Source organism: Drosophila willistoni, chromosome 3R (assembly GCF_018902025.1).
Source record: "Drosophila willistoni isolate 14030-0811.24 chromosome 3R, UCI_dwil_1.1, whole genome shotgun sequence".
In the NCBI taxonomy this organism is placed as follows: domain Eukaryota; kingdom Metazoa; phylum Arthropoda; class Insecta; order Diptera; family Drosophilidae; genus Drosophila; species Drosophila willistoni.
In genome coordinates this window covers 24,929,462-25,068,899 of record NC_061086.1, presented here as the reverse complement: position 1 = coordinate 25,068,899, position 139,438 = coordinate 24,929,462, and the positions used below count along the sequence as shown (strand labels likewise).

The 139,438-nt window shown below is 39.6% G+C and overlaps 16 protein-coding genes and 1 long non-coding RNA gene across 22 annotated transcripts; 8 read left to right on the top strand and 9 right to left on the bottom strand.

The window, feature by feature from the left end:
* Nucleotides 1–24,941: 24,941 nt before the first annotated feature.
* Nucleotides 24,942–30,750, bottom strand: LOC6648087 (V-set and immunoglobulin domain-containing protein 10). Its single transcript, XM_002069907.4, has 6 exons — nt 30,289–30,750; nt 29,452–29,573; nt 27,238–27,606; nt 25,638–25,895; nt 25,235–25,526; nt 24,942–25,154 (listed from the first exon to the last, which is right to left on the bottom strand). The coding sequence occupies exons 2-5, from the start codon at nt 29,537–29,539 to the stop codon at nt 25,345–25,347; spliced, it is 897 nt and encodes a 298-aa protein (XP_002069943.2). The 5' UTR covers nt 29,540–29,573; nt 30,289–30,750; the 3' UTR covers nt 24,942–25,154; nt 25,235–25,344.
* Nucleotides 30,751–67,663: 36,913 nt separating this feature from the next.
* On the bottom strand, nt 67,664–68,221 carry LOC124462129. Its single transcript, XR_006955406.1, has 2 exons — nt 67,804–68,221; nt 67,664–67,729 (listed from the first exon to the last, which is right to left on the bottom strand). It is a non-coding gene; the product is annotated as an uncharacterized LOC124462129 (long non-coding RNA).
* Nucleotides 68,222–68,366: 145 nt separating this feature from the next.
* LOC6646889 (trichoplein keratin filament-binding protein) lies at nt 68,367–98,017 on the bottom strand. 3 transcript variants are annotated; one of them, XM_023178676.2, is made up of 2 exons: nt 97,970–98,017; nt 68,367–70,193 (listed from the first exon to the last, which is right to left on the bottom strand). In XM_023178676.2, exon 2 carries the CDS (start codon nt 70,190–70,192, stop codon nt 68,678–68,680), a length of 1,515 nt encoding a protein of 504 aa, XP_023034444.1. In that variant the 5' UTR covers nt 70,193; nt 97,970–98,017; the 3' UTR covers nt 68,367–68,677. The 3 variants fall into 3 exon arrangements, with proteins under 3 accessions (XP_023034444.1, XP_002069944.1, XP_023034445.1); XM_002069908.4 differs by lacking the exon at nt 97,970–98,017 and adding an exon at nt 70,468–70,557; XM_023178677.2 differs by lacking the exon at nt 97,970–98,017 and adding an exon at nt 70,487–70,557.
* On the top strand, nt 73,742–82,533 carry LOC6646890 (peptidoglycan-recognition protein LB). 2 transcript variants are annotated; one of them, XM_015177384.3, is made up of 3 exons: nt 73,742–73,926; nt 81,708–82,076; nt 82,154–82,533. In XM_015177384.3, exons 1-3 carry the CDS (start codon nt 73,764–73,766, stop codon nt 82,384–82,386), a joined length of 765 nt encoding a protein of 254 aa, XP_015032870.2. In that variant the 5' UTR covers nt 73,742–73,763; the 3' UTR covers nt 82,387–82,533. The 2 variants fall into 2 exon arrangements, with proteins under 2 accessions (XP_015032870.2, XP_002069945.1); XM_002069909.4 differs by lacking the exon at nt 73,742–73,926 and adding an exon at nt 76,003–76,390.
* On the top strand, nt 87,330–98,376 carry LOC6646891 (glutamic acid-rich protein). Of its 3 annotated transcripts, none has more exons than XM_002069910.4 (8): nt 87,330–88,626; nt 95,274–95,397; nt 95,480–95,569; nt 95,738–96,488; nt 97,193–97,315; nt 97,387–97,649; nt 97,718–97,937; nt 98,001–98,376. In XM_002069910.4, exons 1-8 carry the CDS (start codon nt 87,549–87,551, stop codon nt 98,199–98,201), a joined length of 2,850 nt encoding a protein of 949 aa, XP_002069946.1. In that variant the 5' UTR covers nt 87,330–87,548; the 3' UTR covers nt 98,202–98,376. The 3 variants fall into 3 exon arrangements, with proteins under 3 accessions (XP_002069946.1, XP_015032871.1, XP_015032872.2); XM_015177386.3 differs by having other exon boundaries at nt 87,332–88,257; XM_015177385.3 differs by lacking the exon at nt 97,193–97,315 and having other exon boundaries at nt 87,331–88,626.
* Nucleotides 98,377–98,714: 338 nt separating this feature from the next.
* Nucleotides 98,715–100,648, bottom strand: LOC6646892 (solute carrier family 35 member G1). The gene is made up of 2 exons (XM_002069911.4): nt 100,306–100,648; nt 98,715–100,246 (listed from the first exon to the last, which is right to left on the bottom strand). The coding sequence occupies exon 2, from the start codon at nt 100,184–100,186 to the stop codon at nt 99,134–99,136; it is 1,053 nt and encodes a 350-aa protein (XP_002069947.1). The 5' UTR covers nt 100,187–100,246; nt 100,306–100,648; the 3' UTR covers nt 98,715–99,133.
* On the top strand, nt 100,616–102,619 carry LOC6646893 (exonuclease 3'-5' domain-containing protein 2; the record flags this gene model as incomplete). The annotated part of the gene is made up of 2 exons (XM_002069912.4): nt 100,616–100,851; nt 100,907–102,619. Coding segments are annotated over 2 exons (1,818 nt in total), but the record flags the coding sequence as incomplete, so codon positions are not given.
* LOC6646894 (apyrase) lies at nt 102,527–104,214 on the bottom strand. The gene is made up of 2 exons (XM_002069913.4): nt 103,177–104,214; nt 102,527–103,115 (listed from the first exon to the last, which is right to left on the bottom strand). Exons 1-2 carry the CDS (start codon nt 104,130–104,132, stop codon nt 102,818–102,820), a joined length of 1,254 nt encoding a protein of 417 aa, XP_002069949.1. The 5' UTR covers nt 104,133–104,214; the 3' UTR covers nt 102,527–102,817.
* Nucleotides 104,215–104,281: 67 nt separating this feature from the next.
* LOC6646895 (probable ribosome biogenesis protein RLP24) lies at nt 104,282–105,293 on the top strand. The gene is made up of 3 exons (XM_002069914.4): nt 104,282–104,357; nt 104,460–104,655; nt 104,716–105,293. Exons 2-3 carry the CDS (start codon nt 104,575–104,577, stop codon nt 105,208–105,210), a joined length of 576 nt encoding a protein of 191 aa, XP_002069950.1. The 5' UTR covers nt 104,282–104,357; nt 104,460–104,574; the 3' UTR covers nt 105,211–105,293.
* On the bottom strand, nt 105,207–106,074 carry LOC6646896 (D-aminoacyl-tRNA deacylase). Its single transcript, XM_002069915.3, has 4 exons — nt 105,955–106,074; nt 105,791–105,881; nt 105,500–105,735; nt 105,207–105,443 (listed from the first exon to the last, which is right to left on the bottom strand). Exons 1-4 carry the CDS (start codon nt 105,995–105,997, stop codon nt 105,334–105,336), a joined length of 480 nt encoding a protein of 159 aa, XP_002069951.1. The 5' UTR covers nt 105,998–106,074; the 3' UTR covers nt 105,207–105,333.
* Nucleotides 106,075–106,212: 138 nt separating this feature from the next.
* On the bottom strand, nt 106,213–113,748 carry LOC6646897 (zinc finger FYVE domain-containing protein 26 homolog). Its single transcript, XM_002069916.4, has 6 exons — nt 113,354–113,748; nt 111,493–113,292; nt 108,467–111,442; nt 108,164–108,401; nt 106,907–108,104; nt 106,213–106,841 (listed from the first exon to the last, which is right to left on the bottom strand). Exons 1-6 carry the CDS (start codon nt 113,432–113,434, stop codon nt 106,403–106,405), a joined length of 6,732 nt encoding a protein of 2,243 aa, XP_002069952.2. The 5' UTR covers nt 113,435–113,748; the 3' UTR covers nt 106,213–106,402.
* Nucleotides 113,749–114,092: 344 nt separating this feature from the next.
* Nucleotides 114,093–116,230, top strand: LOC6646882 (neither inactivation nor afterpotential protein G). Its single transcript, XM_002069917.4, has 5 exons — nt 114,093–114,157; nt 114,210–114,344; nt 114,405–115,678; nt 115,735–115,946; nt 116,002–116,230. The coding sequence occupies exons 1-5, from the start codon at nt 114,139–114,141 to the stop codon at nt 116,165–116,167; spliced, it is 1,806 nt and encodes a 601-aa protein (XP_002069953.1). The 5' UTR covers nt 114,093–114,138; the 3' UTR covers nt 116,168–116,230.
* Nucleotides 116,231–116,454: 224 nt separating this feature from the next.
* On the top strand, nt 116,455–122,941 carry LOC6646883 (sodium-coupled monocarboxylate transporter 1). The gene is made up of 8 exons (XM_002069918.4): nt 116,455–117,353; nt 117,415–117,480; nt 117,542–117,816; nt 117,875–118,124; nt 118,186–118,566; nt 118,623–118,810; nt 118,866–119,049; nt 119,113–122,941. The coding sequence occupies exons 1-8, from the start codon at nt 116,994–116,996 to the stop codon at nt 119,179–119,181; spliced, it is 1,773 nt and encodes a 590-aa protein (XP_002069954.1). The 5' UTR covers nt 116,455–116,993; the 3' UTR covers nt 119,182–122,941.
* Nucleotides 119,206–122,868, bottom strand: LOC6646884 (importin-9). Its single transcript, XM_002069919.4, has 6 exons — nt 122,730–122,868; nt 122,004–122,639; nt 121,526–121,944; nt 120,914–121,465; nt 120,070–120,855; nt 119,206–120,004 (listed from the first exon to the last, which is right to left on the bottom strand). The coding sequence occupies exons 1-6, from the start codon at nt 122,866–122,868 to the stop codon at nt 119,471–119,473; spliced, it is 3,066 nt and encodes a 1,021-aa protein (XP_002069955.1). The 3' UTR covers nt 119,206–119,470.
* Nucleotides 122,942–123,372: 431 nt separating the features above from the next.
* LOC6646885 (ATP-dependent DNA helicase 2 subunit 1) lies at nt 123,373–125,701 on the top strand. Its single transcript, XM_023178490.2, has 2 exons — nt 123,373–124,114; nt 124,323–125,701. The coding sequence occupies exons 1-2, from the start codon at nt 123,451–123,453 to the stop codon at nt 125,549–125,551; spliced, it is 1,893 nt and encodes a 630-aa protein (XP_023034258.1). The 5' UTR covers nt 123,373–123,450; the 3' UTR covers nt 125,552–125,701.
* A 46-nt stretch (nt 125,702–125,747) lies between these two features.
* On the top strand, nt 125,748–126,800 carry LOC6646886 (prefoldin subunit 3). The gene is made up of 3 exons (XM_002069921.4): nt 125,748–125,918; nt 126,033–126,427; nt 126,487–126,800. Exons 1-3 carry the CDS (start codon nt 125,832–125,834, stop codon nt 126,590–126,592), a joined length of 588 nt encoding a protein of 195 aa, XP_002069957.1. The 5' UTR covers nt 125,748–125,831; the 3' UTR covers nt 126,593–126,800.
* Nucleotides 126,801–127,520: 720 nt separating this feature from the next.
* Nucleotides 127,521–128,368, bottom strand: LOC6646887 (39S ribosomal protein L40, mitochondrial). Its single transcript, XM_002069922.4, has 3 exons — nt 128,289–128,368; nt 127,994–128,224; nt 127,521–127,941 (listed from the first exon to the last, which is right to left on the bottom strand). Exons 1-3 carry the CDS (start codon nt 128,312–128,314, stop codon nt 127,629–127,631), a joined length of 570 nt encoding a protein of 189 aa, XP_002069958.1. The 5' UTR covers nt 128,315–128,368; the 3' UTR covers nt 127,521–127,628.
* Nucleotides 128,369–139,438: the final 11,070 nt, after the last annotated feature.

Sequence of the window (139,438 nt, the reverse complement as noted above, 5' to 3'; positions counted from 1 at the left end):
CTCGGTTTTAAGCGGTCTTAATAAGACTTTTATGCAATAAGATAAAAAACAACAAAACATACATAAATGCCCCCAAGTTGATCAACTTTCGAATCCCCATTAAACAGAAACACAAACAAACCAACAAAAAGTATGATATAACAAAAAAAAAGAGGTATAATATGTTTTCTGTTTTGAAAATGAAAATGCAAAATGTTTCTCCATAATAAAAGTATGGTTACGGTTAAAAAAAAGATTAAATATATTACTTGGACTTTTTATTGAACTAAAGCTATCTATATCTGTGCACTTTCACAAAACGAATTGAAAACGCAAAGTAAGTAATATACTTAAAAATTAAATGTACATATTTAGTCAAGTTACTGAAAATTCTATAAAACGACAAAGTTAAGCACACAGAAAGGAGCAAAGAAAAGAACGATTATGTGACATTTGTTTTTCTTTTTTGTTTTGAATTGACTTTTATTGCTGTGGACAAAGGGCCCAAAAGCCATTCGACCATGTCCTTGGCAGAGAACCATTTTCACAAGAATTGGATTCTGAGCGACTCAATCTGCCCCATTAAGGACACTGCTGAGCATTCGAACACTTTTCCTGGAAGGACTGTTGGATACAGATGGATTTTTTGTCACATGATTTTCAATGTACAAAAATCACTTGGTTCCACTTGGTTCACCTTAATCCGTTTAAATGGAATTTAAAGTTCTAGTTGCATTCATTTAAGGAGATAAATATGAAGCAATCAGGAATTTTCAATTAATTTTATTTAATTATTATATAATATACGGTGACGTCACAGAAAATCACTTAAAAATCTCTTACCTTCTTATTATTCTTGCGTATTTCACTCTCTACTTCTTATTCCTTCTTCTTCCAATTGCAGATTCTTGGTACCAAAAGGATTTAATAAAATCAAAGCCCGAATTTAGCTAAGAGCGCACTCATATTTATATAACATATTGTCGGTCTCATTCTTTTCTCTCTCTTTTTCTCTTCTCATCACACTCTTCAAAACACAGGCAAAAAAGAGAAATAAAAAAAACACTGAGCTAGGAGAACACACACACACACACACATTTACTCAGGCGTATATTTTTAGAAAAGTCTGTCTTTCTTCTCAGATTTGTCGTAAACTTTGTACTTTTCTTTGGCGCTTAAGAACTTTTTGTTATATCCTTATAACCGATTTAAGTACGAGCATAATGAATGCTGATTCGATTAACTAAATGGCGACGAAGAAAAAACACACACACAAATTACGCGCCCTTTTTAGGTTTGTTTTTTGTTTTGCCACACTTTCTTTTTCGTATTCGTTAACTTTTGTCCAATTGATTTGAAAGCGTAATACTGATTAAATAATAGTTTTGAGGACTCAAGAAGCAATTATTTAATTATATTACACAGAAGCTTCCACCATAAAAATGTAAACTGACAGCGTTGCCAGACGTTTGTGCTTTAGTTATCGAAGTCAGTTCGTGTTTTAGTTATCGGAGTCAGTTCGATCTCGACTATTTCGAGTGTCTGGCAACTCTGTCAGTTTACGCGCGCTTTGGTTATGTTAAGTTTCTTTTTTGGCTGATGGAATAAAAAAAATGATTATGATAGCAATTAAATCGGTTAACGGTTGTCGAAACTTACAAATTTATCGCATTAACAAGAATAAAAGCGTGAAAAAATATGTAAGGCTTCCGTGGACAAGACGGGGCTCCTTTGGCGAGATGTATCAAAAGTTTTGTGTATGTTTTTTTTTTTTCGTGTGAGCGGAGTAAAATAAGAGAAGAGAGAATGTGTAACGTGTAAATGTGTAACGTGTAAATGTGTAACGTGTAAATGTTGGTTCCTGGTTATTTTTGTTTTTGTTTTATTCTCGCGTGGAAGAAAACGAAGATGAAAAAAAAGCAAAAGTGAATGTTTGAAGCGATTAAGGTAAGGTGTTTATTAGTTTCGGTGTTTAGATTTAAATAATTGTTGCTTCTCACTCACGATTCTTCTCTTAAACTATCAGGATGAAATCCAAGCCAAACATTGCTATAAGGGCGGGGGATGTGGGGTAAAAACCAGCATTAAAAACAAAAGTTTTTATCCTATTATGGCAACATTTAATTAACGTCCGATTTGGCTCGTTCGCATGGCATCGATCGTCTTCATTATGCATACGCCATGTTGGCCCGGTCCCTAAATCCGACAGTTTTTGGCCACAGCATTATGCTGTGCGCCATCCTTGCTAACACCCCCCCGAGCCCACCCACCTCATGGCAAATGAAAGACTAATTAAGCGGCTTATTTGCGCGTATTAATAGACCGACTTGTGGTCAATATGAACGTACGTATGTGTACGGATGCGGGTTCTGGGTCAACAGATAAAGCAAAACACGATGTGATGCAGACAGAAAGAGAGAGTGAGAGAGAGAGAGAGAGAGGCGAAACTAGCGGCACTCTAGCAGCACACAAAAACATATTTATTTATATTTCGATTTAAAAATACCAAATACACACACGAAATGGACTTATAAAACTCTGACTCTCTACCAGCTTACGTGTGTGAACCAAAGGGACACTGACCACCACAGGGAGGAATGGGGGAGAATATGAATGGGTCCCACACCATAAAAGGCAAAAAGGGTAGAAAAGTCAAAAAGAAATAAATGGTTTTTCAACTCTTATTTACTCGAAGATGGGCCCAAGATGATGCGGCGGCCATCGAATCAATGTAAAGGTCACAATTTATTCAATTGCCTACAGCCAAGATATTTTTATAGCGTGTTCATGCGCTGCGACGACTATGGCCCAGACCTAATCCCAAATCACAACGGAATTACAGAGCTGGTAATGGTTATGTAGCGGAAGAGGCGTCGTCGGCCGGTGTGGCAGTGGTGTTGTTGATGGTGATGTTGGTGGGTCCAAGACCCCCAGCACATAATGGCCAATTGATAGCCAAAAGGCATTAACACGCCAAAGAAATTCCCCAGACTAAAACAGAGACGTTGCAAAAAAACGAGCAAAAAGAGAGAGAGAGAGAACGGAGTGATAGAAAGAGAAAGCACACACATAGGGGCACACACACACACACACACGCCCTGAGAGAGAGAGGACGAAATATTAAGTTCAAATGTAGCAGAAATCCAAAATACGTGCCAAGCTCTAGAAAACAGCAAAACAGTTTCGGTCTCCTCCTTTTTCTGTTGCTGCTGTTGTTGTTGTTGTTGTTGGGTAGACGACCCCAAAACGTAACTAATACCAATCCCTGATCCCCATCCTCATAGCCCTCTTAGTCACACCTCCCCCTCCTGCCCGTCCGCCCGTCCTCCTATCAAGTAACTCCCCTGTTTAGGTGCGGCAAGCGTGCGTGAACTGAAAATCACGTCTCTCGCTGTGCGTTCCGTTTTTTTTTTTTGGCATGAAATTTATTGAGGATAGGTCAGAATATTCATACATCGATATTTCTTTGAAAAATTTAACACATTCGTAATACGTACCTATAGAAAATGCTGGCATCAAGAGGGAGAGGCACTTGGACAAATGAAGATGGAGATGGACATTTCACTCATTCTAGCTAGCCACAAAATATGATGTCGAATTTGACCAATATTCGGTTATTGGAGAACGTTGGAAACACTTAAAAGCGTTAAATATTTAACGATATGTTACACACACTTCTCGTTCACTCTTTCTCTCTCTCTCTCTCTCTCTCTCTCACTCACTCTTTCTATTTGATGCTGGCACAGTGACTGCCAAAAGTTAATGGTTTAGAAACGAATTGCGAATGGTTGGAAAACGCAACGGGCATATTTATGAAATTTTCATCATCATTTTTCAAAAAGCCAAACAGCAAAGTGAAAGAAGAAAACCATTGAGAAAAAAAAAAAAAAACAAAAAACATTTGCGAAATGAAATAAAATGAAAATTGTTTAAATGCATGGAAAGTGCTCAAGAGATGTACTGTTGAGAGAAAGAGGTGGTGTCGGGGAGGGGAATGGGTGAAATGCGGGGGTGTTTCTGGGTGTTTCGAAAAAGAGTTACAACACACAACACTTGAGAGGTAAAAGCCAAGAAGAAAACTTTAGTCAAGACAAGACAACTAATGAAATTGCTCAAGTGCATGGAAATTGCTAATCGGATGCTACCGTAGTAAGAATGAGAGAGAGAGAACGAGGGAGAGATAGAGAGTGAGCGAGAGAGGGAGAAAAGTGTCGGAAGTCAGTGCGGGTGAAGGGAAACCGGCGGGGGACTTCAGCTCGTTTGCCACAACCAAAACTAAAATTGCTTAAGCCAATTGCATGGAAAGTACGCACAGGATGTGCTGAAAGTCGTTGAGACAGTTAACAAGGATTAGTTGAATAAACCAGAAATCAGATAATCCCATCCACTCTCTATCTCTCCCTCTCACTCTCTCTCTCCCACCTAACCACAATTAATTTGGGCTATTTTTTTTGTTGTCTCTATGTTGGCTCCAATTAGAAATTAATTTTTTAAAATTCAAGAGAATTTATATGGAAAATTCAAGTTGACTCGAACTTTTAAGCCGGAAATTTTCGTTTTGCATTTGCCAGTGGTTCATACCCCATTTCTCTCTCTCTCTCTCCCTCTCACTCACTCTCTCTCTCTTTCTTTGACTTTAAGACAGTCATTGAGTCAAGGTTAACCTTTTGGTCTCACATGTTTGCAATATTTGAAGAAAGAAACAAGTAATGCAAATAAAAATTAAAATTTATAATCACTTAAAGATTGTTGATTGTTGAAGATGACTAAATAATTGTATAAAATATATTAAACTAAGGCAACTTGGGACTCCTTTTACAGCTCCTCCATAAAGTATAGTATAAACACACTCGAGGAAGGTTTTCTCAGTTCTTTGCGTGCTTATGTGAAAATAATTATGTTAAATATGTGTCTAAGCAGACAGAGTTTAACTTTAGTAGAGACTTTAACAATGACCCATTATAAACTAACAAATCTCTATCTCTTAAAATCTCAGATATCCATTTAAATTTTCTGCAATCTGCTTACTACAACAAATATTTTTTCTCTTATTTTTGCACACACACACTAAAGAAAATTTTCGGTTTGGGTTATTGACAGGCAAAAGTTTTATCTACTTATATGTGTCCATAATTCTGTGTCACTTGAAATTTTGTGGTAAATTAAATCTACATCTTAAAGTCAGATTATGTGGGGATAAACATCAAGCTTTTGCAGAAGAATGGGAAAGAGGGGTTGGGAGGAGGATGAAGTAGAGAATCGATATTCTTACCCCGAAGCAACTGCCAAAATGTTGTTTGGAAGATAACTTTATAATGAGCTACAGAAATTGAGTAAACTGGTCGGAGAGCACGACAGGGGCATTGCATTGAGAGTTGAAAACTGCACAAAAGGAAAAAAAAAAACACAAAGAATGGCAACAAATTAGAAAGGGAGAGTTATATATAGTGGAGGGGCAGAAAAATGCAATGCAGAAGAGGATGAAGAAAGGAAGATGCAACAGCAGCAATGCCAACCACTTGCTGCGTAGTTGGATCTAGGAATGTGGCAAGATGAGAAAGAGAATTGTGGGAAACTGTGGCAGCACCAGCAACAGCAACAGCAGCAGGTGGTACAGCATGAGCACTTGTCCCTACAATAGCCTCAAGCATTGCCATTGTGTAGCTACCTCCCCGACCCGCCCCGCCCGCTCTGTGGCAGACTTTGCGACTTGCCGAATTGTTCGGAACGATAAACAGCCCAGCAATGCCAATAGCCCCAAAGCAGTCCTAAGCATTTGCTTCGCCGTCGTTGTCCTCCTCCATGTTCCGCCTTTTATTTCTCTCTTTTTGCTTCTTTTTGGCCATTTTCAGCGACTGCATAGGAAAATGGGTCTGGTCTGGCCATTCTGCTGTTACTTTTTCTCTCTTTCTGTTACACACAAAAAGAGCTCATTTGTTCATTGGATGCTGAACTTTGTGAGTGTGTGTATGTGTGTGTGTGTGTGTAAATTTTGTGGGGACCAGGGGACACGTTTTTATGACTTAATGCTAACAAACGCGCCCACGTGCCAAAATAATCGTCTGCCTTTTCTGTTGACTCGGCTCATTGTGCTAGATTTTCCTCCCAAGCTCCCCGGCAATCCCTCTCTCTTTTTGGCCCAATACGTTTTAACCATGTTTGTACAAAACGCAAACGGATTTGCCAATGTTTATGCCAGGGATTATTGCGGCATGCGTAACATTGGAATGGAATTTGCAGAAGGATGATATCGGTGTGTGGCCAGAAAAGTGGCCAACAACATAAAGCCATCGCGACCGACCCACTGTCCGACAGACGGATCGGACCGTCTGTCCGACCGACCAGGTGCCTGCTGAAAGAGGGGATAATAATAATAGGCCAGCGCCAACGGGTAAAAGCCATAATGAAATTTATGACCCAAAGCTGTGGGCAGGTCTTTAAATTGCTCCTCCTCATCGCCCCCGATCCCTTTGGCAACCTTCTTAAAAATAAGAGATTTGCCAGCAGTGATTTGCTACGACTCGAACCCAAACTCCTTCACTCAACTCCGAATGGCAGCTGCCAATTAGCGTTAGCTAGCAAATTGTCAAACGCTGTCTGCAACTCTCTCCCTGACTGAAGCGTTGTTATAATGCGTCATTACAATAAAAATGGAATGAATCAGATGAGGAAAATACAAAAAAATGGAAAGGAAATGAAATGAAAGGAAAGTAGAGAGGAGCAAAAAGCGCTTGTAAGCTGACATGCAACATTGCAGCAAATTTGAGAAACTGCAACGAAGGCGAACGATGACGGCCAGGATGACTGGAACTGGGGACGATGACGAATGGCAGTGAATGGCGCAGCAGTGAAAGGAGTGAAAAGCAAATGCAGAATCAAGACAGAGAGACTGAGTGAAGTGTAGTAGCTGTAGAGCTAGAGCTTCTTTTCGATAAGACGGCAAATGCAACCTGCTGCTGCTGCTGCTGCTCTCTCTTCTTCTTCTTTCGCTTAAAGCTTTGACAGCTGTTCGCAAATGTTGAGCAATTGAATTTTTTTTTTTCTTTCGTTTCCTTAACCCTAATATGTCGAGCAAATCACTAGACACATACACATGTGCATCCCATTTACATACAAACATACATACATTGCTTGCATAATAAAGTTTATTCACTTTTATATAATCATCCGATTATATATGTACATACACATACAAAATGTGCGGCAAATGTGGAATTATTTGTACGTGTGGAGTGAAAAGTAATTTGCATTACCCAACAAAGTATTTTGCAGTTCCTCAAATTCAAACTATCTAAAACTATCCAATAAAGATATCAGGTCTTCCCTTTATTTTCGCTCTCCTCTATAGAGAGAGATAAATTATCTTCAACTTAATTTCATTTCATTTAGCGATGAGCTTCAATTTGGAAAGTTACCGAAAATTCTTCAATCTTAAGTTAGCTCGCTGGGTTCATAAAAACTAGTTGCTAGTTTTCCCCTTCCTTCTCCGATTGGTGGTGGCAAGAGGCAGGGACACTCCATCCACATTATCATATCTAAGGAGTAGGTGTTGTCGTTAATGGGTTAACATGGCAGCCTTGAATCGCTTCATTTCAGTCGACATATAAAGATGGGTAGCAAAGTAGGGGGCGTTACAATGCCGGAGGTGGCCAGGAGGTAGGTAGTTAGTGGGTGTGAGTGGGGGAGTGGCCCAACCTAGAATGGGCAAGAACCTGTGAATGCCTTTTGGGGTAAAATGGCCTGCCGTATGCTCATTTGTATTGGCTACAAATACAATTTGATAGTCCTGCTCCGAGTTTGCTGGCCTCCTTATGTGTCTTCCCGTCTCCCCCACCCCCCAGCCTTTCCACCTAGATTGGGCTGCAGGGCAAATGATATTTATACACACATGTTCAGGCTTGCAAGCTGAAAACAGTTAACCAAGACAGGACAGGAGATTGCGAACTGGCTATGATGATGGAGGGGGGATGGCGAAAGGAGGGAAAGCGGCTGGCAGCATGGCATAGCACAAATTGCGCACTCTGGCTCTGGTTCTGGCTTGGCTTCGTTTGTTGCTCTGCTTTGGTTTGGTTTGGTTTGGTTTGCTTCAGTTGAGTTCTTTTCTCTGCTTTCGGTTCTGCTTCTGTGTACACCTAGGCGAATGCGTTATAATAATATGTATACGGCCAAGGGTTCGTGTGTTGGGTTGGACGGAAGGAAGGAAGATCGCAAGAGAGAGAGAGAGATAGAGAGAGAAAGAGATGGCGATGGTGATGGCCAGAACTGAGTAGGGTAGGGGGGGAGGGACTAAGATAAAAAGTTGAAAATAAATTTTTATTGTTATGGGGCACACACGTTCTTCTTCTTCTTCTTCTTTTTCTTGTCCTTGTGTCTGTTTGCGTGTTTGCGACACTCATTTTCTGCAGATGTGTTTTATGTGCGTATGTGTGTGTGTGTGTCTGTGTGTGTGTATGTGCAATGGAAACCCAATGAGAACATGTGTACTTAACATAAATCGCTCACTCATTGAAAGCAGTTGCATAAATATGAAAATAGCACAGGAATACACACATTGTGGCAGTTGGGAGAGCGCCGGCTAACAAGTGTAACTAGCCAGAACTGCAAAAACTGCATTGCAACCATTTATCGATTTCTATTTACTCCAAAAAAAATCGGAAAACAGACAACAAAAACTATCTCCAGCCATGTATGGCAGTTCCACACATGCAAATCGAATTGTGTATTGTGTGTGTCAGGGACAGGGACAGGGAGGAAGAGGCTAAAAAGAGGTTGGTTCCACGCTTCGTCTCGGCTTGCCTCGATCCGCCTCTCTTTCCCCCATCCCCTTTCCGCTGCCACTTCCCTCTCCTGTTCCCACGTGTGCAGAAAAGTTTTGCCAACAGTTTTAATTTCCCATAATTACACAATTACAAAGCGCAAAGTTTTCAGCACACGCCACGCCTTCTTACAGCCCCCCAAAACCCAACCCCCATTGAGCCAAAGGGGCCACCACCTCATACAATGCCAACTGAGCGTCATGGAAATGAGCAGTTAAAAAAAAAAAGAAATAAAATCCAAGCGGAAATAAAAAAAATCAAATCAGAGAAAAAAACAAAAATCATTTCAGAACCGATTTTGGAATGCCCTAAGCTTCTATATAATTTGCTTAAAGTTTTATGTGTAATATTAACAATAACAATATTAACAATAACAATTTAAAACGATAGTTTATTGATTAAGTGACTTGAATTGGTTTTGGTTGTAGATCAAGTATTGTTAGTTAATTAAGAAAAAAGATTTTTTTATTGTTAATATTACACATAACAATACTTGATCAACAACCAAAACCAATTCAAGTCACTTAATCAATAAACTATCGTTTTAAATTGTCAATGACGCTTTTTTTGGCCATATGAGTAACTGAGACAACTTCGCCCTATGCCATTATCGTGTCGTTCTTCTGCAATATTTAACAATATGGACCTTTAATACAGGTAAGTGAGTTTGTTACCCGCATGAATATTAATTTTGGCTGCCAATTAGAATTCTTTTTGCAATCTACTTGGCACAATGACTGCTCAAACTTCCCCATCCGACACACTTCTCAATTTGCTAAATGAGCGTTGCATAATTATTTGACAAACCAGACTAGAAGAGAAGAAGGCTAACAGTTTTTTTTTTTTGGCCAAAAATTGTTTTTTAAGAGTTTAACTTGTTTTTCGCTAAATAGAAAAGATTAATCTAAAGTTTAAGTAGATAAACCTTTTGATTGCACTTTATACATAGTTTCGATATTATCTTTCGTAAATTGCTTTTGCAGTTTGCTATCAAAGTGTGATCTATGTATTATTTTTTCCAAATACCAAGATTATAGGAGTTTAATTGTACATGCATTCCTTTTGAAGAGTATGAAGAAAAAACCATTAGCGGGGGTGGAGGGGAAAAAATTGTAGCAGCAGGCAAGTGAACAGTGAAAAAACTTTTTCCACTCACTCACACTCACATACAAACACACACGCGCGCGCAAACAAACCCGCACACTAACATGGAGGCAAAAGTATTTATTGAAAACTGTTACCGTTAGTAGCAAATAGTTTCCTCCTCCTCCTACCATATCCCGCATCCCCGCTCTCGTCACCATTTACTGCCCCCGAATCCAAATGAAACGTAGTTGCAGTTCTGTTGCAGCTCACAAAAAGCAACAGCAAAAACTATCGTTTCACACTTTGGCTATGTGTCGGTCGGTTATCGCTGACTCTGGACTATGGATTGCCCTGCCGAAAGGGTGGGTGGCAGGTGGATAGCTGGTGGGTATTCGGTTTCAAATGACAACGCGGCAACAATGCATCGTCGCCGTCGCCGTCGCCATCGGCAGCGACGTCAACGTTGTTGACAGTGGCTTTTGTTGGGGATTTTTAAATCAATTGTAAATGCAACTTATACATATATATATATATGTATGAAGGAGAATATCCTTTAAATCAGCGCCTGTCCACCGCTGCTGTCCTCTGCATAATCCATGGAAACTATTTAATTTCCAATTGAAAGAAGGTTCGCAAATTTATGACCCCGACTTATGCCGAGCGAAAGACAATCAAGAATTTTTGCTTGGCTTCTCTGCTCCCATGGCTTAGATATAAGTTTTACATGCCTCATAATTTATGCGTTGCCAATAAAATAGACGCAACGCGGGCATTGGCCATCAATTTCGTGGCCGAAAAATGGTTATGCATTGCTTGAAAGGAGCCCCGCTTGAAAAGGCAACGAGCAACCCAGTGAAAAGGAGCCGGGAGCTGCGCGAAAAGTCGGAGCAATGGCTGGAACAAGCCAGGGCCACGTTAATTATGCATAGGGTTAGCTGTGCCAGAGCTGGGGCCAAAGTAGGCCAACATGGTTTGCGATGTTGCAAAAAGGTTTGAGAAAAAGGGGGCAGAGGGGTATAGCATTGGGGACTGAGCATGGGTTATGTATGTGCGGCATGCAGCGAACTTTTAATCCGCTTTAACTAAAAACATTTAAATTTGCCAGGCATCGTGCCTCACCAGCCACCAACCACCAGCCGATCTCCCTTCCTTCCTATTCGGCTTTTTAGCCAAAGCGCCCACCAACAACAACAACAACAAAAAACAAAAAAAAAACCAAAGAATGAACAGAAACCAACAAAAATTTCAAAATGAGAATGAATAGGAAAAAAGTTTGTGGCACATGCTAATGCTCTACCCCAGGGCATTGCTGCTGCCAAGGAAGGTGTGATATTATTTACTTAGGACAAGCCTACAAAAATGTTCAGTTTTTTGGTTCTGGTTTTTAATTTGTTCTTCAACCCGATGGAAGGCTTAGGTTTCCTAATTTTAATTTTGAAATCTCTATTGGCAACCGATTTCCTTTCAAATGTCTGAATTTTTGAACGATCCAAAGTCTCAGCGAACCTTTCAGCCCAGAAGAGTAACAAATTGTTGACTTATTTTTCTACTCAATCAGATATTAAACTTGCATAAAATATTTTTATTGCAGTTTTGCAAAGAATTGATTAAATAGCTGTCAAAAATATTTTGTGTTGAAATAAAATAAATCAATTATTAAAATTGCGTTACACTGAAATTAACAAGTGGTAACCGAAAATCGCATAATTGGAAAGTCAATATGGATTTATTTAAATCTTAGTTAGTTATTTTCCGCGGCCATTTCCTGGCATAAATATTCATATACAGATTTATTTAAGTGAGCTTAAAGTGCTTTAGCAGAAAACATTCTGTTTGATTAAATATTCACTTAAACGATGCCCTAAATAATAAGCAACAAATTTTAAAGTTTCTCTCATATTCAGTGCATAAAGTCGTCGTTCGTCAGAGATTTTTTGGTTTTTTTTTTTGTGATTCTTGTGAGGAATGGATGAGGAAGTTGGATCTGTAGAAGGAGGATTCTTCTTTACTTCTTTTTTCTAATGAGGGCACGCCGCCGCGTCGCGTTGAAAGCCACAAGCTGCTGTGGAATTCTGTGTGCTAATCACAACTTGCAGCTAAGCAGCTTACAAAACTTGTGTTTTCCTACTGTAATTTTTGGCACATTTTCTAGTGAATGAATGGACGACAAAGTTCATAGATGTGGGAGAGAAAGAGGAGTGGGAGGAGGGAGAGAGCGAGAACAGCTGCAAAGCATTTAAGGCAATTCCTATTTTTTGGTTGAATTTTTTATTCAAGTTTAATACTCCTGGCACATCACTCCACACCACTTGGTGGGCATCCCACTCGTGTTATAGTGTTCTCTGTCAAGTTCTTCAACAACAGATTACAATAAACAATTTTTCACAGAAAACAAGAAACAAGAACAAAATGAGAGCTGGCCGCAGGACAACCGCAGAACAGAACCAAACAGAACAGAACCAAACAGAACAGAACAGAACACAACAGAAGCCAAAGTCGGAGACCATAACTTAAATTTTGACAAATGTATCTGACACTTACAATTAGTATAAATTGACTGGCGTGTTGAGTGGCAGACAGGACACATTCGCACACATTCCCACGCAATTTTCACACATACACAGCCAGAGGAGTCGAGCCGAGCCGAGCCACCCATATCCAAGTTCCTATCGATCCCCATGCCCAACCATTGGCATAGGCCTATATCCTATCTACCTATAAGGACGCGACTGTCATGTGGGCGAACGACCGACAGATAGACAAACGGTGCGCCAGACTGACGACACAATAGAGCAACCGAGAACGACAACAATGTCACGGCATCTGCTATTGTCAGCGCACAATACGCCGATTTGCATTACAAACGAGATGCGTTTTATAAATTTCTTAAGCATCAGCATTTTCATTTTCTGCACTTGGAGAAAAGAATTTACCGGCGTGATAAAATGCATCTTTTATGAGGATGGAAAAAGGTAAGTGAAAAGTTGGTAAATTTTCATTGCCTACTTCTTTGGGCAGTCTGTACATAACATTATATTGTAATCTTTGGATATATATGGACATTGTGCGCCTATATTTTTGAATGTTTTCAGTGAAAACATATTTAAAATTGCAGTGTGTACAGGTGCAGTAAAACAATAATTCCATTTGTCATATGAAACTAAGAATATGATTTAATGGAAATTGGAAAATTGAAATTTAATATCAACTCGGCATGTTATTATTTTTCCTTGATGAACATTTCGAGAATGACAAAGAGTATTGATTCAAGATTGCAAAAGCAAAACGATAGAGGAAGGCAAATGTTTAAAATTCAAAAGGTGTCCTTCGTATTCCTTCTTTTGCAAGAGATTGGGGGACGGGGTATGGGAAGGAGAAGTAACAACAGATCAACAAATATGGGTAAATGATAAACAAATTTTGAAACTCTTTGATCACACCTTGTACGCACACACACCACAGAGATTTACATACACACACACGTGGCACGAGGAGGATACGTATGTATGTATGTAGTTTATATTCTATACACAAATATATCATCAAAGTTTAAACTGCCGCAAAAGCTAAGGGCAATTGCTTTTGACAGTTATGCACAAATTTATGACACAAAATATGGAGAGTGGAAACAATGGTGGGGAGCAGGATTGCGTGGTAGGTGTGGGAGGTAGGGGATGAAAAAACAAAGGGGGAAAACTCTCAGTAAACATATGCCTAGGATTTTGCGCGTGGCTTTAACTTTAATTGACTAAGTCTAAATCTGGCGACTGGAAATTGTGAGTGAGTGTGGCTGTAAATCGAAACATAGAGATTGGGTGTAGAAGCCGGGGGCGGGGAGAAAGTTGGCTTTATACATACATAGATATCGAAACGTAGATATGTAAGGTATCAAAAATTACTTACAATTCAAAACAAACTTTTGCGCCAAGCAACCTAAATTTGTAAGTCAACAATGGACCGAAAGTATGGATGGGGGAACTCCGTCCTCTGTTTGGATGCAGGCATATATAGGAGAAGCGTGGCAAAGAAAGCAGTAACGAAGGCAAGAGGGTGGGTTAAGCGTTAGCCGAAATCCGAAAATGTCGCAGAGCCAAAAGTAAAACCAACTGAAGAACCTAGGACTAGGATAAAAAGGAGGCTTCTTGTATTGGCCAGAGGGTCGAGGGGGAGGGGGCATTTGCCGTTGTTGCAAAAGTGAAGAAAAATTGTAGAAAACTTTTGCTGATTTCGCCCAGTGCGCTTCATTTATTTCAACGATTTGTTGCCACGCCAAGACCGGAGAGAGAAGGAAAGCGCCAAAGAGGGGAAGCTCTCCTCGAATCTCTTGTCCTCTCGTCCAAGGCATTGTCCAAAGAGCAGCTGTTTTACTTCTTGATGGGACAGAATTGCCCTCTCCTCTCCTTCCTCACCTTCTATCCCTTCCCATCTCTGATATAAACCAGCATCTTTGCCGGTTTCCCTCTCGCTGACTTTATCGCTTCAGTAAGTTGCCGTTGCCGTTGCCGCTGCCGTTTTTATAATATTATAACGTGCGTTGTTTGTGCTTGAGCAATTTTTCGGCTACGGCGTTACCTTCGCCTTTTCTTATTGGAAAATTGCAAGTTGTCCTGGTTGAAACAACAACAACAATGGCCATGCAGGTGCTCGGGCAAAAAGTTTCTGGCAGCTGGAGTTTAGTGTGTTCGCATAGGTAAATACCTAGCAGATTCTTATTTGAGTTTGACTTGTGTGTGTCTGTGTGAGAGAAGTTTGAACAAACTATAGTTTTATGTGTGTGTGTGTGTGTGTGTGTGTGTGTATGTGGGTATGTTTGCCCATTCGAAACTTAGAACTGGTTCAAAGAGTGTCTCATTGGAAGTTGCAGCCATTGAAATGAAAGCGAAAGAAAAAGTAGCAGGAGCAAAACATTTTTTCGTTATCATTAAAATTATCGTTCTTTTACTCTTGCCCCCGTCTTTCTCTCTCTCTCTCTCTCTCCCTCTATCTCTCTTCCATTCTGCAGAAGTGCCCAGTTTTCTATGTATTTTTCCCCATTTTTTGTTTTTAAACAAAAGTCCAAAATGTTGGCCCATTTTTTGAATGTGAAGCTAACACACAAAAATGAACCGTAGCATTGGGGGTAGGGGGTAGGAGGTAGGGGGTAGGGGGTAGGGTTGGCAGAACGTGAAGTTTATCTTTCAGGGCATCGGCAGGGTAATTAGTTTTTATTTTATTGACACGAATTGCAAAGTTTTAATTTGCTTTTGAATTTTTCGGTTACAATTGTTTCAGTTAAAGCATTTACAAAATTGCACAACTATGAAATATATATGAATATATATTCATATTCCTCTTGAAAACCATCTAAAGCAAATGTTTAAAGTTAAACACAATTTAAACAATTAGGCTTCAAGTTAAGCAAGTTTTTTATTCCCTCCATAGTAAGTAGATGTGCAGCTTTTTTATACGTTTTTTTCTGTTCCATTTTCCATGCTCTCATTTCCTTGGCCCTTCTATTCACATTGTTCCATGTAAATTTTTATTGCATTTTACACTTTTTTGTAATATCCGTTTCTTTTTTGCTTGACATTTCCTCTAATTATATGCGGAAAAGATGTGATTTACTAGTCTGCTATTCTTTTTTTTTTTTAATAGTTTTTATGTTTTTCTTTCTTTCATTAACTGCATAGAGAAAAGAAAAGAGAATTGAAAGAAGAGCAAAGTGTTTTACATAAAGTTGTCACCTTTAATAGATATTTCGATAGTTTAATTAAAGTGTAATTGTAAGACGAAATTGACGAAAACTCGCAAAATAGGTAAAATATGTTTCCCATTTCAATACGATTAATTTATCGCAAAAATATTCACATGAAATCGTTAAACACTTAAATGCTTCATTAATTCAGTCATCATTTGTTGATTTCTTAATGATTGGTTTGCTTGCCATTGTTTTTTATTTCTCTAGTGGAAAATACAATAAAAACTCTGTCTTTTGATTTGGTACGCAATATTTTAATAATGGATGACAATTAAAAAAGGTGAAAGGTTTTGACTTAAGCATACCCTGTTATCATCTATCTATCTATCTTTCTATCTCATCTATCTTTAACGAATCTATGTTATTTTCTTATTTTGAATTGAAAATCTTATAATTAAATTAACCCCCCAGAAGGAAGTCTGCCCACGCCCCTGAATCGTTGCTAATTGCAATTACAAACTGATTCATTGCACTTTTATTTTTATTTTTTCTCTTCTTCTAACGTTGATTTCGAATGAGCTGAGGGATGGAAGCAGAAATATTCGCAGATATGTGTGTGTGTATGTGTATAGGTGGGTGGGAATTGTGTTGTGGTCGCCTCGTAACCACCGACTTGCACCTGACTTTGCCATGCTTCATCACCATAATTGCACCTGCCGCTTAGTCAGACCATTAATGGGATAGGCATAGGCAGGAGAATTTCATTTGCAGTGGTCCTAATTTTAAAGTATCTTTCGAGTGGTGTTCCGGCTTCCTCCTAACTGTTGTTGTTGTTGTTGTTGCTGATTTTGCTGTTTTTGCTTAGCCATGTACATATGTATCTAAGTGTGTGTTGTGTGTGTCTGTGTGTGCTTCTTTTTTGCTCTTTCTCTGTGTTTGTGTGTGGCAAACATTTGCAAAAAGCGACACACGCTGCAAAACTGGCAAAACTGCACAATGGAGCAGCCGTTGCCCTCCACTCCCTCCATTGCCATGCCATGACATTGTTGTTGCCGCTCCTCCTTGTAGCTTAACAAAAAGCATTAACACAATGCAGGCGCAGCATGACGGGGCCACGTTTCGGGGCCAGAATTGGAGCTATAGGGACCAGACTCAGCAGTCCGTAGACCGGAGCTGGAGCCTTCGCGGGTCGTGTTATGTACCGACATTGTCGTACATAGAAGAACGAACAAGACCAGGGAGCTGCAAATACAGAAAGAAAGAGAGCGGGATAGAGAAATAGAAGAGAGAGAGAGAGAGAATCAGAGAGAGAGGGAGTTGAATGGAGGCAACTAGGGAGCTTGCAGCTGTTGCCGTCGACGTTGCGTGGGACTTCCGCTGAAATGTAACCACAGCGGCAGCAGAGATATAAGCAGCTCCAGCTCCGCATTTTGTAGAAAGTAACTTGCGGGCGCTACACGAATTTGCAAGTGCAAGAGGGGAAAGGTTTGGGTGGGTGGTGGTAGTGGGAGGAATACCAGCCATGGCAGTTGCAAAAGGGTAATTGCTAAGCAATTACCTTCTTGCTAAGATTAATGGTCATGCCAGCAACTTGAAAATGTTGCCGCAATGCTAACAATGACCCCAACACATGACAGTTGGTTGTTTTTTATAGGACTCCTTTTTCATTTTTGCTTCGTTTTTTTTTTTGTTTTTCTTTTTGGGTGTGTATACAGACATTAATTAGATACTGGGGCGTGGCGGGTCGAAGAGGTGGTCGGTCATGTCGCTTTGTGTTCGGCAAAAAGTTGAAATATGCAAATTAGCATCACATATTGCATTTATTGCATGTAATTGAGAAATGTTGAGAACGTTTTTTACAGCCTGTCTACCTACCACATTCATCCATAGTGTCGCCCGTTTCCATTTGGCATACATGGCGTATACGCAATTTTTCGTAATTCGCACCGGATATATATTTCAGACATATTTCTGTTTCTCATCCTCCTCCTGCCCAAGTGCAAGTGGGCAATCGCTGCAATACCAAACGCAATCGCAATCGCAATCCCAATTCCAAGCCACGTTCAACCCATCTTTTGGTCACCCACTGCGCTTTACATAAATTATATTTCCGCCGGAAAAATTAACATTTTTATGAATTTCCTTTCAGTGGCGGCGGCGAGAATTGCGGTGGAAAAAAAAAAATAAATAAACGAAAAAAAAACCCAGAAAAAATACGGAAGAAGAAATATATATGATTGGAGGCTGCTTCTGATGCTGCTGCTACTTGCGGTTGCCGCTTGGCGGCATTGCAGCGAGACGCCGCACACTGGCGCCAAGATTGAAACCATTCCAATGGAACTAACCTTCTCCCCAGTGAGCGTTTCTTTCATTTTTTTTTTTTGGTTTTTTTCGGGGCTAACTGAAAATGAAATGTTGTTATTGAAATTGGCAAAGTTTTATGTGCGCGCGCTCAGTTTTTACATAGAAATGTTTTGGCCATGACTTGCCATGTGGACCCAAAGTCGCTGCCTATTGCCTATTTATGCGTGTTGAGGTTGAAATGTGGCGCATTCTTTGAGCTAGTGGCCCCTTTTTTTTTAACATTTTTTTGTTTGCTTTCTTCTGAATGATATCCGCACACATTTGCGTCAATGTGCCAACAAAATGTTGTTGGTGTGAAATGGCACAATACGCCAACGACAAAACCAGCAACAAAAAGCAGCAAGAGCAACACAACGGCAACGGCAACGGCAACGGCAGCTGAATAAAGTGCCAGGAAACACATTTAATATCTACGCATAAAAATAAAAACTCTGCCAGAGCCCGGCAATGGAAATGTAGTGACCAAAGCAAGCCAGAGTCAGAGCAGTCGCAATGTCCAGTCCAATGTCCTAGACGACGACAGCAGCAGCAGCAACAGAAGCAGGAGCAACGACTACGACGACGGTTGAAGGTCTTGTTTATTACGCTCGCATAGCCAAATGCATAAATTTACGGACCGATGCGTGCAAACTGTACAAACTTAACAAAAAAAATAAAAAAAAAGGCAAAAGAGAGAGAGTAAACCCGAAGCTGCAAATGGAAGAAAACAACGCCTGAGAACCCAGCCAGGCTACGACCAGGCCAAGCCAAGCCAGCAACAAAAAAAAAAAACTTCCAAGCTGAAGCAGCTTACATGCACTGGTCAAAAGTGGGAGGAGGCAACAAGAAAATGAAAGCTATGTCCATTGCATATTCAATTTATATTTAAATGGAACACACACACACATACACACACACACACACAGACAGACACACACACACACAACAAACAGAAAACATCCATAACATGCATCTAATTGAAAGGATTAGCTCTTAGCAATGTTACAAACGAGAAATGGCAAAAATTCTTCCTCTTTTCCTTCGTAGGTTATGCAAATGACTCACTCAATGGGACTGTTAACTAATTATAGCAGAAATTGAGCAAAAGAAAATCAAACGTTTATGCTATTGTAAATAAATACCCTTCAGATATCCACATATATATATGCATATTCGTACGTAAAATGTGTTTCCATCTAAAAGTGGGACAACACACAATTAAAAAATATAAATTTTCCAAACAATTTTTTGGCTATAGACGAACTAAAAAGGAAATACGAGAATAAATATTATATTGCGAAATATTCATTGCGAAAATTGATATAAAAATCAGTTTCTCTTCTGGCTTTTGGCAAAGCCAAGTCGAATCTATTTCTGTCATTGTCAGTCATTTTACTCTTTAGAATTTAGAGTTAACTTTGTGCCACATTAATTATTTTATTATTCCATGTTGTGCGTATAACTTTACATTTTCCGAAGCTTGTAAACTTTTGCCAAACTTAAAAATTTGTTAGCCTTGTATGTTATTAAAGTAGTAAAGTAGAAATGATTTAAGTAGTGTAAGCTAATCTGAATACAAACATGACTATGACTATGTAGAATGAGTAGAAATTTCCATTATATTTTTGCCTTTTGCCTCTCTCATTACATTTTACATTGGTTGTACTTTGATTTTCATTGTAATTTTGTAGCCAAGAGAATCTTTATGGCACATTTGGTATTTTTCCTACGGCCCCCCCACCCTCTGTGATTCGGAACCCTCTACCATCTCAGTTCCTGAAAGCAAACACAATAAATTATTAATTCATAGGCATTTTTTTGTTACAGTGCATAGAAGAGGCTTGGGTCTGCCTTTAGTCCGTGTATTTCTTGCTGTTCTGCGTTTTGTATCTGTATATCTTTGTGTGTGTGTGTGTGTGTATGTATGGGTGTGTAAAGAAATTATGTAGAACGAGTAAAGGATAAAAACAACCCAAAAACAAAAGGCAAAAGGCGATCGAGGAAATGCAACAGAAATGAGAATTTATGTTTATGAAAATATTTTTGCCTCGTTTCGACGCTTATGAATATGCAAACGAGATGGAATACCTCCTACACATACATAACACCGGGATGGATATGGATGTAACTGGTGGCTGGCGAAAGCGGCGGCGGGGGGGGAATAACAAAGACAGTGTTGGACTGGTTGTAGGTGTGTGTATTTATTAGCAGGCTGTGCGGCAGCAGGAAGCTGCTAATGTGCTTGCCGCTTTGACTGTTGCCTGGCTGAGGCAATAACTGCCTAATGGGCTGTCATTTGTCTGCCGAGGACCGAGCTGCCAGAGCAAACGGCCGAGGACATTGTCGCCGCTAAACTTAACTAGCAACTCATTATGCGAAACATCCTTGAAAGCTTAGTACTTAGTACCCATTCGTCCCGGCCTAAGCCTAATGCGGACTTTTTTTTTTCCTCGATGCCATTGTTAATGATGCTTTAAAGCTTTTACCAGAAGCTTCATCAAGGACCTTTTGCTTTAGCTTTCAAAAGCTTCCCAAAAGCTGTCCTGATTATGGCTAAGACATTTATGGGATTGGTTTAGCTTTATGGCTAACTTTTTGGACAATAATTTGGGAAATTATGCGAGAAAAACTTGAATTTAGCGCACTTTCTTTTGCTTCCGTTCAGTTTCAGTTTTGGTTTCTGTTTCTGTTTCTGGCGTTTCTTGAAATACGTATTTAATAATTCAAAGTTGACTGCTATAAAATCTCAGCGGGTGTCCATATTTCAGGGCAGTAATTTCATATTGTTCGTTTGGGTTTGTTTGAACTCGAGGAAGAGGCGGGGTTGACGATAGTAGGCCTTCCAGGCAGGTGGGCCTATGGATTCCCGCTTCACTTGCTTTTCTTCTTTACTCTCTTGATTCTTCTTCACCGTCATTCTATATATATTTTGGCTTTGTTAATGTGAAGGTTTACTTAGCCTACGCCATTTCGCTTTAAGGTTATTGAGTCGGAGGCTTCCTGGGGGAAATTAACCTTCTCGACTATGGGGTGGGAGGTGAAGTGACTCCCATTTTGGCTCATGCTCGTTGCCAGTTCAACACTTTTTAACCCATTCACTTGGCGATATGGATCAAACGATTTTGTTTTGCAGATTAAACTATACACGGTCGGACCATGAACCAGCTGCCATTTTAAATTGCAGTTGCATTTGCAGTTCGAATCGGCAGAGTCTAGCCTAGAAAAGAGGCTACCACCATCACCCAGTCATCTCCACACCACAAGGGGCCGGGTGGCAATCGCGTGTCGCATGCTACAAAATGACAGCAAAATGTTGAAAATTGCTGAAAAATGCCTGGCACTTTACACTTTTTCTCTGTCTATGTGTGTGTGCTAACAAAACTTAAATTAAAACTCAAAACCAAAATCAACATTTTGGCAAAAGCTATTCAAATAGTGTTTGGGCGAGGCCATTTATTATCAGCACTTTGATTTTAAAGCCAGTCAGCAAATCACTTAAATCTCTCTTGCGCAAAAGTCGTGGCCAAAACTCTTACATTTGCGAGGCAGAGCAAATCGCATGATAAATGTTTCTGCAAAGCCTTACACTTGGTTAAATCAATGCAACCACAAACCAAAAAATGAAGAAACGTTTGGGTATATTCGTTATGTGTTTCATAATGCGACTCATAATATTAATCTAAAGGAACAACCTTGGAAATAAGCTAATCGGCAATTCCAAGCAGCTAGAAGAATTCAATTACCTTCCTCCTAAATACCAAAAAAATTGCATCAGACCTTTTATTCGTGTTGTTATTAAAAACATTTATTCAACTTTTTTTTTTACAAAAACTTAAAGCAATTTCAGAGAGCAGAAAAATCTAAAAATTGCTCTTATTTCAAATATTGTGTATGCTGTTTCAAACTTAGATAAAAGTCACCTTCAAGTAAACACATTTTCGTATGGATTGCTCAGGTGTGAACCATTAAAAATCGAGTATAAAATACGGAGATTGAATTTTTAGAGGTCTCTTCTGAATTCTCAAGGTTTGTAGTCAAAGAAAGAGTTAGATATCCAAGTTGGAATGAATAGTTGCTTAAGCTAAATTGAAATTGGTTTCGTAATGAATCCCTAAACTTTAGCGTGACGTTTTGGTTTAGAAAGGGCGTGTGTCTTGCCCTTATCTTTTACATATACGAACCTAGAAGTGTAAATAAATAATTCAATCACCTTTAGGAATCACTACAAGTTACGCATCGAGGGTAAAATGTAAGCTCATTACCTATTATCAGAAATGTGATGAAACCTTTTCTTCACTTACAGGAACTTTCTTTTGCAGACAATATGTGCGAAAGTTGAACCGTACTTTTAATATACCCATAGCTCATATTTTATTCAGAATTAAATTTAGGGTATTTGTAAATTCAATTACTTCCTTGTTTACTCTGGTTACTTCTGGTCTGGTTTTGGAGTATGTATGTATGTTGCCATTGCCTGGATTGCTTGTTTTTCTTACTGGTTTGCTTGTCTTTCGGTTTTCCATTGTATATTTAATAAAATCTTTTGCATTTCTTATGTGTTTCTAAGTGTCAGCGGGCATTTAATTTGATTTATGAGCGACAAAGTTATGCCCCAATAATATCGAGTGAAGGAAAGTTCTTTTGCCGTTTTTCTGTTTAGCTTTTGTTTTATCTGTCTTTTCGTTTTGTTTATCTATCTTGGATGTAGTATAACGATGACTAAGACCTTTTAAATATGAAGAAGAGAGAAATGTCATTGCTTGTTTTCTCCAATTTTTTTTTTTCTGTCGCTGTGCCAAAAGTTATGTGAAGGCAATCACAAGTTATGCATACATGCCTACAATTATTAACAAGGCTTGTGAGAAGAGTCATGATTTTCTAGGAAATGAGACAAAAAAAAAAGTATTTTGTCATTCGACACGTGTGTCTATAACTGACTCGACTGTTCTGTTCTCTTCCCCTTTTATCTCTCTCGAATATACTTGTTATTTGTCAAAGCCTAATACCTGATAATCAATTGCTTATAGTATATAGCTCAATAATGGATTGGTTTTTCATCAAGTCTCGTCGGCTATCAATCAAATGGATGTTGGGCTCCTTCTGCTGCTTTCGGTGTGCTTGTGTGCTAATTAGCAAATTAAAAATGTAAAGTTTTTGTTGTCATGTATTTAAAACGTTTATTTTAGCTGCAGCACGAAAAACTCATTAGTAATTAAATATTTTCCGGCGCGACTACGCCCCGTAGTTTCTTAACACTCTGTGTTAGCTTGCTTTCGACGCTGTCGCTGCCAGCACTTCCGTTTTGCTCCTTCTCATGACGCACACACACACACACACACAGACAGACACACTCATACACATACACACAGACACTCGTAGACACTGGCAACATGACGTATACGCACTTTTTACTGGCTCTACTCTTGCGTTGAGTTTTCGGATTGGGTTGGGTCTGCGACTGGTGCTGGATCTGGGTCTGTGCGTATTAAGACCGTAAACAAGTCTACAAGTATGACTATGGCTCCTACTGGGCTGCTTCTGCTTCTGCTGTAGCCCTGAGCATGATTTGTTACTGACAGCGTCTCAGGCAGCATCGCATCGCATCGTATAGCATCGCATCGCATCGCATCGACCCAGTGCCGAGTCGGGTAGAGTCGAGTCGAGGCTGAATTTGATTTATTTCACATTGTACAATTTATGAGTGAAGGTGAAGCAAAAACAAGAGCAACAACACCAACAATACTAAAAGAAAACATGGAAAACCGGACCCGTTAGCACTTGCAATTCATTGAGCCAAAAGAAGGAGAAGGAGCGAGATAGAGATAGAGAGAGATTCTCATGACCAATGGGTTATGGGTTGTATCCGGGTTGGGGTTTGTGGTAGAGTGTCAAACCCGAGCGCGTGTTTAAGATACGCAAAATTCCCAAAAGATTCCCAAATGCCTTGGGTATGTAGAAGAAGATGAAGAACACAGAGTGACAGAGAGGGAGGGCACTATGAGGAATGCTTGCCAAGTTGATACTGCTCAAATTATGATGGATGCTGCCTACTTTAGGGGGCTGTTTTGCGGTTGTAGGTATTTTCAAACATACCTTACCCCTGCATACATTCGACTACAAGCAGTTGCCACTCCTTACATCTTTTATTTCAATTACTCATCACCTCATGCAAAATTCTACCTATCTTACGAAATGTAAATAGCACAAGAAGCAGAAAGAGCCGTTTAACGTTGCCTACTTTGCGGATGAGTTTTTAAAATTGCGCAACACTTGTCACCGACAAACTTCTTCTGGAACTTTTCTTTGCAATGCATTTGCTTTTGTGACTCGGACTTTAAACTGAAACATATCAAATGAAAGTGTACACACAAATAATCCATGCATCAAGCATTTTCAATTACCCCTGCCTCCTTGGATTTACACCTCACAAACACACACACACACACACACACACACTTAGAGAGAGGAAGTGTTGCCTTTGATGTTTGTTTGGACTTCCTTGCTTCTGGGCTGTGGCCGAAGCTAAATCTTTTGCCGAAAGCTGTTTCATAACTCCTCGGATTTTATTTCAATTACCTCTGCATATTTCGGGTTCAAGCTGGGCCTTATTGTTTTTCAATTACCTTTGGCCCCTTTCCCATCCCGCCACGCCCTCACTTGGTGCGCAATTAAGCATTATAATCTGGCAACAGCCATGGGACCCAATCTACAGGACAGGCAAAGTCATCGTCGTCGTAATTGTAGACATACTCATATCGCCATCAATCATTTGCTTTTAAAATTGAATTTCACCTTAGACCCCAACTCGTGGAAATTTATCATAATTAATCTAAGATGACAGATAGATGCATACATATATGTGCCTACTAATGTATATACATGTCGCATGATTATTAGGATTAAACATTTATTTACAATTTCGTTTCGTTTTTTCATATTATATATGTTTCGCAATTTTTTCGATTCTTTCTTTGTTTGCTTAGTTACTTAAGATTTAGTTAATTTGCTAGTTATTAGTTAGATTATTGATCTATAGTTAATCGTTTTCTATATATGTATATATATGCATTGACCTAATTTGTAATTATAATTACGACGTATCAAAATACTTAATGGCTGGTAAACAAAAACACAATTTACATATTTACACACACAAAACTGATGACGACCTTCACTTCTTGTTCTTGGTCTTCCTCTTTTCTCAGGTGGCTACTATATACATTTGTGGCCTGGTAGGGGGCGGAAAGGCATCTCTGTAATCCAAATCAAATGTCAGCCAAAACCAAGAACGAAAAAAAAAAGAAACCGCCAAAATGACAAGCCACTAACTTACCCAATTCTGGTTTTTTGGTTTCTTTTTTTTTTTGCTAGCGGTTAAAGGAGGAGGAAGTAAAAACGTAACGGATGGAGAAAACAGACATCAAACATAAGTTGCCACTCGACTTAGGCCACAAGAAATGGGCGAGTCATGTGGTGTTGAGCATGGAGATTTGTTAGAACCAAAAGTAGACTGATACCCAGGAGCAAAGGCCACAATCCTGGCACCTCCAGTCTCACACCCATTTCGTGCTGCATGGCCGCATGTTGCTCGCTCTTAATGATATGCACAAAGACGCTGTCAGAGTCTGCAAAACAGATAGATATGTATGTATGTATGTAGGTAGAGTGATGATAGCAGAAAGTACTTTGACTTTTGTCTTTGTCTAGTAGTAGGGTAGTTAGTAGTAGTCACTCACTTGAATTATCCGCCGAACACGTGTAGTTGCCGGAGTCCGTGTGCAGTACACGCGATATCACCAAATTGCTGGTCTTCATCTGCTGTTCCGACACAACGCGTATGCCTCCCCGTGTCGAGTCACTGACTAATTCCGTGTCCTTGTGCCAGAGCATATGCGTATAGGGACCCGGAGCCTGAGGTGCAATGCATGTCAAATTGATGTCGCTGCCACTCTGAATGTAAAGCTCACGATTGGCCAGGATTTGCGCCTTCGATGCTGTCAAAAGATTGTCACACACAGTTTGCAATTAGGATTAATGGGCAAAGACCTTCAATGTAGCTGTTTTCTTAGTTGTTATTGTTGTTGTTTTGCGGCTAGTTTAGTTGTACGTTTTCCTTTTGTTTGAGGACCTTACTGTCGCAATTACAGTTACAATTGTTCTCTATAAATGGCAATGTTTGATCAACTAATTTGAGTTTACCCGTTTGCCCTTTGCCCGCTTGTCCGTTTGTCCGTTTGCCATTTACCAGGCCCCATTTTGAATGGGCCATCTTGAGAGTATTGCAGAATGCTATGCAATCAATTTACTCTCACAATGCTGCACTCTCTCACTCTGTGTGCATTGTAAAATACTTAGGCAACCTAGAACTATGAAAGGACCTCTTCTGCTGGCTACAGAAGGTGCAACGATGCAACCATGATTATGTGACTTCATTATAATTCAGATAGTCGAGTGTCTTTTCCTTCCACAGAGATTATGCTCAGGAATCTTTAACGACCCTTGCAAAGATGGCATATTGGTTTTGATAAGAAGTTTGACCAGAATGATGATCTGTCTGATTTATAGTCAAAGCAATGTAAGGGTATTCAAACTTCGTCGTTACCATATTCAACTCTGTTCTTTGATTATTGCTAGTTGTGTTACATTCTATTTAAAAGGATTTCTTTAGAAATTGAAATGCCATTAAAATCATTTGTGTTCTCTGACATTTTCTGCTACATTACAGTTTTCACTCATGTTGAAAATATTTAAGTTAAATATTTAGTTTTATTTTATGAGCAATTATAAAATTTCTCTCGTGTGAAATCAAATTCATAAGTTTTTTGGCTTTAAGGTATGACTTTTGAAATAATTTCTAGTTCAATTGATAAATTAAAGCAAAGTTAGATATCACAAATATTTAATGTCGATTGTATAAAATTTTCATGATTTTTATATAATGTGAATTTGAATAAATATTAAATTTGGCAAAAATGTAAACCGGAAGCAAAACGACAGATTGCCAATTCATTTGCATATGTATATATAAATATGTATGTAAATTTGAGGTCATATAGCAAATGTATGCGTGTATATGTATTTCAGTCGATTTCGGTGGAACAAACAAAATAGGGAGCCACCTTTCGCTCAATTTGGTTATGGTTAATATTTAATTATTAAAACAAGGAACAAAAACAAAAAAAAAAAAAAAACGAAGAGAGTTGTATGGAAATCAAATTTAATTATCATTTCAGTTAAGTGGCAAGGGAAATTAAGCACGCAAATATTTAAAGGGTAATTTCATTTAAATAAATAAAATTATTTGCTACCCCCATTGGTAGATGGATAGATACTTACTCACAACCATTAGCTTATAGGCCAGACTGATTTTGGGCTCTGTGGAGACCTGACATTCATAAATGCCGGCATCGCGAGGCTGCACAGACACGACTTTGAGCACCCATTCATCGGAGTTGTCAATGTGTCGGGCCAGAAACCGCTGATCATTCGTATAGGTCATAATGCCGATGGTCAGGATGTGAAGATCCCGTTGGCGTATCCAGGAAACGGCACGATCTCCCAAATGTCGCACCCGGCAGTGTAGGCGAGCTGTTGTGCCCAAGGCGGCGATTATTTCACGTTCGGTGGCGTTATCGAATTGCGGATCATAGCCTTCGTAGTTGTCAGGAATTATATTGGATAGTTCCGTGGCAGTGGCCAAAGAAGCTACATCGAAACAGGAAAGTAAACAAAAGAGGTGTCAATTGAGAGATTCTCTGTTTGTGCACACTGAAATGTTCGTTTGCCAGCAGTTCAAGAGAACTCGTAGTCGCAATAATGTATGCAGACACACAAACACACAAACACACACCACTCTAACACACATTTGCACAGTCACACACAGACACACAGAGAGAATGGCACATCTCATGGATGGAGCGAGTAGAAGGCACTTGAAAAGGGTATCAAATAACTGTATCTAAATGTCAATCTAAATGTATTCATGTGCATTTCTAACCTAATGGCAGAAGGCGCAAGAGATAGCACATCCAGACAGACAGACAGACCAACGGGTGTGAGAAAGGGGAGGGGGCGTGCAAGAAGGAGAAGGAACGGAAAGTCCATCCATTTCTACAGACAAATCAACATACATTTGATTAACGTGAATTTGTGCTTAATTTATTCTCTATTCCCTCTTTCTCTCTCACTCTCTGTCTTCGTGAGTCTCTTTTGCTTATGATCCATCATTTCTTGCTGTGGCCTTTTATTAGCCAATCTAACCAACTAACTCAATGGTAGAAACAAGTGATTTATGTGAACTCTCTATCTCATTCATATCGATGTATTTAGCCAACTAATGCGCTAATAATCCACGAGTGCCTAAGCAAATACAAATACAAAACCCAATTGGTTGACGATGCGAAGGATTTAGAGGAAGGAATAAATACACACATATTGATTTATAGGCATATATGTATGTGTGTGTGTGGTTTTAGCAAATTTAGCTATCAAATATCAAGCAATAAAATGCCGTTAAACACTTAATTGAAACTGTTGCTTAACAGCCTTTGGCCATGGCCAGAGAAGCGCTACAAATGAAATTGTTTTTTATGTTAGCCACAAAATGAAAAAAAATAAAAAATACAAAAATACTACATATATATGTACATATATGTGTACATATATATGTACATACATTTGTATGTATACTATATGTATGTACGTGCAAAATACTTTCACAAAATGCAAACACACAGAAACCACCATAAAAATTTTTTAATAAAAGTTACGTATTTGTGTATTTACATACAAAGTGCAGAGCCAGAGCCAGAGCCAGACCGAAGGACTCCAAAAACGGTGACTCAGAAGCAGCGAGAGCGACCAGAGGATTGTTGGGTGAACCACAGCTTGACTGGCCACCACTAAACCATCATGGACCCACCGCCGTTCCTTACCCAAGTGGGCCCTAAAACTCAACTGAACCAGCCAGGTGCCCATAAATAATAAATGAGTTGCGAAAAAAATAAAAATATAAATAAAATGGAAGCAACATAATAGTGCTAAACACATGATGGCATAAATAATGCCCGTAACCTGTGAGAGGAGTTTCCATCTGTGATTTAGTAGAAAATATCCACCAATTGTTTCCATTAATCTTAAATTGAATGTGTATCAATTCCTAATGGTTCATTATCGATGTTCAATTCGTTTGATTATATGATTTCATTGGTTAATTGAACAGATTGAACGCAGGATCATCAACCAAACGAAAACCAAACAAGACCAAAACCAATTTACAATCAATTAATTATTATTTGTGGTTTAAATCCTTGAAACACTTAACTCCCTCTCTCTCTCTCTCTCGCACTCTCCTTTTCTGCTTTCTCCTTACTGGCATTCTCTTTGGTGCCAAATTTAAATTATCTAATTAAAATTGTTTAAATATAATAAAATCCTTTTACATTCAACATTCATCCATCGCTTTGTTTGTTTGTTTTTTATTTTTTTTATGTATTATGTTCTTATTAAATTTATAATCCGCTCCTTGAATTGATGGTTGAGTGTACTTACCAAAATGTTGCTTGTGCCTGTTGTGCTTATCAAATGTTGTGGTTAATCCCATGATCACAAGCAGCGCCATAAAGTGTTCCAACAACATTTCATGCGCAATTTGTAACGCTCTCGAATGATAACTGCAGCAGCAATCCCAACGAACAGACGAACGTGAGCGAGGAAGCGAGCGAGCGAGCAAGTTACGACATAAAGGACAACAGAAAAGTAATTAAAATAAATGAGACAATAGACGAAAAGACAAAAAGGATGCCGAAGATGGAAATGAAGATGGCAGACAAACTGATGACGAGCGATAGCACGCCATATTGTTTCGACATTCGCGATTCGCAATTTATATTATGACCACGCTTCCTTCTCAAGAGAGGTTAGGAGTGAAGTAGGTGGTAAAGTAGGGATTAGGCTTAGGTCTTATATTCTTATCGGCAGTCCAAAAACCGCAGCACATTCATTTAAACTGATGAGAAGACCGCAATGCGGTTGAGTTTTCAATCACCATGACGCCCACAGGACACAGAGAAACGATGGGTACAAGGATGAATTTGATGAGGAAAATGCTTGGGCAATTTCTTCATTAAACACTAAGCTATCATCCAATTGAATGCCCAGGCAGTCAGTCTGCCTTTAGGGTTGTTGCTAGTGCCAAGTTGTGGTTGGGTGGTTGGGAGGTGGAGTCTATAAATGAATGAATGCTTAGATGGATAGATGGATGGGTAGGTAGGTAGGTAGGTATGTAGGTAGGTCGTTAGGTGGGAAAGCTTGTCCTCCGGCAACAATTTCGTCCTGGTCACGTTTTGATAATACACTTAATTATATTCAACAAGAGGAGAGCTCTACCTTTTTGCTGGCGACTAGAGCAATTGGCAAGTGATGCGGTTGGATTCAATGTAGCGCGAACTGCGTGCCGCCATTTCATGCGCAACGTAACGCATTCGAGCGCGTTGCGTTTTTGCCCCTTTCTAACGTTGAGGTTTTTGGTTTTTTATTCCTCTTCTCACAATTTATTATTATTATTGTCGATGCTCCTCAACTCTTCCCAATAGGTTTTTTTTTTGATTTCCTTTTAGTTTTAATTTTACGTAACTCTCAGCCCTAAATTGGCGGTAGCGGGCAACTTTGAATCATTTCAAAAAACTCTGACTTCGTTACCGAAATCCAAGTTATAACGAAGAGTCTGAAAAGAGCGAACCGAATAGATTTACTCTTGCTTTTGCTCTTTGCTGAATGAATCGCAGTCACAATCACAGTCACGGTCACGGTCACAGAGTAACACTATAATTTTCCGCACTAAACGTTGTGTGTGGCTTGAGGCGCGTTTATGAACTGAAGAAAGTTGGCCAAAACCAAACTGGGTATGCAAATGCTGTTTGAACGAGCGAGTTAGCCATAAAAGGCGCAAGCGCATCGGCAACATGTTGCAGCAACATTTATTGAAGCCAAATTAAATTGTAACAGATATGCGAGTATGAATGATTGGATGGATTGGGTCGAGATGGAGGTGAAGGCAACGGCATACACATCTTTATCTTTAAATTTCATTTCATTTCATTTCACTTTAGATGTTTTACTGATGAAATATTTAACAAGGCATTCAATGTAACAGGGAAAGCACTTTGGCAAAACGCACAACCACACACGCACACACACTCGCACACACACACTCACACTCAAAAGAAAAACACAAAAGGCGTTGGACGTAGCATATATTCATATGATTTGTGTCACGCAACAGAAAGAGCTCAACATCCAGCACCCTACACCCAGTGGGCAGGAGACAACAACAAGAGTCTTAATAAAAAGGCCAAAAACTCATGCATGACAAGGCGCGTTTTACAAGTTTTGTCAGCGTGCCTCAATTGAAAGTGGATACCAGGGGCACACACACGCACACCCACACCTACCCACACATAAATACATACATACATACATCCGCAAAAGAGACTGGCAGACAGGTCGACAGACAATCGGACAGACAATCGCGCATTGTGAGCCCATTGTTCGACAAAACGGAAACGGATATGAAGCGACCATGGTAGCTGGTGTTGCATATGTATAGCTCACACTCCCTTCCCCTCTATCCCTTGTTTTCGCTCTTCGCCTTTCTCACTACCGGTAGGAACTTTGCCACGGCGTCTGATCAATATCGATGAAGGCAACATATGGTCGATTTTAATTTTCTAACATATTTCTCCACACACAAGCATACACAAACACAGGCAAAGAGAGAGAGAGAAAGAGAGATGGAGAGAGACACGCGACAGACAAGCGCTCCAACCATTGACACGAAGTCAGACCAAGCCCTCGCCCCATTTTGAGGTCCTCCCCCAAATACAAATTCGTTTAACATATTTTCTTTAGAAATTGAATTTCAAAGTTATTATAAATATTTTTCTGATAAATGCAATTTCAGTGGAATTTTTCTTTATTTTACCTTCTACTCGGAGACAATGCTCACTGTCTTTATTATTCCCCCCCTTATAGGGCGGCAACAATTTCAAGTCCACCGAATCAAGTATAGACAAAAGCATATGGAAACCAGTCAGTTCTGCCTAGCCATCATCATCATCATTTCATAAATTTGACTTTAGTATTATTTTACACTAACAAGCCGGGGAATTCCTCAAGTTTAACAAGCGTTGACACTTGCCTCCCATTCCGTACAAGCTTACTTTTCATGTCTTTGTGTCCTGGCAACAACCAAAGTCTCATCTCAATAGCTTTTTCAAGGGGGCGTTTAAGAAAATTATGATAAGAAATTTAAAAGGAATTCGCAAAATTTCAAAACAAATATTCTGCGGAAACTTGTACCTTAAGAATACGCCTTTCGAAATGTTTAGATATAGACATCCCATCCAAATAATTCTATAACTGGTACTCAATTTTGTTTTATTTTATTCTAAAACACTTAAATGGCTTATAAGCAATAAGCCTTTCATTTCTCGTTTTTGTAGAAATCGTTTCATTATTAATGAATCTAAAAATTAGCAAGAATCTTCTTTTTCTCTCTGATAAATCATGATGAACAGATAAATTAGGTAGAAAACTTACAGTTAGCTATTTCCCAAAGAAGAATTGAAGCCATTTGGAAACTTTTCAAACTTCTTTTAACGCGTTGAAATACCTGAGCTTCACCTTCAATTATTATTGCTGTACGGCTTCGATGTTTTGCTTCCCCGATTTGGACATTGATTGCATACTGAATTGATGGAAATGCCGCTGCGAGGCCCCACGGGAAACTCATCCACATCCACAATCCCCCTTCCCGTTCTCACTTCTCAATCTACAATACACATCCACAGCGGTAGATACATGTGGCGTGAGGAGGATGGCATGGCAAATGGGAATAGCGGGGAGGGGAACATCGTGTGTAAAATTGATAACTTTGTTTGTGTAAACAGCGGCGCGACATTTGTCCTCCTGTCTCTACATCCCACCATGATATCCAATGGAATTTTTTTTTTTTTTGGTCTTTGTTGGTTTTAGTCGTTTTTTTTTTTGCTTTCTTTCTTCCGCCCCTGCGACATGATGTATGTGTTCAAGGCGTGTGCGTGTTTATATCGCGTATACGTAACGTGTACACACATACATATCCTCAAATTATCGGTGTCAATTTTTATGCTGCTACGTGTGCGAAATTTAACAGAGCAACTGATGAGTGAACTGAGGGACTGGCTGAAATCCACACCCAGCAAAAAGGACATCAAGAATAAAAAGATGTCGTCCAATTTGACATTACATGAGCTTTCATTGTCTTTACCTTCAACGACTACTACTTCTCGATAATGAATTGAAATCCAAACAACTAGGCGATGGGCAATAGGCAATAGGCCACCGGAGGCGACTAAAGCCCCAGACAGAATGGAAGAATTACAGAACAAACAAGAAAGCGACACGAAGGAGAACACAATACTAAGCAACAGTAAAAGCCAACAAGCCGGCATTGAGGCAAAAATATGCCAAAAGTAGTTGCACGAAAGCACAACAACAGGAGGACCAGAAGGAGACCTAAAGGACCAGGAGGACACAACGATGCTTAAGCTTTGCGCTCAACTGTTCATCAGAATTACAAATTGTATTCGATTTCCGGTATTTGAGACGCTTGAGTTAACAATCGAAGTAAGCAGCAGCCAAATGGGAATGACAATGGAGATGGCCGTGTGATGGGCGGAGGATAAAGATAAGGTTCGATTCTGAATCTGGGCGCAGAGGGGATTGAGAAGGGTGTGAATCAACCCCATGAACAATTTAAATGCCATATAAAGTTTTATGCATATTGCGTACTTGTTGTTGCTTTGTTGTGATAGTTTATAAGTCGAGACAAGAGACAAAACGAATTGTCAAAAGGGGCAAAAGACACACAAACACACACGCACACACACAAACACAGAGGCACAAAAGGGAAAGCTCCAAACGGGCCATTTGAGCCGTTCAGTTGTCAAAACGTTTGATTCGATTAGACAGATTGATTGTATTAACATAAGAAACGCATTGATTCGGTTTAGTCAAGCACTGAAATACATTCGACGACCGACCCACCGACCATTCGACCCACCGACCAGACTGAAATTGAACCTCTATCTGAAGTGGAAACTGAAACAGAAACCGAAAAATAATACCAAAGAAATACCTGATTCTCAATGGCAAAAGGAATTTGAAATTCGTTTTTGGAAATTTGATAGTTTTTCTGACATGGAGTGGGCGGGTTGAGCTGAGCTCAGTTGAAGTCAAGGTCCCACTTGATTACATTTGAATTCATTTTCAATTTTTAAATTTTTCCCTTTACAAAACTTTACGTATTTGTTTTGCTTGAAAAATTTCGGCTAAGGCTTTGTCTGTCATAAAAGTTTCGCGGTAAAACTTTTTGCTTCTTCTGTAATCTAAAATCACAATTTAATTCAAAAATTTACAGAAGGGGGGCGTGTTGTGAATGTGTGTGTGTGTGTGTGTATATATATGTGGGAGGGTTCTGTGATTTATATATATTTGTAGTCTGATTTTCTCAACTAAACAAATTTATTTAAATGTATTTGTATGTAAGTTGTTGTTGTTCTTGTTGTTGTCTAAATCACATTTGGTAATTTATTAAATCTAACTGGGATAAGCTTTCCGAATGAAATTTCCACAATAGAACATTTTTGTGAAGTTGTGGAAAATTATGTTTTTGTACACACACAGACATAAAATATATAATTTTATAAGTATACATATATTTGCTATGCTGCTTAAATTTTCCCAATTTTTCTTCTCAACATTTAAGCATCAAGAAACGAAATAATCGTATGCCCAGATTATTTCTACTATTTATACTATTTATTCTGATATATCTTTATTTAACTTATTTTCACTCGACTTTTATGAACAAAGACCTTTGTTAAAATAATCGGATGGAATAGTTTCATTTCAATATCCTTTCTAAAAGATTTTAAACAAGTTTTTTTACTCCAGCTAAATTATTTTTATTCATTTTGGAATATAACTATAATTTATAATTTTCGATTAAAATATATAACTATTTTAAAAGAAAAACAATTTTGAAAGATAATGCTAAAAACTTTTCATTATTTGTATCTTTAGACTGCCCAGTAACGTATTAGCCTTCTGGCATTCGTGTAATTCGGAAAATAGAAACGTTTAAGCTTTGTTAGTAATTAGATTCTCTCCAGTTTTGGACTCTTGTAGGTTGAGAGAAATTGTGTTTTAATCTTAATAAAGTTAACAGGTTTTTAGAATTTCCTGAGGCGAACTTTCGTAGCGCACGTAAACATTTATTTATACTTTGAAAATTTTGTTTTCCAAAGAATTGACGGTAATTAAGGCTGAGCAAGTGTACGAAGTCCGTGTAATTATTTATACAGAGAATGAAATTCTATTGATGGGTTGATAGAAAAACCTTAGAGCATTGTTTTGTGCTGATAATTGATTTCCTTAGAAGAAGATACAAGACAGACATAAATATTATTTATTGTATACATATATGTGTGTATACAAAAGCATGTAATAATGAAATGGTTGACTGATTTTGTGACTCTTTGATTTTAGTTATTGTGGCAAAAAGTAATTTGATAATGTCTGCAACATTGTTACTTTTGCTTTTGCTTTCCCCTACACTATTCTACACACACTGAGGTCATCATCAGCAAGGCGCCTGTTTAATGTCCAAAGACTGAAACTCATTTACCCTTCAAGACCGCTCTCTTTCAACAGCCAGATACACACACACACACACACACACACACACACAGAGACACCACATATTGACACCCATCATTGCAGAAAAGTTTAAACGTTTTGGCAGCCATAAAATAAACCAATGATTGACCAGCCATCGTGTGGCATTTGCTGTCAATGCTGAAAATGCTGCCAATGAATGGATTGGTTGGTCGATGGGGAATCCTTCCCCAAAAGCGGAGGGAATTGGGCGTTTAATTATGGTGGCCATAATGCGCACAAATAGCAGGTTACATTCAATTTGACATGTAATTTTATCGCTTCAAACAAAAACTTTATCTGTGTGGTGTGTATGTTTGTCTCTCTTTCTCTGTATGTGTGTGCTTCGTATGTATGTGTGGGGATTGTGCCGCGTCGCACACAATTCAAATACATATATTTTATTATTTTATTATCTACTGTTTTATAACTTTTTGCCAAGCTCTAAGCTGGCACTCAAACTTTCCGCACGTTTTCCGTATAAAAAGTACTATGTACCATGGCCCAAACGGTATCAGAATCCGTATCCTGAAGCTTCCGTCAGCAGATTTGTGTCCCAACCGACTGACTATGTGTGTGTGTGTGTGTGCCCACTTTTTGTTTTTTTTTTTTTTTTTTGGTTTTTTTCTTTCCATCGCATAAGACGCGAGCAAATGGCGCAATTGTGTGAAAGTTGAAAAACGTTTTTGGCGAAATGTGCGGCACTAAACAATGCCATAAAGCGTCAAACTTGTCGATACTTTTTCCTACCACACACAATTCTTTTCTTCGTATCTCCTATGGCTTTGCTCTATGCTCTCTCTGTCTCTTACATTTCGTCCCTGCCCTGCCCTGCATAGTCTTCCCTCTGTGTCTGTTCCTTCCTATATCTTTGCTGATTTCATATTGCTTGCCATTGCTGGGGCTGTCAGTTTCAGTTGCTGTTTTTCTTGTTATTTCTGCTACTTTGATTATAACAATGGCAAACTGAGACAGAGACAACGTTAGATATACGAATCACAGTAGGGGTGTGGTGGTAATGGTGGGGGTGATCTGCGGAACAAGGGGTGGGGTGGGGACAATCGCTTACAATCTTGGCAAAGCAAAGTTTTCAATTTGTAACTATTTGTTGTTCTGGGTTATGTAAATTGGCTCATGTCGGTTGACGACTTTAAAAACATTGCATTCGCATTTCCATTTTCCTTCCCACAGTCTTGCCCGTTTTTCTATTTTCCATTTTCCATTTCTCCCCAACTCGTTTTAACCCTCTCTCTCTTGTTGGGTGTGCGACTATCTTCTTTACACTTCATTTGCAATAGCAGTTGAGAAATGCCTCCACCAAGTTTGCCAAAAATTGTTATAAATGGCCATTAATGTGCATCATCTCCTATTACGACTGGACTACGCTTAATGCTGCTGATGTTCTGGAGCTGGAACATTTAGCAAAGAGCTGACTAATTTTGAAAATCATAAAATTTTGCGAAAAGTGTTTGGCCCATCAAAAAGGCAAAAATTGCAACTTTACCCATTAATCATTTATGGAGGGCGCCTTGTCCGCACCTCAGCTCACTGCCCTTGGAGAGGCAACTTTTGCAACTTTTTCCTTTTCTCCAACACACAAAAACACACACATACAATGCACTTTTGTAATAGACCAAAAGGAGGGCATAAAACTATCTCCAACCCCCAATCATGATGCATAATGGCCAATCGGTTAGCAGCAACTCGCTCCTTGTGTATACAATTGTCTGCCCCAGGCGGCCTTTTCAATGGGCAATTTAAGCCAACCCCTTGCAACCCAAGACCTTCAACCCATTGGCATTGTTGGCGGGGGGGAGAATGGATGAAAGGGAGGGCAAAAAAATATCCAATTGTCAATGGGCCACTGTTGCCTGGTTGCTATCTTGATAGTTTTTCTCAATATCCCCTTTTTGCTTAATAAATATGTTTAAACAGCAACGCACAGTATAAAACACACACAAACAATTGGTTGTCAACATTTATTTCAGCAGATGAGGTAATAATAAAATGCCTCAATAATTTAATTTCCTTTTTTTTTTCTTTTTCTTCATGTCATCTCAAAAATGGCAACAAAAAAGAATTTTCAATGCGCTACACTCACTTGCAAAGGGTTAAGTCGATGTGATTTCATGTTGAGCCAGCAAAATAAGGATACTCACACACACACACCACTTTCAATACACCCACACACGTCAGTCATAGGAACGTGCATTTTTGCTCTTTGTGAATTTTCAATGATTTTCAGAATAATTCCAAGAAAAACATGATGGGGTTCTACCAAAAAATATAATTATTTATATTTGTGTCTCCCTTTCTGTTTGAATGAGGGAAACCAATTAAGTTCAAACAAATTATTTCATATGAACACTGTACCCGAATATTCATTATTAATTTTTCTAAAAGGAACAGTTAAACAAAAACAAAATTGTGGCCTTTGTTTCATTTTTGTTAAGATTTGAAAGAAGAATTTATATAAACGAAGACGTTGTACGGACATGAAACAATTTTGAGAACTCATTTTCGATCCATTTTGATCAACTTTTTTTTTTGAGAACTTTTAGAAATCAAAATAAATGTTTTTTTTTTGATACTTTTGAAATATGATTTACGATGAATATGCCAAAGGGAAACTGACAACAAAGGCAACTCTTAAAAGTTATAACGATAAAGTTTCTATTCGACTACAAATACTTCAAACTGTAGTAAACAACTGTTGTGGGGAAAGAAGGAAATAAAAACGCACAAAATTATATTCTTCAAAGAATCTTCTTCTGTTCGATTTGCCTATAAATTCAACTATTTGTTTGTATATATGTATCAATATAACTAACTTTTGAAAGGCTGTAGCGCATCAACCTAATGACGTTCAACTTTCAGCAGCAACTGGCCAAATGAAAAGCGAAAGAAAAACATCAACAACAACTACAACAACAACAACAACAATAATAACAACAACAAAGTAAACATATGTCAATTTTCCACTCGAATTGCGATGCAAAGCCAAAGTGAAAAACGTAACGTAAAAATAGAATCGAGAGGGAAAGCAGCCCAAACGAGGAGTGTAAAACGAGAAGGAAGAGGAGCCAGCAGAAAGAATAGGAGACTCTAGACCAGAACCTAAACCAGAGACCAAAAAAAAAAAAAAAACAGAAGGAAACCCAAAGAACGTTAACGTTGCCAGTCCTAGTTTGTTTTTTTCTTTCGTTTTATTATATAAAAATGTCAAATGTATATGTACGTAGGTATATATACATATACATATATATATCGGGCGATATGTATCCATTTGGCTGGCAACAAAAGTCGATTTTATTGAGCACAATATTTGCTACTTACGTATGTACTTTTTCCCTCTTGCTACCTACTACGACTACAACAACAAAATACTAGTTGGCATTCTTTTATATTTTTCTATATTTTATATTTGAGTTTCATTTCTCTTTTTTTCTATAATTCTTCAACAAATTTTTTAAGAAGTTTTACTGTGCATCGAACACGGACATTGTTGATAAATATTGGTTTACTCACACATGCATGGTCATGGACATGGTCAAAGAGGAAACCCAACAAATTGACGGTGCATGTGTGTGTGTGTGTGTGTGTGTTCCTCGGATGAAGGACAAGAGAACAGAGACCAGACCAGAGAGAGGGGTTGGATGGAGGACGAGGGTTGGGAATGGGAATGGTTACTCGTATGCAGAGACATTGGGAGCCATGTCAAAATGGCAAGTTGCTGGGAAACATGTAATTTTCATGGTTAGTTACATTTTTATTGTGACATTAAGTGGGGCGGCGGGTGAAGTTGGAGTGGGAGATGGTTTTTTTTTTGTTGTCGTTTTGTTCTTGGTGAGCCCATAACTTGATTGAAATGCCATTTGACTTGATCCGGAGATGAAAGGTAACGCTTTGAGCTATAATTTTGTGATAATGGGCCATCATCATCATCTAGAATCCGTAATGAATGCGCAAATGCGTTAAGTGTCAAGTGTTTCGAAAACGAATACTAAATTTTGTTGATGGAGTATATGCAATTCTGCTAACATGGCTGTTGCAGTTGGAAGTCATTTATCAAGGCGGCCTGACGAGACGAGTTTGTTTTGCTAGTTTTGGCGTAGTCATGGCGGCATCAACCTACTTCGTCCTTTCTACTTACCCCAATCCGACCAAATGGGGCACGGTCATGTCATGCATGTGTGTTGTTTGTCTGCCTCTGGATTAGATCAACATTTGTGTTAAAACTTGGTCTATCTCATCACTCCTCTCCTCCATCCATCCATCCATCCATTTGTCTGCCTGTCTGACGGTCTAACTGTTGGTTAAAGGAGTTAGAGTTTGGATCCGGCCATGGCCTCAAAGCGGCCCAAACACGCGGCAGCAAACGTCAAACAATAAATCGCAACTCGTTGTGCTTGCCAGCATAATAAGTGCCTACGTTTATATAATCCACAGCAGTTGGCTAGGGTCTCCCCGCGCCGTCTCTCAAATCCCGCCCCATCTTCTCATATCCTTCTCCTACAGTATCTGTAGAGTGGTGTTACCTTTGCATTTGTGATTAACCCGCTCCCCCCAAAAAGACAGGCATAGGCATAGACACTAGAAACCAGACAGCTGGCAGCATCAGGTTGGGTTTACCTACTGATTCCTGGTTGGGTGGGTGGCTGAGCTGGGTTGGCTCTATGTCTGATTCTTTGCATTTTATTGTCGGTGCTTTCATTGCTGCTGTTGTTGTTGTCGCCATTGTCATTGTTGTTTATGTGCGGGTATCAAAACGCTATTAGGCCATGACTATGACGGCACGCATACCTCTATATCTACTTAAGCATACTTATCTACCAAGTTAGAACAGAATCTCAACGAAACGGCAAAACTCGACCAAACATGTACTCAGTGCCAAGCTTAACCATAAACTACTTAGATAAAACTCATCCACGAACATTATTTTGGCAGTGGAACACTGTTAAGTGTATGAAATCTAATTCTAGTAAGTAAATTTTTGGTTCTTGGCTAAAAGAGCTCGAAAATTTAAGACAGAAAAACAGAATTAAAGAAGAATAAAGATAAAAAAAGTACAGAAAAAACAAAAACTTTGGCGGTTCCTGTGAAAAAATTGTTAAAAATTTGTTAATACTTTTCGAACCTTTGAAACTTTTTTACTTGAATTAAACTTTTCAATTAAAAACCTGTATAAGTAAATATTTACCCAGCGATTTAAATAGTTTTTTTCTTCAACCGAATTGCAGAAAATTTCCAAATTCACCCTCTTTTTTATTCTGAGTGCAAGGAACTGTCCTTTTTTCATCATCTTATTACTTTCACATACATACATACAAAGAGAATTTCTTCCTTCCCTTTTGCCATCTTTGTGTGCTCCTGTTTTTTCTTACTTTCTTATTACCTTAACGTTTTTTCTTTCTTCGTTTTTTTTTTGTATTTAAGGATTTTTGATCTGTTCTTTTCTTTTACATTTCTTTACTTTGTGCTTGCTACTTGAATTTTGCCTTTCATCGACAAGAAATGGCGACAAGAAAATAAGACATGAAAGCAAATGAGCGAATGTGGGAGAAAGAGAGAAAGAGCATATATATAATTTAATGCAATATCATTTCCAAGTCGAAATTAAGCAATCTCAGTTAGTTTTTCCAGTTGAATATCCAAATGAAATTGGTTTTTGTCGAGCAAACAGCACAAATAATAAATATACCTTTTATACCCTAAGGGTCTTAGAACGGTACAAAATGAGTTTATATACATATATTTACATATATAATATATATAGAGGATACATATTTATGCTATATATCTGTGTAGGTGTATCTATATTGTAGTTGAAAATAAACAGCAAGTTTTTGTCTCTGGCGCTTGTTAACGCCCCCGTTTTGGCGGCTTTTTGGTAGGAAAACTTTGCCACCGCTGTTCTTATTAGGCAAAATTAAAGACTTTGCTTTTGTCGCCATGGCCATAGAAGACGAGGAGAACTCGCTCACGTAGTACCCAGGAAATAAATGGGCTTGGCAAATAAGCAAACAAAGCCCAATGAACGATGGTGGACATGGGGGCGAGCAGGACAAGCCATGGGCTTGAGCCTGCCTGGACAGCCTGCAAATTATTTTAAACAAACTTCATTCTTGAGTTTATACAACTCGTTGGTGGGTACATACATACATACATACATACATATATATAGAAAATAAAAGGGGCTAGTGGGAGCCCGAAGAGGAACAGTCAAGAAAGAGAGAGAGAGAGAGAGACGCTCTTTGCTTGTTTTTCAATCATTATTCAGGCAAGGCTTTTCCAAGACTTTTCCCGAAAAACATTGTGTGTATGGGTGTGTGTGTGTGTGTGAGTGTGTTTGCAGAGTATCGTGTTTTGCACGCTTTTAATTAAAATGGGGGTACGATTTTTCACTTTTCCTTGGCTTACAGTTGTGATTTATGAAACTTGCTTTCATGTTATAGTTTTCTATAAAAGTAAATGCTAAGTAAATTCCACAAAGGCCCATCTAGACAACATACACACTCACACACACACACACTCCGATAGCCACACTCATATGGTTCGTAAGGTTTTTGGTCTACAGTTTTAATTGAAAACCAGTTTAAAGGTCACTTGAATGTGGCCAGGCAAAAGTTGTGAACCGAAACTGAAACCAAAACCGAACCGAGTCACAGTTGCTGCTTACTTGCTTACATAATACCCAAGGCAAGGCCCTAAATGTGTTCAAATAAATATATGAAGACAGTGCACGAGGCTCTCTGTCTCTCTCTCTCTCTCTCTTTCTCTTTCTCTATCTCTCTCTGTCTGTTGAATATTTTCTTATCAACCAAGACAGTCCTCATTCTTCTTCCTTTCTTCCGTTGCTGTTCCTCGAGGTAACTTCCCTTCCATCTACATTAAGCGATTAACAGAAAAATGCCTACCAGAACTAAGTACCCCTACTAAACTAAGCACAATTAATAGCTCACAACCATAACAATGCATGCGAACACATTTGTGATATTGATATAAACTCCTTGTACACACACACATAATAAGATTATGAGCCAAAGTGAAATGTGGCCATGCGAGTGTATGTATGTAGTTTTGGGGGGCTGCTACCATTATCAGGTCCAAAGATTTTCTTTCATTAGCTTGGAAAGCAACGTCATGGCATGACCACGTTAATGACAGTCGCAGTTGAAGTTCTATTTTTTTTCCATATATGTATTTAATGGCAATGCCTTGAAGCGCCACAATGTTTTGATATGTTACACTCGGCGTATACGCAATATATGCACACATACTCATACGCAGACGGTCTCCGTACAGCATATGAAAAAAGGGCAAAGTTTTCTGTTTGCTTTCGTAAGTTGTGGAAGGGGAAAAAATTGCAGCTTGTTTTTCTGCAAAAGTTCATTATATCAAATGAAAATCGGTATTTTTGCAAGTGTTTTTACCCGTGTCTCAAAGATAGGTATCATTCGGGTATATTAATGTCATAATAATGTAAATTTTTTCTATTTCGCAGATTGTAAAACGCTATGTATAAACTATCGGAAACCTTGGTAAGTGCGTTTCAAATTTGTTTTGATTTAAATACATACACAACTAAGTTGTATATTTAAGAAAAAATTTAGTGGATTCGACGATTGACTACAAAATAAGTTTTTGAATTGGTACTTTATTACCAGAGGGTAATTGAGAATCGGCGTCAGTTTACGGTTTGGTAAATTTTTTTTCTTCATTGCAGTCACAAAATTGTTTGTGGCTAAAAAAAGTTCTTAAGTCAATACAGATAATGGAAATAAAAGAATCTGTCAATAACTAGCAAAAAGTTAATTCAAACATTTAACAGCAAATATGTGTTTTAAAGAAATGGTTTTTATTTAAAATACAATTATATATTCACAGAGAGCTAATTTTTTGTTGTTCATTACAAACTCAAGCTGATCATTAAAGATTTGAGTTAAATTATAATTTCTTGTTGTTTTTATGGAACATTAACGAACATAATAAATATATTTTTTAAGTCAAATGGTATTCGATTTTAAAATATATATTTGATATAATCTTACTTGTATTCAAAGCTCTCAGCAGATGATTATCTATCTTTGTTTTAATTATTGAAAATTGTCATTATAAGATTGAATGAAACGCGTTTGTGTGAGGTGACAAACTGGTGACATTAGTCACATTGGTGGCCACTATTTAATTAGGTACTTATTAAATTAAAAGAATTGAATAATAATTCTTAAACAATTATAATTTTCAATTGTCTATATATTAAAATTTACTTTTTAGAATCTGTCAATGACTTTTTCGTTAATGTGTTTACTGAATTATAAGCAAAACTTATATATATAAGTTGAACAGATAACCTCAGCAAGTGGTATATATCAGAGTTAAATTTTGACTGATCTATCAAGGTGTTTTATTTACCTTAAAAATAATCGTTTAACTCTCTCCTTGTTTTTTTGTTATTACTGTTATAAAACCAAATTGCAATTGTTTATTTGATGGGACTTAATAATATTCACTGTAACGACAAGCAAAATACGACTTTTATTTCACAATGTTGGTTTTATGATTCCACGAAATGTCCTAAGGCTAGGCTCTTGAATGCATCGGTCAATTATCCATTTAACATTTAACAATAACAGTTAACCAATTACAAAACGTTATAGTCATTGGCTATGGCAATGGAAGATAGACTTGGGTTTGGGGGTCTGTCTTTGCTGTTCTCGTTGTCGTCGTTTGCTTTTGCTGGTTTTCCTCCTGATTCTGGTTGCGGGTCCAGGTTTGGGTCTGGTTCTGTTGGTGCTGTTCAATTGGGATTCGTTATGGCTTCGAAGCCATAAAAGTGGGTGCCATTGCCTTTTGGATTGCATTTTAGGCACATGACCATAAAAATTAAATGCTGCCCGTTGCAGCTAATGAACATGTCCTTTGTCCATTTTACCGTCACTGTCCCCATTTCATGTTCCAGTGTCCGAGACATACACAAAAAGCGAGACAGAACGAACATCAACGACGTGACAGAGAGTTTTGGGAATTCTCCGAGGCTGAGGATGAGGACTTTACCCACTGACACTGGAACACTTGCTCAGTTTAATTTGAAGTGAAGTGTGTGTGCATATGTTGACTATTATCCCTCCATTATGAGTTGCCCTCGCCTACCCGCTCTCTCGCTCTCTCCCATTCTTACTCTCAGACATTTAGGGAGCCTTTTGACATTTGGACACATGCCGTGTGGCAGTTTGTCCGGAGGAAGAGCTAACATCTTGCGGCTTACCCCGAACATCTATTTTACATTTCCACATCATTTGTTCTAGCCATGAATTGAATGTATTATAAAATGTTATTCTTCTTCTTCGTCTTCTTCTTGTGCAAAGCGGTAGGTGCCCAATGGCAACACATCCGCATTCACATCCGCATCCACATTCGCATTTATTTCAAGCATCTGCTACTGCGATGTGTAGTGATGGTGATGGTAGCGCATAATGATAACGTGCTCGAATTGGGGTTGGGTTCCGTTTCGGTTTCGGGATCAAGGCAATTCGGTAGAAAATCGGGGAGTAAGCATTGTGCAGGGTAGGCAAAAGGAAGTTGATGTTTCAGGGTCGTGTCCTTTACCAAATCCACACTCACAAGTGTGCTAACCGACTTTTTATTGGCATATGATTATGGCCGCCCATTTTTTATGCTTCTCTACTGGACTTCCCACCAGCCGTTAGCCGTCTGCCGCTGTGTTGTGGGTCCTGCAGCGAGATGCACATAAAAGATAGCCCAGATACTTACATAAACAAAGCATAAAATAAATTGAAATATTTACAAGCATGCGTAAATGTTTTCACAATGTTATTATGTATTGTATGTCATTTGAATACGAAAGAATTTAGCCATCAACGCCATCAATTTGGCCAACAAAAACAACAACAACAACAAATACAAATTTCATTTTTTTCCTTTTGTTTCATTGTCATATTATTACCGTGGAGATATTTGGATTAAACTTTTCTTACTTATATTATTTACATTGTCTGAGAAAAACCTGAAAATTTAATTTATTAGAATTTGTTTTTATATATGAAAATGGCGTCAACTAAAAAATAAACAAAAATCTAGAGACCTTTTGTTTAAAATATGCTGCCTATAGCTAAATATTAACTATCTTTGCTAGTTGACATGCATACGCCATAAATTTCTGATCTCTCTTTATTCTAACTGGCTGCTGCTGGCTCAATTGGGGGTCAATGGGAAAACTAAGTCCTGGGCAACAACAATTCGTCATTGCGGGAGTTATCTTTATATCAGGCATAGTTAATGTCAGCCTCTTGTCAGTTTCACTCTCCTTCCCCGTCGCTGTCTCTGTCTCTGTCTCAGTGTTAGGATAAACTTGGTTTCTCTGCCAGTTAGAATTTATGGCTTCTGGCTGGGTTTTACTTGACAGTTTACCTGTCAGCTGCTGCTGCAGTGGATGCTTGAAAGAGACAGGGAGCTGAAATGACTGGGTGGTCGGAGAAAGGAATGTTTCACTATTTGCGGTCGCAATCTCAATATGGAGATCCCCTTTTTGAAGCTCATGCAAAATTCCATAGCATACAACTTGATGCTGTCGTTTGTTGTCTTTAGCTGTGCAAGTATGTGTGCTTTAATGTGTGTGTGTGTGTTTGTGTGCGTGTGTGTATGGGTGTGTACTTATATATATAGGATAACTTTTGGCGGCCTACAGCAACGGGAACTTTGAACTTCGACATTGTCTTTGGCACTGCCTGCTGACGCTTAAGCTGAAGCTGGCTGACTTTTGCTGGTGTTTACATTGTTTCAAAGCTAAATGTCATTATAGCCAGAATCCGCCTACCACCGCCCACCTCACTCCGCCCACTCTTGACGCTTCTTTTGATGCAAAGCGAAAGCGTGTTTACTTTAATGCATGACGTTGTGTGTGTACATATCTGCCTAGCATCTATGCGTATGTGTTTGTGTGTGTAACAGTGCGTATGCGTGATGCGCATAAAAGCTTCCCCCATCCTATATACAGACAATTCATTTGTGTACTCATACCCATACATATACACTCTACTTCGCTCTCTTGATGTTTGCCGCCTGATTTCTGTTTGTCCTTCATTCAGCTTCATCTTCTGCTCCGGATACCCCTTTCTGCATTCGGGGCCGGGCGTTCGTTCAGAGGAGGCGTTGTCACTTTATCTTAATGTGTTGCCACCTACGACTTGGCATCATCCTTGTTGCCATCCTTGTCGACGATAGCGACGCAGCTGCGAGGCACTCGCCGCCTGCCTCTAGAGTGTGTGTGTGTGTGTGTGTGTTTCTGTGTGTCAGCTGAATGTGTCCCTGCGGTAGCATAATATCATCATTTATTGATCCGATTTATGTGACAGGCAAAACTATCCTTGCTTTTACTTTATCTGCAATGAATGGGAGCGAATATCTTAGACAGAAGCGACTGAATGGGGAAGGGGAGGGGAGAATGCAGAACAAGAGAGAAAATTTAAAAATCACAAATTAGCGCTGAACTTTAAAAATGTAAGAAAGAAAAGGGACTTGTCTATTAATCATCTCAGTCACGGTACTGCTCCCTTACTGGCTGTCCTTTGTGGCCAATCACATGCATAATTTATATGTTAATAAATATCTATTTTGCTTTTGCGGTTTTTGCCAGCGAATAAATTACAAATGTATGCCAGAGTCAGAATCAGAATCGGAATCGAAATCAGAATCAAACTCAAACCTTTTACAGACACACACTCACACACACACACACACCACAATGCTGAATGAACTTTAATTTACTGACTTTGGGCAATCAGCTGCCAGTCGACAGGCAAAGCAAATCTGCCAAAGGCAGCAACACGAACACGGTAAAGTGGAACGGTCGAGGCGGCGACGGTGGCAACAACGTGAACCGGACACGCTCATAAATCAATGTTGAAATCAAATAGTAGTTTTATATGCCCACTCGTTCACTCTCTCTGGGCCAAAAAGCGGAAGCCATGGAAATGGTCAGCAAAAAAAAAAAAAAAAAACGCAAGAAGCAAAAGTGGTTTGGGCAACGTAGGTAGGGGAGAACGGCTTGGTCATGGCTTTTGGCCCAGCTCTCTCTCTATCTCTTGTGCTCCTCTCGTGTCTGCCAGTTGCCTCAATTGCCCAGACCTGCGGCATTTGACAAGGGGCCCAAAAGTAATGGCAGCTGTAAAAAGCGTGAGAATTAAAATTAAGTTTGCAGCTTTGGCTTTCGATTTTGCCGAAGCCCCCACAAGCCTCTTTTAAATCTCCCACCGTAACACACACACACAGACACAAAGAAGAAAGATTTTCTTTCAATTTCTAAATGGGATAGCCAAAGGCAAAAGGATATTGATGAGACCAGGGCCAGACATATATATATATATGTATATATATATACAGGAGCATCTAAATGTAGTTATCATTTATGTGGCAATATCCAATCAGAGTTTCCCTTAAAAATCTTACCATAATTGAATAGATTTTAATGAACAAAAATGTTCAATTTAAAAGACCTCTGACCAAATGACACGACCTGCTCCCTATGGGCAGAAAACTCAGCAGCGGACACTAAGCGAAACCAAAAAGCAGCTAGCATTGTTGAGGTATAATAAGGTCACAATAGATTAAGCAATAACTGTCCAATAACTATTTCATATAACTTTTTTTTTTGGGACAAAATAACTGGTCTAAATAATTGAGTTAAACATGTTGGTTAAATGTCAATACATCAATTGCGTGTAAGGAGAAATTTTCGTAGCCCAGTTGTCGTCGTCATCATTGGACACTTAACAAGTGCATATGTCACATTTGACGAGTTTGAAAATGTCAAAAATTGTGTACAATCATTATTGTACAGAGAGAGAGGTGGGTGGAGTGAGAGGCGTAGACCCTTGTCAAATATGATTTGCTCCCTTAAAAGTCAACCAGAGGAGCTGGAAACACACTTTCTGGTCCATTTGCAGTCGAGACATCTTTTAGGCCACAAAACGAGCTGTTAAATATATGGTAAAAGACACATATACACCGTAAGAGATAAAGTGAGACAGAGACAAAAGACAGGGAGAGAAAGAGAGAGAGAGAGAGAGACTGTGTAGAGACAACACCAAACCACTCCAATGGCAATTAAGTAATCAGGTTGTTGGCTTACCAATTTTGCATGAAATTCTCTTATCAGGTCGTTTTTCTTTTTTCTACATTTTGGTGTGTTGCGTCCCAAAAACGAAGTTTTTCGTCAACTTTTCGTCGTTGTCGCTTGGCTGAAGCTATGTCGTCAATTTCTATTTTCACTGTGGGTTAAGTGCCTTAGGCAAAGTTTTTAAGGGCCTATTCAATTTCTACGCTTGATTAAATAATGTGCCATCTTGTTGTTGCTTCTACTGCTGGGTGACAGACAGACAACGTTTTTAACATTACACACACACACACCCTGGGACATTTACACACACACACACACATACGCACATCCTGGTCTCAGATTATGTTTATTTTTGGGTGTTTCTCTTGGATGGGGAAGTAAGTGTATGTGTGTGTTTGTGTGTGAGACAGACAGCCAAATGGAAAATGTGTTGGTCGATGAGCCATGAGGAAAAAACTTCAAAAAAATCAACACACACACGCACATACAGTGAGAGAAAGCCCCGAAAAAAAAAAATGGAAAACAGACGGGGAAAAAACCCAAAGTATTTACGTCCTTGGCCTGGCTCCTGCTTCAGTGGTTAGAACTGCCATGTAAATGCCGCAATTTCCACTCCCATCCATCTATATTTTTCTTCGTATTTACATATTTTGCTACCTATTTGAATTGCTCACACACACACACACACACATACACTCAGACATTGGCACCACTGTTCATTATTTTAATTTTCTATTGCATAGATAATTGAAAGTGCCAGCAACATGTTGCTGGCAACCACAAAATGTTGCCAACAGACCACGGATATTCTCTTACTTCAAATTTGCCTCTCTTCAGAAAGTCAAGAGAGCAAAGTTAAAGAGAGACAGAGTAGTCTCTTAGCTTTTTGTCCTAGTCCTAGTCACAGTTATGGGTTAACATGGAATTCTGTCACCGAGTCAGTGGGTCACGAAGATGTTACCATCATCATCGTCATCATCGTTGGTAGTCGTCATCGTCTTTGTCGTTGTTGCTGTTGTCTGAGCCCATCTCATTGAAACTTTTCAAGGCATACAATATATGGCGAGTTAATTAGCACAAGCCACGTAAATTGCTTATACAAATTGCTAAGCTGCTACTACTAATATATATGTATATGTATGTATCTGCAGGTATATATGAAAAAACAAAAGACATAAAGCGATGTCGTTGCCTTGGCAAAAGTCAAATGCCAAAAACAGCAACAGCAACTGCATAATTGGCCAAGTCAGGTAGAAGTCTTTATAAATGGATATGGTTATGGATATGGCCTTTTATATGCTATGCCTCTGATGTTTGTCTATATGTCTATGTGTTTTTGCGAATTTTGTTACAGTTCACATGGTTTGGCATTGGCCAAGCGAAAACAATAACACTGAGCAAAATCCATCCCCCGCTTCGTACCCATCATCAAAATAACAGGCAGACAAACAAAGTGCATGTAAATCACGCATACGCAGCGTTCAACGCATTGTCCCGAATGATGGTCACAATAACAATGCCCATGAACGGGAATGGTATATATACAGCTCGAGGGGGAAAACTGTTGCAGATTGAAGTGCCCGACTGTGTGAGTGAGTGAGTGAGAGAAGTTAAACTAGAGCATTTGGCGCATAATTCCTAAGCACATTAAAACTGCGCACATCCGAAATGAAAGTGAAGAGGGCTATGAAACTAGAATGCTCAACTGAGCAGCCAACCTGCCAGATAGCTAGATAACCAGGGATGGATATGTACATTGTTCCATGCATTCAAGGTAAACCTACAAAGATTGGCAAAGAGAGAGTTTCGTCTAATGCATGATCAACATCAAATTGATAGATTAAAATAAGAGATCTAAGAAAACTGAAGAGATATTTTTAGCATCTTGGTAAACATATCGATTTCAGAAAGCTCAGAGTATTATATATCTGCATCTGTTGGCTATTAATAAGTTTTTCAGTACTCTTTATAGAGAGAAATATATATTCAAGTTTTTTATAAAAGAATCGGCAAACTCATTTTGTTTAACGAGCCAGAAAAATCATTGAAGAGTGAAAAAAGTTGTATGCACAATGAATGTATAAAAACATTATTTTCTCTACATACCAACAAAAATACTCATATTCATGTATTGTATTTGATATTTTAAGAAACTTTAAGTGAAACTATTTAACAAATTGCATAATTGTTAAGATACAGAATATATGTAGGTATTTCATTTCAAAATAATTCATTTGATTTCGGGAAAAGTTTAAAACATAAATTAAAGTAGCCAGTAGCACAAAGGAAAAAGAAGAATGGAATACAAATTAAACAGTTGGCAATTGTTTGCCAGCTTCTGTCAGTAGCGTAAGAATCGGTAGCCAGGGACCAGTTCTTTTATACGCCTTAACCCATTGTAGGCGTTGCACTTTTGCCTGGCGAAACTCATACAAATTTCATTTATAGTCGTACATTTCTTTTGAGATTGCTTGTGTCGCCCCCATTAACCGCCAAGTGCGCGCAATTACATGGGGTGTCTGGCAGAATGAAGTGGTTCCAGGGCTGAGAGAAGAAGAGAAGACCACCTCTCACTTGGGGTTCTTGTGCTTTACAGCTGATTTGCATTTTGGCTACGCTGCAGGAGGCAGCACCAGCAGCCGACCACAACCAGAATACGCGCAAAACGGTGGCAGAAGGTTGACTTTAGGATTTTGCCTACAGCTTTAGCAGCTTTTACTTTTTTACGTGCCAACAGAGGAGCACTTGTGGCATCCGGCAGCCAGCCAGCCCCCCCTCCTACCACACCAACCTTTCCATTGCCATTCATCCATCCACCCATCGTACAGCAATGCTGTCACATTTCCCGTTATGCCTCAACCGTCTGCTGAGTGTTTGGCTTAATGCAGGTAAACGAGTTTTTTATGTTGCCATGCCAAGAGGGGTCGAGGGGTAGGGTAGACTCCTTCCACCTTTTCTTTCTTTTCGCTGGGCGTGGCTTCATCTCGTGGTCCCTCTGTTTGCTTGGAGTCGCTGCTTAATGAGACATTTTTCGCCCATAAAAAGCAAGTGGTGCATGGGTAAGAAAAAAAAATTTAGATGAATCTCAGTTAAACCGCATAGCAAGTGCAGTTTATTGTATCCTCATTGCCAAAGGCTTCAATTGTCCAGCTGATATCTATAAATCAAGCTGCTTAAACGTGTATGTGTGTGTATGGCATTAAAATTAACCAACTAGCAGGCCAATAAACATTATCTACAGCCATCCGAAGCCTGAAAGGAGGAAGCTAAATGAAGCTTCTGCTGTGTTCCGGATACTGCCCAAGACGGCAATGACAGCCAAGTGATGAATTGTGCTCACGTTATCCATGAGAGCGAGAAGCAGAACGTCAGAGACTGATGACGGCGATGCGAGCTGATGGTGCTGGTCATATGGGGGCCATGTGTGTGTGTGTGTGTGTACGCCACTCGAACCAGCAGAACACACAGCATCTTCTTGGCTCCTGTCTCTCTGGCTTCTTCTTTTGGTGCTGCTGCTGGTGCTGGTGCTGTTGTTTTTCATGGCTGCAAAGCCTTTTTGATGCAGCAACCATAACTCATAGCGCCCGAAAAACACTTGCCCGGGAAAGGAGATAAAAACTATCATTTGCCAAAAGGTGAAGTGAGATTTTTGTGCTGGACGTCGACAACACGAGGCAGACGAGGCCAGGATGAGCTGCTGCCAAATGCCTTTTCACACGTTTTTATCGCACTACCAACCTGAGGCCATTTGTTTGCTGCTCCAGATGTTAAAGCTGCTTGCTGAGCGTCCCAGGGGACGGATGTCACTTGATGACTAGATGACTTGCTAACTCCCCAATCCCTCCCATATTTTCCTTTTCGCTTTTACCCCCTCTTACCACTTTTTTTTTGTATACCACACTTTCCGCGCCTAGGCCAAAGTTAGCTGCAGGATGACGCCATTGATTACACACATTCTCCTTATTCTCTTTTCCTCGCGTCTAGGAGTCAACTTGTCAGTCGACTGTCAACTCTATTTGAATATGTTTGTGTTTTTTTATTTTTTTTTATTTTGCTGCTTTTGTCTTTGCATATGTTTTTGCCCATTTGTTTATTGTTTTCGCCTTCCTTTTCATTCTCTGCCGTCGACATTGTGGCGCAAATTATTCATGAAGCGAATGAGCTCAACAAATCTGCGCCCTAGCCTCAGTCTCAGCCTCACCCTCAGACATAGCCAAGTGGCCTAATACATATTTTTGGCAAACCAAAAGTGGCGTAACCTCCAGCCTTTAACCTCCTCCTACAAGTGCTTAGTCCCCAGCACTTTGCATATTTCTATGTAGATATCTTTCTCTCGCTCTCTCTCTCTTTCTTGTGTCTAAGGGGACATCGGCATTTGTCTGAGGATTGTGAGCCGGTTAAATCGTATTAACTTTTACCGCCATAGCATCAATTGCCAAAGCTCCCAATCGGCAGAGAAAAAGAAAAGTCTGAAGGCTGTCGCCAAACTAAGTATATTAAAAATATATTGAGCCGATTACACACAGATACACACATCTATATACCATATATAGTAAAATAAATACAATGCTAAGTCTGGAGTCTATTCCAATTTCAATTCCGCCAAAAACTTGGCAGGCAGTCAAAAAATGGGGTGAAAAAGGCGGGAAACGGATTGGACGGAGGGGAGCAAGAAAAAAAACGAATCATAAGAAAATGCATTCACATGCAACATTGCCAAAAGGGTTTTCCAACCTCCTTCTTCGTCTCATTTATCCCTCTGCTACTTAAGTTGAATTCCTTTGGTTGCTGCTGTTGCTCCTGCTCTTGCTGACTCTGCCCAAAATGTTTATGGGAATCGTGGCGGTCTTCGTCCTGGGCCAGCACACATGCTTGTAAGTAGGTTTAAACTGCAATTTATCTAACACAAGGGGACGCCAGTCTCATGGTGGCATAAGGATAAGCATAAGCTTGCACGCCATTTTCTGCTTCCTTTCTGCTTGAGTTGTGGGTGAAGTCAGAACGGGTGGCAAAAACTTTGCATACATCTGTTTCTATGACTATGGCATTGGAAGCGGCTTTGAATCTATTATTTATACCGTACCATATGCCATTCCCTCTATCAATAAAACTAATTGTTGTTGCAATTGTTTGTTATGAATTTATTTGTTCAACCCCAACTACACACACACACACACACAAACACACATGACAGGGGCCTGTCTAATATAAACACACCAAGTTACAAGAGGTTTTATTTTATTTTGTTGGTTATACATACCATTTTCCCAAGCCAATTGAAGGTCATTTTTCAAATACTTTGAGCAAGATGTATGTGAATATACATACATAGTTTCTGGCAGAAAAGCTTATTGATTCTTGTTAAACGAAAAAAATAAATAAATCAAGACATTGGTCTACATACAAATGTCTGGAATGGATATCAAATTGCACTTACAATTCCATTTATGTGCCTCCCCATAAGTATGCAGCACAAATTGCTGGCACCAAACTCACAATAATTTTGCGATTGCTTACAAAAATATATTGAAAATAATTTCGAAAAAATATCAAATATAATATAAAATAGAACTGCAGCTGTCTATTTTAAACTGAACTATAAAAAAAAATCTTTCTGTTATATTATACTATAAACTGGCGCTCTAATTTAGCAGCCATACGAGTCATTGGTAACATTATACCAATTGGAAAACGTTTTAATTTTTAATAAAGTGTCGGCAATTATATATCAATTTAGCAATGCAAAAATGGTAAAGACTACCATTTTCGTTTGTTATGATATACATGTAAGCCATATATTTGTAGGTACGTATCTATCGACTAGTTATAAACTTACTTTAACGTGTGTTTGACTTGTGTGTATGTGTGTGCTTGCATGTATGTGAGTATTTATTCTCTTTTTGTAAACACAAAAGGCACTAATTATTAATATAATTGCAATTGCGGGTATTTGTCTAAACGCAGTTCAACGGGGGCCACCAGGCAACATCAACGTCATTGAACTGCCCCCGGGGGTTCTGAATAGGTAGGTATGTATGTATGTGTGTATGTATGTTTTATATTCACATAGTAAACAGAAGATCCTGGACAAGGGCACCTATTTATACATGTGTATGTATTAGTGATTGTCTCTCGGTGTGTGTGTGTGTGTGTGTGTACTGAGCAAAACATGCGTAAATTAATTTAATGTGCCTTATAAATATGTAAGCTGGGCCAGCTCAATAAATTTGTTGTTTTTTTTTTCCTTCTTGTTTGCTTTTGCCACGTGGCCTTTGGGCAGCAAGTCCTTTGCTCCTTGTGCCGTTGGTCGTCCTGCCCCTGCTGATGTTGTTGTCGACAAAGTTTGTTTTAGAATTTTTGAGCCCCAACTAATTGCTGCAAATTACAAATGATAATAGCCACAACACACGCTCAAGGTTATATGCCAGCAATTTATTTCATTTTCAACAAGCCAGCCCAGCCCAGCCTAACATAGCATGGCATAGCATAGGGATTGGAATTGGGGCTCTTTGGGACCCTATTCTGGGTCTCTTGGGCGCCTTGTAAAGCACTGTAAGAATTATTGGCTATTTATCAAGCGACGCGTTGGCGGCTCTTTGGCTGACTCTCGCCGTGGGTCATTAATGCAGACATTGTGCATTGACTTTGCGCGGCCCGCTAATTAAATATACAGTACATATGTGTGTGTGTGTGTACACAATACAACAAAAATTGGACATGAACACGGTCAGAGAGTTGGCGCCCATTAAAGGCGCGTTAATTGCGCTCAATTAATGGCAGCAGGTTAAACGTTAAGTAAAATTAAACAGACGCCAGGGACGGCTGCAGCATTTTTAATACCTATTAGCTAAACGAAAGGAAAGGCTTTACTCACCTCTGAACCGAATGGTCAACACAAGTAAAAACCGGCAACACTTTTCGACCTCAAAAGTAGGCAACACTTTTGCTCAAATACCTGAAACTTGGAAATTTAATCAAAGAGTTTTAATTTGATAAAGTTCAAAAAACATATTAAATATACCACGCCTACGTTAAATAAATGTTGAATACTTTTCCACTTTTATTTTCATAAATTATCAAATTTGAAAAGATCGAATAAGAAATACCTAAAGTAAAGCACTGCGAAGCACATCTTAGTGCAGGGTATCTAGTAGTGCATATTTGTACTTTACTTATTTATTTCCGTAGGTAATTCGTTTTCGCTTTTGTTTCTGTTATTGGCTTTTTATATATGCTAATAAATCCTGCACAAACAACTTTAACTTTAACTGGTTACGACACAATCCTCCGGGCAGCACTTTAGCCAAAGCTAAATCTTGGCCGTAGCATCATCAGCATCAACAGCAGCAAAGAAAATGGAGAAACGAAAGAGGATGGTGAAGGGCTAGTGGAAGACCGCCATCAGGCATTGTAAATTTATTTGGCTAATTAAAATATGTTGCATGCTAATGGAGCAGTGTCTGTGGCTTGGTTCAGCTCGTTCTGGGCTGGGCTGGGCTGGATTGGATTGCTAATGCTATGCCAGCATGCAGACCCGCATGGAATATCCTCCTCACTATAAACATACCTATACAACACACACACACACACCGAGTTAACGAGCCGGAAGTGCTGCACATTTCTGAGAGTCCAGACTATGATTATGCCAGCCAGTTGATGATGAAAGTGATTAAAACGTAACTGATTAAAACCATAAAAAATGCAGATGCTGCTGCAGCTGCACTCTCAAGGAGTCTCTTCTTTCGCCGGGCAGGGCAAAGCAGATGCTTTAATTGAGGTAAAATCATAAATGTTATAAATCATTTTTAATTTTATGCTCTGTGCTTGAAAGGAAATCAAGTGGATCGATAAGATTGATTGCTACTGGTTAAAGCTGATGCTAATGAGGGCAAAGATACGGGTTTATTAGCTAATAAACTTGATTTTATAATTCAGAATACTTTGTGTGCATTAAAAATTTAAAGATTAATTGACGCACAGAACATCTCTCTTAATGTTCAAGTTATCGTCTGTTGACCTAAAATCAAGAGCCAAGCTTTCAATATTCTCAACAGTTACATTTTTAATTTGCATAAACTGCTATTGGCAGGACATTAATGATTTTACCTTCACTATTATCATTTGAAAGCCATTAAGCCTAATAAACTTGAGCGAAAATGTTTTTAACTGAACCAACAAACCCTTCTACGTGCCACTCGAGTGAGTGCTCTTCAAAAATAATGACTACTAATGGTAATGAATTCTTAAAAACAGCTTTATCAGTTGCAATTTTCATTGTTGAAATTGCTTAGCAAACTTTGCCACAATAATGTCTAACTCAAAGTTGAGTACAAACTTGAAGCTGAAGTTGAAGCTGCAGTTGACTCTGATGCCCTGCCTGTATGGAGTTCATTGAGATTGTGTGTGGAGTATGTAAGCTTCGTTTGCTCCTTGGTCGTTTCTCTGCACTAAGTGAACGTTAACATTCGTAGCCAACCACTAAGCTCCACTAACGCCCACTCCACTAATTCATTAATTACGAAATCACTTCGAGTGAGCTTCCGATCACATCACCATCATCCAAAACTGGATAAAAGGAGAAAGCGAATGAAAGCACTCTGTGTGAAGAAGATGGAAAATATGAAGTAATGGTATGAGAATTAGATTGAGATGAGGGTGGGACGATGAAGTAGTAGACCATCAGCCAATGCCAAGTGAAGGCAATGGCAACTTCAATTAAGTTAAGTCAGTTTCCTCATTTCGACGATGTTGCCCAAATGTTGTCGTTTGTTTCAGCGCTTCAGCTTTTTACATCATTAGCATTTCAGTTGAGTTCAGTTCAGTTCTGTTCAGAACTCGGTTCTCTCTCTGACTGTGACTTCAGTTGTTCCCTGTGTCCCTGTGCCCCGTGCCCCGCTTCTGGCGCAAATTCGCAAATTTTCCCATCATTAGCATTCAAGGCAATGAAACAAATACACTTAGTGCTGGTGCGGGATTTAGAGAGTGGGCGCCGAGGTGAGGGGAAGGAACTACCATCCCCAATGCCAGAGGCAAGTAACATCATCACCAAAACAACAAGGAGTGACAGGGAGGAGAGGGAGTGGCAGTTTCGGGAGTAAGCGAGGTGGAGTGTGAAGGCTGAAGGCTGATAGAGAGAAGTAGCTCCAAAGTTAACACAATATTTTTATTCATCCTAAGCACTGAGACTGAATCTGACTGAATCAGACAAACATTCACACATAAGCTTTAATACGTTCGCACAAGTTCAATTAGAGAGAAGACGACATCCCCTTGTTGAAGTCCTCGTCCCTTTCCCCACTCTCTCTCTCTCTCTCAATTCGGTTTCAATGTTTTGTCTTAGGCGGGGGGTGCTCTCTATGAGTATTTGTCTCTCTATCTTGATTTTATTATGCTTGCGCACTTCCCCAACCGCAGCGAGGTCAGCACAAAACATCAAATAGAAATAGCCAGTGCCCAGTGGCCACAGATAGAGAGAGAGAGAGAGAGAACGATGTTGTCTCTGTCTACACTTTCTTCGCCTTTCTCTTAGTCCATGACTGCCTTGTCACAGCTCGACCAACACTTGGGACCCAACAACGTTGAGAGCTGGGGCTAATCAGAAATGTTTTACTTATAAATCCTTTGGTATGCGTTCTACGTATCTCATTTTCGTTGCGCACAATTTACGATATATATATATGTATATGGAAGACCTATCCGGGCATCCTGTGTCCTATACCCTTCTCGCCCAGTGTTTGTATATTGGTTTGCCATTTAATGGGAAACATGTCTGCGAATTGCTGTTTAGCATTTGCTGTGATTCGAATGCCTGGCCGAAAAAGTTTTCTCGGTCAGGCTGAAAGTTTTAATACCTTTTGTCAATTGATTTTCGTGTGGGATCTCTGGGTCAGCTTCGAATGTTCTGCCTGATGGAACTAATTGTTCTGGAAATCTCTTTCGGCTCGATTAACCCGACATTAAAGGAGATTAACCTTCGCATCAGAAATGGGTTGACGTCTCCAAGCTCTTAACAACAACAACAACAACTACAAACATCAATAAATGCAAAAGGTATTGACAGTCAGCCCAAGGTGAATATTATAGAGGTTATAAAAATTGCTTCATTTAATTTTTATAAAACAAAAGGCAAATGAAACGCACACATGTAAGAATAAGTATATGAAGAAACAGCAGGTCATCAAAAGGAAATAAGAAAGTTTTCATAAACGCCATGTAAAGGAATTTATAAAAGTTTAAATTCTTTCCGGGAGGGAAAAAGGACTACCAACTTACTATATTACCTACCTATATTATTAACAAATGATGACATTTTCGAAAATAGCCATAACTATTATCAAAAGAAACCTTGATCTATTAATGTTTAGTTGGAATTTCAAGCCAAGGGGGCAACAAATACATAACTCCTTTGAATTTAGTTCAAGTACTTTGAAACATTATCAGACTTAGCCCAATTCTTGGTGATTCTGAAAACACCCATCTTTATTTTATGAGAACTCACGACAAAAATGTTGCCGATTAGGAAGAGAGTTTTTTTGAATAATAACCGTGAATCGAAATGAAAACTAAAGTAAATTTTTATTAAGTGGGCTTTCTGTCAAGGCAAGATATGAAAGTCGCTCAAAGGTCTCATTATTGCATATTTAACTTTTAAAATTTATGTGCGTGTGTGTTTGTGTGTGTGTGTGTGTAACGTTTAAATTACAATTATGAAATCGCATGTCATAAATGGCAGCAAATTAATTTCGTACAAATTATGGATGCACACATAATATTGTAATTTCGTATTTACATAATTAATTAAATTCTGTTTTCATTTTTTTCGTTGTCGTTGTTGTTATTGTTGTTGTTGTTGTTGCCTTTGATATCTGATTTGATAAAGATATGAATGGCAAAAGTCGACAGACATTCAATTGAAGGCGCTCGGAATTTTGCCTGTCGATGCAGATATTTAATTAACAGTAACACAATTTTCTCCCCTTTTTGTTTTGTTGTGTTGGTGTTGCTTTTATTTGTTTCGGCATTGACATTTGTCACGTAAATGTTGTCGGATTTGCGATGCTTATGTAATAAGCCATAAAAAGTTAATAACAATGACATTGTCCAACAAAGGGAACAAACTGATGTGCTTCTCTCGATACAATTCATAGTGAGAATATGCTGGGCAACAATGAACTCTGAAAGAACCTTCAATATGGTTATGGGCAAACGTGCAGGATTTATTCCCATCATCGCCATTCCTCTGATGTGTAGTGTGGACCAGAATTGAGCTGGACTAACGAAGCTACTGCTACTAACGCTGCTGGCCAGCGGCATTCAAACTAACTCACAGCATTCCGAGTCTCACTCTCTCTCTCTCTCCCTTAGCATTCGTATCCGTTTCCGTATCGCGCATACGCCCCGTTGGTAGGCGTTGATGAACTGACAATTTGTGTCAACTGCCGCAGCCACAGAGCAAAGGGCAGGACCAGGCTCTTCTGCTATACCTTCTGTGCATAGGCAACGCCCTCAAATAAATGTATTTTCGAACACAAACGCCATTATTCGCTCAGAGTCGTTCGTCAGGACTGCGTTACTGCGGGTTGGGTTGGTGGTTGGGTAAGGGGAAGGTAGGCATAATAAAAATTATTCGCTTCATGTTGCGCCTGGCCAAGGGGCAAAATATTTCACTAGGACGAATGTGAACCATATGGCTCCACAGTGGCTGAGACTCCGCGTGTGTCAGTCTGTGTGTGTGTGTATGTATGTGTGTGTGCAAGCGGCACGGGAATTATTAACTTGTAATGTGCCCTGCATAGCGTTTTTAATAAAAGCAGAGCAAAGCACGACGTGACCAGCTGAGCAGTAACCTGATGACGATGACACCACGTGTGTGTGCCACAGGGCTAACACATTCACACACACGCAGACACACTTATCACACACACACACACACACACACTCATCGAGGACATCCAGGACACGGACGAGCCTTATACATTTTTATGTCGTCAATGAAGTGACAGAATAAAATTTTTTGTTTTGCATTGATTGCTTCGTCCGGTCCAAGGGCTTGAACATGGGCATGGACATGGTAAAACATATAGTTGCCAGCGATTGAATAAACGAGCGCTGTGGGAATCAGTGCGCCAACTGTACACACACACACACACACGCACACACACATACAGAGAGACGCAGACACACGTAAACGCTTTAAGTTAAAGCTGAACAAACAGATTTCATTCTGTTGTTGGTCTCTTTTGACCGGGATACTAAGGGACTGGGCCAGGACCGCTGTCCGGTACCGGACAGAGGACAATTGCTACCCATTTCCGACTTCGATCTTGGGCAGTGTGGGTCCTGTGTGAGGATTTAATGCGGCGTCATGGCATCATCAGAAACTTTATCAATTAAACTTGGCTATTTTTTATGCGGGGACACGCTGCCCGCAGGGTGTTTCAACTATGCCAGCCAACTGGTGACACCGCAAGGCCCTGTCCAATGCTCCCGAAGGCAATGAAAAACAATGATGAGAGATGCGTGCAATGTGATACAGTGGCTCTTGTAATGGATGGGACAACAGCAACAGCAGCCACCACCACTCATTCGGGTTGAACATGAATGGGCCACGGCCAGTAAGTAGTTAATCAGAAGTAAGTAGACCATTAATTTATAAGAGTTTTATTGTGAATGAAGCTCTTATTTATGCAGAGAGTATTTAATCAGAACCACCATTCAGCCACTTAAATGGTTCTTAAACTGAACCATCACAAATAAGTACATATGTATATATGCATAAGCATATCAATGGAAAATACTCTTATTCATATGCTTTTATCGTGAAATTGGATCGTTTGAGTCCCAGGTGTTTTATTGATACATTCCTTTACTCTCTGGTCTTAACTGAAAAGTTTTTAAATTAAGAGAAATTGCTTTTACAATAACCTTCATCAAAAACTGAGCTTACTAAATTAGATTTCTAATATCCAATGCTATGTCTGGGTTAAATAGTCCCTAAATACAATAAATACATAAAGAATGAAGCTAATAAATTTTCAGCATACATTTATTATTAATGTATTCAAATAGTTTTAGATTTTCCGCATAAATTTGCATATTTAACTTAAAACTGTATTTTCTACTCAATTGGACAATAAATCTGGTTTAGAGAATATTCATTTGGGCGAGCTTGAAAATCAATAATGAATGGCCACTACAATTCTCGTTTACCCTTGGTTCATTCGTTAACTAGTTATTATTATTTTTATTATTTGGTTTTGTGACTTTCGTTAGTATTAAATTTAAGAAAGCTTTTCATTTGCTGATAAGCATCTTTAAATGAATGGGGCGACGATCATCTTGGATGGCTTAGGACAAGGGCTTAGTAGGAATTTCTTGACTTTTGCACCACCATTCAGCCATTTCTCAAGCGGGCCGCAATTTCATAAACATTACCACACGCACTTAGGTGCGTCCTCCACCAGCTCCTTGGGCACCACTCTAACAAATTGTGCCATAGAGAGAATGAGAGAGTGAGACCCTGCCTGATGCGCAGATAGAAGAAGCCTTTAGCAGCATCCGCTGCAGTTGTTTGCTAGTAGTTTTGCAGGTGCTACGCTGGAAACAAACGGCGCTAAGATGGCTCTAAGACCATCGCGTCACTCTAAACCGCAACCGCATTTAACCTCTTGTCTCTGCCCCCCAACTCCTTGCTGCAGGTCCCCTACTGTGTCTGGTCCTGTCGTTGTTTCTGCTGCTGCAACTCGTTTTGCCCACTTCGCAAACGCCGACCCCAAGACCAAAAACTTTTGTGAGCATTCCCTACGCTTTGTTTGAATGTTCGCCCAACCCAAAGAGCCACCACATTCACATCCACGCCCCCATGCCATCGTTTTCTCTTGTTTTTTTTTTGTTTGGTTTTGCTTGTGCCAGCAAAAAGAGAGTGAAACCCAGAGCAGCTGCAGCCCTTTTTGCATGGATGCATTGTTGTCGCCTCTGTCTCGGTCTGCGTCGCTGCTACTGCTGCTGGTTGCACTGCGTTGGTTTTAATTACAAAAGTTACGTATACGTCCTGTGCGCCGTCGGGGTGTCCTGCAGGTGTTGCAGCTGCTGTCGCTGCTCTCTCTTCTCTGACTGCCTGCCAATGTGACTTGGATGGTTCATATTCTGGCTGCCAGGTGACGCTCAGGTTCAGATTCAAGTCGTCGGTTCCGTTCGAGCACGTTAATTACCGTTGCAGGTGAATGGAAGGAAAATCCGCCGTGTGGGTTCTTTTTGGCCCCTGTTTGTTAGAAGAAGGGAGGGAGAAAGAGAGAAAACGAGAGAGAGAGATAATGGCAAGGCAGGAAACATGGCCAAAAATTTTGTGGGTTAACGCTTTATAAGCTATATAACTGTATAATTAGTGCCATTTCTCTGTATACAAAATGCACCGAATGAGAGGTTTATGTGCGTTGCTATTGCCATTGTCGTTGTTGTAATTGTATTTGTATGTAAATGTTGTTGCTGGCCAGTTTTATATACTCGCCACTCATCTACGTCGCCCATCCATCCCCCTCCACACCCCACCAACCCACCTCCAAAAAGCTCTTGTGGCAGTTTCGAGTAGTGTTGTGTCGCTGCAAATGAATTCTAATTTTTTGCGCAAACTTTAAAACAAAGCATAGTTGGCCATATAAACTTGCCAGAACGCACACAGAGAGAATGAGAGAACTTTGTGTATATGTATATAAAAGTACTTACTATGTACATGTGCAATAAATTCGTATGCATATAAAACCAGTTAACAGTAAAGTTGGATTATACGCAACACCCAACACAACAATATTGAAATCGAAATCAACTCTTTAATTGCCCAACAGGCAGATGACTTGGCTCTCTCTCTCACTCTGCCTGTCTGTCGCTTTGCGGCTTTAATAATTTAGCCAAATCCACACAAAATGCAAGCCACAAGTCTTCAATTTGATGCATTTTGTTAGATTGTTTCATTTAGTTTTTATTAGTTAATCCACAAAATATGCCAAAAACTTTACAATCTTGTTGATTTAATAATTGACTGTGGCCAAAGAGAGGATTTGCATTATTATTGCTGTAACTAATAGTTTTATGTGCAGCAAATTTATTTATTTATTTATGCAAGGCTAGTAGATGACTTGAAATAAATAAAAGCAATTTTATTGTTGTACCTAAAAGTCTTTTTTTTTTTATGCCCACAAAATTGTATCTTGTATCTCGAAAACGCAAGCTGCATACATTAGATTTATTACTCTACAATTAATTGCCAAAGCAGAGGTAGACAGCAGTGCAAAAGCCTTAAAGTGATACATACATACATATTGGTCGAAATGGTAATAATTATTAATTAATTAATCATTAGAATAAACATACAATTCAATATTGCAAACTCATTTCATAATTCAGACTCATGAATTGTAAGATACTTCTAAGCCTTTTCATTTTAGTTTCAATTAAATTAAGATTTAAATAATGACTACAAAAGATTTGATTTTTTATGGTTTATAGAACCAATCTTAAAAAGGCTAAATAGTTGTTTATAAAACCCTTCAAAATTTTGAATCTTTTAAAAAATTATATTTTAATTTAGGAAGATCATAAACGGCATAAAAAAAGTGTTGTAGTACAAAGGATTAAAAGAGAGACCTAACGTTTTTGTGCCCATTTTAAACTTTTGAACGTATTCAACAACTTGGCCTAGGCACAGCTCTAGCATTAGTAGGTACATTAAAATAGTTTTTGTAGGTTTAAATATTTTTTAAATCCCATGCCAAATTTAAGAATTTGGTAAGCCAAAGCCCCATCTTCAGTGCTGAAAACTTGGGCTGATGTTCAGAGTTAAGTTTTGATATATTTTACAAAAACTGTTTAATAAATTTTGAAACTAACTTTTTTGAGGGAACTTCTTGTTGCCATGTTATCTTGGGGTTAGCTACTTTATGAAAGAAACTCTTTATCGTTGGTTAACTTTACACACCGTCAAAATACTTTCTAGATTTTCCACTTTGCATAATCCGCATAGTATGCACTGGGAAAGAGCTTTTCATTTAGCTAATCTCCACTGTAAGCATATATTCTGGCATGCTTATTATAACCGTAGCCATGGTTGTGGCTATGTCTGTGAAAGTGTGGCTGTGGGGGGAAGTACCCCATGTATGAATATTGCCATGAGTATGGGAGTAGTCAGTGAGTGGGTGGGTGGGTGGTATGAACGAAAGTGGATGAGTGAGTCAGTGTGCCAGTCAGGCAGTGAGTGGAGAAGTATCGCTCGGAATGGGTGATTGGGGGGTGTGTACACAATTTTGTTTTATGGTTTTTTAGTTATGAAACTGAAACTGTATTACATATGTAACGCCAACCATGTAACAAAAACAAAACAGTTTAAAGTGGCGTCGCCGACCCGTCGACCGACCGACCGACCGACACACATATTTACCCAACATTTTTTGCTCACTTAAAAAACAAAAAATGAAAAATATTAAAAGAGAAAGAACAAAAAAAAAAAAAAGCCAACAACAACAACATTGATGGTATGACTATATGTGGAAAGATGGGGGGGGGGAGCTGTTCACCCGGGGCTGTTCGTTCCCAGGGCTACCAACCTAAAGCGCAGATAATATAAATGTTGTTTAAAGTTTAAACGCAAGAGCCGCAGTGGAAGTGCCCCCAACATACTACCGCACTTGGCATTCGATGTGCGATGTGGTCCCTATAGTAGTCATAAAGTGCCTGGCACTGGCCATGGATGAAATTGAACATTCCTGAGTTGAAAGCTGCTAAAGCTGTGCATATGTAAATGGACGCCAGTAAAGCGCATTTTCATCCAACTCTCTCGAGAAGCAGCAGTAGGTGGCACTCCTTGATACTCCAGGGCCATTCCAAAGTCTCTCTAGCATTGAGAATGCGAGTGGATGTGTGTGAGTGTGTGTGTGTGTGTGTGTGTGTGGGAACAGAGTCTCTTCAGCCGTTTATTTGAATGCAATTGACTGAAGGCTTAGCCAACGAAATGTGAGGCCTGGCTGGGCTTAGTCTGCTGGCGACATGTTGGCTTCTGGCTGAGCCATTTGATAGACAGACCCGACCAACAGACAGACAGACAGACAGAGAGACGTACGGCAACAGCAACAACAACAACCAGTTGCAACATTCGTAGCAACAACACGCATACATGTATTTCCGTATCCGCATCCGTTTCCGCTTTGTGCATTGCAAAGCAACAGCAGCAAAAGGAAGGAGACCTGAAAACTACCATAGTAGCTACACGGCAATGGTGGAATAGTGGTTGGGTTGGAGGGGGGAGACGTTTGCGAATGGCTGTAGGCAAAAAGGCAGTGACAACTGTCATGCTTTTATGGCCACATTTGCCAATTGTTTGCTGAATTGTTGACGTAAATGTCACTCGGATGAAAGGCTCGGCTGTGGCTCCCAGCTCCTGCTACGGACATGCAGGGACATCAAGCATAAAGGCACGGAGAGTCAAGGGAATGGAAGTGGGGTGCGAGTGTTGTCGGTAGGTGGGAAAATGGGCGTGGTGGATCCGTCATCGTCTTGTCGTCATCGCATTATTGCTTCTTTGTTGCTGTTGCTGTCTTCTTGGTTCGTGTTCCTTTTGACAGTCGCCGTAGTTAATCTTATTTAAGGGACAGTCGGCCGAATGTCTGATAACTGACGGCTTAAAGGCGAACGAACGAACGCCGACCCAGTCAATTCTGCAAGCCAAACCGGATGCTTCGGACAATTCGCAATCCACACCTGTTGTACCCCATAATCATTTTGTAATCCGTCGTCGTCGTCGTCATGTAATACAGTCGAAACTGGCATAAAGCCTTTCAACCATAAATTCTTATTAAAGAGCAAAAATAAATGAATGTAAAATACTCATAAGGAATTCAAGGAATAAAAGGGGATTCTCTTTAACTGATGTACATAAGTGAATATGCAAATGGAAATTGAAACTTGACCAAATTGAATTGAAATGGCAAAGTAAGAGATTTTCAGTCACTTAACTATCAATAACCCGAAAATAAAACAAACAAAAATAAAATTTAAAGTCATGACAGCTTTCAAAGGTGAAGATTTTCTTACTTAAATAGAGAAAAGTAACTATTAAAGTTGAATATGCCAATTTGTGGATTGTTTTGTTGCCTCATGCGGTTTTTTTTTTACTTATTTTGATGTGCCTTGGAATGCTTTTTAGCATTGCCTTCGAATTGCGTTTATTAGTCAAACAAGCCGCGTGCACATGGCCAAATGGGTTATGATAATAGTTACAGTTAGTTGCAACTTGGATGGCTTGGTAGCTGGCCAGAAGAGTGGCAGCAAGCTGAGGCATGCAATTCTTCTCTGCCTCATCATGATATACCTTCCGCTTGGTCGCCGCTGCGTTGTTGGTTTTAATTCAATTTAACAATCGCCGTTTTTTTTCGCACATTTTTTGCTTTCTTTTTTTGTTGCTTCCTTCTGCGCTTTTTTGCCCTATTTTGGTGATGCGCCACTCCAGTGCGGCGTTGTATGTGTTCCCCAGCAGCAGCAGCAGCAACCGGAAGCAACTCACGGGTGGGCGGGTAGCTGGTTCGGGGGCATGGCAACAGCCATTAGTGCAAATGAAATTGCATTTTGTGTGCCCCAAACACTCAAAGAAATTTAATCAAAGGCGATGCGCTCGCTTGTCGGAATGCTTGCCATATTTTCCTACATACATTTCTGCAACGTTTTATTCTCCCCCCCCTCTCTCTCTTTCTGTTACTGCTATTATTATTTTTATTATTATTAAATCGACTGCAACGATTTGCAACGCTACATTTGCTGTTCTCTCTCTCTTTGGCTCACAACAACTTTCCGTCTCGCAAAATAATTGCTGATAATATTTTTGGATATTTCATAAATGTATATTGAATGGACTGGAAGTTTTCTGCCGCCGCCTCATCAAAAGTCCGTCTCCTGAAGGCAAATGATGAAATGCTCAGTGTTTCGACCAGATAAAGATATTTGAGCCTAACAATTGCTTGGCCTACCTTGGAATATACATTTGACAGCCTCCATCCGACATCCAATCCAACTGTCTGCCAGTCCACCTGTCTGTCTTTTTGCCTGTTTCTGATTATGTTCATAATGACCATGTGTGTGTGTGTTTGTGTGTGTGTGCGCAATGCGCATGCATTTCGAGGCTATGGAGAGGCTATTGTGGAGTAATTGAAATATATTCATCATCATTTGGAAGCATTTTGGACATTTGAATCAGCTTATAGCCCAAACCTGAGAGCAGGCAATCTATTCAAATAAATGATGAATAGCGTTGCATTAAATAACAGGCCCATATCCATGTTCTGTGGGTGTTGGTGTATGGTGTGTTTCTGATAGTGTGGGCGTGTGTAGTCTGTTATCGCATTAGCTTAATGAATGCTCGCTCTAGAACTAGGTTTGCCTACCAAAACAATGAACCAAAACTTTACAATAGAAAATTACTACGACTCTAAAGTCGTCAAGTCTTCATTAGGAAAGGAAGGATTCTTATTAAGGGAGAAGCTTGTGCCCCTGGATACCCATGACAAAGCTAGAAAATAAAAAGTCGTTTCGATTTGGCTTAGACATTCATAAATTATACATTTTATTTTTTACCAGTTCGCAGACTGGAGGAATTTAAGTTGGAGCGCTCTTATCATCAGTCTTATCAACTGGAGATAGTACTAGGGAGTGTGTGTTCCAAACTCAGTTTACAGTAAGCACAAAAGCGAGAGCGAAAGAAAACTATTGAACATTGAACGATTGTTAGATGCATTACCTAGCTACGACTAATAATACCATTGAAATTTAAGCTACAATACAAAAATAGTTGGAAAATCTTCTCTTTCTTGTTTACGGGGAAAGAATTAAGCGTGTAATGGTGGCCTAAGTCCACGCCACGCGTTTGCGGGCGAATTTAGGCGGCACAGCCGTCTCCGAGTTGACCACATTCATGGAGCGAGTCTTGCTAAGGCGTGGTGAATCGATCCCACCGCGTACTGGGGGCAGACTCTCCCACACATCAAGATTGAGATTCGAGAACGAGTCGGCCACTTTGGCCGGCAGATCCAATGAAGAAGACGAAGAGGTAGCTGATATCTCTGTTTCACTAGCCATCTGCTGAGATGTTGTTTCCGCCAACAATTCTGGATCTGGCATGGCCTGTTCCTTGCTAAGCTGCTCCAGGTGTTTGTTGGCCTGCTCTATGCCGGCCAAATGTGTGCTACGCAGCTCAACCAGCACCTGCTGCTGGGCAATGTTCTCCTGAAGGAGACCACTGAGACATTGATGCTCCTGGTCAATAAGTTTGGATAGAGTGGAATAGCGCTCCAAGTGCTGCTCACGCCAGTTGTCCTCACAGCGTTGCAAATTGTACTTTGCTTCCGATTCGTACATGGCGTCTATCTGGGAGCTAGCCAAAGCTTCTTCCTCCAATTGCTTCTTGCACTTGGCAAGCAGGGATTCCAGATCCTCTATCTTGGCTACATATTTAGACATTCGTTCGAGCAGATTAATGCATAGGGTAATCTGCTTGCGGTTTGTATCACTGCGTTGGCGAATAAATACTTTGATCTTCTTTAGATTGAAGGCATTTGAGATGTCTGGCTCCTGGAGCACCACAGCCGTGCTTTCTTCTAACAGTTGCTTTTCTTTGTTCAGTTCGCCAAGAAAAATACGAAATTGTTGCTCCTCCATCTTAAGTTTATCCGCCTCCTGCTGGCGTTCTTTTAACTCCGTCATGTGGGTCTCTTGCAGAGAGCGTAGTTCCTTAATCTCTTGTTCTCGTATCAGCTGACGTTCCTTGTGGGTCTGTTCGATGCGGAGCATATCCTTATGTAGTTGCATTTGGCGTTCGGCAGCCAAGGCTTCCTGTTGCTCTTTTTGTTGTTGGTTTTCGATTTGCTTGTCCAGCCAGTTAAGTTTGGCCAAAACCTCATTGTTTGACTTTGATTTATAAAGCAACTCCTCATCATCCACACCATGACGCCAGCGGCCATAAAGCTTGGCTTCCATCTCTAGTTTTCGTTTGAGTTGCTCCTGTTCCTTCAGCGACTGATTGACCCGGCCCAACAATTGTAGATCTTCTGCTGCCTTCTCACGCGTCTTCCTCTTGCGTCCCAGTTCAGAGTCGTAAACTTCGTTCTCCATATCCAGAAGATGACGCAATTTCGCCCGTCTTTCATTTAGTTCCACTTCTTTCTCCTGCTGTTCCTTTTGGGTTTGCAATTTCTTGCCAGCCTTCTCATAGTACTCCTTGTTTGTCCAGTTATCAAAGCGTGATGTGACCTTGCCCCAATGGTTATAATAGCGATTCACCTCCTGTGTGGCCTGCACTCGACTATTCTCCTGCTCCCGACGATGAGCGTAAGCCAAATGCTGCTGATTCAAGCGCGCCGACATTCTGAAAAAAAGAGAAAGGAAAAGAAAAGAAAAGGCGCCAGTTGAATGACAAGTTCATAAACTTTTTAAAGTGGGGCCAAGGCGAGACAAGTTATCGCCAACCCCCCCAACCATAACCATGGCCAGTCGTGCGTTTTTGCTTTTGTGCAAGAAAACTTCAATTTCAGAGAAAAATAAATAGCGCAATTTTCAACTTGTCCTGCAATTTGTGACACTTTTCGAGAAAGCAAAACTATTTTCAATTAGCTTCTTATATATGCGATACCCTCTCATACCTCTTACAGATGCGCGTACCTGATATTATGTAAGGATATAATAATATATATTTCACAGATTTCTACATAGAAATAAAAGTCTAACGAAATGCTTACTGTTCGATGTGGAGTCAAATTTGATTTCTCAGTTCCTTAAACTTTTCAGCCTACTCAGAACAGAAATGAACTACAAAACGATCGAGATTCTCCAGATAAAATTGTAAAGATGAATTATAGATTCTCCTTCACCGAGTTAGAGTGTAAACACGGTCGTTGTAAACTAAACTTATCGTTGGCTTCTTTAATTTGTTTGATTTTTTGTTGTGCTCCTGCTGTGAGTGTGTATGTGCTTTTAGCCTTGCTGCCATCACCGCAGCTGTCACTAACTGCCAAGCCAGTGAAACGACCCCAACAGCAGCAACTCAGGGGACTGGGGAGAATGGTAATGGGACCAAGCCCAACCAACTAGCAGCGATGTCGATGTTGAAAACGCAAAAACATGGCAAAATCTGTTACCCGGCAAATGTTGTTGCTCCTGCCCATCCAACTCAAAGCAAAACCATCGCCAGCCGCCACTGAGGCATCATTCAGAGAGTTGGTACGCTAAAAGTGTCCATTCCATTCCATTCAGACGAGGCTAACTGTCCATCCATTCTATCCCATCCATCAACGAGACTACGCTGCAATATGTCAGGAGAGTGGGATGGGAAATGGAATGGGGAATGCCACCGATGTGCGTACAGGAATTGGGATGCAAATGACCGTTGGCTTTGGTCTGGGGAACGCCACTCGGCTAATTTCACAGAGATTTATGGGTAGCACGAAGCACATTGATATATGCCAAATTGTTTACAAATTGATTGCATTATTAATAATGCCCACCAAAAAGTGTAAGCCTCTTTTGCCTCATTCAAAATTCAAAGAGAATGGCCACAGGGGAGAGAGATGGGGGATGATTGGAGAAGCAATTCGAAATATTCCACAAAGTACTTCTTATATCATGTGACAGACGAAAACTTTGGCAATAAATCAAAAAACAGGCGGTAGGCGGAGCAATATACCATAATATACAAATGGGCGTGGCATCGACACCTACACACACACACACACAGAGAGAGGAAGAAACACGTGTGCGCGCCCACATTTGAATCGCTGTGGCAACAGCAGAATGTAGACCTGGTGGTTTGAGCAGTAATAATAACAGGAACAACTTCATCAGAAATGCCAAGATGCCACCCTAATAGACTTAATACACTTTCGGCACACACAAATTCACTTCCTTAATTGAAATTTTAATTTGAATACTTTGCCAAAGTTTTTGGCACCCAGCCACAGAAGATGGAACAGATGGAAAGAGGGATGTAGAGAGGAGATGACATCGAAAGAGAAAGAGAGACAACCAGGCAGCAATAACAAACAGCCAAAAGTCGGTGTCGCCAGAACCAGAACCAGAGTGAGAGTTGGATTTGGTGAGGAGGGGGGCCCCCCCTTCACATCTCGGATCTCCTGCAGTCTCAGCGCTTTTCAATTTACGCGCCATGGCAAGTCGTTTGTCATTTTATGCGCCTTAATATATGGCATGTGCGTGCCTTTCTACAAGGATATGGCGACAGCAGCCAACAACACCACACCACACCCCCCACTACATCCCAATCCTAGCCTTACCCCGCACACAATCTGACTTTACCAACCAGCAAACCGTAACTAATCTGCCTAGACAATGATATTGCCAAACCAAAAAAAGAAAAAACCAACAAAAACGAGCAACATCTGATGAGAGTTGTATCTAGGCTAGCGAAAAGTTTAGCTCTCCTCAGCTTCTCCTGCCAACGACGACCAAAATATGTTGTAGTACAACATGGAACAGGAGCAACAGCCTGTGGTGGCACATCAATTAATTATCAGCAACAAAAAAAAGAAAGAAAAATATATATATTTGTATGTGTATGTAATAAAAAGGGGAGCCAGCAACACCAGAAGAAACTGGACTAATCTCCAGCTCCAAAAGGGGAACCCCATTTTGTCCCAGATAAATAATTTGCAATTACTTTTGTTAATTGTTACACACACACACACACACATATATATATGCACACGCACACATTCTTATTGCTATCTAATTGCTGTGAGTGTATGTGTAAGTGAGAATGAATTGTTGTTGTTATTATCGAGAGATAATACCTCTACCTTGGTGAATACCCTAAAAACTTTGTGATTTTTTTTTTATTTGTTTCATTATATATATATGTATGTATATTATCATTATAAACCCAAGAGCGTGCCAAGGCACAGTTAGCGCACAGGGCCACTTAATACCCTGATAAGATGTACGATTAGCGGCCAGCTGAATATAACAAAAAATATAAACAACTAACCATAAGCAACAATAATAGAAAACGAAGCACCGAAGAAGTTCAACATTTTTCACTTGGGGAAACAAAAGAAAAGATACCCTAAAGTAAAATTTGGAGAAATTATGCTAAATGAAATGATTCATAAAAAGACGTCTTTTAAATTTAATTTATCCAGTGGCTATGGTATATGAAAACCCAAATACAAAACAGAAAAATTCACAAAAATTAACTGTTATGTATTACGAATGAAATTTTAGATAGGGTTCCCCTAAGTGTCTCACCTCTTGCAAAAGTCTTAGAAAGTTACTAGGAAACATATGATATAAGGGCGAAATGTTGTTAGTTTTCAAAAGACTTTAAGTACTTTGATATCCAATCTATCAGATAGTTTAACTGGCAAAACTTATATAATTTAAAATAACAATTCAATTGTCTTTCTGTAAGATAAAAAGATTATTGTGGGAGTCACAAAACGATAGAACTAACTTTTTAGTATGAATGTTGAATATTTATATATAAAGAGTATTAAGTATTAAGTATTTATAAAGAGTATTAAGAGGCGGCATTGATAGATGATGTTAAAGTTAGTTCACAATTCGCTGCATTCATGGCAATTTGATGAAAGACAAAAAGCAAATTGGGGAAATTGTTTTTCAGTATCGATATGCTGCAACTGCAAAATACTTGATGTAGTTCTCATGCTCAGCCCATTCACTGGAAGAGTAGCACCTGAAGGCGGAGATTACAAGAATTAATCAATGGCACTTAAAGCTCTTCGGCTGCTACTTTAACATCGGCATCGACAGCGACAATGCCATCGACATCGACAATGGCATCACATTTCGTATGGTGCTTCCCGTGGTTGTTAGCGGTTTTCATACAAAAAAAAAAAACCCAACCAAAGTAAAAAAAAAAAAGACGTACATACGCTTGTTAGTTTTGTTAACGACATTGGCACGCAACATGGGCGACAAGAGGTCTGATTTGATTTTAGACACAGTCTCGGGCAACGGATTGGGGGCTAAGCCAACTCTCGACGTAGATACAATTCCAAAAGCAAAACAGGAACAACAACAACAACAACAACAACGTCAAATTGAAGAACAACAGATGCCTACAATTTGCGGTAAGTGCGGCCGTGTGCCACACACACCAATACATGCATACATACGTTAATTCAACTATTTCAACAATTTACTGTGTCTATCGTCAATTGTGTGTGTGTGTGTGTGTGCGAGAAAAGAACATGCGAAAAATTTCCCCTTTTAAGTTAAATAAATATTGAGATCCGTGTGGCCATGAAGAGCCCCCAGTTCGCTGCGTGTTTACCTTGCCACAAAAACTCATCAACACACAACAAATTAATAACCAAAATAACACAAAATAAACCGAAATGAGGTGGGCAAACGACTTGAACTTCCTTTCCTTTTGAGAGAACATGGCGGTGGTCCCCCGATACGATACGATTCGACTCGAAAAACCTGTGTTCACTCACTATACATTTAGTATTCTGTATTTTTTTTTTTTGTTACCATAAATTGACAACGGAAAATAAAATGCTGCTAATTTGTCTATCAAATCTGAACGTTTTGACTAAAGCAATTTAACAGTCGGCACATTTGTAGTGGGCTTCCCCTGGAAACCAACCAGGGGCATCCCCCAAAAGCCGGAGATGAAGCGAAAAGAAAGCACATACAAGGAGGCAAGTGCGGAAACCAGTGTGGTCACCCGACAAAGACACATAGAGAGTGAGAGTGAGAGAGAGATAGAGGCAGTGTGTGGGTCGACCGCAGAAGTTTCATTAATGCAACTCATTATGCATTTACAAGAATATTTTCTACCACGGATTTCTAAAGAAGAAAAAAATTCCATAAAATCATGTGATTTATTATTAAAAACATTCTTATAGAATAGATTAAGAGATTTCTCCGAAATTCTGTTTCAACGTCAACAACAAGACATATTTCTAGTTTTCTTAAAAATTTAATTTAATATGTAAATAAATTATATAATAATTTCTTGAAAAAATTCGAAATGAAAAACAAGGCAATTTTTTAGAAAGGTACAATTGATTTTGAATAGATATGTAAGCTTTAAGAAGCTTTGATTTAAAAAGTAGGGGATTATGATTAATTAAGATTAGATTTTAACTAACCTTTTGAACTTTAAACTATTTAACTATATTACTAAAAACTTGATTAAAATACTATAGTTCCTTCAAATTTCCCCATTGATTGTCTAATCTTTGGAATTGTAAAATATTAGTTTAGTTAGTTTACTGAACTATTAAAACTATGCCCAGATAATGAAAGCAATCTTTGTTAACAACAATGTCATTCACTTGGTAAGAATGATTCTGCATAAAAAAAAGGTCTTATCTCTCCTTCTAGCTAACAACAACCTTCACGTGTGACCGATATTGGTGGCAGAGTGAAATTGTTAAATGACCTCAAACGAAATGTTTATTAGTCATTAACACGACTCAACTACATACAAAACTAACTACATATCTAAATGGCAATGTGAACTAAAAACCGTTAAAAAATTGTCATCTGATAAGGTGGTTTCCGATCCGTGAACGAAGGGGGGGAGGAGGTGGGTTGGTTGGTGTTTGGGAGGCGAAAGGGAGCAGTAACTGCAGCAGTATTCAGATTTCAATAACTAAGGTTTAATTATCAATTCGTTACGTATTAAAATGAACCGATGATGCATTTTTGATGAAAATTCACCTCGTCATGGTTACGTGTTCAAAATGTAAGTCACTTAATGACTTCATGCTGAAGAAGGGCGCAAAAAAGTACCGTCAAAAAAGGTCACGAATTTAACATATTGTGTACTTTACATTTTAAAGCATTTGGAATTTCATTTGACCTTTGAAGAAGAGAGGGTGAATCTGCTTCTCCTTTGTCTCCTCCCCACCTTTCTCCTCCTAGTGATAAGAAGAACCTCTATCAGATGAAGAGTAAGAGAGCCCTCGTCCGCCCCATCCCCAAACCCGTCTCATGGGTGAGCAGAAATGAGAAAGTCACAGCGCCAAAGAGCGAGCATTTGAACGATCGGGAGCGGCAACTACAGTTAATCGTTAACGCTCACTCTGCTCGTTTGATCGTCCGATCGACGCTGAAAGTAAATTTCATGCGATTCAATATAAGTTTTTGTTTTGTGTTTGGCATTGCGACGGCGACGACGTCGTCGGCAGCAGCAGCAGAAGCAGCAGCGTCGTCGGTGCGAATTTCTGTTTCGTTCGTTTGTCTATAAACTGCGGTACGCCCTTATGTTGGCCAACATTCGCGCTTGTGATACCGAAACATAACATACCCAACAAGACCCTCATTGGGCGTAATATGTGAAGAAAAGTCTGACCTTCACACACCATACATAATACATACATACATACATACACACACATCCATAGAAATAATTTGCACAATTCTTGCCAACAAATACAACGAATAAACACACAAAAGTTCCTAAATCAAAGTCACATTTTGTGCACAAAATACAACAAGTTCCTATCAACAACAACAACAACAACAGCAACAAAACAGCGAAAATGACAGCAATGGGATTACTTTTGCTATCAATGATGGGTAAGTGAGAGCTCACAGACAGCCCAGTCCTGCCCACCAACACCCATATCTAACCAATAAGCCATATCAGTGCGACCCTGAAAAAAAAAACGATAAAAACAAAAATAGGCAACAGTTAGCTTGTTAGAGAAACGACCTTCTTATCAGCGCATTCTGCGCGCCTGTCACCGGCAATTAAATTCAGTCCGCCCTGAAAGAGATAATTATCTCGTCTGTAACTAAACCGATATGCGTGGATACATATTGTATAATGAAAATACATACATATGCATCTGATTTCTCATTAAATTAATTACTTGCATTTAATAATTTTGTCATTTCTGTGGATAACACACAATTACACACACATACAAGACAGAGAGAGACAGACAGAGAGAGAGAGAGAGAGAGTGAAAGACCCCTTTCAATTCACTTTTTTTTTCAATATACCTATATTATATATAATTATGCATATTTTGCACACTTACTTAGTAAAGTCTCCTCGAATCGTAGTGAAATTCGTAAAAAGAACAACAACAAAATCTAAAAAGTCCTAAAGGACGCAAAAAATTAAATCAAAGTTTCCCTAAATAAATAATTCGGCATAATATTATTATCCTTTCAAGTTGAATCGCAATTGATAAATTGTAAGAATTACTACCAAAAAGTATAAAAAAAGTTAATTGAATGAGTTTAATAAGTTTACAAGTATAACACACAAAAACTGTTCACTGGCAATTTAAATTCATAAATTGTTATGTGCAATTGCTTTAATTGTGATTATATGAAATTCTAATATCAATTTCACATGGACAATATTTCATAAATAAAATTAAGTCCACAAAATTCACAAAAAATGAATTCAAATCCTTTTTTTTTTGACAGAAAAAACAAACGAATAACTACTTGAAATGCTTGAGTTAATTTTAAAAGCCAATTTACAACATTTACAAAATTTTTGGTTCCGAGTCAAAGAGATAATATTCCATTTAATGGGAAGATGAGAACAATTCTAGTAATGAGAATGACTAAGCCATGTTTATGCCCATGTTGTTGTTCGCTAGAACGGGGAAATATGCAAGAATCGGGAATTATTTAAATGTTTTTTTTTATTTTTTTCATTCTTAGAGTAAATTCCACACTTTAAGTGCAAATTCCAGGCCATTCAGAATAGATTACAGAGCATTCCATAATTGTTTAAACCAAATTGACACTTTCTCCTTCTTGTTGCTTTTTGTTTTTATAATATTAATAATATGTGCATTTTGTTGGTGTTTCTTTTTTTAAACGGTTTTGTTTTTATTCTTATTGCTTTTGCATTGTTTTTGATGTTTGTTTGCCACCGACTCTGGGGGGTATTTTTTTAATTTTTTTTTATTTTCGTGTTTTTTTATACCCTTGCAAAAAGGGTATATTAATTTTGGTCAGAAGTGTGCAACGCATAGAAGGAAGCATCTCCGACCATATAAAGTATATATATTCTTGATCAGCACGACGAGACGAGTTCAAATAGCCATGTCCGTCCGTCCGTCCGTCCGTCCGTCCGTCCGTCCGTCCGTCCGTCCGTCCGTCCGTCTGGATCAACGCAAACTCCTCCTAGACCGTAAGAGCTACAGAGCTGAAATTTTGCATGTAGGCTTTTATATACTGCAGGCGTTGTATATCTCGGATTCAGCCGGATCGGATCACTATATCATATAGCTCCCATACAAACGCCAAAGTCACGAACAGTGACTTTTCTTAATAACTTCGTTATTTTTTGAGCTATTGTCGTGAAATTTAATATTGGTGAGTTAATTACACATATAAACGACTATGCCAAATTTGATCAAGATCGGGTGACTATATCATATAGCTCCCATAGGAACGATCTTTCGAAAACAGTGACTTTTGTCAATTACTTCGTTACTTTTGAAGCAATTGTCATAAAAATTTATATTTCTCAGTTTAGCATAACTATTAATGACTGTGCCAAATTTGATTAAGATCGGGCGACTATATCATATAGCTCCCATAGGAACAATCGGTGGTGAACAGTGACTTTGATCAATATGTTCGTTATTTCCTAAGCCGTTCTTTCGCAAACATTAGACCTTTTACACAAAAAACTTGCAAGGGTATACAAACTTTGACGCGGTCAAAGTTAGCCCCGGCCCTCTGGTTTTTTTTTTTAAGTGAGTGCGACTTAATTTCAACCATTTTATCCGTGTACAATACATATTTGTTTAATGGACGAACTCTTCACTCTACACATACGCACGTACTCACGTATGTGTGTGTGTGTGTGTGTGTGTGTGTGTCTGTATGGGTGCATGTCTATATTATGTGCTTTGGTTGATTAAAAACAAACAATTAGTGCATGGGGGCGTACACACACTATGGGCAATTGGATGTTGTCAGGGATGACGGGAAGTTGTGGCAAGGGGATTTCTCTAATTATTTGCTGGCAAATTAAATACTTCAATTATGCGCAAAATCTCATCAACGATAATATAGGCAAACGCCTCGATAGCATGGCCTAGGGATTAATGAAAAATTATCAAAGAACTATGCGACCCCAAAAAAAAAAACCAAACAAACTCTTTCCTCTCCCTCTCTCTATCCCTCGTTGTCTCTGTGTCTCCCTCTCCATAACGCGCTCCGTTCTAATATCAAATTACTTTTGCCTTTTGCCATTTTTGGGAGAGTTGTAAAGGGTGTTAGAGGCGTTTGGCTCAAGCCACGCCCACTCACACTTGCATCTACTCATCAAGTATGCTATAGTAAATTATTTTTCACAAACCTGTACGTGTGTGTGTGTGTGTCTGTGTAATGTGGTTTGTGAGTGTTTGTGTGTGTGTGTTTGGAAAAGTTTGCAACATTGATTAGGCCAACGAGTTTAATGTTTACTTTATTAGGCCGCGTAATTAGGAACAACAATTACAAGAGGGGGAGGGGGAGAGTGTGGCAGGTAGCAGCAGGTGGCAAGGTAAGCTGGCTTTACTGTAAATATAACTGTAATTAACATGTTATACTGAAAAGCAAGCAGCATAAATTAAACAGCAAATGATTTGGCAGTCTCTCCTCCACTAGGAACTCCACCCTGATCCTGCTCTGTTTATTATTCAAGCACGCGCCGCCAATAGAACTACCGCAAAGTGCCACGCCCCGCACCGACCCGTCCGCCCCATCGCATGCCGCAGCAACTGCCCGTTGTTAAGAGGAGACGCTCCAGAATCGGGATAGGTGTAAATGTGCGGCCGCGAACACAAAAATGTTGTGCGTGGTGTGTGTGTCTGTGTGTGTGCGCTCTCCAAATTTTAATTAGAAACTGCTGCTATTAACTTAGTCAAGTGCCCCCTGACTTCCATTTCCTGCCACCATTTGGTCTCAGTTTTCTCTCCATTTTATACCCATTTTCCAACCATTTTCTCTACCATTCCCGTATAAGTTTTTCGTATGCATATAAATGCGAAAAGTCGTCGCCTCCGCCCCCATCCCGCTTCACTCCAAAATGTTCATGTCCTCGTCGTCGTGTGAAGTTTGCTAGACGGCGTCGATGAATCCTTGGCAAACTTGGCCAAAATGTATGCTGCAAAAGTTATGCTCACACCTACACCCAGACAAACACACACACACACAGCAGACCGGAATGGAATAGTTTTTGAAATATATTTGCCTTTGCATTTATGACTAGTGGCTAGAAGTTCTTTTTTTTTTTATGTTTGAGGCAATGCGGCAGTATTAAATTTCAATTTTTTGTTGTTGTTTAGCATAGTCAAGGTGTTGAATTTGGCCTACAGAGCCCAAAAGGCAGAGCCACAGCCAGTGCCAGATTTTAAAGTCTACGGTCTACGGAGCTCACCCCCAACTCGATGAATACGCTGCTTGGATGACTGCCACCTGTTGTTGTTGAGTTGTTTGCTAGCTGTTTAAATAATTTAATCCATTTAAAACTTTAATGCTGACTCATCAACAAAATGGGCAACAAATGTAGGAAGCATAAAACAACGACTAAAACAAATTACCAAACGAACTGTAAATACCCTAACAAATCTAACCAACAAAGTCGACAAGACTTTGCGCACCACATTGAATGAGTTATTCATTCGATAAAAAAACATTTAAGCCTTTTTGGTAATTTAATTAATGTTTGTGCTTGCTGCCTGGCAAAGAACTTTTCGCAGCTGCGAACTGTAAACACATTTTCCAAACATATATATTTGGATGGGGGCAAAAAAGGAAACCCCCCACGAAAGGCAAATACAAATAATGGGCAATTAAGTGGTGAAAAATTTTCCATATAAATAGAATAAGAAAAATATGTAAAATACTTGCAAACTTCATGCATGTGCCACCTGTTACCCAACAGTGATGTAAATCAAATAACGAAATTAGTTGTTGAGACTATTTAATACCTCACTTTCTCTCTTTTGTTTTTATAAACATCTAAATGAATGTTAAAGTCCAATATGAAACAACCGAATCACAGTCTAAGATCTCACGTCTTTACGTATTGATTCTATTAATGAGCTTGTTAATGTTGGTCAAACTTTATGGCCTAGTTAGTATACTCTATGAAATGAATAGTGTAAGCATATAATAGCGAACAAACAAAACAAATCACCTAACAAACTTTTTGTGCATATTTAATGTGCTTTGAGGCCGGTTTATTAATTGACACATTCGATGAAGATGACGGTTAGACTTTGTTGATGCAAAACGGTGAAAGAGAGAAAGAGAGAGGAAGTGAGAGAAAAAAGAAGCGAGAGATTGAGAAACATATATATATATATATAGAGAGAGACTTGTTTTCGTGCAATTATTTTAATACCCAACTCTGACTCTCGCCAATCTATTCACTCTGAGCTCTCTAAATTTCGCACGGGGAATTTTCTGCAATACACCATCGTCCAATGGAATTTGTGTGTGTGGCGGTGTGTAATTTTTTGGGGTCGGCTGGGTGTCTCATTCATTGCGAGTTCTCGCCTCGATGGAAGCGGGACCGCAACAGCCACAACACCGCCACGTGGGGGAATCCGCCAATCATTTATCAATGGAATGTACACGAGCTCACGCGCCGTAACCAGACACCGCACACCATCAAAAGCAAAAGCAAAAGCAACACCAACAGCAAAGCCAATACCAACACAAGAGCAACTCCAGCCAACTCTGATAAAGTTTAAGTTAAACAACTGATGCAATTAATGCTAACAAACTTTTCTAGAGACACTGAGAGATTTCTACATAGTTTTCCCTTCGCGTGGTGTGCCTCAAGCAAACAAAAGCCAAAGTAAAGTTAACTCAAGGCCAACTACTGGGTCTTCTGGACTCGTATTTCTTTTTTTATTATCTACAGGTTACAGCCAGCATATGCAGCAGGTTGGTGGTCCAGACGGCGGCAGCGGTTCGCGTCTCTATTCACGTCAGGATTGGGGCGCCCGTCTGGCAAAGCAAGTGGAGCATTTCCCCGGACCGGCACCATATGTAATCATTCATCATTCGTATATACCAGCCGCCTGCTTTACCACAGAAGATTGTATGAAGAGTATGCGGAGCATGCAGGACTTCCATCAATTGGAACGTGGTTGGAACGATATTGGCTATAGCTTTGGCATTGGTGGAGACGGCATGATCTATACGGGACGTGGCTTCAACACAATTGGTGCCCATGCTCCCAAATACAATGACAAGAGTGTGGGCATTGTTCTCATTGGCGACTGGAGAAGTAAGTACCAAGAAACCAACTAACCATTCTATATTAGCAGTTGATTAAATGTTTCAATCATTTTCACTCGCAATTAGCTGAATTGCCCCCACAAAATATGCTGCAAGCAGCCAAGGATCTAATTGCTTTCGGTGTGGCCAAGGGTTACATTGATCCGGCCTACAAGCTGTTGGGCCATAGGCAAGTTCGTGACACTGAATGCCCCGGTGGCAGACTGTTCGAGGAGATATCTTCCTGGCCACATTTCACAATTCTCAACACAACCGCAACGGATGTGAAATCAACGCAAGCAGCCGTACAGAAAGTTTAGTTTTGAAACAAAACAAACCAAACAAACAACAAATAATTCAACAACAGAAGCTACAAACAACGAGTTTTTTACATTGTCAAGGAGCTTATCCAGTATTTATAAACACATACACACACAAAATAAAACAATTACTAGCAAATAATACTACTTTAAATAAAAAAAAAATAAATAAAAAACTACTGTCAAATAACAATTGTCTGTGTTCTCTCAATTTTTATATAATTGCATTTAATTTGCCTACAGAAAATCTCTTTTCAATTAGAGACGCGTTTTTTGCTTTCTGTTTTCTGCTTCCTGTCTCGTTTTGTTGTGTGTGTGTGTGTGTGACAACCTGTGCTTTGAATTTGTGTTGACCGACGACCCATCAAATTGAAAGTTTTTTTTCTATTTCATTTTTTTATTGGCGTCATTGGTTCGCTCGATTTTTATTGATTTTACACGCTGTGTGAATTTTATGAGCGAAAAACAGAAGCAACAACAACTAACAGAAAAATCATTCAAAAAGCTACGCCCCAAAAGTATGCAATAGAATAATGTTTGCCCAATACATTAAAAACGCCACCCAAAAGTATTTCTCTCGAAAAAATCAAACAGAATTTTCAGTTTCAGTTGAATAATTTTGTTTATACGTTTTGTTTTTTGTATTTTTTCTCTCTGTTTCTATTTGAAACAAATTATTTAGTTACCACGTTGGTCAAAGCTATTGCAATTTTAATTTAGACATCCGTTGGGACTTTGATTCAAAATGTTTCAATTATTGAAAAGCTATTTTTCGTTTTTAGATGGAACGTTAACAAATCTGTCGTCTTGTTTTGCAAATGTCCCAAATGATTGCCAATTGGAGCGTTATGCAAAATGTTGAAACAATTATTTGCAAATTGCAACAACCAGGATTCAAGATTGAAAACCGCAGGATAACTAAGTGAAAAGCTTAAACTAGTCACTTAATAATGGTTCGCCCTATCTATATAGAACAATGACGATTTGAATGAGAAAGTAGGACAAATCGAAATTGTTGGATAAGGCTTGATTATTTTAAATTAACATCATTGAATTTGGCTTTTTAAAACCGTCCATGGAATGATAAAAAATAGTTAGAAAGAAACTTGAAACAATAACATCATTTGCAGAATATATTCTAATGTCAATTTATAAAATTTGAAACCCGCAAAGCATTGTTCAATTACCAAATAATGAGCCAGATCTTAAGCGTAATTGCATGCAATCGATTTGCAATCATTGAAACTCTATAAATACTGTCACGCACTAATCGATAGCTGTGTGTGCCAATCAGTTGACCACAAATGTCAAATTGTATGCAACAACAGAAGGAACAGTCAACGGGAAACTAGGCAAGAGGAAAATGTAAATAAGTTAAAGAAAAGCAAAAGCATATCTCTATCTCATCATCATCAAAGCTAAACACACAGAAGCACTAATGGGTCTGGATTTTCTAGACGAGTGGTTTTTATCACAGGGTAAGATGTGATTCCCTTCTCCCTCACCTCACAACGCCCTAAAACAACTTAAAGAAAGCCAAAATAATTGAAAGTGTCGCCCACGCGTCAAAGAACTTGCGTAATTGAGAGACCTAGTTACTTGTACTAAGCCAATTGATGGCATTAAATTGTCAAAACTGGCAAAACAAACAGAGGGAAATCATCCTTGAAGCAGGCCATCATCTCGCGAGATATTAATAATTCCAGAGTTTCATTGAACTATTGAGAATATGTTGTTCTTGTTGTTGTTGTTGCCGCCGATGCTGCACCTGCCATAAGGTCAGTGAGTTAGCGCGATTCCGAAAACATGGCTAAAAATATTCTGTCGGTCAAACGAAAAATACAATTTTCATTTCATTTTCAATTCTTAGAGACAGAGAGCAAGATAGATAAGAGAAAATGTGCGAGAGCTCATTCCTGCAGAGAGAGAAATATTCATTTTTTTTGGCTTTTTCGAATACTTTCAAGCATTTGCCATGGCGTTAAAAATATATGAATTTAGTTTTTGAAACGCCGTCATAGGCGCAGCGTGCCTTCAAATTGCCCAAAATTATCTCCTCTCGCGGTTTTTGCCTGTCTGCCTCAGTGTGCGTTCGTTTATGTGTGTGTATGTGTTCTTGTTTGTGGTTTTCACTGTATGTGGGTGTGTGTGGCCTACCTAAACGATGCATATATACTCAAAATATATATATAAATATGTATATATATATATTGTCTATAAACGGCAGAAGCTGCATCAAGTGAACGAACCAAATTAATTCAGTGAAAACGAGTTAAATCAATTTCCAAAACAAAAACAAATAAATGCGCAGAATTTTTAAATATTAGTGAAAACGTTTGCACAATTTGATTGCCCCTGCCGCTGCCTTTTAACAATATAATATGCCAAAAGAAAAATATAGAAGATAAAATTTAATTTGAAATTGCTCTATTTGCCGAATGATTAAATTTTTTCTTGTCCAAACAAGCGTCAAACAAGCGTATCCGTCTGATTCATGAATGGAATACAGATATATACATATGTATATATATATAAATAAACATATACATATCTGTATATTTAGTTCTTTTCTAAATTTATACTCGACAAGTATTAAAAGAACTTTCCCAACGAAAATATGTTGACTAGTAGAAATGCTTTTTAAATATGTCACACAATTTATTTGAAATAAAACATAATTTTTCACACATTTGATTTAAATGAAAATCGTCCCCGCCGTTGAGGTTATTTTATCGAAAAATCGGCTAATCTGATATTGGTTTAATTGTGAGCAAAAAACATCTTTTGCATGGAATTCAGTTAAGCAGTTTGTTTGGCTTATGGCTAAATTAGTATAAAGGAAATAGAGGATACATATTTTATACAAGAATCTGATAGAATCAAATACAATACCAAATACAGAATTAAATATAGTTAGTCTAAGTGTTAGTATTGATATTACAAGTCCTTTAGTTCGCAAAGAAATGCAACAATTTATTAGAACGAGTTCCTCTCGTTAATTCCAAATGGAATAAAGATAAATCAGATCAAAATTAAAGATTTAAACAGCAGCCATTTGATAGAAAAATAATTTCTTAAAAATTATCTTAACAATCAAAAATTATTTTAGTTAATATTTGCTTCTATTTTGAATTGCAAAGTTTTCTTTAAATAATTCTTAAATGCATTTCATTTTATTCCAAAATTTCGATGCATTTTCAGTACACAATTATTTTGGGGTCTTTTGCCTTGTCTCTTTTCTGTGTCCGTCTGCCCACAACCAACCCCACCCACTTCCTCCTCCCACCGCGGATCCACCTAATATGACGGCATATTTATAAGTAAAATTTTTATTTGCATGTCATGTTTAATTAACGCAACCATTCCAAAAAAAAAAAGAATAAGAAAACCAAGAAAAATCTTCGCTTTTGCCAAAAAAAAAAAGAAGCAAATTGCAAAGGAGAAATGGAAATGGAGAAGGCGGACCTGAAACAGAAGCCATGGAAGTGGCAATGGAATGAAACAAATTCGGATTTTATTCCTATTTTTTTCTGTATTTTTTTGTGTACTTTGTGAAACGAGCCAGTTGAAAAGGCAAAAGACGAAAGCGCCAGAGAATTTCGTGTTTTTTTCTCTCCGTTCGATTTCCATACCCTATGTACATATGTGGGATAGAAAAGCTTATTAGACTCGTCCAGAAAGTATCTTACAGATAGAATTCGAAGATATTTCCATAGCATCACCTTGCATTACCTTTGAGATGTATTTCTAGAACATATTTTTAGTTACTTCAAGAGACAGAAATGCAAAAAAAGAAAGATAAATAACATTTTTTCTTGCATTTAGATTTAAATCGGAATTTAAAGAAATTTAGTCTAAATGATTTTCCTATTTGATTCAAAGATCTAGTATAAATACAGCATCAAACATTGTATATAAATTCATAAATGGGAGGAGAATCATCTTTTCACCAAGTTAGAGATCAGAGAGAGATCTTATCTATCAATCATTCTCTTCAATCCGTGTAATAGATCTTTCTGCTTTGGTAGATAATCACTTGAGTTATTATTTAATATTCACAAGTTTAAATGATTTTATTAAATATTACTCATTGGTAATATGTAGGAAACAATTTGTGACAATAGAGATCTTTGGAGTTGATAAATACTTGGAGTTGGAAACACCCCATTCTGGAATAGGGTATCCGAAAGTTGGCGCCCGGACATAAACTGCGGAATTTCTCGTTCCGTGTTTGTTAGACGAATGGGACTAGCTCTCTCTTTCAGACGCTTTTTCGGCTGCTTCTCTCAGCGGCGGCACAAAGAACCTAAAATTAAATATTTTCGCTTTTCTTTTTTTTTTTTTTTTACATATCGCAGGCAGTGGCAGAGCAAATTGTTCTCGTTGTTGTTGCTGTTGTTGCTTGTGTTTATTGAAGTGCATGTGTATCGGGGCAGTTAGCTGGATACAATGTAGTACATATATGTGTATATCTATCATTCTATATACATATGTATACATGGACTAAACTTTTAACAAAGCATTTTTCTGGGCAGTTAGATTTCTATTGCGATTTCTATTTGCCAGATCCTGTTGTTAGTTCGCGTTGGAGGGTGGTTCAATGGGATGTATGTAGCATTCAATGTGCATGAGACTATGACACAAAGGCCTATATTTTGGCTGTTGCCTCGTCAGCTAGAAGAACCAACAATAGCAACACCAATAGCAACAACAACAACAACAGCAAAAAAGCTAATGAGCGCATGCATTTATAAATAACATTGAAATGAAACATACCCAAATATATACGAATTGAATTCGAACAAATTTTCTTAAACAGCTGTTGCTCATCGTCCACAGCGGATTTAAAATATTTTAGCAACGAGAAAAAATAAAAAAACCAAAAAGAAAAATCGTAAAATTAAAACACCAACAAAATAAATATACAAAAAGTAAAAAAAGAAAGAAACTTTTGGACAAGTGGAAAGAAGTCTTTGTCTCGTTCTCTTGGTGCTAATGTGCAAAGTTTTGTGTTTTCATCGGAAAATTATTTAAAAAGTGTGTGAAAATAGACGACGACGTTGAGTGGGAGTGACGACAACTGCGGCGAGTTGTGGCAACTAGACCCTGGAGACCGAGCCAGAGGCAAACCAGTGTGAGAACGAGCCAAAAAGCTAAAAACAATGCCTTTTGTAACGCCCAGAAGTGGCACCAACAACAATGCCTCCTCCAACAGTGGACGCACCACATTTCGTCCACCCTGGGTGAAGGATGATGGCGGCTCCTCGACTGCAGCAGCCAGTGCATCCACAAAGCCGGCATGGGCCAAAAAGTCAACCAAAGAGAACGGTGAGAAGGAAAAGGCCGATACACCAGCAACGAAGGCCAAAGCTAGTCCAGCTACAACCGCAACGGCGGCAACTAAAAAGGCGACTTCTAGCCCTGCTGAGCCTTCCAAGAAACCGGCCGCTACTGCTGCTGCTGAGCCTGCTGTTAAGAAACCAGCAACAAAAACCACAACAACTGCCGCTGCCAAGAAAAATGCTGAGCCAGTGACTAAAAAATTGCCAGAGACCGTTAAGAAAGCGGCACCCAGTGTGGTAGCCAAGAAGCCAGCAGTCACTTCCACCATCAAGAAGAAGAAAGAGCCCACACCACCACCAGAATCATCATCTGAGGAAGAAGAGAGCGAAGAGGAGGAGGAAACTGAAACTGAAGAAGAAACTGAAGAGGAGGAGACAGAAGAAGAAACTGAGGAGGAATCAGAGGAGGAGGAGGAGGAGGATGATGATGACGATGACACCACCGTGGAAGCCAAGGTGCCGGAGCATGTCAAGAAGGCCGCCCAATTGCGTCCCACGCAGATCAACAAAAAACCGGAACCAACGGAAAGTGAGTTAACACAACGTTTCACTCTAGAAAAACCAAAATTGCGATCCGTCGTGGTCAAACGTGACAAATCAATGAAAAAAGTTGCCCCCGAAGACGATGAGGATGCCGAGGAGGGTGAAACGGAAGAGGAACGCGAACGTCGTTTGCGTTTTAAACTGGAGAAACCGAAATTGAAGCATGTGAAACGCGAAGAGAAACCATTGCCCAGCAAGAGCACCGACAATTTGGCCAAAATTCGTCCAGTTCTCAAAAAGGTACCCCGTGTCGACGAGATCCTCAAAGAACCCAAAGAGGAACCAAAGCCCGAATTCAAGACCAAGACCCTTAGGAAAGCGCCCTCCATAAAACGCGAAATGAGCATTAAAAATGGTAAGTTTGGCCTTTGACTATTCCGAGAGATGATGCCACCTGAAGAAGCTAAACAACCAATCCCGCGCCGATTAACAACTCCAGAATGGGGAGAAAAAAAAAACCAAAAAGAAAAACGCTGTACAAATTTATTGCTGCTTCTCTAATGTTTAACAAGAAATTGGGGGAAAAAAAATGTTCGTATGGAATCTCTCTGTATGCTAGATGAATTCATTTCTCTTGTGCCGCATTGTGTTTGCATTGCTCTCATTCTCTTAATTTTCCTTCTCTTTCGTTTTTTTTTTATTTTGCCTTCTCTGTTTGTTAAAACGAGTGGAAAGATAAAGGGTAGCAAACAAGGGGGTAAACGGGGAAGGTATAAAACGCTCGGGACGGAAAGGCAAGGCCGACAGGCGTCACAACAAAAACAGGCAGCGCGTCAACGTGGCGTATGAGTGATATGTGTAAAAGTATTGGTTTTTACCCCATTTCCCCTGCTCATCACACAAGCGATGGCCGCGTGAGTAAACATTTCCATGAGATTGCTCTCAATCCTTTGAAAGGTCTCAACAAGAAATGCAATTTGCAAATAAAACTCTAGTTTTATGTGTGAATGAATTGAAAGTATACAAAAAAACAAAAAAGAACTAGAGAATAGGGATTAACTGGTTGTGATAAGAAAACTCATGGGTTCAGCCATCGCAGTATATAGACAATACGATATTGCAAGCTAGGAATAATCCGCAGTTTTATGAATTATGATTATTTTTGGAACACTTCTTAAGGAAAAAAGGTGAGGTGAGGCAATGTTTCTATAGGTTCAAATGGTTTTTATCATTGGAAAAGTTTGATTATCGTTAATCGCATTTAATGTACATTTAAAGGACTAACCTAAGAATTAAACTAAGAAATCGTAAATGCCACATCTTTTAAATGGAAATTAGCTATTAAGGATTTTAAAAGGAAACCATTTTACTTGCATTAAGTAACTGTTAGTTAAACAGACGATATTTGTAATTTGCACTTTTCCAACAGGTAGCATGTGTTATGTGCTCCATCACGGGAGCAGCTCATCTCCTCCATGGTTTCAATCCTTGACACTCCCTTCACCCTCTTTTCGTGTTCATGTCCACCTGAGCGCTGCTTGCTCATTTATAAAACCTCACAAAGTTATATATACACACACACACACACACACACACACATAAAATAAATATGTATGTTGGTGTGGCAGCATATAGATATGTGAATATATTTATATATGTATTCGTGTATGTGAATGATCTGATGGTATATGAAATAAATGTGCACAAAAACATTTCATCAACAAAAAGTGAAACAACAAAGCGCATATATTGCACGAATAGAGAGACAGAGAGTACGAGAGAAAAAGGAGGTGTTGTAGGGTGGTGAGAGGGAGACAGGCAGAGAGAGAGTGGGAGAGAGAGGGGTGAGGGATATAGACAGAGACAGAACAAGAATATAAAGCAATATAAATACCATTTTTTATTTATTAAATTTTAGTGAGTGTTGTGCATTGAGCCGAAAGAGGCGTAAAGTGTTTTCCCACCACACCCGCCGCCGCCGCCACCCACCACTCCCCATAAAACAGAAATATTTATATATGTAAACGTTGTCGTCTATACATGTATCAAAATTGGAAGTATACAAAAAATTCTGTCCCTAATTCCGTATTTATAATTGCCACATATTCGCAATTTTCTAATGGACATTGTTGCCTCAAGGCTCTCCTGAACTAAGGAAACGTCAACTTGGCCAAGCAAGGAAGGTCAAAGAAAACTGAGAATATTACAGTGAGTTGTGTTGCATAAGAATTTCTTCTGTTGCTTCTTTCTTGTCGTTTCCTGTCCCCCCTTAAGTTTTTGTTGTCATTGTCCGAAAATTGAATTGCATAGTCCTCAGGGGGACTAGGATTTAACCCCTCAAGGTGTTGCCTCAAGTGGACCAAAAACCAACAAAAAAAAAAAAAATAGTAACAAAAATGAAGTGAAAAGCTCGTTAAGACCAGCAAAAAGGTTATGTGTAAGGCAGTTAACTCGCGTCCTGTTCAGCCTGTGTTCTAATCAGTGGGCAATAACGTGACCGCAAATGCGTCCTAATCTTGGTCGAACAAACAAAAGGATCGACTGGGAAAAAGGAAACGAAAAAAGCAATAGGAATGAGTGTGGAAATGGGCATGGGAATGGGCATGGTTAAGAAGAGGTCACTAAATAAAATGAGGCAAAACTCCTGTTGTCCACCGCACCATTTGTCCCCTTTAAAGCAATGGCATAAAAATAAAAAACCAACCAAATAAAACAAAACAAAACAAAAAAAAAAAGAAAGGAAAGGCCAAACACAATGAAGAAGACAAAAAAGAAACATTTATTTAATGTGCTCGGTCGGACGACTTGGTCTTGGACTCTCAAGGAGCAGAGGGTGTGGCGCAGGGGTTTCATCCATTCACTTCATCTCACTTCGGTTTTGGTTCGGTTTCGTCTAGAATTTCTTCTTGTTGTTTCGCTTTTTTTTATGGTCTAAGCAAAATTCATGATTATTGCTCATTGTGTCAAAACTAGAACATAAAACGGAATGTTTAAAACCAACCAGCAGCAGCCAGTGCTTTTGTAGGTGGAGAGCTGAAGAAGATGATGATGATAACTTGGACCGAGCTCTTCCTTAAAGTCAGATAGATTGGAAGAGACAGAGAGAGTGGCCAGGCGGCACACTCCACAAAAACTGACAACTATCAATAAAACGAAAAGAAAAACTGAAGCCGAAACACTGAACTGAAACCCGGCAAAGCGACAAAGCTACCAAAGATATATGGCCATGTGCTTGATATAGTCTAACTAAATGCCCCATTTATATTCAAATATCCGCCACTAAAAAACAAAACGAAATAAAAGACGGCGGTAGCCGCAAGTCTCTTCCAACCCCTGGCCATCGTCCAATCCTCCTGCTATGCTCTGCTTCGCTTGACTTGGTGGAGGCCAAGCGAGCGTCTTCAAAGGCGGAATCCTTAAAAAAAAGGACACGAGGCAGCAGGGGGACAAAATATTTTCTTTTATTTAAATGAGCCTCATCTCTATGTATGTATTTGTATGTATCTAAGCGTGTGTGTGTGTATTATATATATGGGACATGTAACGGCTGCGCTCCATTTTGAGGCAAGTTTTCGTTTTTGTCTTTTTTTTTTGGGTGGGTCAAACTGTTTTTTTTTTTTATCTTTTTGGAAGAAAAGAGAGGGGTATGGGTCATCAGCTGCTGTCATTAGAAATGTCGACTTTCAATAGGTAAGGGTGTTTCTGTGGCTGTATGTGTGTGTGTATATGTGTGTGCCCAACCCAACGAAGCATAAAAGATGATTAGGCTATTTCAAATTTAGACACAGCGCGGTCAAAATGACGTAAAAGGAAATCATTTTAAAGACACACTCACCTACACACACACACACACGTTTTCGATATGATGCCAAAATATTGCAATGGTTGACTGACTTATTCAATTATTACCCCCAGCATGGCCTTTAATATGATTAAAATTTTAATTTAAATTGAAAATTCATATTAGAACCTTACCCAATTTGGAATTAGGAATCTCATGGCCTTCAACATACATATAAGATCATTTATTAGTGGCGTCTTAAAAGTATTCAAGTTTAATAATTGAAATTGTCAATTTTTAAATGCGATATAAGATATATCTGAACCTTTACCTAAATATGATTCAAATTTTCTCTTAAAGTCCTTTCTATAGTCACAACTTTGCCTTTAGCCTAATTAAGTTTTTAAACTTATTCAACCAACGAGGCCAACTATTTTTAGGATTGCTCTTTCGATGATTAATTTTGTAGTTTAGTTTACGCTGTAAATACTTATTAGGAATATTAAAAACGCCAATCATACAAAAAGTCAACTGATCTTCTTTGGGATTCTGTGTGTGTGTGTGTGTGTGTGTGGGTGTGTGGGTGTGTGTGGAAGAGAGGTCCATAAAATATGGATAACTTTACAGTGCTTCATCATGCTCAGGAATAGGGAGACAGAGTGTATGAAAGGGGCGAAGGTGGTAAGAGAGCAGCAGGAGCAAACAAAAGAACCAGAAAGTCAGTCATCAAGTAGAAAGAGCAGGCACCACATCCAGCCATCTAAACAAGCATCCATCCAACCAGTCCAACAACAGTCAGTGATTCAATGACAACGGCAACATTTGTGCATGCATAGAATATTCTGTTGATGATAACACAATGAGCAGGGATCCCCGTTCATTCTCATCCCATCCCTATTTCAAATGAAGGTGCGGTGCCGGGGTGCACAAGGGGGGCACTCTGAGTGAGCTCGCAAAATTTATGTTTACATACCCCCCCTCGCTATTCATTTTGCGCCGTCGTAAGTGCGGGCTTTGCGGTATATTAAGTGGGTAGCATCAGCAGCTGAGAAAGGAAAAGAATCTCTCTGTTCTGTTCTGTTCTGCTTTTTATATATTTAAATAAGAAATAATTTTGTCGACATGAATGAATGAAGACTTTTATCTGCCCTTTCCTACACACCCTTCCACACACACACACACACAAAAAAGCAAGACAAAAGTGGTTTTTTGGGTAAGTTTTTTGTTTTGTTTTCTTCTCGGTTTCACTTCTCTCTGAACAATCTCTGACTGTGTATGCGTGTGTGTGTGTGTATGTGGGGAGGACTGAGGGTTTCTGATTTAGGGGTATACATTTTCCCAGAGCTTGGCCATAAATTACTAAACCGAATTAAGCGAAACTTACTAAACGCTCGCTCAATTGGCTGCCCAAAATGTTGACCACGTATTTTAATCAGTGCCCAATGATAAGACATTGAAATGGGGCCGGGAACGGAGGGGAATGAAAGGCCATACCCATTAGAGGGACCCACAGTACAGACAGTTCATTAACATGCAGCAGGGGACTAGACAATAATCAAGTTTCTTTGAGCTGCCACACTGATTTCATTCACTAAAGTAACACGAGTTCGGATTAGTTTTTTTTCGCCCAGGTGCAGGTAGTCATCGGGGGAACGGGGGTGTGCTCGCTCTAAGAACGGCGGGAGGCTAATGCACCGCAAAAAGGCAGCCAACCACTTAAAGATTAAGTGCAGGTTCAGCCAGGCGCGACTGGCAAGACGTGGGAAGAAGAAGAAGGACCCTCAGAGTAAGGAACGGAAAAAAAAACACAAGCTAAAATCCAAAAGAAGAGAACTCGCTCAGAGTGGGACAGGGGTGAGCGTATTAAAACGGGGTAGGGAAAAAAAGAGAACCGAAACTGAAGCTCACACAAAGGATAATGCGGCGTAAGGTTGCCTCGATGGCTGGAATGCTTGGGTTGGGCCGTCGATGGGTTGCTGGGGTCGGAGAAGCGTTTCTTGTTGCTGCTTGCCATCATCTTCATCGTCGTCGTCGTGGGTTCATTCAAACAAAGCTAATTAACAGATTTGTCAGCTTTTCTTCACTTGGCAGCAGCAGCCATTGTCTTAAGCAGTTGTTTGACTTTTACACTTCTCCCGCAGCAACAACAAAGCATAAAAAGAAAACATGCAAAGTATTGGAAAAACACTGAAAAATGGAAAACATAAGAGAGAAAAAAAAAACAGAAGAAAAGCGAAATAAAAGTTCATTTTGAGTTGAAGGATGTGGGAGGTGTTTGTGTGTGTGTGTGTGTGGCGGGAAGGTAGGGAGTTTAGCTGTATAAAAACAAATCAAAAGTTTTTCAATTGCTAATTACAAGGCCAGCAGTCCATGCAGGCGGCCTGATGGGGCCCTGGCCCATCGCAGGATGACTACTGCCCAGGATAAACAGCAAAAGAAGAACCTTCGAAGAATTTTCCTTGCAAGTTGAACTCTTGTTAGGCCAACAATTTAAACGGAAATTTATTAGAAACAGCTTGCAGAAAAACATTTTCCAAACTAATTGGCCTCGTTAACAAAAGGTCTAAGAGCAGCAAGCAACCCACCAACAATAAGAACTCTAACTCCAACTCGATACCAAAGCTAAAAAAGAAACAGACGCCCCAGACTTTAAACTAACTAACTAACTAACTAAAAAACCAAAAGCAAGCCAAGCCAAGCGAAACGAAACGGGGGCTGCCAAAGTGCAGATGGGGAAAAAATTTCCAAAAAAAAAAAAAAAGGAAAATAAAATGCAATCAAAGTTTTCCTTCGGCTCAGTACGGTTCGGTTCGGCATTGGGGGTGTTAAAGCAATAAAACACCATCAAAGCCAGTAGGTGGTCGATGATGGTCTACAGCAGAAGCAGCCAGAGCAGCAAGGGAAGCAGTAAGTAACTTTTCAATCTCTGTTGCAACTTTCCGGCTAAGTCAGAGACACACACACAGGGTTCCAGACGTACCGGCAGCACCTACCAACAACTCAATTGATATGTATGGCTGTGGCCTGTGGCTGGTTTGCTGCCCTCCAGTGCCAAGCTCCAAGTTTCTTTACAACAAAATAATAACAAACAACTGACACAAATTGCAAACTCATTAAATTAAAATTATATTTAATAACCGCGAGTGCACGCAGCGCTAAACGATTTGCTCTAATGCCCAACCATCCATCTTTTTCATCTAAAAAACAAGAGAGCCAACCACTAGAACTCAACCAATCTCAATTTCCGTGTCCGTTTTTCGTTCTTTTTGTCTTTGTTGTAGTTCCCGCCCCGCCGCCGTTGCCATCGTTGGTGCCCAAGGCTCCACCACCGCCTCCCCCGCCATTGGCACCCGGCGAAAAGCGTGTCCTATCCGACTCGCAGAAGCAAACACTCGAGAAGCTGAAGTAAGCTCAATTGCCCAACACCCACTGCGCCAGAGACCCTTTCATGTGATTCACATTTTTTCTATTCTTTTTTTTTGACCAGAACACGACCCCGCCGACGTCCAGACTGGTCTGAAATGATGAAAGAGGTGGAGAGCGGCAAAAAGCTGCGACATGTGGCATGCAACGACAGGTGAAAAATTTAGTTATTTAGTTAGTTGGTTAGTTGATGTCATCAGCAGAAGTCCCCAGAACAAATTACTTACTCTCGAGACAAAAGAGAGAAATAGAGAAAAAATATTTTCATGACAGAGTGTTAATAATATTAATTTTAACTTGGACTCGCTTTAATTGATCTCAGATCTCAGCCCATATTGACATGCAAATCAATGACGAAAGTGGACGACAAGTTCATCTATGAAACGGAGAAGGACAATTCGCATAATAAACTGCTTAAGCAGATTCAGGGTGGTATTAAACTGCGTCCCACCCGGACTAATGATCGCAGTAAGCCCATCTTGGATGGCCTGCGAAAATTCCGCCGACAAATGACTATCGAGGAGCAACTGCAAAAGTCGCAATCAAAGGTCAATATGCTTAGCGAGGCGCCCAGCAGTCATGCTCTGGGTCCAACCAATGCCAGTGCCCTGGGAGCGGGCAGTTCAAGACCCAGCATTGTATCCACCATATCCATTGATGAGGAAAGTCCCGATGAGTTGGATGACATTGACAAGATTCGTGATGATCTGCAGAGTACGAAACAAATGCTGGCCCTCGAGCTGCGCAATCGGGAGGCTCAGGAACGCGAGAATAAGAAACTCTTGGCCAAAATACGAACCTTGGAAACCGAACTGGAGCGAGAAAAGTCACGTGAAAAGAATCTCGAATATGGCTCAAATGTTATTGTGGCCACCATGGATCCCACACCAACAACTGAGCAGGCTTACGTCAATTCGCTCAAGCGTGAGGTGGAGGACGCTCGCAAGGTGTCCAAAGAGGTGGAACAGAACTACCAAAGCACCGGCGAGCTGCTTGTGGAGGCAAAAACGGAAATTGAGGAACAAAAACGACAAATACAATTGCTTGAGCGCAAATTGGCAGCGGCATTGCAGGTAAGCGACAGCCAAGACAGATTCAACCAGCCAAAATGATGAGGGGCGGGGCAAAGAGAATGGTGTGGGGAATGAAAGCGAGCACAAAGTGTTGTCAGTTGAACAAACTAGTTGGGAGTTGGAAGAGGGTCACAAGCCAGCCAACTAAGCAACCATTCGCCCGCCCATCTATTTCTATATATTCTTGGCCATTTCTAGCGACGTGTGCTCCGCAACGCGGCAACAGCCGACCGTAAAGATTAGAGAGAGAGCCCAGGCAATCGCAATTAGTTGCTTTAGTTTGATTGATTGATTTTAGTTACGCTTAAAGACAACAATACTTCGTAGGTCGCTTTAATCAGCTGACAACACTTTACATCCGCTGATATTTTTGGGTTTCTGGGACGGATTTTACGAGAAGGAAATGTGTCGATAATCGGAGGATTTTCGCTTTTGAAATGAACTGATAAAAAAGAAAATCCCTTTTCATAATTCTTACAGACTCCGTTTCGAGTTAAACCAGTTTATAAACTGTTTCGAAAATCTTGTATATATTAAGTTTCAAATAGATCATACAAGTGCCATTTCCATATCATCTGATGGTGATCCGTCCCAGGACACAAATTCGGGGGCTCGTTACATACTATGTTAATGGGTGATAGACAAACAGACATACTCGCAATTCCCAAAAGCTTTTCTAACCAATTAACGCGCTATATTATAAGGGTCATACGACACCAAGCACTAACCGTCCGCATATTAGTTATTGCTTTGCTTACGACGACGACAACGACGACGAGGACGACTACTACAGCAACGAGGCAAGGACCAATCATGGTCTGCACAAGGTATCAAAGCTGCTCACATGCGCCCGTTTGGATGAATCTCTTTCGTTGATGCCTTCTCTTTGTCTGTGCAGGGTGGCGGAACATGGGATGGCTCTCGGCGAACTAGTGATGCCAATTTCGGACGCGATAGTTCACCCGAGCTGGATATCGAACTCAGCGAAAGTGATCCAGACGAGCCGGAAGAGAAGAAAACAGAGAGACGGGAACGTCGTATGGGCAAAGAAGTCAAAGTGCTACGCAGCAAACTGACCAAATTGAAAGTAAAGGAGGAGGCGGCCAAGAAGGAGAAGGAGGTATTGAAGCAGGCCATGAAAAAGAATCATGTCATACTCAAGTGGGTAGTAGGTCATATTGAAGGACAACAGAACAGATGAGGATTACAGGGTTTACCTTATTTCTTAGGGAAGAGAACAAAAAGTTCAAGAAGCTGGAGAAGGAGGTACAGAAAATGGCCGCCTCAATGAAGCTGGAAGAAGACGAAGTCGATGCCGAAGAGAAGGATGAAGAGGATGAGGAGGAACCCGAAGATGAGCACGTCAGCGAAGAGGAGTCCGAAGAAGAGTCTGAGGAATCGGAATCTGAAGAAAGTGAAGCGGAATCAGGCAGCGAATCTGAGACAGAAGTAAGTTAGACAATCTATGTATATGTGCTCACCTGTTACGAATTTGGCTGTCCCTTTCTGTAGGATGCGGCAAACTCAGCCAAAAAGGCCAATCTGGAACCACGAGTGAAGACGCACGAAGGTCGCTTTGCTGCTATGAAGAAATGCAATGTCCTGCTCCAGGCAAATGTGGACAACTTGCAGGATCAAATTGTCCAAGTGCGCGCGAAGGCCACAAATCTGCAGGACGAGCTGGATGCGGTGATTGCCGATTTGGGTTTCTAGGTATAGAGCAGTACAAGGACGAATAAACGACGACGACGAGAACCGGGAGTAGCACAAACACAGACAAAGTATCGTATCCAAGGAGTACAATGTGTTTATTTATTTAACTATTTCTGTTTACGTACTGTTTGTTTTTGCGTGTAAACAAATAAAATAACATTTCATAAAAAACATATAAACGCCGCTACCTTGACACAAACATCTGTTCACCTCATGAGGAATGGTGAATAGTGAAACAAGCGGGGAAATCGAAAAAATGTTAATGCATTTGGCATTTAATTCGCTAAAATATTTCCTAAACTAGATTGGAATGGCGTCAAATCAGTAACAAATATTAAGTCTCTGTTGATTTTGCTACATTAATTAATTAAAATAAGTAAAGTTAAAAATAAACAAAAAATTGTGTCTTCTGGAACATTGGAAACAGCTGGAAATGTTGGCGCCAAATTCAAATAGTTGAATAGATTTCAATGTAGTTTTCATTAATGGAATTGTAAGATTATTTTATTGTATTTTAAGCATGTATAACAATGTACAAAACAACAAATTGATGAATTTGGCTAAACTAAACGGTAGATTATGAGTAGATTATGGTTTAATATGGAAATGGCTATCACGCTTGATCTTTGAAAACTGTATATGTATGTAATATTTGTGTTTATTTATGTATATTTTTTTATGATAATCATGGATCCTGGTAGATTCTAGTAATTCTATAAGTATACTGAGCATCGAATAGGTATACTAAGTCTATTAGAATGAACTGTTTGTTGAGCACTAACTCCCCAAAAATGCTCAATATTTGATATTAAATTTAATTTAGTTAGTACCGATGTGTAAACACGACATGTGTGTGTGAGAGAAACCGCGAACTTATCTAAAACATTTTCACCCAGCATTTGAGCTGCTCTCGTTCCGCTTTATCGTCCCTTCTACTCTAGTAGGATGACCCGCAATCGCTTTCGCAGCGTCGATTCTCGTGGCAAAGTCATGGCCCATTTTTTGAGTGCTGTCAGAATGACCGAGCTGACCACCATGAGAGCTCCAAACAGGGAGTATCCAGTCGGAGTCTCGCCGAAAAACATCATTTGCCAAATGAAGGCGAACACAATATCTGCACAGCGTGCAATGGCCACGGGGCCAGCTTGCTCCACTTGCAGCGACAACGTTAGTAAGATTTGGCCAAGAAAACTGAAGATTCCCAAGATGACAACTAGCCATCGATCACGTCCACAACTGGGCCAACAGACGGCTCCGATTGCAACGCAAACTATGAATGTGTATACCAAAGCAATAGCTCCAAAATTCGTCATGATCACGGAAAAGTGTAGATTCTTAAGGGCTCGCAGCAATATATAAACGTTGGCTCCAAACAGCGTCGATGATATCGCAGCAACTGGTCCCCAAATGTCGTAAGTCTTATCCGAATACTTCTCGCTTTCGCTATCTAGTGTAGGAGTCGCACTGCCAAAGATCAACGGCGGACGGGTGATCAGGACAACGCCCAGAAGTGTCATATTAATAGTGACCACATTAAAGAGCGTGCAAGGCTCCTTGAGAAAGACCCGCGCAAAAATGGCCACAAAGACGGGTGTGGAGAAAATAATTACACTGGCATCGGCAAGTGGCATATGACGGAAGGCATAGAAACTTAGCATAAGTCCAGTGGTTCCCATAAAACAGCGTAGCAGCAGTATGACCCGCTTGCCCTCCGGGAAAACCGGTTGTTTGGTGTAAATCAAGATGGGAATTGTGGGCAGCAGAACGCCTACAAACCGAAAGGAGGCTAACTCCATAGGATTCACGTCCACGAGGCCCTTAACTATCACTGAACACAGCGAAAAGAATAGCGAGGATAGCGTGGCCAAAATAATGCCCAGGTATGGGCAGTTTAGGCGCATTTTTAATCGTTCCAGCCATCGGTTAGATTTGTCGTTGGATTGTGTCCCCTCCTGAAACTGATGCAGCTCCAAATTCTCTGGCATTTTGTTGTGCACTGATGTCTCTCAACTATCTAATAATTCTATTACCAGCGATCTCGCATTCTGCAAAGCAGTAAATTTTTTTTATAAATTAAAATTCTTGTTATTGTTTTGTCTCGTACCTGATTGGGAAAAATCAATTTTCACCGTATTGGCTGGTCTACTTTTGGTCCGCGATTGCGGGATAAATCGGGAAGCTACGTCCCTTTAATTTTGCCCTTTTCGCACTTCACCTTCACTGAAACATAATGTCCTTTTACCCGTTTCATAGGACTTTATATATTCTCATTATTTTCTATTTGATATTTTCATTTCTCTTCATTTATAAATAGGCCGTTATTTTTCTGCCAAAAAATTGACTAACAGACTCCAATTGCGTTAACAGACTCAAAATGTGTTAACAGAATGGAAACGAGTCGTCACAACTAAAATAAAAAAAAGTACACAAAAGAAATGAATGGAAATAGCACAAATAAAAAGTGGGCAATTCTCGCAGCCAGCCTAGGCCTGGTCTATGTTCTTGTGCGTCACAGATACTCTATAATTGGACAAATGCGGCGCCGTATTGTACTCCCGGGTGCCAGTAATCCTCTTCGTTTCAAGCAGATAGAAGTCCTCACCACGTCGCAAGATGAGGCCACACAGAAAATTATAAAAGAGCTCAAAAGGTGAGCTGCGTTAAGGTCTGCGACACAATTTCACTTTTATGTTTATCACCCACAGCCACTGCCAACGTTTTCAAGTCTTGGGATTCGACTGTGAATGGATCACAGTTGGAGGTAGCCGGCGACCGGTTGCCCTACTCCAGCTCAGTTCCCAGTATGGACTGTGCGCACTGTTCCGCCTGTGCTGCATGAAGCAAATTCCCAAAGACCTACGAGAGCTACTCGAAGACGATGCTATTGTCAAAGTTGGCGTGGCACCGCAGGCCGATGCAATGAAGCTTTCTCACGATTATGGAGTAGGCGTTGCCAGTACATTGGATCTACGATTCCTGGCAGTTATGGCAGGCCACAAGGCCGAGGGACTGGGCAAGCTCTCACACACTCATTTGAATTTCGTTCTGGATAAGAACTGGCGATTGGCCTGCTCCAATTGGGAAGCCAAACAGCTGGAGGAAGTTCAATTGAATTACGCTGCCAACGATGCTTTGGCTGCTGTGGCTATATTTCAAAAGTTATGTCGAGATTTGGAACCACGTGCGTTTTGGGACATTCGCCCTCTAACAAGCGAGGATTGGCTACCGAAAATTCAACCATTCATTGATGTGGATTTCACCAAAGGCTTCTCAATAGGCCTATCTTCATCCAATGCAGGCGGAGGCACTGCGCCCTCCTCATCTCCAATGACAGCCAAATCCAAACCGAAGAAGGTGATGGTACCAGAGAAGCAATACTGCCGCAAACTGGGAACACAGTCGAAAGCTTTTTATGACAACTGCCTCTTGGAGGCACCAGATGGCGAACTTTTATGTACCATTGATCGGCGTAAAGCTTCCTGGTATCTAAATCAAAATCTGGGCACCCATATTCCTGGGGAAACATTTACTGTCCGCTTAAACTTTGAACCAGCTGGAAGGGCTGTTGGCGAGGTAGGTCGGTACTATCAGACGCCAAAGGAGAATCAGTGTGTAGTTTGTGGGCGCCGAGATGCCTATATACGGAAGAATGTTGTCCCACGAGAATATCGCAGACATTTTCCGGAAGTCATGAAATCGCATACGTCCCACGATGTGCTCTTGTTGTGTCACACTTGCCATCAGTTGAGCAATGTTTCCGATTTACGTATACGCACCAAACTAGCCACCAAATGTGACGCTCCATTCAAGCATGGCGATGGCATGGTGAAATGCCACGAGGATCCGATCTTGAGACGAGTAAAATCTGCTGGCAAAGCTTTAACCTACCAAAGCGAAAGGATTCCTCAAGCAAGAAAGGCAGAATTGCATCAAATCCTGTTGGATTACTACAAAGATTGCAATGAGATCACAGATGAGCTGCTGAAAGAAGCTGCCAACATTGACTATCGTGTGGAGAATGACGATTACTGCCAGCATGGGGAAAAAGTGGTCCAAATGTATCGCGATCAGTTTGGCGGTCTCATTGAATTGGAACGCATGTGGCGAGAGCATTTCGTTCACACCATGCAACCCAAATATCTGCCTTATTTATGGAATGTTAATCATAATGCAGATCGCCTCGAAGTGCGGGCCAGTGAGGGAAGAGTCGACAATGCTGATTTACTGGTAGCTGGACTGCCAGCCAAGGCCAATCTAAATTCAAAACCTAATCCAAATCCTCAGTGAAATGTTAAATATTTACAAATTACAAAAGAACGCTCAAGTGCCTTAATAAGTTTGTACTGAGTTTCGTACGTACTTATGATACTGCTTTATTTAAAAATAAATATAAATACATACATTTATTTATAAGTATATACCTATATATATATTGAAATATTCTATTCATAATTTAAACATTGAATTTGTGCTATTGCGGTCGCTTCGGATTTAATTTAGTATTTTTTTCCATGGCAAATCGAGCATCCTTCTGATCACTAGTCTATAAAGCTTACAGTTTACGAGATTTTAATACATTATATACAGAATCGAGGCGGTATGGATCCTAATAGCAGCTAAATGAATTCAAAACCCTCGTATTTGTAATCCGTTTCGATTCTCGTCTCGCTCAGCAGGGTTTTACCACTCAAGTTGAAGGCTGTGATGAAGGTGGAAGTCTTGCCATTGAGTTCTTCTGATTTTAATGCAATAATGATGCTATCATCGGTACCCGGCAAAAACTTAAAGCTGGAGAAGCCATGTGTGGGTGAAGTATTTTCCGAGTCGAGTTTTATCGTCTCAATACTGTAGAAATTCTCATCGGCAGACACCAGAAGATTACAGCCCATGTGCTCATCTCGAGTTTCGTTATATCTGGAGTGAAAGAATTCAATTACTTCTCTTAGACAGATTGGCCAATAACATTTATACTTACTTCTCACGGGAACATCGACGAGGTAGAAAGAACCAGCGTTTATGCACATCCGACCATGCACCGCTTTCGTGTATCATATAGCCCGGCCATGTGATCTGATACGATTCCAACCTCAGTCGTTTAAAGTTTTCTGCCCAATTAAGGGATCTCACTTCTCCTGAAGGACTTATTGCTTTCACATACATGGGATTATAGTTCTCGAAGTCACCCATGCTAGTGGTCCACTCCTTTCCCATGGAGCCGACGTATAGCGTTTGTTGCTTCACCGTTGCCCACTCTGACTTGAAGCCTTTTGCGCTGTGTCCATCACCATCCAAGAGAATCACCCATGGAATGGGCTTGTCCTTGATCAACTCATAAATCAGGCCAGTGCGATCGTCGAAGCTAAGTAGGCGACCATTGAAAGTGACCAATTCGGACAACTCCATGCCACGTCCCTTCAATGCGAAAGCCGACTCTAGTGACGTGGGTGTTCCGTCATCCCACTTTATTTGTATCTCGCTCTTCGACACTGTATATGTTAGATAGCCCTTCTTTAAATAACTTCGCCACGTTGCGCTGCCATCGGCCTTGACCACCTTGGAGTTGGTATCTAGATCTGCAATCATGGCAATGCGAAAATTGATAACGCCACCGTGTAAAGCTATCGGCGGCGTTAATGGATAGGTGGCATTGTATCCCACATTGTATCTAATGTCCAGACTCTTGGCATCCGTATAACTTTGTCGCAGCCAATAGCCGTCCGATGAGGATCTCGAGCCTTGGCGGGCGTAGTAAAACAACAAGACCAGAGCCACAACGCCAAGGACCAGCAGTGCAAAATGGTAGTTGAAACGAACCGTTCGATTCCCGATCCTATAGGTGGGCGTTCGTATGGCTGACCGCCAGTCGCGCATATACATGGCTCGTGGAGATTGCTCCAAATCCCTGTACGACGCGAACGTCGGGCTTTGCATTTCTAACCAGAGACAAATGCTGTGATGTGTCGGTTTACGTCTAGAGTATTTGGATTAGAACAGGGTGCCACTCGCGGTGATTGATCAGCTGTTGCTTTGCAATGGTGGCAATAGCACTGCCAGTGTTGTTTAATAGTGGTTAAAAGTGTTGCAAAACATTCTGCATACAAAAAACAACATTCACCAGCACGCACGTGTCGCACACAGTTTGTAAAAAAAATAAAGGTAAAAGAAAATAAACCACGCGATTTTTTAGACATTAAAAACGCATAGAATCTTAATTACAAGCACTAATATAAACAAAACACCTTAATTTTTGATATACAGGTGATTGGTGTTAGAACATAACCCCAACTACCACCAAGTGCCCAAAAGAATCCCTCGGTACCTAAGGGTACCCAGGCAATCTTGAACCCAAGACAGGGAAACAAAGTTGTGAAACATGCGTATCGAAACGTGCTACTTTTGCTCGAGCAAAATATATCCCGGACATGGTGTGCAGTTTGTGAGAAATGATTGCAAGGTAAGTCCGACACACCTTTAAATGTGCACCCCTGGAGTTAATGCCAACCATTTTCCATAGATATTCAAATTTTGCCGTGGAAAATGTCACAAGGCGTTCAAGCGCAAGAAGAACCCACGCAAGGTAGGCTGGACTAAGGCACATCGTAAGGCGGCAGGCAAGGAGCTGGCCATCGATCCCAGCTTTGAGTTTGAGAAACGTCGTAATGTGCCCATCAAGTATAGCCGCGAAACTTGGCAGAAGGCCCTGGTTGCCATTAAAAAGGTTACCGAGATCAAGGAACGTCGCGAGAAGCACTTTGTCATGGAGCGTCTACGCAAGGGTCGCCAAATTGAGATTCAAATGGATGTCAAGGATGTACAACGCAATATGTCGTTGATCCGTTCACCAGCCGCGGGTCTTAAGGAGCGTCGTGCCAAGGAGGAGGCAGAAGAGGCAGCCCTAATGGAAGAGGATCTGCCTGAGGAGAAGATTACTTATGTAGATGCGCGCGAACTGGAGAGGAAACTCGAAGAAGGCATGGACATAAATGATTTGGAGATGTTAGAAGCTTAAGCAGAAAGGGAAATGATATAATTTTCTGAACAGATGTAAATAGTTTTTAAGTTGCTAAATAAAGTACAGAATATGTACATATACATATGTCGATTATATTATATTTTGGTATAAAAATATATTTTATTTATCCACATGCTCCTTCTCAACCTTCTGATCCGGAGACTCTAGATCTATAGTCACGGGGCCATCATTTTGTATATGTACTTGCATATAGGCACCAAATTTTCCATCTTTAAGAAAGATTAGTTAAGATTTTGTAATTATTTATGTTAAAATCTTTAAATACCTTTGATTTTGCTGGAATCATAGGATAGCTTTAAACGATCAAGGAAATGCTTATAGAGCTCTTGGGCTTCGTCACCCTTCATAGCAGCTGAAAAATCTGGTTTGTTGCCCTTCAGTCTGTTATAGAGAGTGAACTGGGACACACAAAGAATCTCCAACTCCAGATCTTTTGCTGATTTTTGCCAACGTTTGCCGGCCTCGTCCTCAAACAAACGAAGCGCCAGAATCTTCCGTACCCTGCAGTAGATGAGGACCTTAAGATAAAAATGGCATCATCTTGATCGATACCCACATGTATTCCACATCTGCTTTGGTATCGTTGGTCTTTAGTCCCACAAGTACGCACAAACCGGGTCCAATGGAGGACACCAAGTCCCCCATAACTAACAAAAAAAACCAATAAATGGCAAAGAGTTAATGATCTATCCAAGGACTGCAACATTATTTATCCTTTACCCGTGACCTGAGCGGCCTTTACTCTTTGTATCACAGCTCGCATTTGTTATAAATTAAACAAAATTGCATTGAATTTAATAAACTATGTATATTAGACAGTGTGGCATAATGTCTGCATCAGTCAACTGTTCAGTGTTGGTCAACAAAAAGAGAATTTGAATTTAAACAGTTTTTTGACTTGTATAAATTACGATTTTAATAAAAAATATATTCATTTAATAAACATTAACAATTAGAATACAGTTGATAAAAAATATATATATGTGTATATGTAGGTGTATTATTTGGTACATGTCTTGAGAGCAGAGTTTGAGCAGAGTTCCGGGTAAATACTTACGTTCGAGTTAAGCTTGGAACGATTAAAAAAAAAAAGATTGACCTAAAATGTTAACAAAGAGAATAATAATAATAAGAATAATAATTTGTTTGGGATTTGGAAGAGACGTTATCACAGCGCCGACCGCTTTAAGTTATTTTGAATTTGAAGTTTCCTTTCGCACAACTTCTTGATGTGGATCTGATTGGTCAGTTCGGCCTGTCGCAGTATCTTGCGGATATCCAATAACCGCTCATGTTTGTGAGCCAACAAGTAGGCGGACTTTAATTGACCCAAATAAATAAAGGAGGATATTCGCAGCTCCACACTGGCTATCCGTTTGATTAGTCTGTCCAAAATCAGCTTTGTCTCTGGCAGATGAGTATGGATAGCCGCATTGATAGCAATCGAAATGATCTCATCATATTCCGCAGTCGTACCAGGACCACCATTATTGCTGGCAATGCAGTCGAGCAGACGTTCCACCTCACTGAGACGTTCATTTCGTGCTAGGTATTTGGCTGTTGCTCCAAATACCTTAATTGGTTCCAATTTATAATCCTGCAATATTCTGTGATAGAAAACCAACAAAGAAGCTATTAAAACCATCGTCTTTTATTTATTGCTCATACTTACCCATAAGCCAAGCCGAATCCCTCATCTATGTTCTTGCCACAGAGCAATACCAGAATGCACAAGTGAACCCTGGCCGTGGCTCCCTCAAAGAGGGTGGGCAATGTTCCTTGACTTGTATCCAGGCGAATTTGTTTCAAAATTTTTAGAGTGTAGAGCGATTCTCTAGACGGTTGATCTTGTTCACATCGACTTAGAAACTTGGCTACTTCCATCTGCCGACGTATGGTATTAATGTGACCATTTAGAGCACGAGCATCCATTTGCATGGCAAAACATGTGCCGCCAGCGGCTTTCGAGTTGGCAATACTTGATCGTCGTCCCTGTTCATGCTGCAAGTGCTCCCATTGGGATAAATCCAGCTCACCCTGCAAATGCATTTGCGCGGACAACAAATGTTGAGAATTGGCATGCAATCTCTGGAAATTCTCACAATTCAAGGCATAGAACTTGACACAAGTCATGCTCGCTCGTATGGGATCCTTGAGAAGTAGCTGCAACTGATACAGTGAGTTCAATTGTTGCTGCTGTTCCAGATGGCGGCACGTTTGAAGTAAAGGCAATCGCCAGGCGTTCATTTGGCTATCGTCCAGTTGCTGCAGATCCTCTACCATAACAGGCAGACGTCCCTGAACTAATGCCACCAGGAAGATGTGCTGAATAAATAGATTCGCATCCAATTGCTGTTGCTGCCAATAGCGTAAAGCGGCTCGCTGTTCCTCGTGCTGCATAAGCAACTGCAGTATATCGGCATGGCTCCCATAGGTTAGGACATAGTGCATAGATTCTTCAAAGGAGCGTGATTGCCGTCGATTCCCACTATCCTCTTGACCCATTGACCCGTAATTGCCCCGGGAAATGTTTTTTAGACTTGCCAAAGAGTTCATCACATTCAATGCTGGTTCCTGAAGCGATAGATGCTGGATATTGGGCTCCCGGCGACGAGAGAAAAGCGAGGCCGAAGAGGTACTCAAGTTGCGGATCAGCGAGGCTCGTTGCAGAGTTTCCGGTTGAGTCTGAGTTTGCGGCAAGGATGCAATCAATTTTAGAATTTCCTGCAGCAATGGGGGGCCACGATTTGGACGCCTCTTAGGCAGAAGTATGGTCTCTGCAGTGCCAGCTTCGAATATATTCTTGTAGAGGCAAGCATTTAGCTGCTCACTGGACAACCGTGTCATACAATGGGCGAATTTCTCGCGAGCTGCAGAAGAAGATTCGTTCTATAAACATGTTAAAAATTAATCCAATGCCCACACCTACCCGCATCGTAGCAACCGGCACGGAGACATGCCAAACCATGTGCTGCCATTACACCAGTGGTAGCGAAGCCACACTTTAGATGCACCTCAAGAGCCAGGGTCCAGTGTTCTGCTTCCACCAGTACGTCTGCTAACTTACGCAGACTATCATCATCCAACGGACAGGCTGGGATTAGAGACTCACAGCCATGTTGGACTACGGACATAATTATCTCCGATTGCGTCTGTATGTTCTCAAACTGAAAATAAAAGAATTTCGATTTATTTTTACTTAAGAATTTCTGGATTTAATTTTAATCCTTACCTTTCCGGCTGACGCCAAGCAATTAATCATTTTGGCCACCAGTTCGTAGTCGACCTCTGGATTGGGCACCATAAGCTTCTCCAGGTTGCGGCAATGGTACAGCAACAATTCGGCGCAATGCCGTTCGTTCTTATGATGCCGCAAAATGGAAAGACTTAGGGCCACACTGGGAGCATGGTCATAGGAAAACTCCTCTCGCAACATTTTATCATGGGTAATTACCCCACTCAGTCGCCATTTGTAGTAATCAATGGAATAGGATTGTCGCAAATTGGCTGACTCATCGAAGGGCACTGAGGGTTCCATAGGATCTACCGCGTTCATGGCGCTTCCACTTGCTCCCCAGCAATCGTTGCAGACTCTAACCTCCACTTCGTCATACAACTCGGGAATGCGGATGCGCTGACTGGAGCATGCATAGCAGACTACACGGCCACAGCGTCGACAGTGATGCCTTCGCATTAACATGGTGAAGGCCGCCCGACGGCAACACATACAATGGGTGGCTTGCTCGTCGGGGATCCACTGGTCTCGATGCGGTGCCTGTTTGGGCATAACAAAGGCCCCGCACAGTGAATCTAGTGAGTTCTGGACATCGGTAAGCATAGAGCTTGGCTCAGAGGCTCCACGTACATTGGCAATGCGACAGTCCAGCGCCTTGCTGGCATAGATTCTTAGCAAGAGATCCAAGCATTCGTGGGTTATACAATGATCCTGTTGATAGGAGTTAAAATTGAGCAGAATAAATGCTTCCGTAGGTGTCTGCCCGAGTTGAAATCGCAATTTGGTATCAGGACTTTTGGTATACACACCGTAGGTGTGTCCAAATTTCTCAAAACAATACGGACATGGTCCAATCGGCTTTGTCGCATCGATCTTGGCCCGAGCCGCTTCCAGCAATTTAGTGAGCAATTCAAAACGCGAGTTCATCACCAGTTGCTCAAAAATAAGCAAAGGACATCGCATCAAAGGCCAAAATTGATGCCTCTCGTCTATGGTTAATTGACGCAACAGCTCCAGTGACAGCTGATAGTTGCGATAGGGACGTGGATCACGGGCATGCGTCTCCAGATAGTTAATAACCCATTGTAGCAGTGACAACGAGTTAAACTTATCCTTGTGCGTGTCCAGAAGATTGACCATTATGGACGGAGGAAACAATTCCACAATTTCCAACAAATGGCAATCAACATCCTCGTCATCGCGCAATATTAGTAGGGCATCCAACAAGATAAGTTGACATGTTTTCTGCTGACCAGTGGATCGTGCTAAATTTATGACACGGCACCACTGAAGGCACAGCTCGTAGCGTTGACGCTGGAGCAGCTGCTCGAAGATCACATTCGGAGTCTGTCGCCCAAAATCGTATGCCTGCGGCCAACTCTCAAACTGCAGTATGGAAGAAACCTTTGCATATATGGTTATATCCGGTAAAGTGCTCTCCAGCTGATGCCGCAGTGCATCCGGAATATTCAAATTCGCCTGTTTGTGTTTCAGAGTGCGTTCGATTAGCTCCTTGGCCAACTGACTGCTTGTGATCTTTGTAAAAAAGTCGCTTAGTAGTCGAGCTCGTTCGCCCAGGTCAAACATATGAACGACAAGCTGAATATTTCGCGAATCCTTCGTAAATCCCGTATTCTCGACAAGATGACGGATGAGATAATCTATGCGCTGACGTGTTGGTTCCCCTTTACCACATATTCCCAGCAGTAATATTCGCAGCTCCATTTCTCGATCGGGCACAAGGTGCTCTAGGCTCTTAATGTCGATTTTGTAGGCATTTAATGACGCCAGGACTCTATTACCTTCGTGCATACAAGCCAAAATGTCCATTTCATCTAATTCCATTAGCTGGGCCAGGCACGAGAAATTCAAATCGCACGACCCGCTTTGCAGCTCCCCCTTCTGCACTGAGAGAAGCAACTGGGCCAACAGCTGATTGTGCTGGACTATATAGTTGTGGATAGTTTCCTGCTTCTGCGGTGATACCAATCGGGATTTTCTTTTTGGAGGGCCTTCTCCCCCCAGTTGCGGGCAAATGTTTAGCGCAATGACATGAACCAGGTTCAAATGCAGAGCCGCCACATTCGATTCAATCTCCAGAGGAGTTATGTCGCCGTCATAGATTAAATCACCGATAACTTCAATTGGATTGTATTGGAGTAGGCGCGTGTTCTGGTACTCCAAATTAGGATCTCTTAGCTGCAGGAGTCGTGTCAATTGCTGCATGTATCCATAGAAACGCAAAAAATAATTGTGGCGCGAGCGAAGCTGTTGAAAGAGAGTCCCATGAGACCGCAGTTCCTGGCAATGGACATACTCCGATGACTCCTTTTTGAATAGCGTCCCAAAGGCCGCTTCGCGTTGCAATTGCAAAGCCAGAGCCGTGGGTCTCAGTGGGTAAGTTTGTTTATAGAGCAGTTCGTTGAGTCCGGGCTGTCGACCAGCTCGTTCCAGAAGGCGCATGCATTCACAAAGATTTTGCAGCAGATGCATGGCTCCGATTTCCGGACTGGCATTGCCACTCTCTCCATCCCCCGATTGTTTGGCCTTCTGCTTCTGTTGTTGCTGCCGACGGATTACCAAGAGCAGGTTACTGGTGATCTCCCGATTGAATTTAAGATTCACAATCAAATCGCAAATGATTAATGCATTTAGATTGCGTTCCTCGAATTGTTGGAGAAAACTGTATTGCCTATTGACAACATGTCGCTGGAGAAGATTCTTTAGCTCGTCGCTCTGCTGCAGTTTTTGGGCCTGAGCGAAATTATCTACGACGCTTATAATCTTTGACAATTCGAATCCCTTGGCCGCCACATCCTTGATTTGCTCCACTGTGGTGTTGTCCCGCGACTGACCTTTGACTTCCAATGCCTGATAATTGGCATAGATGGTAGCTAGTTTCTGTTTTATTAACTGCTGCTGCTCCATAAATTGTAATTCACGATTTAGTTGGCTCTGCTCCAGGTGAAAGATCTGTGAAGATGAGAAAATTAGAGTCTGCTTCTATTCCACTCCACACTTACCTCTATAATGGCCTTGACATCAGTGAAATTCTTTAGAGCCAGGGCCATTATGGCCAGTTGCTCGGGAGTACTCAGCATTTTGGGAATTATCGAGCGATGTTCGGAAATCTGAACTGCGGCACAATTAACTGAAGTTGCCCGATTTTTGGTCAATAGCTGGGCACGGGCTCGACACTGTTCCAGGGTGGGATCTGCATCTGGTACGGTTTTAGCACCACTGAAACTCGCCGCCCTTCGCTGTTTGCGAGATTTTCGGCGAGTTAAACTGGATGCATGATTTCGCTCACGGCTTTCATCATCGCTAGAAGCCTTCTCCTTGGCATTACAATGCATTTGGACCAACTGCAGCTCCAGTTCAAGTTGGCAGCTTAAAAGTGGAGTGCTTTTTGTCAAAGATTCGTCAATCTTCTGGAGAACACCTAGCTTCCAAAGTGTTTCGCTTATCGAGTCCACCAGACGTTGGAATCTTGCCTGTTCAGTGGAGCACTTGTAATCTTGAGAATGAAGTTTTTTGGTTACAAAACTCTTAAGGAATGTGAAAAGAGACTGGAGGGTAATGGCTCGGCAGATGAAACCACAACGTCGCCGGTGATTCACTTGACGAGACGGCATGACATCTGCATTGTCATCGCCATCGCAGTCCTCGTCGTCCTCCTCCTCGTCGCAGTCCTGTTCGCTGTGTCGCATCGCGGTTCTTTGATCCAGTTGCTCCCAGCGCAAGAAGACCATCTGGAAGATATCCTCCAGCAGAGAGCACAGTGTGCCCAATTGATGAATTTGTCGCAACTGGGCAGAGAGTGACACCATGGATATGGATTTATCTTGTTCCAATATCAAGTTATAGACATGACTCAGTGCCGTGTAGTAACTAAGCGTCTCGATCTCTTGGTGATGCAAACATTTCAGAGCTGGAGTCAGCTTCTGCCATTTGTAGGTATCTTCGATGAGGCGAAACAACTTCTCACTATCACAGACAATACCGTAATCGTATATAAGTGAGAGCACTCCCGGTGCCCGGAGCAACTGCTCCACTTTGATTACTTTACTAAGATCGTCCTGGTTTCGGAAGAACTCCAGCAAGACGGATAAACGTTGGAAATCGGCATAGAAAAAACCATGTACTTGCTGCAGATCATCCTGTGGCACAGCTGTCACATCGAAATCCTCTAATGGTATGTCCAAAACGGCCAACTCATCGATGGTCTGCATGCCATGGGCAAACTCATTGGCCAGCTTCAATATTAGTAATGTATTCCTAAGAGTGCGATCTTCGATAGCTCCATAGGACTTTAATTGCTTGGATAATTTGGGCACAAAATGCTCCCGTCGTTGGTGAGCAAGACACAGGACTATTTCCTTGGTGGGTGGCACTGGCATCCACAATTCCGACTGCTCCTGTCTGCGTAACACCTCGTCCAGCATGCTTCCATTTGGCCGGGCCAACAAGGCCAACATTAGGCGCTCTGCCGACTGATTATTTTGACTCAACAGACACTCAAGTAGACGATGCTGCACTGAGTGCGCCTCATCGAGTATGCTCTGAGGCAAATTCGCCAACACACAATAGAAATTCGATAACGATGACGGCGACGTCGTCTCATGGTCGTCTAGAATTTGCTGAATAGCCAGCGTGATGATGCGACCCACAATGTACTTGGATTTCGGTAGGATGTGATTAAGCACAAGGAGAGTAGGATAAGGCGTAGATAAAAGAAGGGATATGAGGTGATCTGAATAACATTTCAAAGATCCCCCGGCACCTACTTCCCCACTGCAGCCTGTAACACATTTGATGAGAGACTGCAGAAAACAAAGAAAAAATTATCCCAAACTAAATGAAATACAAATGGCTGCTTGTCACCTGAAATATTTGCTGATCTGCTAGTGGCAGCAGTTCCAGCAACTGGCGCACATTATCCTCTTGATTCGCCATCTCCACCATCCGCTTCGACGTCAAGTCCAGCTTAGTTCATTGCACCAACTGACTGGCGATTAGCTAAATAAACCTTCACGTACAGAGTACAATGGGCTTTGTGTAGCGATTGTCTCCTGGTCTGATCGTTTTGTTTTTACTGTTTGTGTCTGTGATAACCGACACCCGCATATTAATACCATTCCCCTCCTCTCACCGACTGCAGTTCACAGTCTTTTTGATCTTCTTCTGGTGGACGGTCGACGGTGGACGCCTTTAATCACAGTGGAAAGCCAGAAACAAAATAATCATGTTTCTGATTACGGTCTCAGCTGGTCGAGAGTTGTGGGTGGCAGGGGGTGCAATCCGCAATCGATATACATTCGATATGTGTTGGTGTTGTAAGGTGCAAAAAGTTTTATTACAATTTGAATAAATCTTGTAAAATGTAACGGTTGAAATGGATGGAATGTAACGGTCAAAATGGATGAAATAGAGGTTTATATAATATTTGGCGTTGTCTTGAATCGTTCAAATATATAATAGTCAGTAACTCAAATTATTCTAAAATCAAACTGGGGAAATTTAAATTTACCGCCCATATTGGTCTCATCCCCTGCTGGTCGCGAAAGGCGGTAATTGGATTAGACTCATTGTGCCTTCAGTAACAGCTCCGACATGAGTGGCCAACTAGTCGAATTTCGTCATCCACCAACTATTAACCCTCAACTAGCATGGGACAACGAATTCAGAGTAAGTGAAATTTCTTCAAAGAAAAAATGGCCAATAAATCTTATCCTGGCAGAAATCCTAATTGTGGGAGCCCTTGGAATTGCCTTTTTGGCTATTTTGGCGGTGCTGGTGTGTCGTCTGCTAGAAGAATCAATTCCCAATGTCTTGGCGGTAGAGGAACGGAACTATGCCTTTGACTATGTGATTGGTGGGTCATTCTTTTGGACTAAACGTTTTGGGCATATTCACAAAATCCATTATTTTCCAGTTGGATCTGGCACTGCGGGCAGCACTTTGACCTCGCTACTGGCCAAGCATAGTAATGGATCAGTTCTGCTTATTGAGGCTGGCGGAGCATATGGCCTGCTAAGCAGGATTCCCCTGCTAACTACATTTCAACAAAAAGGGATTAATGACTGGTCCTTTCTCTCAGTTCCCCAAAAATACTCCTCACGGGGTCTTATCGAGCAACGTCAATGCTTGCCCCGGGGTAAAGGACTGGGTGGGTCAGCTAATCTTAATTATATGCTTCACTTTGATGGCCATGGGCCCGACTTTGATGACTGGAAATTGAAGCTGAATCTTTCAAACTGGGGTTGGCGGCAGATTTCACCGTTTATGAAAGCCGCGACGGCCAAGCCAATGGATATGTTTGAGATAACAAGTGGTTATTCCAAGTTAACTCAGGCTCTGGCGCAAGCCGAAGCGGAATTCATGCACAAACCTTTGACATTTCGACGTTCTCGGTATAATATTAAGAATGGATTGCGTCATTCGGTGGTGCAACAATTCTTACAGCCAGTTATGAAAAATTCCCGCCTGCGACTTCTTCCCCAGGCCCTAGTAAAATCCATAAAGCTGTCCAAGAAACCCATGCTGCATGCCAGCTCCGTGTTAGTGGGCATTAAGGATGATGATCACCAGAAGGAACAAAATTTTCGCATTGAGATTAAGCGGGAGTTGATAATCTGTGCTGGAGCCTACCAAAGTCCACAACTGCTACAGGCTTCTGGAATAGGCAACAGGTCAAGGTTATTGGCGCTAAATATCCCTGTGCAGCATGATCTACCCATGGTGGGACAGGGACTTCATGATCACTTCAATTTGCCTCTCTTCGTGTCCATCAATAGCATTGGACCCACTCTGAATCAGGGCGCCCTCTTGAGTCCTGTAAATCTGTATCACTACCTCAGCTCTGGAACTGGTCACTTTGGCAACTTTGGTGTCCTGGGACATGTGACCAGGCATACCAAACGGTTTCCCTTTGGAATAACCTTTTTTGGAGCCGGGGCCATAGATGAAGCCGCTCTCATGTCCATATCGAATTTCAAGAGTCCCGCCTTTCGTGCCCTTTTTCCTCGTTTTTATAATGCATCGCAAGAAGGTTTTGTCATCATATCGAGTTGCCTGCAGCCCAAGTCAAGGGGATCCGTGCAATTGCTGAACAAGAGCATGAGAAGGAATCCCTTAATTGATCCAAACTACCTAAGCCAAGACGAAGATGTGGCCTGCACCATAGAGGCACTTAAAACGGCAGTCAAGGTAATGAGATTTTCCCAAAACTGAAAATAAATAATTATTCCTTATCTTGGTACTAGTTGGTCACCTCGGAAGCCTTTGCCGAGCTTCAGCCGCGTATTCATTGGCCCAAGCTTCAAGAATGCTCGAATTTTGGTCCTTTTGAAAGAGATTTCGTGGACAATCAGCCCTCGGAGCTTTACCTCGAGTGTCTGATGCGACACATTGGCCTCAGTTCCCATCATCCCGGTGGCACATGCTCCCTGGGCAGCGTAGTGGACGAGCACTTAAAGTGAATATATATTAACATCTAGAGAAGTTCTCTGATATTGATCATTTTTGTATAGATTACATGGGATTGCAAATGTGCGAGTAGTGGATGCTAGTATTTTGCCTGGACCGATTTCGGGGAATCCCAACACAGTCATTGCAGCGATTGCCATGAGAGCAGCCTCTTGGATATTGCAAAGTGAATTACAAGATTTTCGCACAGCTCAAAATCAATCGGAATGAAATGAAGGTTCAAAGTAATACCAAAAGCACATAAATACCTGAAATAAAAGAATTTCTTACTAACATCTCTCTCTGAATATTTTATATGGAACTATTTCGTTTAACTTGTACAAAGTATCTTTGTAGACGTATATCTATGCGATAATCGGACTTTCCTCTTTGATCTTGCACTTGAATTTAGATTCGATAGCATTTTTTGGCTCATTGCCCAATAGATTTTCATGAATGGCCACTTATCCACTTGCTTAGAGCATGGTTAGTTCTCGTGCAACTCTCTCGGGGAGAAGGAAATATTTGACCGGAAGTAACCACGAATACTTATCCAGATCCATTGGGCATTAAATCGATCATTTGCAAGTCAGCTTTAAAGTGTCACATTATTTACATATATTCCTGAAGGATTTCACAAGAACCATTCGCGTGTACTGTGACATAATTGTGGACTTAAGTGCAATCTACAAATAGTTAAATCTGTGTGTCGGAATTACTTGTATCTAAGGTCACATCCATGTGGCAACTAGTTTTAAAAGTTTCACGATTTGCCTCTGCTTAGAGAGGAAGAGGTATTACCCAAAAGCAACTAAAATAAACTCACATGTATTAGTGGTGTTCAAAAAAAAAAAAAAAAACAAGAAAGAAAGAAAAAACAGCGCCGAGTAAATTGCTCGACAATTGACAATTGAGCGAAATTAAATTGAATCGTTGAAACAAGCGCCCAGTGCCACCTACACACAAAAATACATGGATTTAGTGAATCACAGAGAGGCACTTAGTTAGTTAGAATCGGGCTCTTCCTTAGTGCGGAACCCCACGACAGCACACGACAATGCAAACTATCGATCAAATCCTGGGTGAACTGCAGAGGTTCTCGGGGCCCGATTATGTAGCCTTCGTTTCCATGTTCCTGCTCTGCATTGGCATTGGCATCTACTTTGGGTTTATGAACAAATCGGTGTCGGAAGATGACTATATGCTGGGTGGACGAAAGATGTTGGTGGTGCCAGTAGCCTTCTCATTGGTGGCCAGCTTTATATCGGGCATAACCCTTCTGGGCTTGCCCACGGAGGTCTATTCGTATGGCACGCAATATCTATATGTTTCACTGGGAGTACTTGGAATGGTCTTTCTGATGGGTGTGTTCTTCTTGCCCGTTTTCCATGACTTGAATATCACATCCACCTATGAGGTAGATTAATCTAATGATATCACTTGAAACGATTTTAATATATGTATTATGTTCTCTTTAGTATCTGGAGATACGTTTCGATCGACGACTTCGTCTATATGGATCTGTGATGTTTGTCATCATGAATGTGAGTATGGATCCTGGTGACATGGTTGTGATATCTAATCCACATGACTTCGCTTTGATAGATAGCCTATCTTCCCATTGTGATATACGTGCCGGCATTGGCCTTCAATCAAGTCACTGGCGTCGCCGTCCATACGATCACCCCAATAGTGTGCATCATTTGTGTGTTCTACACGAGTTTGGGAGGACTCAAGGCTGTAGTTTGGACGGATGTTGTACAGGCGATCTCCATGATGGGCGCTCTGGCTCTGGTGGCCATTAAAGGTAGCTTGGATATAGGCGGAGCTGGTGTCGTAATTGATCGGGCATGGAAAACGAATCGCCTGGAGGCTCCCGAGTAAGTTCTTAATCGAAAACAATAATTAAAATTGGGACTACATTTTTCTTTTGGGCAGTTTCAATCCGGATCCAACTGTTCGTCATACCTTCTGGTGCTTGTTTGTGGGAGGGACTATCTATTGGACTCAGACCAATGCCGTCTCCCAGAATATGATACAACGGTATCTCGCGTTGCCCACTCTGGCTGATGCTCGCAAAGCTCTGTTCATCTTCTGTGTTGGAGTCTTAATTCTGATGGGCTTGTGTAGCTACAATGGTCTGTTGATCTATGCCACCTACGAGAACTGTGATCCTCTGACCACCAAGGCAAGTGGGAAAGATGGCTAAAATGCTGTAAGAATTCCGAATGTCTTATTTTCGTTTTTAGTTGGCCAAGGCTCGTGATCAGCTATTGCCGCTCTTTGTCATGGACACACTGGGTGAACTGCCGGGCATGACGGGTCTCTTTATAGCGGGTGTCTTTAGTGCTGCCTTAAGTTCGCTGTCCACATGCCTAAACTCCATGTCGGCAGTAGTTCTGGAGGATTTCGTAAAGCCTTATGTGAAGAAACCTCTCTCGAATTCCGCCACCAATTGGATCATGCGTCTGGTGGTCGTCGGCGTGGGGGCTCTGTGTGTCGGCCTTGTCTATGTGGTTCAGCATATGGGAACTGTGCTGCAGTTAACTATGAGCCTGGAAGCCATAACCAATGGTCCGCTCTTTGGCATTTTTACCCTTGGCATCTTCTTGCCCTGGATCAATGGCCATGTAAGTGATTGCGACTATTTAGATTATTGATCTTCATTAAATTATTATCCTAATAGAGTGCCCTGCTGGGTGGAGTTATGGGAGTCCTTGCCATGTCCTGGGTCACACTGAATGCCCAGTGGGCCATTGCCTCGGGAGCCATAAGCTATCAGACCAAATCTCTGAATGTAGATCAGTGTGATTACAGTTTCAACTCCACCAGTTTATCGCACAATTCTACCCACATTATGGGTACTTTGGCTCAGTAAGTTCTCGTATTGTCCTTGCCAAGATTCAATTCCGATTTGATTATATTTCAGGGATATATTTCCACTATATCGCATATCCTATATGTGGTATACCTCGCTTGGAGCTGCCATTACCATAGCAGTAGCTTTGCTGTCATCCTTTGTTTTTGGCAAGAATAATCCAAACAAAATTGATCCTGTCCTTTTGACGCCTTGCATTCGAAAGTACTTTAGCTTTGGTTCCGCTACAGTCGTGGTGAGTGGAATATTTTGCATATAAGTTATAAGATGTATTGCTAATGTGCTCCTGCTTTTCTAGAATGCTTACAAAACCGATCTTAACATTCCCATGCAACATAAATTACGCAGCGATGAGGTGGCACTTTGAGTTAACAAGAACGCGAAGTCACAATCGAAGCTACAAAAGATTTTTATTATTTTAATGGGGTCCGTTTCTTTGGAATAACAATTTTAAAAAGAATAATATCTAGAAAATGCCTTCATCCTATGGTTGGCTTTCATTTTATAATCATTGTTTGGATTGTCACACATCATGTTAGGAGAATAGATTTACATATTTGCATGTGAGAGTGAGTAGGAACAATTAAATAAGATTAACAAAAACAAAATTTTGCGAAATATCTGTGCATGAATCGAATTTGTGATGGATTTTGTGTTTATTTCGGTTGCTGCTGGACCTTGGAAAGCAAAGTGCAGCGCTCAGACTCATTGAGATGTTCATAGAAGTTGGGAAAGTGCTCGTTTTGGGCAAAATTGGTCAAGAACTTTTGCAGATTCTCGGCAATGTCACCTTGATAGTTGGACTCCTTGAGCAGTTCCTGCAATAGTTGCTCATCCTCGGCAGAGTCATCATCGGTCTCAAAGCACAGATCGGAGATGTATCGTGGTTTAGACGCACTCCCTGGACCATCATCCACAGCGTCGTCATTGTCGTCCTCCGAATCTGTGCACCCTTCGTCCGCCGTTTTACTCTCTTCGAAATGCTGATACTCTGAGATAAGAACCTTGAAGATTTTGACCAGAGCAGGAATGGTGACAGTGACCCATTTCTGATTCGATGCCACAGAACGGGTGCGTCGTCGGTCATCGCTAGTTTCCTCCACCTGTTCCTTGTAGGTGATGGAGGTCAACCGATTATCCTGAGTAGCTACGCCATATTCAAAGAGTTTGCATAGCGCCATTGTGGTAACCTGTGTGAAAAATATGATTTGGTTAATGTTTGCCTGCTTGACGCTACTCGGTGGCCGGCTCTCACCTTGCGCTCGTACATGCCAAAGAAGGAATTCTGCCGCGACAGCCAATTGGTAAGGACAAATTGCATGGCTGGCTCACCATTTGGACCCGGTACTGTCGATAGAAAATTTAGCACAGCGTCCATTTGAGTAAGGAAGAGATGGGCGAATATCAAGACCAGGTTCATAATAACTTTAAGGCATTCGAGATTCTGCATCTTGCTGATCACAGCCTTGAGGAGCATGTCCACATTCTCGCCCAGCATGTTGCCCATCTTTGTGATAATCGTGATTATCAGACGACCAATCTGGCCGGCCGCTGTCATCTCGCTGTCCATGGGATTGAGTAGAATGGCAGCCACCTGCATAATACAATTAACTCCTTCCCCGTTCTTGTAGCTGCATATCTGTTCGGGTGACACATTGATGAAACTACGCAGGCATTCCCCGCCGGACACCATCACGGCGTGGTCATCCGTTTGCAGAACACAATTCATCATGGCGGGAAAGACAGTATCCAGCATAATGCTGGGCAGGGGAGCCTCCGTGTACTTCACAATGGTGTTCAGAATGTCTAGAGCAATGTCCTGCTTCTCTTTGGCCGGTTCCCCGGTGAGCGACAAAATGCTCACAATGGTGGGTATGAATTTTTCCTGCAATGGTCCGAGACACTGCTTGCGCTGGCACAGGGCCTTGATTAGGTCCTGGACGTTCTCCAGCACATAGGGATCCTCGGCGTATTTGAGAAAGACGGCGATCACCAGTGGAATTATCTTGCCATGGGCAGCATAGGCAAAGTCAGCATCAAACTAGGATTTAGAAGTGAAAGATGAAAACTAATTCCACTGATCACAACTCTAGCCTTACCTTAACCATCATGGTAAGAGCCTCCATAAGCAAAGCCAACACACTAGCCTTACACCCTGGCACCAGAGCCATTATGCCATCGAGAAATCCTGGCAGCTTGGACACTAGCAAGGTTCGCTTTTGGCCCTCCACCGACTCGTTGGCCTGCAAGAAGCCATGGAAGGAACGCACAGCACTAATACGCAGAATAAGGAATTTTTCCGGCGACAGGCTGCATAGGGTTACATCCAGAATTTCCGACAACATCTGTGGATTGTACAATTCCGAACTGGAATAGGTGCTTAGCGTCCAAAGGGAGCGACCCACTAAATGAGGCAGCTCTTGATGCACTAGCAGGTTGCGCACAATTGTCAGATAGTTGAGCAAATCGAATTTCGATTCGTCATCAACGATGACATCGCGGAAAGAGTGTACGGCCTCCATGCAGGCTTCCTGGATTTTCCACCAGTTTGGATTGTTGGCCGCCTTTTCGGCCTCCGCTACGCTAAAATGACGACCCAATGCCTCCTGTAGCGGCTGAATGGCCTTGATGCCAAATTCATCATTGATTGCCTACAGAAGCAGAGAGGGATAATCATACAAGGATTACCGGGCAATGGTTTATATTCTTACCAGGAGAACATCCCGACCACAGACGCGCACTGTTAGCTCTACTCCGCCATCGTCCTCATCGTCCACAAATTTCTCGGGATCGTCTTGCCAATCCTCCAACTGCTCTTCACTTAGCTGAATATACACAATTGTGATATATATTAAATCGGCTAGAACGTTCTTCATGCTGCCACGAAGTTTTCCGCATGTGAGAATACAATTGATGAACTCTAGAATCTGTATGATTAGAGTTTGAAAGTTTGTTTGCTCGTCGTCGTCCTCGCTGTCGCCAGTAGCCAAGGGATTGGCCTCAGTCTGATTAACCGAGACCTTAACATACGTTTCCGCTATCTGGGTAAGCAATTGCCAGATGATGGGTAAAATGCGATCCATATACGGATTTATATATTTAGGCATATCGGTGACAAGATGGGTAAATACTGAAAGAAAAACAGATAAGATGAGAATGTAAACAGAGCTAACAGAGCTCCGCTTCTACCTTTGATAATCTCTGAGCGCAATAAAAAGTTGGATCCCGAGGCACTGTTCATGCTCAGATAGTGCATTAGCTTTTCCATGAAATTATTTAGGATGGAACTGATCATGGTGCTCTGCTCTTGCTTGTCAGTAATCAATGTCCCTATTGATCTTAACAGAGGCTTCAGTATCCGTATGGCCGATGCTCTTGTCTTGATCGAATAGTTTTGCTCAGAGTCGAAAATGCGGTACACTTCTGGAATTACCACCGGTCCCAATTCCTTGATTTGCTGGACATCGTAGATGAACTCCTGCAGGACCTGCAATGCCCCGTGGATAGAGTCTTCATTGCCCCCCAGGCATTTTACAATTATATCGAACAGCTCTGCCCAGCATTGGGGATAGTCTGTGGCCGCAATTGTGGATATCGTATGGGCCACGGATGAACGTATCTTTGAATTGGGATCGTACAAGCCGTTGGGCAATATATTTCGAATGGTCCTTTTTGCCTGTTCACTGGCCAAGCAACCATTTTCTCTGTCCTCCAGTTCAGTCCAATGAGCCTCCACATATCGAGTCAACATGACAATGGCGATTTGTCGCAGCGGCAGCTCTTGCGACTGATTCATTATAATCTCCGACAAATAGACGCCATATCCTAAAATTATAATCAAACGTTAAGCCCGGAAGAATGTGCGTGGGTGGGGTTGGTGTTGCTACTGCCCGCCAATTCTGAACGCAGACGCACCTTCTGTGAATTCTAGCTGCTTGATGCGTCTTTCTGCCTGCTGGAGCGTCGATGTGTCCGGACTAAGCAGATTCTGCAGATCCTCTATAATGGCCTGCTTTACAGAGTCGCCACAGTCGTTTTGGAATTGCAGTGACATTGTTTATTTTGTCGAAAATAAAAAAAATCAGCAAAAATCAGCCGGCAATCTGTGGTCCACATGTGTTTTAAAATTTCCCTTAGAGATGGCACTATCGAGGTATCGAATATTTACTTTTTGGCGCCACCATCGATTGTTTTTATCGATAGTATAACATATGCGAAATTAACATATGTTAAATTTAACAGCATTTGCGAGTTTAACAGCATCATTTGCGATTTTAACAGCATCATTGCGAGTCTTGTTGTTTTTGTTTATCTTGCGGACTTAGGTTTTTTTTTACCTGCGTTTTATCAACTTTTTTTTTTGAAAATTAACATTATCTGTTAATTAACATTATCTGAGTCTGTTAAATTCTGTAAAAACGATAGCGATTACTCACGCGATTTAAACCGCGTGAGTAAACCGCTCGAACATTTGAGTAAACGCGCGAACATGTTCGAGTTCGTGAGTAATGTTGTGTTTACGTTCGAAGCTCGCGAGTAAAGTTGTTTTTTTTCTTGCCTTTTTGCTTTTGTTGTGTTTTTTTATTGTGAAATTCTAACCATCCGAGTCGGACGCAAAAATAGAATTTAATAAAATATGACATCTTGGAATCCAGATATTGATGTCCAGCTTACGGACTCTGAGGACGAGGAAGATATTGCCATGAAACGTGATTTCCACGGAAGGGAGGCGATTCTCTTTGTTGTAGACGCCAATCTTCAGGAACGCAAAGAACGTTTAATGGAGGCATTTCAACTTATAAGCAGTGCCTTTATCTCGGGCATGCTAGTCAACGATAAGGATTTGATGGGTCTGGTGTTTGCCAACACACAGCACAGTCCTCCACCGCTTGAGACAGAATGCCTGGATAACATAGTAGTGCCTATGAATTGTGCTGTGTTCCTACCGCTTCGGCAGTTGACCAAACCTATAGTGGAACACTATTTGCAGTTTATAGTTTCGGCGGATGAGCTTTTTGCCACAGACTATGGCCTGGTGGAAAATGGTCGTGGAAATTTCGCTGCAACGATCCGGCTGTGCATTGAACTTCTGGAGAAATGCGGCAAAAAGTTGAACAATGCCAAAATTGTCTACATAACGGATAAGGACACCCCACATCCTGTAGCCAGCAACGAATTTCAGGCAGCTCTGCAGAAAGCCAGCGATTTGGAGGGTAAAGAGTTTGAGTTCCATGTGATACCCATGATTGATGAATTTGACTATGAACCGTTCTACAAGGAGTTTATAACCTTGTCGCGAGGTAAGCATTGGAAGGGCTGCTGTGCGAAACCTGTTCCCCTTGCTGGCGTGCAGTGATAGCCTTCAAGGTTTTAAGGTTTCGCAAATCAAATGTACAGAGCAAAAATTCACCCGCCTCCAAGTGAAGCACTATTGGTCAGCGGTTTTGATTTTGCTTACAGTTTAAAAGACAATCCCAAACTTCGATTATAACCTATCCTTCTTTATAGCTATTGACATTGATGCCTTTCAAGTGCCAGATGCGCAACTTCTGCGCGAAATTCTAGCCGATCGCAAGCTAAAACAAGATTTCCTACGCCGCTGCTTGGGTCACTTCACTTTAAAGCTGGGCCCCAATCTAGCGATATCCGCGCAGTATTATAATTATTTCCAGCGTCGCGCCTATCCCAACAAAGTGCACATTCTGCGCGAAGACAACAGTGTGGTTCGCAAGAAACGTGTCATAATGGTACGCGAACAGGATGAAGAAACGCAAGATATCAAGCATGAGTTTCAGATAAAGTCAACTGATGGTTGGTATGAATGCAAAATGGGCGAGGAGAACCTGCGCATCACCAATACACAACTGAATATTGTACGCGATTTCCATCGACCTGAGATGATGCTGCTTGGCTTCAAGCATCGGTCGTCTCTGCCTGAGGTGATCTATAGCAAACCAGCTAATTTCATGTATCCCGATGATCAGAATATTATTGGATCCAAGAAGTTGTTTCGTGCTCTGTGGCAACGTTGTCTTGAGCGTGAGAAGATTGCTGTCTGCTTGTTCTTGGCCAAACGCAAATCGGTACCGCGTTATGTGGCTCTAGTTCCAGTGGAGGCGGAGCAGTCAAAGGACAACAACTATAGATCGCTGCTCTCTGGAGATGGTTTTAAGATTGTCTATTTGCCGGAAGCTAAGCATATTCGTAATATCGACCTGTGCGATTGGAACAGCACTGCCAATACGGCCAGCGATGAGGAAGTCGATCTCTTTCAGAAGATCATTAAAAAGCTTCGTATAGACTATCAACCAAATATGATTAATGATCCAAATCTCGAATTACTGCAATCCAATCTGCTTGCCCTATCGCTAGACATTAAGACTGACGATCGTGGACTTGCTCGTGTGCAAGATCCCGTTGTACAGGATGAACGCATTGCTAAATTCCTGCCGGAGTATGAAGAATTATTTGGCAACGAAATTGAACCCGCCAAGAAAAGATCTGCACCGAGATCCGAAGCTTCTGTTGGTGCAAGCAGAGCGCCCAAAGTAGCCAAGATCGATGGAGAACAATTGGGAAGCAACGAATATGTGAATCAGCTTATAGCCGATGGACGGTTAACAAACTGCACTGTGGCCCAGTTGTGTCAGATTTTAAAAACGCATTTCGACGTAGAGCCGCCCAAATCTATGACCAAAGCCAAATTGGTGGACCGCATTAAGACACTGAGTTCTTAACTAATGTTATTGACCTAGAAGGTTTTCCAGTTTATTTTTTAGTATTATTATATATATTTGATTAAGATATTGTATATACTGCCAGAAGCAGTCTAAAAATTTTGAAATTAATATATATCGATGTAATATATCGCAACTTGTGAGTAAATATCGATAATTGGATTACTATCGAATTTATGGATTATCGAACTGTTCAGCAGTGCGGCAACCCTAACAACAACAGCCTGACCTGCTGCTAAATAATTTATTAATTTTGAAGTCTAAGCGATAAGAAAACACAATGACTGGAATCATGGACTCTGTGGAAATGCCCAAATTGCCGGAGAATCAAAAGACCTTTGCCGGCATACCAGAGGCGGTATTCCTGGTGAGTCAACCGTTCAACCTAACCTCCAATCGTTGATTGGTGGAGGAGGGGAAGGAGGCATGTGCAGCTGTGCCTGAATATGCTTGCTAATCCTTGCCTGGTTTTCATTTGCAGGAGGAGATCGACTCATTTATGGCCCAGCCAGAAAACGAGAACTGTGAGAAGGTTCTGCAGCGACTGGACGAACAGCATGGAAAATATCGATTCATGGCCTACAATTTGGAAGCTCGGCGTCGTAAGCTGAAATCTCAGATACCCGATTTGGAGCGTTCACTGGAAATGGTGAATGTGTTGCGTAAGGAGGATGAAGATCGTGAAACGCAATTTCTGCTGAGTGACCAGGTGTTTATTAAGACCTTGGTGCCTCCCACAAAAACCGTTTACCTCTGGTTGGGAGCCAGTGTAATGCTGGAGTATCCCTTGGATGAGGCCGAGGCACTGCTGAAGCAAAATATCACATCGGCTGTAGGCAATCTAAAGTCTGTCGAACATGACCAGGACTTTTTAAGGTGAGTGGCACGAGGAATGCGGTCTTGATAATAATATTACTCATTTTGTTGCCTTACAGGGATCAAATTACCACAACAGAAGTGAATATGGCTCGTGTCTACAACTGGGGTGTGAAAAAGCGGCAGGCCGCTGCCAAAACGAACGCAAGTAGTAACCAATCCTAAAATTGTCAAATCAACTCGCCCATTCTTACGTCTCTCGCGTATTATTTATTTCGAAAATAAAAACAACAAAAATGTGCATTCAGATGCGGCAAGCAGAGATAAAGCGTAGCCGCAATTGCATTTGTCGCTTGCTTTAAACTTGTTCTCCATTAAAGTTACAATAAATACGAATAAAAGGAACCTGTGACAGGATAATTAATACAACAAATCTTAACAATAATACGTACAATAATAATTACGTTAATCTTAAGAATTACATTCATTACAACTATTAATTTATTTTCAAAGTCAATTTGATTCTAATCATAATCTGCATTTGGGAGTTTCCCAAGACAGATTCCAGCAACTTTTGTCATTATATTTAAACGCACTATCATTTCATAATCCTAAATTTAGTATCGACATTACCTTTTACTAGTGTAAATTTAAAACTCATTTTGCTTACTCCATTTAAATTTAATTAGCTAATTTTCGGTTTCTTAATTTTAACATTCATTGATTTAAATATGTTGTTTTTATGTTCGACCAAAACACTTCGGCTCGCTGAAGTTTTTATTTCATTTAATAATTCGATATTCTATGATTTACAAGAATTCGATTTGGCTGCAGGACCAATGAAGAATCTAAAAACTTGTATTATAATATTATCACAGGTAAGATAGATTGTATAATTTTATTAACTAGGAGCAAGCACTTTCCAGCAGTATTTTTTGTTGGTCCTGCATCCACATCATTGGGCAAACGAATCTAGTATTTCCAATTTGGTTTACTTTTATTTAATATGTTGTTAAAGGAGAGTGTTTTGCCAAGTCTTCTGGTAAAATGAAAATTATATTTAAATTCCTTTTGGAAGCCCTTCAGACATGCTTAGAAGACATTCTGGTCCCAGACTTAAGATGAAAAAACTGATGATTAAAAAAACGGGATGTTGCTTTATAAGCGTTTGCGATTGCTGATTCGTGCAATTAATTAATTTTCTATTTCGTTCACTGTAAACAACATAACAAATTATGACCTTAGCTGGCCTTGGAGAGACCTACTCCCACTTTGAGGACTGCTGTATGTAGTCACCATCTGGGCTAGCATAGTTCTTAATGGGAGGTGTGGCCACTGGACCCTTAATGGTAACGGGTACAAGCTGAAGGTCCACTTCGATGGCTGCCCGATACAGTTCCTCCGACTCCTTGCGTAGCTCTTGCAGTGCCTTTTCTTGGGCTTGCACTAGGCGATCGATTATTTGAAAATCAGACACTTTCTCATCATGTTTGTAGCGGGCCCATTGTTTCTTCAGCAATGCACGCTGCTCTTGCTCGGCACTGCTCAAGGGAGGGAGTTTCCGTTGTCGTTTGCTGGAAGAAATCGGTCAGGTCCGAGCTAAAATCATGAATGACATTGGCTTACTCTTTTTCGTCAAGTAGTTCTATAGGAACTTCCAACTCTTCCACTGGCTTCAGTTGTCGGGCATTTTTCTCCAACCGTCGGATCTGTTTCTCAATCTTCTTTTTCTTGCGGTCCTCGCGCTGTTTGATAATCTGTGGATCCAGCTTCTTCTTCTTCTTCAGTGGTTCGGCGCACAGAATCGGCGTTGTGTGGAGCATACGGGCGGCGACTCCGCAGTTTTGGAGACTTAATCTGCTCGACGTGATAGATGAAAATGTTGTCTCACCCTGTTGGTTAATGTTTTAGTTTAACTCACCTGGCCAAAGCATTAAGAAGCGACATGTTTCCTAATAAACAAAGTAAGACCTTTGCGTAATGTTGTGGCAGTGTGGCCAGATTTGCCAGAAGCAACTCGTGCGATAGAGATTACACTAACTCGTGCCTAAATTGTGCTAAAGACTATTCTGTTGCCGCCAAATTCAAATATGATTGAACTTCTACATTACGTATACGTATTTTTTATTAATTTTTTAAATATTAAGTATACGTTTTCTCAATGTAAACATGTATATGCATCTCACGAATTTTGTCTAATTCTATTTCGAGTAAAAAAGCTCCCAAGACGTCGAAACCCTTAGATGTCTGTTTAGTCTCAGCATTTGTGCTTGCATTATCCAATTTTTGAGCGAAAATTTGATCCTTTTTTCCAATTTCCCCCATAAAAACACAGACAGTATTTTTACTATTTTTATACGATTTTAAAACTTTATTTTTAAAGATGAAAATAAACAATATACCTTTATTGTGTGTTTTTTCGTGTTTGTTTTAGTAAATTTTACATAATTTTCAATAAAATAAGTTTTTTTATTTTTGTTTTCTTTTTGTTTTGTATTTTTTTGTTTTTTTGGTTTTCGATTAATAATGACATATTGTAGTTTAGTGTTCTTGTATTACCATTTCCTTTTTCCTTTACGCATATTTTGTTGTTTCTGTTTTTCGTTCTTTTTTTTTGCATAAATATAAATTTGATGAATTATATTTAGCTTATATCCCAAATACTGAATTTTCCTCTTACACATTTTTATTACTTAATGCTGCTGCGTTTAAAGTTTTCCTCTTTTAGATTTGGTTTTTTTGTTTTTTTATAATTTTCTAAATACAAACCAAAATTTTTCCGTTGGTTTTGTTTTCTTTGTTGAATTTTTGTTTGCGCGAAATGTACAATTTTGTGCGATTATGTTTTTTTTTTTTGGTTTTTGTTTCGTTTTGGGTATGGCCAGAAATATGTTTTCGAAGATTCCAAAATGTACACCAAACACAAAATATAAATAAAATGGATAAGGGAGATCAAAACGATATGGAGAATATGTGAAAATGGATACGAAAACGGAACCGGGACACGAAACCGAAACGTAGCTAGTGAATTACATAGTTTAATCATATAAAAGTTAGTGTGTATATATATATCCGTATTATATACGCAGACATAAATGGTTTTTGTTTTGGTTTTTTGGGTGAAATTTGATGAGGAATTGCCTCATTCGTTTCCCATTCGTATTACATTTATATATATATTGTATTTTGTGGTTTCCGTATGCATATTGTGGTAAATATGTAGTAAAGTGTGTGTGTGTGTGTCTGTGTGGGTGTGTTTTTTTTCTGGGGGGTTCGTCTATTGTGTTATTACATATACTTATAATTTAAATTCTATGACATTTCTCATCGCTGTCTTTATTAGCTTGCCACATTAGTTTTAGTGATGAAAGGAATACATATTTATCCGTATACATATATAAACGTTTATATATATGTATATAATACATGTATGCTTAAGTTTTTTGTCAAGTTGGAATTTCGAAAATATTTCATTTAATGCCAGGCTTTGCTTTCGCTTAGTTCAACCAATTAATCAATCAATTAATAATAATAGAAACGTTATATAACTCATTGTGTATTGAAATTCTTGAATTTGAATCAAACTAAAATCAAAAATCGTATATGCATCTCAGGGATTTTGTTTTACCAATTGTTTTGTATTACATATTAGCGCTTTAAATGGCCCAAAAGTATTTCAATTTGTTCTCTTCCATTGTAATTCAGCCAAACTGTTTGGACATTCTTCTTCTTCATATATGTGAAGTTTGATTTTAATAAATTGTAGAAACATTTGATGCATTGTTCAATTCGTAAAATTGTATCAAAGTTTTGGCTTGAACTACATATAACGGAATGTTGGATCAATCGATCGGCCGATTTGAATTTCGATTTCTATGTATTTAAAGCGCTTTGTTGTTGTTCTTGTTTCTTTTTTTCTTTCTTGTTTACCACTTATTTATTACAATTACATTTATAAAAGTTATTTCTAAAGTTGTTTGTACTATTTCTTGGAAATAATTCCGGTCTATTGTTGTTTAACTAAAGAGAGTTTTCAATTTATTGTTGTTCTTCACATTTCTTTTCGTTTTTTACTTTTTTCTTCTTTTAAATCAAACTAAAATAAATTTTCTTTTTGGTTTGTTTGCAATTTCTGCATTGTGAAATTCTTGCATCTATCGTGCCGAAATGATGCTTGCCAAAGAGTCATTGGATAAGTTGGATAAGTTCAAATTTGAATGTTGGGGGCCCAAAATACCATTATCATCATCATCATCATCTTTATCTTCATCTTCATTCAACATCGTCATATTCATTATATTGTTTGAAAAAAGTTCTAAGCAAAAACACTTACAAATACACACACCTGTTGTGGCACTTCTTTCCTTTTGCTTTTTGAAAAACGAATCCAAATATTTGTGTTTCTTTTTTTTGGTTTTGTCACTTTTCATAATCGTAATCTTATGTTCAAAAATTATGATATACAATATATACTTATATACATAGTGTGTGTGTGTGAGTGTGTGTTTGGGGGGCATTTTCGTATGTGTGTGTGTGTGTGGATTTTTTCCATTTAATTTTGCTAATTTTTGCTAAGTTCTCTTCTTCTTTACTTCTTTTTGCTCTCCATTTCGAAAACGATTACGATTTTTATAACTCAAATCATGTATGTTTGTGTGTGTGTGTAGGTGAGTGTGTTGGTAGGGGGAAAGAAGCACAAGGGGAGAAATTGTTAGGAAATATGCTAAAGGGACGTTTGGTTCATATTTGCCTTCCATTCGTCCATTATTTTTGTCCGTTTATGTTTTTTTTTTAAGTTTTCTTTTTATTTTCCTTTTTTTTCTTTTGGTTTGTTTTGTTTTGTTTTGAAAGTCTTTTCGTTTTGGTTGTATGCGCCTCGTATGAGATATATGTATGTATATAGATTCATATATACGTACTATATATACCATCTTACGATCATATTTCTTCTTCAAATATTAGCTTACGGTTTAAGTTTGCTTTATACCTAAACTTGCCGCCACATTAGTATGCCGTTCTTTTACTTTTTGTTTTGCTTAACTTTCAGTTAAATATTTGTTTTTATATTCCACCTAAGATCTAAATTAAATGTAGCATAGTTTGTATATGCATGTGTGTGTGTGTGTATGTATGTATGTGTGTTTGTTTGAGAAAGTATTACATTCAATAATGAGCAACTCAGCGGGTTTTATGTAGTATATCTCATATACAGTCGGATATATGTGTGTATATATGCCTCATAAGTTAGTAGTCAGTATTTATCCAAACCTTTTGTCATTTCTAGTCTAAATTATGAATTTTACAGCATCATGCATAAGATTCTCATCATCTAAATGTTTGCTGGTTAATTGCTTAAACTAAATACATACATACATATCATATCTCTTACTTAGGTTGACAATTACAAACTTTTCTAGGGATTAATTTCATTCTCATCTCAAGTAGGGAAAGTGGGTGGGTGGGCGGTATAGAGAGATATAGAGAACGACGGAAGGGAGGGGTGTAAAAAGATTTGCTCTATACGATTATCCACTGCTGATATCCTTATGATTCTGTTTAATCACAAAATAAGGGGATTTTTGAGAGACAGTGTGACCAGGTCGAACGCGTTTGCACAGTTTTTGATATTTGCTTGTGTTTTGGTCTATTTGGAGCCCTTTTCTCTTTCTCTTTATATTTCGTCGTTTTGTTATTTCTTCTTCCTTTTTTTTTGTTTTGCTTAATTCGCATTGTTTTTAATTTGTTTATACTTTTTTACACTTTTTAATTTCTCTTTATACAATTTTTTTTTTATAATTTATAGTAAAAAATTAACATTTTTCTTTTGGTTTCTTTTTTTTTTTGTTTTGTTTTTTGTTTAGTTTTTTACTTGAAGGCACTTTAGATCGGACGTTGTGGCCCCATTTCAAAAATTTGCTTCTAACTTTACGTTATCACTTTCAATGGATCTTGTCTATTCTCCTCACTGACTAGTCTGTGAGGGTGTGTGTGCGTGTGTGTGTGCGAGTGTGGGTGTGTATTATCGATTTGGAGACAAATTAACAAACGAAAAAACCTAAATCGAATGTTTGATTCGAAACTTTTGCCGAAAGATGTTCGAAATGTTACCGAAAGTTTATTTAATTCGAAACTTGTATTTGCCTTGTCTTCATTTGGGTATTTTAGAGATATTTATTTTTATTTGTAGGTATTGCCTTCAGTGCTATTGATTAAGTAAAAACACGGTTCTGGATGTCCTAGATATTTGCCAGATTCTGACAAATTTCGGTTTTATTTTGAGCTTTGAGAACTGTTCACGTCTCGCCGACTGCTGGTCACACGTAACGAAAACTTTGTTTGTATGTAGTTCTGTTGGTTTCTTGTTCAAGTTATTTTGTGTTTTTCAGTGGGAATGGTAATAAACCTAATTGAGAATGTTTCCAAAAAGCTGTGGCTATTTGATTGTGCGCTGTAACCGAAAAAACTTAGAGAACGCTCATCAAAAATGTTGAAAAATGAAACTGAAACTCGTTTGGATATCGAAGAGCAAATCTTAACATAACTTATAAGTATAGAAGGTTGAACAATAGTTAACTAACCATAGTTAGGCATACGAGATCTGCATGGCTACATACATATTTATAACCCAAAATGCCTAAAGGATATACATCCTTTATTGTTATTAACATTTTTTGTTTCTTGGAGGATGGAGGGAGGTTTGGTTGGAGGTTTGGTTGGAGGTTGGATAACTGAATTTGTTTCGTTTTGTTTATTAAATATACTTTGTTTTTTTCTTTTTTTTGATAATTTTTACATACACTTTTTATCTTACCCTCACCTTAACTTAAGTTCTGTCCAAGTTATGTTTTTTTTTCGTACATTCTAAACATTTACAAAGATTTTTAGGAAACAAAATATTTTAAGAGATATATTTTCATGTATACTTTTCTTTTTGGTTTTTTTTTGTGGGTAATAACGTAGAGAAAACCTTTTGCTATTTATGTGGTTGTGTTTCTGTTCGCATTCTTTATAGATTTTTGAGTGTTCTTTTTTAGTTTTTGTCAATCAATTTTGTAGTTTTTGTTTTACTTTTTTTATAATTTTGAGTTTTGCTGCTGCTGCTATTTTTTGTTGTTGTTCCTTTTAACACCTTTTGACGATGATTTTGAATTTTGCTATATCTTTTTTTTTTTTTTGTATCCTTAACCTGAGCCTCGGGCTCGGTCTATTCCATTCAGTGATTAGTTTTTGTATAATTTTGTTGTTTTGTCATGTTTTTCTTTTTATATATATAATTTAAGGCAGATTTTCCACAAAACTTAAAAAGGGATTCGGTTTTATTTGAAAACTGAAAACAAATTATAATAATCGAAATATTTTCGAAAGGTTTTTTTTATTTTTTTTGTTTTGTTCATTTTCTTTTTTATAAATTTACATTTTCAGTTTTTGTCATTAATGTTAATTTTGTTTAGTAATTTTACTTTTTTTGTTTTCAATTAGTTTTTTTTTTTGTTTTTTTTTTTGGTATTTTTTGGTTTGTTATTATGTTCTTAAAGATAAGGCGCGAAGGTGCTTAAAATAAGCTTGTACTTTTTTCTTGATATTCATTTTTCAACACGTTTTTTTAATTTTTTCGAAAAGTTTTTCCATAATTTTTTTATCCATTTTACCTTCTTTGTTTTGGGCTTTCCGTTCTTCTTGTTTTCGTTAACTTACAATTTAGGGGTTTCCTTTGTTTTTTTTTGCATTTTTGTTTTGTGTGTCTTACCAAAATTTTATAATTTTGTTATATAATTTTTGGATTTTGAATTTATCATCATAAATTTTGTTTCTGGTTGTTGTTGTTTTTAAGCTAAAGAGTTTCTTTTTCCTTCTTCGTTTTTTGCATTTCTGCGATTTTGTTTTTGTTTTTCCATTTGTTGATTTTGTTTTTTTTTTGTTTTTGTGTTTTTTTTTTTAGTTTTGTTGTAAATTTGTTTGTCCTGAACGTTTACACCGAGAGAGAATTATCCAAACATGGCCGAGAGTTTTATAAATTTTGTTCGTTTTGTGTGTTCTTCCTTTCATTTTTCCATTTTTGTTTTAATGTCCTTGATCCTTTTTGTTCTTTTGGTTTTTTTTTTGTTTTGAGTTTTTGTTATAAAACGCGTTGTTTTTGTTGTTGTTGTAAGTACATTTGTTTTTGTTTAATTGTTATAAAAGTGATTTAAGTCAAATAAGGGAATCGAATGGAAAATTAAGAATTTGTTTATATAAAATGCTGCCTGTAAATTATTATTATTTTCTTTATACTTCTTGTTCGTTTTTTTTTTTTTGGGTTTTGCTAGTTAGTTAAACGATGTCGTTGTTTCACTTTGTCTTGTCATTAGTTTTTTTATTTTTTTTTTTTTTTGATCAAGTAAATAATTTTTGTAAGCCCATTTTGACCACGACTTTTGTTCTATGCCAAAAAATGCTAAATGCTGAATTTGTTGTTGTTGTTGTCCTTGTTCTTGCTGAGTTTGTCCAAAAGGTTAATTTTATATTACATATTCTCCGAGTAGATATATGTTTATGTATATATAGGAACATTACCGAAATATCATTTTTATATTTAATTTTACACTTACACCTAAAACTTAATTTTTACAATTTTATGATGGCTTTAAAATTTACTTGACCAAAAAAAAAAAAAAAATGTACATCATTTTTAGCCAACTGGCAGCGCGTCTTTTGTTTTCTTTTCTTTTTGTTTTTGTTATGTTTTTATAGTTGTCGTTTTTTGGTATTTTGTTTTTTTATTTTTTCCATTTCTTCTCCGTTTACTTCTTATATTTTTCTTTCAATTTCTTGTTACCGAAATGCACACCAAAGTCTTTGCCGAGAGTTTTTTTTTGTTTTTTGCATTTTTGCAATTTATATTTGTTGTTTCTTGAAGTTGTTGTTGTTGTTGTTGTTGTTGTTGCAAAATGCAGCGCTTTATGGCCGAAAATCGTCGTTCGTCTGTCTTCTTAAACATCTAAGCCGAAATATGCATGAATAACCTATATATTTTATATATATAAATCATTGATCGAAATTTGCCTTTTAATCGAAAATACCACTTGAGCTTGATGTTCTTGTTATTCCAATTATTCAATTGTTGTTGCTAGTCGGATTTCTATATATATACATATATATATATATCTTGTTATACCCCATTTAAGTGAAAATTTAAATTTGTTTTTTCTTTTTTTGGTTTATTGGGTTCGTATTTCTTGTTTGTGTCTGTTTTTTTATTAGTTTTTTTTTTTATTATTATCGTGATTATTTTTACACATATTTTTCCTACATCGATTGAGCAAAATATCTTTGAAAAATCCTGCGATATTCAATAAGGCGCTGAAGGAGTTTAGGAGAAGGCGAAAAAGGAATCCAACAAAAGAAATCCTTTGAAAAGAGTTGAAAAATCTAAAGTTGAGTGTGGTTCGAATAAATTGAAAGTGAAAAAAAGTCAGACAAAACTTGAAGAAGCTTTTTTAAGTTGTAAATGAATTGAACTCTGAGGAAATATATATATAATTTCTTTACTCATTGATATTTGAAATAGACTGATAGATAGATAGAAGTTGAGATGTAAAACCTTTTGCAAGAATCCAAACGAAAGTTTATTTTAGAGTTCGCTGATTGAATTTTTCTATATAGGATAATATTGACAATATGCTCAAGCCATGTTGAAAATATATGTATATATATTTTCAATCAAATAAATTCAGAATAAGTTGGGTAATGTTGAAATTAATATTGATATCTTGATCTTTCGTTGCTGAAGTTGTTGTTGTTATTGTTGCTGATGGTTATTGAACGGCATTTTAGTTGTTGTTGTTGTTCCTTTTGTTTATTATTGGCTGGCGGTTGAAATTCTTTACTGTCGTTTTTTTTTAGTTTTTGTTGTTTTATACTGTTCTGCTTCATAGTTTTATTTTGTTTTATGTTTATGTTTTGTAGTTTTTGCTATGTATGTAAGTTATGTTGTTCTATATGCAATTCTTTAATTGTTGTTTTGGTTTTTGGTTTTTCGAAAATCAAAATCAATTACGACAATTGCTAATTGTATAAATTTTTTACGATTAGATGGTTTCAATTACTTATGCTGACATTGAATTTATTTTTGTTCTTTTAATATTTCGTGTCGGATGTGTGTGTGTGTGTGTGTGTGTGTGTGCAATAAATTAAATCTAAAGGCGGCTTTCCAGTTTATAGTTTCTTTTGGTTGGATTTTCATTTCTTCCATCCGCATGTCCTCTATTGGTATGCCTTTCTTTTCTTGACTGATACCAATTTCTATTTTTGTGTGTAAGTAAAAAAGCATATAAATATCTCTGTATGTATCTATATATATGTATGTTTTCGTATTGGAACAATTTGCATACATGTCTGACTGTCATATTGATGTTCTTGTTGTTGTTGTTGTTCTTGCTTATGTTGGGTTCTTGTATTGGCTGTTGTCTTGATGTGGTTGTTGTTGTTGTTGTTGGTTCCTGCTTATAACATATTTGTTGTATTCCATTTTTGGTTTCCTTGTTTTTGCATATTTTACCGATGATGGATTTTTATTTTATTTTAGTTGTATGTTTTTGGTTTTTTTTTTTGTTTTGGTTTTTTTTTTTTTTGGTTTTTTTATTTTGTGTTTTTGTTTTGTTGTAATACATATTTAAAATAGCAACTACCCATTATTATTATATGCATTTTTGGTTTTTGGTTTGCATTTTATGTACTTCTTATATAAGTTAATAATGTTATATGTATTTATAAGGTTTGGTTTTTGGATGTAATGTGGACTTTGAGTTTTATCTTCATTCTGTTGTGTTAGTTAGTTAGCTTTATTTTAGTCTGAGGGGCGGGCGAAGGGTGTTAGGGGAAGCAGGAGAGTAATCTCCAGGTGGCGGGGGCTAGATAATACTTAATATCTGATCTTAAATGTCTAGGAAAATGTATGGCGCAAATGGTTTCACTTCACTCACTTGGTGGTTGCATAGCATAATTACAGATTGTTGGATTTTTCTTTACTTTTGTTTCTTTCAGTGTACATTTAGAACTTGTTGTTTTCTGTTACGTTTTACGATGTATCTAAATTTATGGTTTTGTATATATTTGTATATATATTTCACTTATTATATAAATATTACCGGCACTATTGTTCAGAACTAAAAGTTGTTGTTTTTTGACTTAATGTGTTTTCTTCTATATTCCCTTCTTTGCGAATTGAAAACTAAGTAAAAAATTCATTCCGAAATTGTTTGCACTTTAAATGAAATTGTTTTAAAACTGTTTCAAAAAGAAAAATGTAATTTTTCTTTTCTTTTTTTTTCTTTTTATTTGGTTTTCCTTATCTCTCACTCCATTCTGCTTACACTTCAATTGTATTTAAACTAAATAGAATCTTTGTATGAACTTTCAACTAAAAAATATCAATTAACCAGCTGCTGATCCATTATCAACAGCTGGCAAATTGTTGTTGCTGTTTGTTGGTTAAAAACAAAAAAATTTTCAACACAAATCTCACATGGTTAATTGTTATGACACATTATGGGCCAGCGCTCTCTGCAGGCTCCCTTTGCCCGCCATTTCACCAGAAGGAGGAGGACAAGCTGGAGGCGGAGGTGGACAGGCGAATGGCAGGTTTGAGAGAGCTAGCAAAAAAGTTGGCCATAATAGTCACATTTTGGGTTTTTGTTTTTTGTTTTTGGCTATTTCGCTATTTTGTAAACTTAAATGGTAAATTGTTTCATGTGAAAGGCAACTGTTTTTGGCGCAGAAACTGCAGCATACTTTTAGGCATCGGTACAAAGGATTCGCATGGGTTATGGGGAGGGAGAACTTGTGATTGGGTCGGGATTCTGCTGAGCTTCTACGCTTGGTTTCGCTTCTTTTTACTATTTGTTTAGTTTAGTTTGTTGTTGTGTGTTTTTGTTGGTTGGTTTTTGTATATTGCTATTGTAAAATATATTATTATAAATATGTTAATTTGCTTATCGTTTAATATTGACTTGTTGCTGTTGTTCATCTTCTGCTTCATCATCATCATCATCATCGAGTTGTTGATTTCAATGATTTTTGTTTAGGTTTCTTTTTGATTTTTCATTTGGCTATAACTAGACTTGGTTTTGCTTTTGTTTAGTTTATTTTTTTTTATATTTTTTATTTTTGGCTTGCTCTTGTTTCAGTTATATTTTGTTGTAAACTTATATTATTATAAAATATCTGATCACATTTGTTTGCAGTCTCTGTATAAATATTTTGTTGTATTATTTATTTGTGTTTTTTTTTGGTTTTTTGTTTTGGTTTTGGTTTTGGTTTTATACATATTTTACACATGCCTTTTGCATATTGACGTTGATTGTGAAACGAAAAAAGAAAAGGATGAAACACAAATTGTTTAAATTCATATATATATATAAATGTATATATATGTTTGTTTTGCTTTTTCTATTGCGTTTTTCGTTTGCTCCTACAGTTTGGTACAAAAAATTGTTGTAGAATTTTGACAAACGTCTGGCTCGATTTCTGGCATTAGTTGCATTTTGGGCATTGGGCTGGCTGATTGTATTCACATCGCATTGTGTTATCTGGTTGTTGTTGTTGTCTGGTAGAAGCCAATTGGTTTGTTTCTTATATTGGTTGTACTTCAGTTTTACGGATCGGCACATCTTTAATTCTCGAAGAATTACAAAGATGCACACAATTGTGAAATAATAAAAATATTACTGGGCTATTGTCTGTGCGCGTATTAGTCGCACGTTTTTTGTTCTGTTTTATTTATTTATTTGATATATGGCTATTGCTATGGCTGGCTGTCTGTGAAATTGTATATGTGAACCAAAGGAGTTTGATTTTTCTGCGAGGGCTACATATCAACGGTTGAATGCCCATATAATGCCCTTGGTCTTGTTGGTCCAAGAATTGGGTATATAATGCCTGGAATCGTGCCAGTTTAACGCACGCAATTGTATAAGGAATTCTTTCATACTTGTTGTTCTTGTTGTTGTTGTTAATTGGTTAATTGAGTTCGATTTTCGTAAGAGAATTGTGGAACACAAAAAGCAGTTGTTTTTTATCACTTATTTTGTTGTT

Coding starts and splice junctions, on each gene's coding strand:
- LOC6648087 (XM_002069907.4), bottom strand. CDS start 29,539: ATGTTGTTGGAACACTTTATGGCGCTGCTTGTGATCATGGGATTAACC. Junction 27,607..29,451: donor CAGGCACAAGCAACATTTTG/GTAAGTACACTC, acceptor GTTTCGATGTAG/CTTCTTTGGCCACTGCCACG. Junction 25,896..27,237: donor CTATAAGCTAATGGTTGTGA/GTAAGTATCTAT, acceptor ATCTTTTGACAG/CATCGAAGGCGCAAATCCTG.
- LOC6646889 (XM_023178676.2), bottom strand. CDS start 70,192: ATGTCGGCGCGCTTGAATCAGCAGCATTTGGCTTACGCTCATCGTCGG.
- LOC6646890 (XM_015177384.3), top strand. CDS start 73,764: ATGGGCGACAAGAGGTCTGATTTGATTTTAGACACAGTCTCGGGCAAC. Junction 73,927..81,707: donor ACAGATGCCTACAATTTGCG/GTAAGTGCGGCC, acceptor TATTATCTACAG/GTTACAGCCAGCATATGCAG. Junction 82,077..82,153: donor TCTCATTGGCGACTGGAGAA/GTAAGTACCAAG, acceptor ACTCGCAATTAG/CTGAATTGCCCCCACAAAAT.
- LOC6646891 (XM_002069910.4), top strand. CDS start 87,549: ATGCCTTTTGTAACGCCCAGAAGTGGCACCAACAACAATGCCTCCTCC. Junction 97,650..97,717: donor AAGAATCATGTCATACTCAA/GTGGGTAGTAGG, acceptor CTTATTTCTTAG/GGAAGAGAACAAAAAGTTCA. Junction 97,938..98,000: donor GCAGCGAATCTGAGACAGAA/GTAAGTTAGACA, acceptor CCCTTTCTGTAG/GATGCGGCAAACTCAGCCAA.
- LOC6646892 (XM_002069911.4), bottom strand. CDS start 100,186: ATGCCAGAGAATTTGGAGCTGCATCAGTTTCAGGAGGGGACACAATCC.
- LOC6646894 (XM_002069913.4), bottom strand. CDS start 104,132: ATGCAAAGCCCGACGTTCGCGTCGTACAGGGATTTGGAGCAATCTCCA. Junction 103,116..103,176: donor CGTCGATGTTCCCGTGAGAA/GTAAGTATAAAT, acceptor CTTTCACTCCAG/ATATAACGAAACTCGAGATG.
- LOC6646895 (XM_002069914.4), top strand. CDS start 104,575: ATGCGTATCGAAACGTGCTACTTTTGCTCGAGCAAAATATATCCCGGA. Junction 104,656..104,715: donor TTGTGAGAAATGATTGCAAG/GTAAGTCCGACA, acceptor CATTTTCCATAG/ATATTCAAATTTTGCCGTGG.
- LOC6646896 (XM_002069915.3), bottom strand. CDS start 105,997: ATGCGAGCTGTGATACAAAGAGTAAAGGCCGCTCAGGTCACGG. Junction 105,882..105,954: donor AAAGGCCGCTCAGGTCACGG/GTAAAGGATAAA, acceptor TTTTTTTGTTAG/TTATGGGGGACTTGGTGTCC. Junction 105,444..105,499: donor TGATTCCAGCAAAATCAAAG/GTATTTAAAGAT, acceptor TCTTTCTTAAAG/ATGGAAAATTTGGTGCCTAT.
- LOC6646897 (XM_002069916.4), bottom strand. CDS start 113,434: ATGGTGGAGATGGCGAATCAAGAGGATAATGTGCGCCAGTTGCTGGAA. Junction 113,293..113,353: donor CAGATCAGCAAATATTTCAG/GTGACAAGCAGC, acceptor TGTTTTCTGCAG/TCTCTCATCAAATGTGTTAC. Junction 111,443..111,492: donor ATGTCAAGGCCATTATAGAG/GTAAGTGTGGAG, acceptor TCATCTTCACAG/ATCTTTCACCTGGAGCAGAG.
- LOC6646882 (XM_002069917.4), top strand. Junction 114,345..114,404: donor TGCCTTTGACTATGTGATTG/GTGGGTCATTCT, acceptor ATTATTTTCCAG/TTGGATCTGGCACTGCGGGC. Junction 115,679..115,734: donor CACTTAAAACGGCAGTCAAG/GTAATGAGATTT, acceptor TCTTGGTACTAG/TTGGTCACCTCGGAAGCCTT.
- LOC6646883 (XM_002069918.4), top strand. CDS start 116,994: ATGCAAACTATCGATCAAATCCTGGGTGAACTGCAGAGGTTCTCGGGG. Junction 117,354..117,414: donor ATATCACATCCACCTATGAG/GTAGATTAATCT, acceptor TGTTCTCTTTAG/TATCTGGAGATACGTTTCGA. Junction 117,481..117,541: donor TGATGTTTGTCATCATGAAT/GTGAGTATGGAT, acceptor TCGCTTTGATAG/ATAGCCTATCTTCCCATTGT.
- LOC6646884 (XM_002069919.4), bottom strand. CDS start 122,868: ATGTCACTGCAATTCCAAAACGACTGTGGCGACTCTGTAAAGCAGGCC. Junction 120,856..120,913: donor CTCTTACCATGATGGTTAAG/GTAAGGCTAGAG, acceptor TCTAAATCCTAG/TTTGATGCTGACTTTGCCTA. Junction 120,005..120,069: donor TTGGCATGTACGAGCGCAAG/GTGAGAGCCGGC, acceptor TTTTTCACACAG/GTTACCACAATGGCGCTATG.
- LOC6646885 (XM_023178490.2), top strand. CDS start 123,451: ATGACATCTTGGAATCCAGATATTGATGTCCAGCTTACGGACTCTGAG. Junction 124,115..124,322: donor GTTTATAACCTTGTCGCGAG/GTAAGCATTGGA, acceptor CCTTCTTTATAG/CTATTGACATTGATGCCTTT.
- LOC6646886 (XM_002069921.4), top strand. CDS start 125,832: ATGACTGGAATCATGGACTCTGTGGAAATGCCCAAATTGCCGGAGAAT. Junction 125,919..126,032: donor TACCAGAGGCGGTATTCCTG/GTGAGTCAACCG, acceptor TTTCATTTGCAG/GAGGAGATCGACTCATTTAT. Junction 126,428..126,486: donor CATGACCAGGACTTTTTAAG/GTGAGTGGCACG, acceptor GTTGCCTTACAG/GGATCAAATTACCACAACAG.
- LOC6646887 (XM_002069922.4), bottom strand. CDS start 128,314: ATGTCGCTTCTTAATGCTTTGGCCAG. Junction 128,225..128,288: donor CTTCTTAATGCTTTGGCCAG/GTGAGTTAAACT, acceptor CACGTCGAGCAG/ATTAAGTCTCCAAAACTGCG. Junction 127,942..127,993: donor GAACTACTTGACGAAAAAGA/GTAAGCCAATGT, acceptor GATTTCTTCCAG/CAAACGACAACGGAAACTCC.